Source organism: Dryobates pubescens, chromosome 7, assembly GCF_014839835.1.
Source record: "Dryobates pubescens isolate bDryPub1 chromosome 7, bDryPub1.pri, whole genome shotgun sequence".
NCBI lineage: Eukaryota > Metazoa > Chordata > Aves > Piciformes > Picidae > Dryobates > Dryobates pubescens.
The window spans coordinates 29,721,352-29,865,530 of NC_071618.1; positions in this window are offsets into that span (position 1 = coordinate 29,721,352).

Below are 144,179 nucleotides of genomic sequence, written 5' to 3' on the forward strand. Positions count from 1 at the left end.
GTCATCATTAAATCAGAAAGGTGAGGCATTTTGCATACACAGTGTTTCAGAATATTCTCTGTGATTTGAGAAATATTTCTGTATTGACAGCTGGCTGAACATGAGCCAGCAGGGTGCCCAGGTGGCCAAGAACCCCAATGGCATCCTGGCATGCATCAAGAGTAGTGTGGTCAGCAGAAGCAGGGGAGTCATTGTGCCCCTGTACTCAGCACTGGTTAGGCCACACCTTGAGGACTGTGTCCAGTTCTGGGCCCCTCAGTATAAGAAGGATGTTGAGACTCTTGAACATGTCCAGAGAAGGGCAACAAGGCTGGTGAGAGGCCTCAAGCACAGCCCTATGAGAAGAGGCTGAGGGAGCTGGGGTTATTTAGCCTGGAGAAGAGGAGGCTCAGGGGAGACCTTATTGCTGTCTACAACTACCCAAAGGGTGGTTGTAGCCAGGAGGGCGTCGGTCTCTTCTCCCAGGCAACCAGCAGCAGAACAAGAGGACACAGTCTCAAGCTGTGCCAGGGGAAGTTTAGGCTCGAGGTGAGGAGAAAGTTCTTCACTGAGAGGCTCATTAGCCATTGGAATGGGCTGCCCAGGGAGGTGGTGGAGTAACCATCCCTGGAGGTGTTCAAGAGGCGATTGGACATGGCACTTGGTGCCATGGTTTAGTCATGAGGTGTTGGGTGACAGGTCGGACTTGATGATCTTTGAGGTCTCATCCAACCTTGGTGATTCTGTGATTCTGTGAAGTGCATTCAGCATAGACAAAGACATCTTGTTCCATGCATAAAACAATATTTTATGTAACATGTAAAGTCATAGGAATGGCTTTATTTATTTTTTTTTCCCCAGAATCAATTTTAACTGCTGTGTTTGGGATGCAGTCAGTCACCTGGATTCGCACTTTCATGGTGTCATTAAAAAGAAGTGAAAATAGCTCATGAAAAAGTAATAACATGAATTACTGTCATGAGCATTCTTAATTATGATGTTTAACACAAAAGTTAGAAACAATTGAACTTTAAATTGTGTATGTAGTCTACTCTAAAGGAAAACAAAACACCACAATTTCTTCATATTAAGTCTTCCAGAGTAGTTTCTTGCTGTTGTATTACAGGTAATATCCTGGCATCTGCCTGTCTCAGAGTCCGAGCACTCTTACTAGAACTATTTGACAAAATTAACATTTGCCTCTCTTTCTCCAGTGCTCCAATAAGAACTTGCAATAACACAGGCTCAGAGAGTTAAAACAATCAAATTGTTACATTTATTAAAGCAAGAGATACAAAGATTTGGGCATGACAGTGATAAATGCACTAACTGGAAGATTAATTCATTCAGGATAACATTCAACAAAGTTGGAGGGGCGAACCTTTGCAATAGTTTCAATATATAATAGGAATGCAGCAGCTTGAGGGAGGTTATCCTCTTCTCCCACTACTCTGCCCTGGTGGGCATTCATCTGGAGTAGTGTCCAGTTCTGGGCTTCCCAGTTCGAGAAGGACAGGGAATTGCTTCAGACCATACAGTAAAGGGTCTCAAGCTGTGCCAGGGGAAGTTTAGGCTCGAGGTGAGGAGAAAGTTCTTCACAGAGACAGTTGTTAGCCATTGGAATAGGCTGCCCAGGGAGGTGGTGGAGTCACCATCCCTTGAGGTGTTCAAGAGGGGACTGGACATGGCAGTTGGTGCCATGGTTTAGTAGTCATGAGGTCTTGGGTGACAGGTTGGACTTGATGATGTTTGAGGTCTCTTCCAACCTTATTGATTCTATGATTCAATGATTGGGGGACTAGAAAATTTCTCTTATGAAGAAAGGCTCAAGGAACCTGGGTTTTTTTTAGCTTAGACAAGAGAAGACTGAGAGGAGACCTTATCAATATAAATATTTCAAGGGTGGGTTTACTTGCTCTAACTTAAGGTATATGAATTTAACTATAGAAAGATGAAAGAGTGAAAATTGGATGCACTGACTAAAAATTTCAGATTTCAAGGTTAAGCTATACACACTGCCATCAATCCACAGTAATGGTCATTTTTGAGAGAAATCCCTTGCACTTCAGTAATCTGTTATGTAAATGTGTATGCTTTAGGTGATATCCTCAGGCTTCTGTTAGAGCTACTGAAGAGAAAAAGGCATTTTTAATGTTAAATGACTGTGTAAGAATAAAATAAATGATACCTTACAAGTAATTCTTTCTCCTCATTAACTATGAAATGATCCTATTTGAGGTACATACATCTGTGATATTTTCTAAGTTAAAAAACATGGATTGTATTCTAAATGTCAGTAAGACATTTAAAGAAATTAGCATAGCATCAAAAGAATATCACTGGTAATATTCTATCTTTGTGCCTATTAATTCACTAATAAATAATTTTAGTGTATGTTAGTGGCTTTTTCAGTTCACCTTTTGATAGTGCCAAGATTAAAATTAGATTTAGAGATTTATCCTTCCCACTCTAATTCCAGGAGAGTTTTGGAAGAAAAGGGATTTGCTGTGACTCCTTTGTTGGTCAGAACTACAATAGTAAACATGTTAATGTAGATATCTACTTGTGAGTTTCACTTGCCTAAAGATAAACATGGATAACCATTTGCCTGAATATATCCTTGATTTCTGTGTGCTGGTCCAGGAGGAAATTAGCCTCCTATAGTTCATATGCCCTATCTTCAGCCCTGTACAGATGTCCCAATGATCCTATTGAGACTCACATTAGATTAAGTACCTAGATGCAGGCAACTGATTGGAGTCCTAAATATTATGTTTAATAATATTTGCTTAGTGCAGTCAAGACCATGACGTTATCTAGTTACTTAGTTCACTAGCTGTAGTGGTTTGAGCCTTAACTGGAGTTTAAGAGCTCAGATGGTATCAAACCAAAAATTCCTGCCTCCTTTTCTCTGATAAGGAAAAAGGAGAGAAAGAAAAAAAAAGGGGTAGAGGAAAAGAGAAGGAGGTAAATTTACCCAAAAAATAATCTGGAGTCAGTTTGGAAGTAGGAGAAGTAAATTTTTTAAATATATTTGTATATATATATATATATCAGTAACAGGGAGGGTTTACAAGGGTAAGGAGTAAGGATAAATAGGAAAATACACAAACCCAAGCTTGGATGGTCTTGTACTTCCCTTGATGTATGTGGATTTCAGTTCTTGAGAGAAATGTGGATGTAGTAGGGAAAGACCAGGCCTGACCACATGGAAGAATCAGGAGACTGTCTGTAGCTGTTGATTCTCTCCACAGTAGGTCCTCCATAGGCTGCAGTGTGGCTATTTGCTCTGGTGTGGCCCTATGAACAGTCTACTGAGGAATCTCTACTCAGGCACCTGGAACACCTCCTCCTCCTCCCTCTTCTCTCACCTTGTTGTCTGCAGCACTGCTTCACATCTTCCTCATTCCTGTCTCACAGCTGCCATACAGCACCTAAAAAAAGGTTTTAAATATGGTTTTAAAACATGATTTCTGAAATGCATTTTCCCAGAGATGTCATAATCTTGGCTGATTGTCATGGGTCTGGCTAGAACTGACTGTTTGATACAAGGTACCCTGGCCTCTCCTCACAGAAGTCATGTCTGCAGCCCCAAGTGTCAGTATCTAGCCACCTCTGCCCAATACATTAAAACTGAAAGGCCTGTACTATTTCAGTCTATAACTATAATTTTTAAAGACTGCTTCACTGTAAAGGGAGTTTTTTCAACATTATAGTAGATGATGCCTGATAAGGCTAAAAGCCTATCGTTCTTGAGATGCAAGTGAAAATATTTTGTATATTAATGAGATGAATTTTAGGTTGCCTGAAAGGTAGTGAGTGCAGGTGGGATATATTGTGAAATACATCTGAGGAAGCACAGATTTGAAAAGTAGAAAAGAATAAAAATACCAGGCAGAAGATTCTTACCTTCAAATATTCACATACCAGACTCCAAGTTGTTCTTTGCCTTAAAGGCTTTCTATTTGAATGAAGGGTCTTAGCCTTCTACAATTCACTGTTTTCATATTTTGAAGGGTTGTTTTGGGTTTTTTTTATTATAATTACTATTTTTACATAGAGGCAGAGACTTCTGTATGATCATCTTATGCTGGAGCTGAAGCTTCAGATAAAACAGTAAACATATTCATCTGCAATTTAAAAGTGTGACATTTGCATATAGCTACATAAAAATCTAAGAGAGGGCTTTTATTCAGCAGAAAAATTTTGGTCTTCTGCACATATAAATTTCACAGCTTACTGTAAGTGATGGACAACTAACACATTTCCAGAAAGTAATGGTACATGATGTGTAAGAGCAGCAATATATTGACCTTCTTAATGTCTGAGAAAGTAAGAGCAATGTATTGAAAATTCAGTATGTGAGAAATGACAATGACAAAAAGTTTGCAAATTAAGATGTGCAAATGCTAAAAGTGTATGCAGAAGTCAGAGGAGAATTTGCATTGAGTGGAAGTGATGTTGCTGTTTGGATGGCGCTTACTGCATAGTGGGTGATTACTTCATGACAGAGAAGAATGATCCTTCTATCTCTCATCTCTCTAGGTAGTTACATAGCTGTCATCACTCCAGTACATGAATGTAGTTTCCTTTTTCATCCTTTATACAACTCATCATCTATCTACTTTATGTACATCATTTAGAACTCCTTGTGGGAAGTCTCTGTGTCAACTTTGGGTTGCAATTAGTTTCTGTCAAGTTAATTTCAAAAGTTATAAGCCATCCTAGTTTCTCTTGCATTTTGTCACCACCAGTTCCCTTTGCTCTTATAGAAAAATCGTGCAATGTTCCCTAGGCTAAGGCTGCTCATAACTTTCGGCAGCAGAAGAAGCCTGAGAAGCGAATAGTTAGAAGATGTAGAATTTTTGTCACTGACAGATGTTTACTGTTTCATTTTGCATATGAGTTGGAGGCAGCTAAAAGACAACAGTAAAGATTGTAACAACTTTTTAAAAAATTTTCAAGAGTCAGTCTCAGAATCATAATATACTGATAGAATACCGAAGAAAAAAGAAAAGTTAATAGTTATCATAACCATTTTCCACTACTGAACCAAATTAGGTTATTGGTAGATATATTAGTCATTCTTGAGAAGGAAGTAATAAAAACAAGTATGATGTAGTGGAATTTAATATGCATTATAGAATTCTCTGAATTTAACATTACATGTTACTCCATGGCTGTGGTCATGTGAAAGTTTAATCCTCCCACCACATAAACCACAGCTAGACTCAGTCGGAGAACTGAATGAAAAAGCTGTATTTTACAAGCAGAATGAAATGCAATTAATATATACAAAATATACAGTATTTACAGTATATACAAAAATATACAGGAAAGAATGTAACACAGAAACTCCCTCCGGAGGAGAATCCCCCCTGGGTTCCCCCAAACCCCCTTTTCCCCCTTCCTCCCCTTTTCCCAAAAAGGATTAAAGAGAGAAATGGATATTAAGGGAAATTTCATTGGCTCAAAGCAGTTCTTAAGAAAAGAAGTTAGTTTTCTTATCTCATGAGCTCAAGGTCAGTTGCATGCAGGCTGCCAGGAACAGAAGAGAAGTAGCCAAACCGACTGAACTCAGACTGACTTCTTAAAGCCACATTTCTACTGATGAAATTTGTTCAGAATTATCTTTGTTTTCCTTTCTACACCTGAACATTTCAGCTAGAGAATTCTGCAGCTGTCCTTTTCTTAAAGACACAGCCTAAAACTGTCACAATGGCCTTTTTTTCAGATCCCAAGTCAACTTCACATACCTCATCCAGTGATTCAAATAAAGCTTTACAGTTGAAGTGAAAATTTTTGACAGTAACAAAGGCACCACTCCTTACCCTTTTAATATATTTCTTAAACTCAACACCTCCAATTTTTGGATTATTTATTAGTTACAAAAATACACTTTAATTTGCATGAAGCCCCCGAACTTTCCTATGATGGTATGTGATTGTACGTGACTGTAAACAATGTATTTTCTGAGCTACTATTAAAATGTACCACCTACTGGTATCAGGGAAAATTATGGTATTGAACAATTAAGTTTAACTTCACATTCAAGCTTTGTTTTGCTGTTCATCAACTCCAGCAACAAAATAAAGTTGATTCAAGTGTGAACACATAATTTATCAACAAAAACTAGAAGCAGCATGCTTCATATAAATGAAAATGTTTCTTCAGTGATTTTGTGCTTAAGCATTTGCTATGCTAGTAATTAATCCTCTCCCCAGCTTTGTCAAAATCACAGCAGATACCATGGTTTCATCAAGGTTTCCTTCAAGATTTCTCTTGTTACAGTTATTAAACATTAGTTTGTGCATCTTCTTCAGGTCCTGTTTGTTTAAACAAGAATTGTATTTCCAATGAAGTCAAAACTAAAAGTATAGATGTATACATATATTTACATACTGTTTATATCTCTCATATCCAGTAAAAAAAATGTATAATGCTGAAATCTAGAATTTTTGACTGAACTAAGGAAAACAGACAACTTTAAAAATGTATTGTTATGAAAATGAAGAACTGCTTTTTGATTAAGCATCAATAATTTATAAAACCTAGGTGTGCTGGACCTGGCAGGTGAGCAACCTGCAGTTTTCTTGTATACTGCCTTTCAGCTATTAAACTGTATACAAACATGCAGCTGCCAAGTGTCAAATCATTGATTTTCCTCCCTACTAGGCAACACCTGCTCTGCTCCTTCTTCAGAAATCTTCCTTTGCAGATGATATTTCGAGTCAAAAGACTTTATTACTGATGAAATAAAGCCTTGGACTCCTACAAGAAAAATAAGAAAATAATAATACAAAAAAGTTGAAATGTACAAATGAAATGCAGAAAAGAATGCTGGGTGTAAATGTGGTTCTTAATCTGGGGTCCTATCATATGAACATTAGTTTTCTAATATCCCCTCTATTACACAAAATCTTTCATTGTCTGCTACCAAAAGACAGCTTTTCCACATAGCATTCACTCTTCTTTTGGATCTTAAACAGCATTCCTAATACTGTCTGCTACTTTCTGCATGATAAGAAGGGATGATTTTATTCTTGATCCATTAAGTGAAGAATTAAAAGAAAAGTAAAATAAATATTGACAACACGCACAGCTCCAATGACTAGATTTAATCTGGTAAAGATGATGTTGAAAAGGTAGATTTTTTTTTTGGTGTGTCTCATGTTTTTGTAACCTTTTTGTTGAAATTCAAGATTAATCCTACCTAAATAAGTAGGATCATCCTAGATTGGCTGGTGCTTCTAAGGACAGTTTGATTTATCCCTTATCTTGCAACTTCCCTAATCAATGTGAAGAGCATTTTCTTCAGACATTAAAAAAAAATAAGATTTGTTTAATTGACAGCCAGTTTTTCTGCAATTCAATTTATCAGAACAGTTAAAAAAAATAAATAACAAAAAATAATAACAACAACTGTACCTCTATATTATTAAATACATTGACAGAACTCCATTCTTTTACCAAAACTTTCCAGGACGTAAATGCTTAAAGCAGTACTCAGAACCAGGCAAATGGAACAGGGAATATAAAACTCTAGATTGTTGTGTAAAATTGTTTATTAGTCTTTAAATAAGAATTGACCGCAAAAGTGTGTTCACACTTAAAAACAAAGTCGATACACTGCTTATTCTGAAAAAAAAAAGGCAAGAGAAAAAAATGAAGAAGTCATATATCCACAGCAAACTTCTGTGTTCAGTAAGGGTAAAGAAAATGAGGATGTTAAGTAGAAATCTCTGTATCTTCCTTATATACTACGAGATGTGTTTATTGCTTTCAGGGTTTGCTAACTCTTAATTTTTGACCTAAGGTTATTTCCTGAAAACATGTTGAGTGAAAACTACTAAACCCATTCAAATTCAAAAATTAGTTATATTTTTATGAAGGTGAATTGTATGTAGAGTACCAGATGCAAATGAGGCTTCTAACCTTTGTCCAGTCAGTTTTTGTTCTGCATTTCACACAACAATCAAAGGTTCTTGTTTATGCAAAAATGACTGAGAAACTTAGAGCCTCTCAGTGTCACAGAACTGTCTGAAGACATAAACCACATTATAAGAAAGAATTCAGGCAGGACTTGGTAAGGTAACTAAACCTGAGCTCCCGAAATTCAACAGACCTTCCATCAATAGAAAAGCCTTCTAGAAAACTCATTAAGATATTGAGTTTTACGTTAATCTGGTATCAGCCTGAGCACAACCATAGGATTCAGTTCAGTCCCAAGTGTGGATGCCTTTGTTTTGTCCTTCAGATTTCTTACGATATTCATCAATAATTAGTTAGTAATTACTTCTGCGTTTCAACTGCCTATGGCCATGCACCAGGGTATATGAAACCATTATTTTAAAAAATGGAAAAAAAACCCCAATCCTCCAAAACCAGATTCTACTTATGATCAAAAAAGTATCTCTGTTAGCTGGTTCTGACAACAAGGTGAGTCATGCAAACAGCTTTGGAAAAAAATCTGTAGGTGAGAAACTTATTAAATACAGTTAGACTGCTAACTTAAAACAGGCAATCCATGGAAGGTAAGAGCTTTCCACTCTCACTAATCAGTCAGTGTTGAATATATAGTTTTAAAAGAAAGGCTAGGAATGAGAGACATCTATTGTTATTCTTATAAAATAGGACAAGGCTATTATTCAAGTTCTTCTACAGAATTTTAATGCATAATCCCAGTTACATCTCCGGAAGTGTTAGTTTTCATTCTTTATTTCCCCCTTACAAATTGGCACATACAGTCAGTTTAAATCCTGTGAGCAGCTACAAATGTTAGTAAATGTTTGAAATCTTCCCTTACTTTTCATCATTGGTGAAAGTATGAAAAGTTTAGATGGAAAAATGTTGCCTTCTTGGCTCAGTGTTTCTTGAAAAGAAAAAAAAAGGTATTTGAAGGTCTGGTGTAAGTTAAATGAAAGGTTGTAGTCCTCTATATAACCTCTCCAAATGTAAAGCTATAATTACTTTACTTTCATTATATAATGAAATAAATACACTCAAAGAGATCTCATTAGATACAGACTTTCTTTGCCTTTAGTCTAGTCAAGTGCCTATAATTTTTCTTCAAGGTCAAACTATAGGATGTTCGATCTGAAGCAAACACACAACATTTCTTTTGGCTAATTCTTTATTTTCTGAAGCTATGCTGTGCTATGTGAACAGCAGGAGCTAAATCACAGGTTCTCTGTCCATTTATGAGGCTAGTTTAACATCAGATGCTATCCTCCTGATGTCTAACCTCAGGAAGTTAACTAGAATTAGGCAGTTACTTAGATTAGATGGTATCTCATAGTATTAAAAAACCTCAAAAACAGTTTTAGATTGAGCAACTATAAGTCTAGTTAATACTCAGAATTACCAGAGGCTAACAGTAAGATAAGATAAATTAGGGCTATTTTGTAAATATAATGTAAGAACAAAATGTACAGCATCAACTAAAGTTATTACAGTTTCTATACATCTTCAGTGTTAATATTCTGTTAATTAAATGACCTGATGCTCTATAACCTTGCAGGTCTACTAAAATATTTTTTTTTCCAATAGAATTTATTAAGCAGGACTGCTTAGAAGAACTACCTGAAAATAATGCAGACCCCTGTGAAAGCCTACTGAGATCTTGTTTCTCACACTGACATTAGACTTTGATAAAACCCAAACCTGCAAATATGTAAATTCCAAGTGTTGTTAATAGAACCTTATAGAATCATATACAGACTGCAGAAGAAAAAGGTAATATGAAGAAGCTCATCTGTCTGCTCAGTGTTCAGACATGACCTAGATCCACATTTTTGTTATGTTCCCTTAATTATTATGGGCATAGAGAAAACTAAAAAGGATTTTTTAGTATTTTACTTCTTTTAATAAAGAGACCTTCTGAAACATTAGTGAATAATATGTCCCCATAATAAAACATTATCTAGCTGTATTTCAGGCTAAAAGTACTCAACTGAACTTAGTCACAGCTGCTTTTTAAATTGTATCATTTAATTACAGTAAGATATGAGTGAAATGCTACAGACTGCATAAATCTTTCTCTTCCATAAACCAAGTTTCCTTACATCATTGTAAAAACCTGTTTTATCCAATGAACATTATCAAAGAAAACCTTTTGCAGCTGTGTCTGCTTGTGATACAAAGCAATCACAGCTTATTTCCTAGTATTAAGAGCCAAAATGTATACTTTACAAATGTAGTGCCAACAGTGAGGTTATTGAGGTAAGTGTAATGATCAGCAATTGACTCAATTAAAAATGTAAGCTTGTGAAATGTGTGTTAATTTTGTAATTAAATTTGAAATAATAGCATAATCCCAAGGGTATAACATTGCATAATGTTATCACTATTACAGTGAAATTATGCTGTTGTCATATTCTCATCTAGGGTACATTTCAGTACACTATTGAAATTTACATTTATTGAAGCACTTACTAAAGGACAAACCAAAACAAACCAAAACCACTTCTAATGCTGTTTTACAGAAATAAAGAGCCCAGTCAAAATCTGTTAGCATTAACAGGATGATTGTCTATGACTTTAGAGATCTCTCCTCAGTCAGGACTGCAATTGATTGATTATGGGAAAACAAAGAAGACAGGTAATGTTTTATGGATTGCCAGAACAAGCTGTTTCCCAACACATTGTTTTTAACTTTTTACTTTACTCAAAGGCAGATGAAAATATTACACACACAAAACCCCCCAAAAAAAACCACATGAAAAGTCAGCCCATGGAAGATAAAACATACAGATTAAGTGCCTATTATTTGTTCTCATTATTTGAAACTATTTCAGGTCTTCAGTAATATTAATTCCACATATATAGTGAGCAGAACAGGTTACAACAGTTAGTAATCAAAGTTTAATAGAAAAAAACTTTGTCACTTAATAACATGTTGAACCATTTCAGAAGAACTTGATTATATCAGATATAGGTAGGTATATTTCCTTTCTGAGGTACTGTGATAGAAATTACTAATGTACATATTTTTCACTGAAAAGTTATAAGTTAAAGCAATGGTGTTATAATGATGTATTTGCTTTTAGTCCTGGTTATCCTGAATCTTTCTCTGCTGAGACAGATATGGGAGGAAATGGAAAAATAATCATTGGTTCATATATTAAACACTTGACATATACTATACTGAAGTCATTCAAACTGCATCCATTACTTTCCAAGCTGCTATCGACATATTCTATTAATCATATATATATACACACATCATGTATATATACATATATATATATATATATATATATGATGTAGGGGGCAAAAAAAAGTATGATGTTCTCAGTTAGGAATTCCTTGTTTTCAAATTGTGTTTGTATTACACAAATACAGTATCTTTTAACATCTTAGATGTTTACTATCAAATCATGTGATTTTTAGAAGCAAAAAGTACTTTCATTTCATCTCCAAACCATGCAGGAATTACAAAGATCCTTGATAGACAGGGGTGCATATCCTTACCCAGAAGAGACTCTTATTCCAAGCTGCATTTAATTAATCATATGTGTTACTTTTTTTATAATATGATTGAAGTGAATAGTTTCATCTTAACATGAGTTGAAAGTAGAGTTGATGGCTTTCAGAGCAACAGATGCAGAACATTGAATGTAGAAACATTTTTACATTTATTTATTTTTTTCATTCTTTGAATGATACTACCAGGGGTCAACAAGTCTATGGGGGTTAAAATCTTATTTAAATTCTTTAAATTCTATTTAATTTCTGAAAGGGTTTGCTTCTCTGCAGATTTAAAATCAATCACAGTAAAGGATAAAAAAGAATGCATAACCTTTAGTATCTGAAACAGATTAAACAATGTTTTTAATTATAAGCATTGCTTCATTGTTAAATGGTATCGAGGATGGCTGTTTTATAGCCATATTAATATTGATGGAAAATGTCAAAGTACCTAAATGTCAAGACATTTCCTTTACCATGTTTCCATTCTAATAATTGACAAACTGGTCAAACAGCAGATTTTAAATAGCAGAAAGGCTACTGAGACTTCAGTATGGTCCTGTTTAGAGAATCACAGAATGTTAGGTCTTGGAAGGGACCTCGAAAGATCATCTAGTCCAAACCCCCACCAGGAGAGGATCTGCTAGAGTAGGTCACACAGGAACATGTCCAGGTGGATTTTGAATGTCAAGCATGTTCCTCACAGTGAAAAAGTTTTTCCTCATGTTCACATGCAACCTTCTACACTCCAGCTTGCTCCCATTGCCCCTTGTCCTATCACTGGGCATCTCTGAGAAGAGCCTGGCTCTGTCCTCCTGACACTCCTGTTATTCACCTGGGTTGAATATTTCTGGTGTATAGGGGTGTTAAAAAAAGCTGAAAAGCTGTGTCTACTTATAATATATCTGAGTGACTATTGATACTATTGTTGAGCATAGATTGTACACATACTTCAAGCCATTCTGCATAAAGGATATGAATCTTTACTCAAAATATATTAAATTAAATACAATATTAGACTGTAAATGAAATTTAAAATGAAATAAACCACTCATACTAATCTCATTTCCTCCAACATAACATTAAACTGCAGAGATATAAATAATTTTTTTCTTGTGAACCATGAATAATTCTTGTAAAAAAATTCTAAGACCTATCTGCCCACATTTTGTAATTAGGCATATAATGCTCAATTTATTATTCATTTGATGGGTAAAGTTGCTCAAATGTTCAGAGAAGTACAATATATTATCTGGATGGATTCCTCCATTCATCATCCTCTATCACAGAACCTAATCTCCTCATCATTTTAAAGATCCTTAATATGAACATTTATGTAGACTTATCTCCTCCAGCCTGTCCATTCTTTTTAAGTCATCATCACTAGGGCAGAAGCATAGTAGTCATCACTCACACTACATGTTTCCACATGGTTTTAGCCCTATAATATTGTCAAAAGTGCAAAAATTGGCATGCCAATTAAGAAGAATGCAAAATTCTTCACTGTATGCTAAAGGACTGAACATTCCAAGGTGCATACTGAAAATGACTGCTGTGTGTCACTGTTTCCTTATACATGAGCTTTTAATTTACTGAAGTTAGAAATTCTTACTTGTTAGCTCAAGGATGATTTTATGGATATTACTATGTAATTCTAATAATCATCTTTATTTCTCTTTTCGCTTTCTTTTCTTTTTCAGTTGCTGAAATACTCATGAAACACATGGGTGCAGCTGCCTCCTGTTGTCAGATCTTTGAAGTACTGTTACTTTCAAGATGAAGCAAGAGTCTCCCTTTTACAGTGTGAAGTATGGAAGCTAGAGTATAAACGCACTAAATGAGATAATGAACATTGTCTTCTGAGGCAGCCATTTCCAGGGAAAAATCTGGCTCATTGTTTTTCAGTGGATTAAGATATTGTACTATTTCCTACATTATCTCAAGAGAAACTGCAAAATTGACATAATCATGTAAGATTAGTCTGTGGAAATTTGTCACAGAAACAGCCACAAACCAGACAGCATTAGCTACCCAAAATGTGTATATATTCCAATCATAAATTACCCAACACTGTGATGGACAAAAATTAAAGTGTTTTTATGTCAGACAGGAGTATAATCATACACAACTAATTCCTAATTTTTGCAAACATTTTTAGAAAGATGACCCAAAATGTATGCATACTGATAAAAGGGTGAATCTCTCAAGGGTACCCAAAAAGATCACTTACCCACAAAGGGATGACAGGTTACTCAAGAAAATGTATCTATATCTAATCTATACCTTATCTATATCTTATTTATATTTATATCACATCTATATGTATATCTATATCTATATGATCTATTCAGAAGCAGCATTTACTCACCAAAAAGGAGGTGAGGCATCATGGGGATGGTCAGGCCCTTCTCAGTTATTCAGATGGAGTAATCAGAAAAGCAGTAACACATACCTCTGTATATGTGGTAAGTCAGAGAACAAAAGGAAATTGCCTTGGACTTTTCTAAAGAAACTTAGGGGGAATGTAGAGCTCTCCAACATTTGCAAATAAGAGGTCTGGTACCAAGGAACATGTAAAAGCTTAAATCTATACACAATTTTATTTGTTTCTATCTTCAGGAGTTATTTTAACTTGTGTGGTAAACAAAAGAGACGAGCATTCATTAAAAATCAGTGAATCAGTCTCCTGTTCTGATAATATGATCCTGTTCTATATTCATTTTGACATGAATACATTTTGACATGAATATATTTTGGGTAAGCTGAGCAAATAGATGTGCTTAAATGGCACATGAACATATAAGAACATATAAGCACTTATAATGAAATAGAGTGTGTATTTGCTATGTAACATCACTACTTTCTTAAAGATGTATTTCACCTTTATATTTTATGGACATGTAATAATAAAAGCAGGACTGGTTACCTAGAAAGAATAAATGAAATGGTGCTGAGTACCTGTATTCCTCTAAAGTGTTACTGGTATGGAACTGTACTGTTTTTTCCTTTATTATAAAACAAAAATATAAATTTGTAACCTCATTAGGTTTTAGCATGTGGAAGCTGATTTTTCTGTAGTACATCAGTGTTCTTATAAGACAATAAGAAGCAAAATTGATGTAATAATTTACAAATGTTAAAGAATAGTTTATAAATCTTTCTTGGCAATGTACTGAAATACAACAAAATCTTTAGGGATAATAAGTTCATGCTTTGCTAGTTATAGCATCTCTTAATTTTTCATAGCAGTACAAACAAAATTTTTAGTGGATAACAGTCCTAGTCAATATAACAAATAGGGATATGTTAAACTGAATCTATTGCATCTGTCTGTGTTGCTATTCAAAGCACTTGTTCATTCATATTTGTAAATGGATCCTGTAGAATTCTGAGGATCACATTGCAATGTTACTGTAAGCTAAATGAAATATCACTAACTGAGCTGCTAAGAGATTTCTCTATCTGGTTCTATATGTATATGAAAATCACAAATCAATTATACAACATTTTGAATATTCAGTGAATGGAGACATTAGACATTATACTTGGCATGAGCACTAGTTTAATCTTCCACTATTCCATATTGTTGAGCCTTCCCTAGGGCACTTTAAAGAATTATGTGATTAATTAAATTGGTACTTCAAATACTAACCTTTTGAATTTCAGGGACTCAGATATGAGTTTCAATTCTACATCGTCTTTTTACCATTTCAATTTGATTATGATTGCAGTTCTTTCATAGTAGATTATTTGTAGTTCATCTTTCAATAAGACTTGCCCAAGATCATTCTGTTGCTACACTCATGACTACATTGTTAACTTTATAATATATTCAATCGTTTATAGATTTCATTTTAGCTTAGTTGTTGGAGTGGTTTTAGTGAAATGGAATATTTCTTTCACACACTTTTTATTCAGTAGCCTACCTACATTTGCAATGGGAAACTTTATAATCTCTATGTTATGATTACTACATGGAAGAGAAATATAAACTGAAGGGATTTCACAGACAGAATCCAAGCACAAACTTGGAAAGATACTTATTTTTTCCGTCTCAAAGACTGAGATTGGAATTTTAGAATTATATATTACTATATATTACTTTAAGATGTCTGTTCAAAATGCTTGTAAACTTGAAAACTACCGGTTATTATACTACTTGTCCAGTTGAGGCCAGAACACTACTTATTTATCCAAGTATTAGGGTTTTGATAAACAGAGTCCAGCCTACTGCCAACCTTTTCAAGTTTCTTTGTTCTTCTCTTGGATCATGACAAGAGGCAAAGAATGTGAATTAAAGCATTACAGAAATGAAGATCATATGAGATTTTCAAGGGAAGAACCACAAAGGAAGTGAAGGAATATTTAGATTTTGGCATGGAAGTTAAGAAAAGGTATGGACTATGCCAAAGAAACATAGAGTCATCTGAATGGAAGTGAAGGTGTTAAAGAAGAATGCCAAAGCTACTGAAAGAAGAGTCTGGAAAGAATGTATTTGCTTATGCTGTACCTAGACTGCTTCTTATATTTGTTCTTTTTCTTCAGCTACTTTGAGATTTGTTTAACTAAGAGTGAACTGACCTAAATGAATCTGCGTGGGAGCCAGCTCACACATGACATTTGACAAGTACAGTGTTAAATAAATGTCAGTAATCCACATAGCGTCAAGCAGTTCCTCAAAGACAAATTTAGAGTAATCCTTACGACTCCAAACTCTTTTGAAGGGTTCCAGGACAATTAAAGAGATAGGAGTTCACAATCTGCCACATATTATAAATTGCCTAAAAAACCAGTCTGAAATGACTAAGAAAAAAAAAAAATCTAATTCACAGTATTCAGCAGAGGCATTGGAATTAATATTTTCCTCTAGCTGTGTGTTCCTTGACCTTATACAAAGACAAAAAAAAAATCCTGGGTCACACTTTCATCTAGCACTATCTACTATCACCATCCACCAACCTGTTAACATTACCTGAATTAAAGTTATAGCAAGACTTCCAAATTTCAAATCTAGAAGAAACATGGCTCTGCAACAGCAGATAAGTCAGAACATACATTTCTGCATTTCACTGGTTAATTTGATGTTTTATTTAAAAACAATAAATAATACTTTACTGTTTAGTAGAAGCAACTATAACTGCTTCATCTACATCTTTTCCCCCAGACTTTTAGTAAGGGAAGAAAATTTTACCCAATTCTAGGCTACTATACTATAAAACATTCTAAAATATATTTTTCTAATTTAGTTATGATAAATTTCAGAAGAAAAACAAACACAAACACACCTTCAGAGCCCACTTTGTTCTCCAGTGCTGAGCTAACGTCTTCAAATTATAGAGGTTGTTACAGGGGGGCTGTTTAAATTAGAATCCTTTTTCTTCACCATTTTTAAACATATAAATTATTTATCTTGATAAGAAATCAATAAATGTTTCATTTCCACTTCTAATTATCTCTGGTCCTGGTTATAATAAATTCCCTTTAAGAGAGAGAACCTGGCAAATTCTTCACATGAAAACCTTCAATGTGCTGGCAAGGAAGGGATAAAAAACATGTTCTGTGAAAAAGCCAGTCATGCAGTCAGTATTGTGCCTGGGTCTATGATCCTAGGTGACTGAAACTGGTTATTAAACTATCCAGAGTGAGTCTAATCATGTGTTAAGTGGCAGCTGAACTGAATAAATGAACTTTCAATATGACCTTATATGTAACTTTCATATTCATTTGACACAATCTAAACAATGAGAAAAAATACTAATTAAAAGAGTTTATTTTCTTTATCTCTCCAATAATATTAAATTATGGCATATTTGTAAGTCATTGTAATTTGTTTGTTTGAAAAAGAAGAAAAAAAAGAGTGAAGCAAACAATTATATCATTTTATGTGCTTTCACTGAGGTTATGAATTCTGTATAACATTATAAAACTTCTAGGTCTGAGTACAGATATTAGAAGAAATAATCATATTAAGGCCAAGAGCATGTATGGGGAAAAAAAGCAAAACAACAAAACAACAATTTGTGCTTTGTTAACTTCATACTTTGTCCTTCCAGATACCATAATAAAGGGTTGCTGCATCCGCCTGTGCCTAATAGTTTATTGATTGCTTTTGCTTCTGCCCCACTTTGAAGGACAGATGAGAGGTGTGCTAACAAAGACATTGTTTGAAACAGATAAAACAGCTGGATAAGCTTATTGTAAAGTTGCACCAAGAATTCTAATAATTTTATAGTGGTAGCAAAGTGAGAAAGATCATGTCATATAAATGTTAGATATGCCAACTAGAAATGGGAACTGCTAGACTTGCTGCTCACTAACCAAGAAAACATGTTTTGTAATAATTTGGTTGGTGACAGAATTGGCTTCAGTGATCACAATATTGTGTAATTTGGGATACAGATGAGCATACTGAAGGTTAGATCCAAGACAAAGGTTTTAGACTTTAGAAGAGCAAACTTCAGCTCACTCAGGGCTCAACTTGAAGGGATCCCATGGGAACATTCCCTGAAGAATAAAGGAGCCAGTTAGTGCTGGGAATTCTTAAAGATCATTCTCCTACACATATAAAACCCCTCCAAAAGCTAGAGAGAGATGCAGAGTAAGAGACCCTCTTGGCTTAACTGCAAGATTCAGGGTCTGCTCAGAACCAAAAAGGAAAAGTACAAAAGATGGAGAAGTAGATCATTGCTTGCTGAAAATTACAGGGGCATTTCCAGCGTATGCAGAGATGCAGTTAGGAAAGCAACAGCTCAATTTGAATGAAAATTGGACAGGGACATCTGAAGCTTCAAGAAAGGCTTCTTTGGTAATATTAAAAATGAGCAGAAAGAGAAGAACAGTGTTGGCCCAGTATTAAACAGGAGAGTTGAACAAGTCACCAACAACCCTGAAAAGGCAGAGGTCCTCAACACCTTCTTCACCTCCGTCTTTACCAGCACTGTTGGTAAAGAATGATCAGAGGACTGGAAGACCTGTCATATGAAGGAAGGCTGAGAGAACCGAGTCTGTTCAGCCTTGAGAAGAGAAGGGTTAGCAGAGACCTCATAACCATGTGCAAGTACATGAGAAGAGACACTCCCTTTTTACAAAGAGTCACGCAGTAAAGACGAGGGTTATTAACCCTTGCATAAATTGCTACTGGGAAGATTGGGAATGGATGTCAGAAAATTTTTTTTCACCATTTGAACTACTAGACATCAGAATAAACTCCCACAGAGGGTGTTGGGTTCTGCTACATCAGAGAGATTCAAGGCCCAGCTTGACGGAGTGCTAGGCCATCTCATTTAAACTATATTCTTACCCTGAAAGGTTGGACTAGCTGATCCTTGAAGTCTCTTCCAACCTGGTATTCTATGAATCTATTAATCTCACCAATTGTCATCACAGGAAAAGCAGACTTGACTTGGGGGAAATAAATTTAATTTATTACCAGTTAATAACAGACTAGGATAGTGAGAAATAAAAACAATGACACCCACCTTCCACCCACCCTCTTCTTCAGCTTCACTCCTGCCTTCTCCCCATGAATGTCAAAAGGCAATAGAGAATGATGTTTGTGAACATTTTATAAAAACTTAACAGAGAAAAAAGATTGAACATTTGATATGTTAATCTCACAATATTACAAATTTGTGCCTGAAGAGCATCTGCTTGTATTTACTGATGTTATCTCTTTTACTAACAATTGAAAGCTAAGTACTATAATAAAAGATAGAGGAGGGTGAGTGCCGTGTTAATGCATTTGGTCCATCATTCTGTAGTTTTTGATATTATCAGAAAACTGGGTAGGTGTCTCAGTCCAGAGAAGGAAAGAGACTCAGTTCTTTTGAATATTTCTGTGTTATGAAATTAGCTGCACAAATGAGGCCAAAATATCAACAGCTAGATTATTTATTACACAAATAAAGTGGATGGATCAGAAGGAGAGAGAGAGAGAATAGAGGAGAGAGAATAGAGAGTGAGAGAGAGAAGAGGGAGAGAGTGAGAGAGAGAAGAGGGAGAGTGAGGGAGAGAGAAGAGGAAAGGAATTATATCACCACACCCCTCACCCCCCAAGACAGTTTGAGTCTGTGGAGGAAAGGTGCTGCAGCTTTGGATGTAGAGGAGATGTTGGGTCTGTAGAGGAAGGGTGCTATAGCTTTGGCTGTAGAAAAGATGTTGTCCTCTGAGCAGCCTCTTCAGCTCCATGAGTTGCAGCAGGTGGAACTCAGGACACAGAGAGAGGGTTCCTCTTGGTCTTCTTCCAGGCTACATGGTGATGTCTGTGTCATTTTTTTCTCTCCTGGTATTCTCTCCATTTTTCTTCAGAGCAGCATTGTCCAGGCCTTTTCCTTTTCCTGTGTTTTCCTTCTTTTGAGACAGATCTTTTATGCAGTTTTTAGGTATATATACTCCAGACAGTATTGATTGGCCTCTGCCCATTTCCAGGACAGCTGCAGTCTTGTGAGCAATCCTTATCTATGCACCTTCTGAGAGTCATTCCAGTGGCTCTGCCCAGTGCACGTCAGCTATTGTCTGGGCAAGCAGCAAAGATGATTTTATCTTTGTTGAGTCACATCAAGAGAAACAAGATTTAGTCTCTCACAGTAGGAAAGGTTCATTTGAGCTGGTTCAGAGCTATTGAATCATTCTATTTAGTATTTTAGTTTCAGATCAGGAGAATAAGTCAGATCAGGAGGCAACCTCCTGATTGTCTCCTATCATTCATGTAGTGGAGTGGTTTCAGAAAAAGATATTTTTTAATTCCTTTTGGCAAAAATCTAAACCACTGGATGCATTGCAGAGGCTCGTGTAATGTACTCCAAGTTCTGATGAGTTCATATCATCCAGATTCATATAGATCCATGTGATCCATAATCAAATCAGATTAGAGCTGTCCCAAAGTAAATTCCTCTGAAACAAACAAGATAGTTGCCATTTTCTCATCTTCATCTGTCTGAAACAGAATCATTTGGGTTGGAAAGCAGCTTTGAGATCATCATCTCCAAACCTTAACTCCAATCTACCAAGTTCACTGCTAAACTGTATCACTAAGTGCCACATCTAAACAACCTTTAAACACATCCAGGGATGGTGACTCCACCACCTCCCTGGCCAGCCTGTTACAATGCTTGGCTACTATTCCAGTGAAAATTTTTTTCCTAATTTCTAGCCTAAACCTAGCCTGGTGCAACTTGAGGCCATTCTCTCTCATTTTATCACTACTTGTGAGAAGAGATCACCACTTACTTCAGTATGTTGTCCTTTTAGGTAGTTATTTGCTCTGTAAGTTTGATAAAATTGTATTTCACCGCTTGCTTATGGTCATGAGTCTGAAGATCAGGGCCAACTACCAGCAGTGCATCAGTATTTTGGAATCGTATCTTTTTAACCTACTGAAATCAGTTTTTGAAATACCTTTGTTTAGTTTCTTGTAGGGAGTGACAAGGATATGAAATATATACCTAAGGAAAACAAAGGAATTCTGGGTAGCGATTCTCTTATTAAAATGCCTCCATGTTTCAGGAATCTGAGAGAATTACTATAATGAAAGATCACATACAAATCTGCCATGAGAAATTCAGTTCCTATAGCAGGTTGCCACAGTCATTAATTTCTTACTCTTTGAACTATTAATATCACTAACATGATGCTGCCTTAATCAATCAAAACAAGATTTGAGGTTTTACTCAAACAGCTGTTCAACACTGCCTCCTTCCACAGAATCATGCAAAAATGAATTCTCACTTACAGAAATATAACACAAATATTGTCTCTTGGAACAAATGAAAAACGATCATTTGAAATAGCAGATTGAGAAGATCACTTAAATCAATCACTATTTGTATTCATTTGTTTCATAATTAGGAAGATGTTCTCTTCTGCATGAAAAATATGAAGAGACATTTATAGAACCATCAAATCACAGAATAATTTTGGTTGGAAAACACCTTTACAATCATTAAGTCAGCTGGTAACCTACCACTGCCAAGTCACTACTAAATCATATACCTCAGCACCACATCTATGTCTTTTAAATAACTTCAAGGATGGTAACTCCGCCATTTCCCTGGGCATCCTGTTCCAATGTTTTACAACCCTTTTGATGATGAAATTTTTCCTAATATCCAACACAAATCTCCCCTGGCACAGCTTAACTCCACTTCCTCTTGTCCATTTCTACTTGTTACTTGGTAGAACAGACCAACTCCTATCAGGTAGTTGTAGACAGTAATAAGGTCTCACCTGAGCCTCCTTTTCTCCAGGCTAAAGAACCTCAGTACTCTCAGTCACTCCTTGGAAGACTTTTGTTCTAGACCTTTCTATAGCTTCAGTGCCCTTCTCTGGACCTGCTCCATCACATCAATGTCCTTCTTGCACAGTATTGAAGAAGCAGCCTCACTTCTCTAATCCTACTGGCAACACTACTGCTGATACAAGCCAGGTTCCCATTTGCCTTTTTGGCCACTGCTGGGAACACTATGGTTCCTATTCCTTTGGCTATCTATCAGTATTTTAGGTCCTTTTCTGCCAGGCATCTTTCTAATCATTCTTCCCCAAACCTGAAGAACCTCATAAGACTGTTGTGACCCAAACATAGGACCTGGCTCTTGGCCTTGTGGAACTTCATTCCTTGGCTTCAGCCCATCGATTTAGCCTGTCCAGAGCCCTTTGTAAAGCCTCCCTACTTTCAAGCAGGTCAACAATCCCTCTCATTTTAGTGTCATCTTCAGACTTACTGAGGGTGCACTCAATGCCCTCATCCAGAGGCGCCCAGTACTGAGCCTTAGGAAATACCATTTGTGACTGGCTGCCAACTGGATTTAGTTCCATTGAGCACAATTCTTTGAGCCTGGTCTTTTTTTTTTCTTTTGTGGTGAAAGCCTTTTGCAGTTGCCTCAATATCATAGATGTGTGTGTGTGTGTCTAAATGGTGTAGCAGGTCACTAACCAGTTGACCTTGTATTATAGTGGCTTCATTCTGCTCTCTGTCCTTGTCTTGCAACTCAGGGTGTTGAGTACCTAGGGAAAAATTAGTTTTATTATTAAAGACTGAAGCAAAGATATTAAATGCCCCAGCATTTTCCTTTCCTTTGTTACTATCGGACTACTATCTCTTGCATCCAATAAAGAATGGAAATTCACCTTAGCTCTCCTTTTGTTGCCAATGCATTTACAGAAACAGTTTTTACTGTCTTTTATGGCAGTAGCCAGAACAAGAAGGGACAGCCTCAAGCTGCAACTGGGTAGGTTTAGACTGGACATTAGGAAAGAATTTTTCACAGAAAGAGTGGTCAGGCATTGGAATGTGCTGCCCAGGGAGGTGGTTGAGTCACCAAACCGGGATGCGTTTTAAGGTGGTTTGGATGTGGTGCTGGGGGATATGATTTAGGGGTGAATGTTTTAGAGTAGGGTTATTGGTTGGACTTGATGATCCCAAAGGTCTTTTCCAACCTGAATGATTCTGTGATCTTTCAGCACATAAGGACAGTCTGCTTCTGTGTCTCTAGGATTCCCTTCTAGAAGAATATCCAGCCTTCCTGGACTGCTTTATCTTTCAGGACTGTCTCCCAAGGAATTCTATCAGCCAGGCTCCTCAACAGGCTGAAATATGCCCTCTGCAATTCCAAGGTAGTAGTTTTGCTGACCCCCACTCCTTACTTTGCCAAGAATCCAAAACTCCATTATTTCAAGGTCCACAGGTCCAGTGGAACACCTTTCCTAGTTTGCTCACTCACCAGCTGTGAGCAAGCCTTCAGGAAACTTCTAGACTGTTTCTTCTCTGCTGCATTTATTATATTTCCAGCAGACAATGTACATCACACAATCAGGTCACAGAAGGCATGTCAGGTGAGGCAGTCAGGATTATGAATACCTCTGGGAAAGAAGAGACTATGAGTAGTCTAAATATGCCAATTCTAAATAAAACATCATTCTATAAATTAAAGGAATGTAATAACAACTTGCAATTAGTATAAAAGTGCTCAAAGTGTTAAAACTGCCAACTGATTCGTATTTGATTGTTATCATTTTTTGTTGCAACAAATAAATGGAGCAATCAATAAGAAATGTCCAAAAATTTATGAAACTAGTGTATATAATACACAACCTAATATTTAATAAAGGATTTTTAACAACAATAACTACCTCATAATCCCACTTGGTAGCTTGCACAGGTTTTGTGTTTTGTTTTGTTTTATTTTCTTAAGCTGGAGCATTGAACACAGTGTCAATTTAAAGGTGGGAGATAGGTTTCTGTTATTCTGAGCTGCAAGTGGAGTTTTAGAGCAACTCAGTGTGTCTTCACTTAAAAGTAACAACAAATCTGTATGTGGAAATAAGCTGAAGAGATAAGATGGTGAGATTCTTATGGAGAAAATAGAAATTGTGTAAGTTTTTTTTTCCCCCCAAATATCCCATCTAAATCTTCCCTGGCACAGCTTGACAGCAGTAAGGTCTCTCTTCAGTCTCCTCTTCTCCAGATAAAACAATCCCAGTTCCCTCAGCTTCTCCTCCTAAGATTTGTTCTCCAGAGCCCTCACCGTCTTCACTGCTCTTCTCCAATATTAAACCATTGTCCCTCATCCTATCACTACAGGCCTTTGTAAATATGATAGTTTTGATGCTAGATGCCTTTAAGAAACTACAAAGTTGCAGACCTCCAGGAAGTCCAGAGTGTCCAGAAGGTGGACTAGGAAGTGTATTTCATTCCCATAAGTCCTGCATCCCTGTAAAACTGGCTGCAGTCAGGTTTTTTCCCTTGTTTCCTTCCTCTCTGCTCCCAGTAGGACACACAGGCTGTTATCCCTTGCAGGGGAGGCCTGGTTTTGGCCTTGGCAATTCTGCTAATTGGGCCTAATTGGCCAGTTGGGCCTAATTGGCAGCCTAATTGGGGTCTGGAGCTGCCAAGCTGAATTTTAGCTGAGTGACAATGGTGTGGTATGGGGGATAGAGAGGCATGGGGTGGGGGGAGGCAGGAAGGCATGGGTTTGTTGGCCTGGTGTAAAGGGAGGTTTGTGTGAAGTTTTTGTTTAATGGGGTTCTGTGTTAAACCCAGACTATGAATTTTGTGTATTTTATATGCTTTGTACTGTTTTATGTAGTTATGAATAACATTTCCCTTGAAACTTCCCAATTCTATCCAATCCTTCATGTGACTGTTTTTTTCTTTTACCCTGTTTGGCATCTGTCTTGCTCTAAGACAGTAAACAGTTCCTCTCCAGACTTGTTGAAGGCCCCCTTCAGGTACTGGAAGCAGCCTTCTCTACGTCAAGCTGAACAAGCCCAGTTCCTTCAGCCTGTCCTCACAGGCGAAATGTTTCAGCCCCCTGACCATTTTTGTCCCCTCCTCTGGACCTGCTCTGTCAGGTCCACGTCCTTCCTGTGTTGAGGGTTCCAGAGCTGGACACAGTACTCTAGTCTTAGCAGAGGAGAGCAGAATGGCAGAATCTCCTCTCCTGATCTGCTGTCCATATTTCTTTTAATGCAGCTCAGGATGCAATTGGCTCTCTGGCAGGACCCTGCAATTGGTCTTGCTGAACTTCACAAGGTTCATCTGAACTCAGCTATCCAGCTTGTCTAGGTCCTTCTGAATGACATCTCATTCCTCTAGCATATCAACAGCACAACTCAGCTTGGTGTCAGCTGCAACCTTGCTGATAAATACCTACTTTTTGTCTCCATCTTATGTGAAGTGCAAACTTTCTTAATGAAAATAGCTTAGAATGGGTTGCAGAGTTTGGATCTTTAACTGTAGTATATCAAACTACTTCATGATAATTGGGAGTCAGAGAAATGTGGAATGTCACAGAAATGCTTTCTCATTTTCTTTGCTTCATCTCCTGCAAATACTGTGTATCTGACCTGCAAGCAGGCACCAAATGCAAAAATACATTACTTGTGTTATGTTACACCATGTTTTGTGTTTTATTTTTTTTGTTATTACTCCAAATTGAATTATGCCAGATTCCTCTGTGAAAAAGTGCAAAGAAATAGTTTCTAAAAGCTAAAGAAATGTGAGAGTCCTTCAGTTTCAATTTCAGACAAGGATACTAGAAAATTTATAAGACAATCTTACATTCTGTCATATTTCATTTGCTTAATTTGTGATACTTCTTTCTGATATGGATGCTGAAAGACAGTATTTTCCAATATGTATAAATCTATCCCACCATGCTGTTGTGTTCTTGTCATACTAATACCTTGCTGTGGGTTGAAGTTTCCCCCCCCAGCATTAACTTTGCCAGACCAACTCAGTTAGAAGCAAATGAAGCTGGATTTACAAGCATGAACTACACTCTACAATGGAATTCAATGAATACACGCAAAATATACAACCTTTACAATATTTTACAGATACTTACAATTAGCATACAACACAAAAATCCCCCGGTCAGAGACCAGGGAAGCCATTCCACTGCCCCCACCCCCCCAACCCAAGAGAGAAAAGGAGTGGAGAGAAAGCAGTGGGGTAGACTTAACTAAACAATTTCAGCCAAGGCCAGCTGACAAGCAAGTTAATCTTTCCCAAGTGAAGCAAAACAGCAGAGATCAGGAAAGGAGAGAATTGTTATGGTACAGCCCATCTTAGTCTAGATATTTAACTGATGAATTTGTTTAGAATAATATTTTGTTTTCCTTTATACACCCAGTAGTGATTTATTTATATTTTTCTACTTTTCTGCTCAAAATCTGTAACTACATTTTAAAGGCATAGCTTAAAACCACCACATACCTCCACTAGCACCAAATAGGAAAACAAACCAGCAGATATTCAATTACCATAAATCTTTCAATTTCTAAAAATTCTATTAAAATAATCAATAAAATTAATTTCATTTTTTAAACCCGTACCAGACAGGCAATCTAAAGGAAAAATTAATTAATTTATACTTCATTTATCCATTTCATATTCAATTCAGCTGCCTATTTTCACACACTTGTCCCACTTATTTTATAAAGACAACTGAGGAACGCTAAAAACTTCCATCAACATAGATTTCTCTTTCAGACTGATACTTGGATAATGTGGCAGTTTTAGGCTATGCTTTTAAAATTTAGCTGCAGATTTTGAGCATAAAAGTAAAAAAAATAAATAATTCACTATTGGGTGTAAAAAGGAAAACAAAAGATTATTCTAAACAAATTCATTGGATGGAAGCCTGGGGTATAGAAGCAGTTGTACCACAACATCTTTCACTTTTCACTTCCATTCCCATTCCTTTTTTTTTTTCCTGTGGCTTAGCTTTTCTGCTGGGGAGATAATAGCCACTTGTGGCTGGCCTTGAGAAAAGATAAGAACACTAACACTGTTTCTCTAAGCTAACACTCCTTCCTCTCAAGTCCCCTTTTCTTGTTATTGGCAGGGGGTGGGATGCAGAGCAGCTTCCCTGCTTTCTGGGAACCCAGAGGGGATACAGGGAGTTTTCTGTGTTATTTTCTAATAGTAAATATCTGCAATATATTGTAAATACTGTATATTTTGTACATATTCTTTGCATTCTGTTGTAGAGTGTAGTTTTTACTTGTAAATTCAGCTTCCATTTGCTTCCAAATTAGTCATGCTTAGTTAATGTGAATGGGAAACTTCAATCCACTACAGATAGGAAATAATCTTCTCATTAATTATTTCAGGTTTTATGACTTCATCTCAGTGAAACAAGTAATTTAAAGTATTTTAGAAGAGATTGCAATAGTCTCAGTTATCAGCTTGCACTCATTTGTTTTGAATTGGATGTGGGTCTGAAAAGTACAGTTAGTGTATTTTCTTGATAAACCTCCAGAAAATGGAAGCAGAAAAGATTATAAGTGAATACATATGTATGCCCCAACACCAAATGAGTACAATGGTGTCTAATGACAAATCCTCTGTTGTTTTCCACTGCACGTGATATACTTGTATAATAACAAAGGTTTAGGTGTGCTAAGCAAAAATCCATTAGCTTGTATTTAACAGTCAAATGACCCAATTCTTTGCCATTTTTCTTTTCCATTGGTTGTGCTGTTAGTTTCCTTTGGAGTGACACGATATACAGGATTTCTATTAAGGGCTGCTGAATCATCAAGAGTGTTCACATTTGTGCATCAGGTGTAAGTAATAGCAAGACAAATTACCTGGTGCATACTTAGCTGGACCTCTGTGACACTGCGTAGGCTAATTTTACTCATTTCTTAATAGCTTTAAATTTGTTTAATGTTATGCAGTAGCTTAGCCTGATACATTCTCAGAAACTTTTCTGTATGTGTACTGTTTGCACACCATACATAAAATGGGCCCTGCTCTAATTCAGTAGTTGTCATTAAAAAGATTAAAGGAAAAGAAAAATCAAAAGCATATAAAAAACCCCAATGCCCCCAAAACAGAACACCTAGATATACATTTCTTTCTCTGTCTGCATAAAATGCCAAAAAATTTGAGTGATGGGAGAACAGTACATTACATTTCTGTGCTTTCTACAGAAGCCTGATATCAATATATCCTTGTTGATTGTGTGGTATAGCTTTTTGGTAATAAGGGAAGAATTCCTTGTATTGGTTCAGCACAAGGGCTAACCCACCCGCTCCCCCAGCACAAAACTGAGAGAAAGAGTAACATACACAACTCAGGGTTGAGATAAAAACATAAGAGTTTAATATAACATAAGATATCATAAGAACAACTAACAATCTAGTTAATAATACAATTCATTACCTCATCTTAGCCTATTTGCAGAAGATGCACAGTGAAATATACAGGGGGGAAAAATCCCTGCATAAAACAGGAAACCAAAACCAGCGTTACCCAACTGCCATGCATTCTGCCACTATACCTGCAGAAAAGAGCCAACACTCAAGACCCTGGAACCCAGAAGCAACAACTGGAACAGGAAGCCTCCCATGTTGCAATCTGAACTTCAAGCCCCATAATACTTTGCTCCAGTTAGCACTTTCACTTTTCAAAGCTGGCATGACTGCAGCATGGTATGAATAACAGCAGTAGGTTTAACTCAATCCATGACATTCCTATGACAAGTTTCAATTCAGACCTGTAACTGTTAAATCCAAAGTACTTTGAAACATTCAGTTGTATAGTAGCTTTAAACACAAGAGAAAAAAAGGGGAAGCATAAACTACTCAAAAGATGTGGGTCAGATATAGATGGAAATTAATTAGATAGTAGACAAGAGCCTTTAAAAAAGAAAAGTATTGCTAAATGAATAAATAAAAAGTATTGCTAAACGAATAAATAAAGTTTTGGATTATTTTAACTACATTAATAAGAGAGTTCCTTTTCCTGTGTTTATTTCTGGCATGACAGAATCTCAGTGAAAGGAAAATCCAGCAATCTCAAATAGCTTCTGTCTTTGTCTTCCCCAGTACAGCTGGTTATGATTTCAATATCATTTCTTGTCTCTCTATTACTAGCAATGTTGCCCTCATGCAATCCTAATACAGGTGAGTACTTCAGAATTATTTTAGGTTACCCATCTACTATGCAGTTGGTCAGTGTGAAATTATGCCCAATGTGTGTGACCTGCTTTCTTTTAACACCTTAGATTTGCACTGTCCTCTTTTTTTCAATGTTTAAACTTACCATTTATAAATTTACTATTTATACTGTGACTAGGTCTTTTCAGTTGCTTGGTTAGTTTATTTTGTGCACGTGAGTATGAAAGTAAACATCCATCTTACACAGTTTAAACTGCACAAAGAAATTATAAAACTTTCAATCTACCTGACTGATAACATTATAAACTAGAATACACAACTCAAAACAAGTTCATATGATGCAGACATTAAGAAGCAATTTAGCTTCTGAAAAATATAAATGTATACCATGTTGTATTAGGCACAAGTATTCAAGGAAAAAGACCAGAATCATTCAACAAACAGTGATTATATAGTACAATAAAGAAAATGAAATACATAGAGGGGAATGTGTTCTGACAGTCTAAATGCCCTTTACCATTTCTTAAAAAACCTATTTTGTTCTTATTTATGACTTTCCTTAGGGAAAATGTGTCCTTGTTGCATATTCCTTTTTAAATGCCCTGTAAAATCATTATGACACCTGCAGCAGAACAACATGACTGGTTTATGCCCACGCAGATAGAACAGTGGTGCTGTAAATCTAAGGGCTGCCAAACTGGGCCCACATACTATTCTGGAATTGCCTGTGATCCTGTATTATTTGTCTTTAAACATTTTATGCTTCTGACATAAATCCAATATTGCTTGCTTGGCTGGATCATGTTTTCAGATTCCAAGGTCATTTGCTGAAACTAGTAGTTCATGAACCCTGTACATTTTCTAGCTCTGTTTCTGGTTACATGCTATTGTATTGAGAAGAGCCGAAAAAAAATAAAACCAAACCCCAAAAACCAAAATCAAGGCCTTTCTCAAACATAATCTGGAGATTCTGATATGACCATGGAAAATGTCAACAAATGAATGAAATTAAAAGAGTCAGGTAATCCTGAGTTCTTGTTCCCATTGTAGAAGTTGTTACGTTTTTCAACTTTCATATAATTGTGAAAAAAAACCTAAAGGTCAACAAGTGACTGTTTAGCCTTCCATATAGGACCCAAAAAGTCAACCTCCTTCAAATGTCAGTTTTTATGCATGTTACACTAGGTTATGCTTTAATTAAACACTAACAACCAATACCCTCCTATTCCAAATATTAAATAAATAAAGTGTTTGATTTTACAAGACTGGAAAATAATTCTACCCCAGTGAATGGGCCTGAATATGAATCTTGGCCTACTTTTCCATCTTTAAAACACTATTGTTAACAGAATTGCAGAATGGTTGATTTTGGAAGGGATCTCTAAAGGTCATCTTGTCTAACCACCTGCTCAGGCAGTGACACCCTAAAGCCTTGTACCCAGAACCACATATAAAGGGCCTTTGAATATCTTCAAGAATGAAGACTCTACAGTCTCTCTGGGCAACCTGTGACAGGGCTCAGTCACCCTCACAGTAAAAACTATTTCCTGATGTTCAAAGAGAAATGTCTGTCTTTCAGTTTGTGCCCCTTACCTATTGCCCTCTTGTTGGGAACCACTCAAAAGAACCTGGCTCCATTTTCTGTACACCCTTACTTCAGGTATTTATACAGATTTATAAGATCGTCCCTGAAGTCTTTTTTCTAGGCTGAACTGTTCCAGTATTCCCAGCTTTTCCTCATAGGAGAAATACTCCAGTTCCTTCATCATTTTAGGGTTACATTGCTAGAACCTCTCTCCTGTATGTCCATGTCTCTTTTGTACTGAGGAGCCCTGAACTGGAGAAAGCATTCCAGGTGTGACCACACCAGAGCAGAGTAGATGTCCACCTTCAAATCTCTGTGAGTACTTTTCCTAATACAGCCCAGGATAATGCCTTCTTTGTGTATAGTGCTAGCTCATGATCAGCTTGCTACCCACCAGGTCTCCAAATGCCTTTATACAGATCTACTTTCTAGTTGGTTGACTCCTAAAATATAACCATGCATGGGGTGGTTCCTTCCTGGATGCAAGATCTTGCTGATCTTCCCATGTTGAACTTCATAACCTTCCCTTCTCTTCAGGCTGCTAAGGTTCCTCTGGATGGTAACACATTCTTACTGTGTATCAAGATTCCATTCCCCATTTTGTGTCATCAGCAAACTTGTTGAGGGTGCATGTTCCCTTGTGATCTTGCTCATTATTAGAACTGAATTGGACCCTGTTTTGACTCTTGGAATACATCACTTTTTACTGGCCTGCTACTAGATTTTTTGCTGCTGATCACCCCCCTCTAGGCCCTGCTGAGCAGCCAGTTTTCAACCCACCTCACTCTCTGCTCATCCAGCTGTTATTTCATCAGCTTCTCCATGAAGACCTTATGGAAGGCTGTTAAAAGCCTTACTGAAGTCAAAGTGTGAAGTATTCACTGCTCTCCCCTCAACTATCAAGGTAGTCATGTCATGACAGAAGGTTATCAGATTGTATTAAGTGTATAAAGCAAAGCTTTGGTAGCCAGGGTAGTCTCTTTGGGAAAGGTCAGAGGCTGTCCTTTGCCTGAAACTGTCAGTTCATTTATAATGGACTGAATACATAGAATACATAGAATAAACCAGGTTGGAAGAGACCTTCAAGATCATCGCGTCCAACCCATCAACCAATCCAACACCGCCCAAACAACTAACCCACGGCACCAAGCACCCTGTCAAGTCTTCTCCTAAAAACCTCCAGTGATGGCGACTCCACCACCTCCCCAGGCAGCCCATTCCAATGTGCAATCACTCTTTCTGTATAGAACTTTTTTCTAACATCCAGCCTGAACCTCCCCTGGCGCAGCCTGAGACTGTGCCCTCTTGTTCTGGTACTGCTTGCCTGGGAGAAGAGACCAACATCCGTCTGTCTACAACCTCCCTTCAGGTAGTTGTAGAGAGTAATAAGGTCACCCCTGAGTCTCCTCTTCTCCAGGCTAAGCAACCCCAGCTCCCTCAGCCTCTCCTCGTAGGGCTTATGTTCCAAACCCCTCACCAACTTTGTTGCTCTTCTCTGGACTCGTTCCAGCAAGTCAACATCCTTCCTAAACTGAGGGGCCCAGAACTGGACACAGTACTCAAGGTGCGGCCTAACCAGTGCAGTGTACAGGGGCAGAATGACCTCCCTGCTCCTGCTGGCCACACTGTTCCTGATGCAGGCCAGGATGCCATTGGCCCTCTTAGCTGCCTGGGCACACTGCAGGCTCATGTTCAGTCTACCGTCGACTAGCACCCCCAGGTCCCTCTCAGCCTGACTGCTCTCCAGCCACTCTGACCCCAGCCTGTAGCTCTGCATGGGGTTGCTGTGGCCAATGTGCAGAACCCGGCACTTGGATGTGTTAAATCTCATGCCGTTGGACTCTGCCCATCTGCCCAGCCTGTCGAGGTCCCTCTGCAGAGCCTCTCTACCCTCCAGCAGATCAACTCCTGCCCCCAGCTTGGTGTCGTCAGCAAATTTACTGATGATGGACTCGATGCCCTCGTCCAGATCATCAATAAAGATGTTAAAGAGCATGGGGCCCAGCACTGATCCCTGGGGCACACCACTGGTGACTGGCTGCCAGCTGGATGTGGCACCATTCACCACCACTCTCTGGGCTCGGCCCTCCAGCCAGTTCCTAACCCATCTCAGTGTGCTCCCATCCAAGCCATGGGCTGACAGCTTGGCCAGGAGTTTGCTATGGGGAACGTTGTCAAAGGCCTTGCTGAGGTCCAGGTAGACTACATCCACAGGCCTCCCCACATCCACCAGGTGGGTCACCTGATCATAGAAGGTGATCAGGTTGGTCAGGCAGGACCTGCCCTTCCTAAACCCATGCTGGCTGGGCCTGATCCCTTGGCCATCCTCTAAGTGTTGTGTGATTGCACTCAGGATGACCTGCTCCATAATCTTTCCTGGCACTGAGGTCAGGCTGACAGGCCTGTAATTCCCTGGCTCATCCAACCGGCCCTTCTTGTGGATGGGTACCACGTTGGCCAGCTTCCAGTCATCTGGGATCTCTCCAGTGAGCCAGGACTGATGAAAAATAATGGAGAGCTGCTTGGCCAGCTCATCTGCCAGCTCTCTCAGCACCCTAGGATGGATCCATCTGGTCCCATGGACTTGTGGGGGTCTAAGCTGCTGAGGAGAGCTCCTATCACTTGCTCATGGAACACAGGGAAAGTTGCATTGTACTGCTCTTTCCACTTACTTGCCTTTCCTGCCTGATTTCTTCTAGTGCATATGGTCATACTGACAGACCTGACCCTAACCATTCTTTTCTCTTCTCACACATAAGTCTTAAATAACCATTTTTCAGTTGTACACCATGGTTAAATTATATACCAAATAAGTCTCATCAGAATATCTGGTACTGGATTTAAAAATCTCAGAATTATCAGACAGAGATTGGCTGAAACCTGAATATGACTGCAGTAAGCAGGACAATATATGTTTCTATTTAGTAATTTTAATAGCAAATATTTGCATATTTATTGTCATTGATCTGATTCCAAAGTGAAAAAGAATTTATTTTGTTTTGGGACCACATCCAGATTAACAAAAATGTATTCCTCCTACACTACATAGAAAACTCCTCCCTTTTGTTTGCTTCCTTTATTCAGAAATTAAATTTGCTCCCTGCTTTTTTGAGTTATATTCTACAGCTAATTAAGAGAACAAAAATGTTTTAAAAGTTAAAAAATAATATTTCATGCTTGTCTTTTCCTTATTTCAGATGAGTTTATCTTTTTATGTCAAATATCTTAATTTCAGTTCTCTTGATACTACTCTGTGTGTCTGTTTAGACATGGGTGCTTTTCTGTCAAGCACTGAGTCTGTATTACAGTGGTGACACAGTATATTGGTCTCCTCTTTGTGTGGACTGGACACCTGTTCAGGATATACCACAGGATCTTTGCAACTTAGGTATCCAAGTCACTTTATTTCCCCTATTAGTTTTTAAAAGAATATTAGCTATCTTGGAGATTTACTGTTCTTCATTTAGTATCATCATGCATTTCTTATCTCTTCTTTTGATATCACTGTTTTGCTTTTCAGTGAAAATACATTAGATTGTAACATAAAATCAGGTATTTGACTTTTTGGGGAGTGTGCCTTCCTTAGTTGTCCCTTGTATTCACTTGGCAGAGGTTCTGTTGAGAGATTCCCATTCCTCACATGTTCACTTCAATTTGACTGAGTGATTGATCTGTCCATCTGTCCCACTCACATGCAGCTCTTTTGTTCTCCATATGTTCATCTAATATTTTACAGCAATTATTCTGTTATGTATATTATCTGTCACCTCATGACAGGAAGTTTTTCAGAGTTTTGGTACTTTCAGCTGTCTGCTGAATGTTGCATTCATCATTTGCTGTCAGTATGGGAGTATCAGGGGGCAGGAAAGGCAAGGAACCTGAGGTTGTTAACATGACCAGCAGGAGAAGCGCACCATCTCCATCTACACTTTAAATACTGCTGAGCAGTGCTTACACAGTGTTAAGCCCTTTCCTGCTCCTGAGACTGTTCCACCAGGGAGCAGGCTAGATGTATGCAAGAAGCTGGTAGGAGACACATCTGAGACAGTTGATCCCAACTGAACCAAAGGGTTATCTCATGCCATATGAAGTCATACTGAGCAATAAAACATGGGGGAAGAGGGATGAAAAGAGGATGCTCAGAATTACAAAGTTTGTCTTCCTGAATAACTGTTCTGAATGATGGAGCCCTGATTTCCTGGAAATGGCAAACACCTGCCTGCTGGTGCAAAACACTGAATTCATTCCTTATTTTGCTTTACTTGTCCATGTGGCTTTTGATTTGCTTAGCAAACTGTCCTTGTCTTAACCCATGAGGTTTTTTCCTCTTACCCTTCCATTTCTCCCTAACAGGGAGCAGGGGGCAGAGAGTACCATTGAGACAGAGCCCACAGCAAAAGGCCCTGACAGAGATTTCTTTATTATATGTTTTACAATGTAAGGACGTGAATGTAAGAAGTTAGAATAAAAGTTTAAGAACATAAACCCACAACCAATAAATTATTCAAAGTATGCCACCTGTTTTATAGGAACACAGAGAATCAACTGGAAGAAGCAGAAGTTTAGTCTTATATATACTTACTCCCTTTCCACACTCCAAGAAGTACTTCAGCCAACACCAAGAAATGTACTTATGAAAACACTGCTAAGATGTTTTTCTCTCATCTCAAATCCTAGAATAGAATAGAATAGAATAGAATAGAATAGAATAGAATAGAATAGAATAGAATAGACCAGATTGGAAGAGACCTTTGAGCTTTGTTCCAGCAAGTCAACATCTTTCCTAAACTGAGGGGCCCAGAACTGGACACAGTACTCAAGGTGTGGCCTAACCAGTGCGGTGTACAGGGGGAGAATGATTTCCCTGCTCCTGCTAGCCACACTGTTCCTGATACAGACCAGGTGGCCATTGGCCTTCTTGGCTGCCTGGGCACACTGCTGGCTCACGTTCAGCCTACTGTCAACCAGTACCCCCAGGTCCCTTTCTACCTGGCCGCTACATTATGTAACACATTTATACTTCAAATTCATATAACAGATTCTAAACTCAGCTATGTCAAATTAATTTAAAAGAGTCTCAATCTTAAGAACATTAAGACAATTATTAACTTTAAGATAAAGCTATCTTTATTAATTATCAGTGGTTTTTTAAATCTTATTAATTTCAGGAAGAATTTGTAGCTCAGGGTTGGTTCAATTATTGCAATGTATTCTTTAATAGAAAAGAAATGCAAACTGAAATAATTCACAGAATAATGTGAAGGCATGGTATGGCATGTATTAACTCATAAATTGCAACATAAGTCTCTATCATGCAGCAGTAGTTGAAATGGACCTGATTTATTTTCAGAGGTATCACCTGAAAAAAACCACCAATGGTTAGCAATGCTAAGTAATCAATCAGTTCTGCTGAGGAATTCTAATGACACCATAAACCATAACAGAACATTGTAAGTTGTAATTTAACCACTATCATCTACAACTGAAATTTCATCATGAAGGAAATGAGACTGAAGACAGCTGCTGAGACAGAAGAGAGGAGTTGTAAGTAGTAAGAAGAGTAGGGTACAATACTTCTGCATAGCCACTCTGGATGCAGCAGGGGGGAAAAGGGTCATTCGAGTAGAGTCACAGATTATGTTACAGTATTTTTTGTTTCATTTTCACCCCTGATTTTAGAGGAAGCCCAGGGATATGTTTGAAAATTCAGTTTCAGTTTTGTAGTAAATCCACTGATTGTCCCACTTACATGTTTGATTTATGGAAAAGTTTTGGTAAATATGAGCTAGATTCCTTTTGGAGGAAATGCAACTGCAAGATCTTTTTCAAATACATGTGAAATGTGCTCCTCACCCTAATGGAGTAAAAGGACCTTTGAATTAGTGACTAGACTTTTGAATATGTTTGGTGAAGTGTTTGAGGCATATTCAGTCCTACCAGTCAGACTATACCTTGGTTGATACAAAAACACTAAACTAGAAAATGTGAGGACGACAGAAGCAATAATTTCAATCTTCTAGTCTCTTCCTATTGAGCCAAATTATTTGTCATTATAAGCAAGGTGATTCTCTGATACGATGTAAGTATCATACAGTTGAAGTTACAAACCACAGAGGTTCTGCACTCAGTTTTGTACTTCTATCCTTTTCTGTCTGTAGCTATCACAGCCCATAAAATACACCCTCTTTTCCCTCCCTAAATATTTGGAGTAATATGGTTCCATTTTTCTGACTTCTTTAATTAGTAATCAGTTACCCTGTTAATATTTCTGCCAAGAATTTCCTTTAAAAAACAGACCTTTATGAAACATTAGTTTCCTCTACTAGAGCAATTCTCACCTGCCATTTTAGAGACTCCATGATGGCTGCCTGCCATCTGTTTGCAGCGAGAGAGATAGCATTTAATAATTCATAGGATGGATGACAAACACTCTTTGATATTTTTCCCCTGGTTGCAGTATGCTTCAGAAAATATTTTATGTCCATAGAAATGATTTTTTCATTTAATGAGTAAAAAGTTTCACTTGTCACTTAAATAATCTAGAAGCAATAAAATCAGCTGAGTACCAGCTTTTCTAGACTTTTTAATTGTTGTTGATAATATCAAAAGCCCTATTAATTCTATCAGGATATCAATAATCAAACATAATCACAAGAGGCCTAATGATATGTTGTGGTAAAGGTCAAAGACACTGAGATTCAACACGGTGAATAATTAAATCTGACTCTTATTGTAGCATTGGACTTGAATGGAAAGCAGAGAAAAGGAAAAAAATTCTAGTGAAAATACCATTTTTCAAATTCAATCCTGTGACAATAAAGCAGGAGATATAGACTTCAACAATTTTTCAAACCTACAAATAGATTTTATCTTCTGGTAGCTGTTAAATAATTGTGACAACTTAAAAGACCTGCTGTTACAAAGAGATTTTTGCTGGGACACTCAGTGAAATCTAAACACAGCACATAATGGACCATAGCCAATTATTGCCTGGCTTACTAATAAGACATCAATCTTACTATAGTTAACATCTACATTTATAAATGTCTGTCCATTTACAAAAATATTTATCTGGATCTTCTCAGGGTCTGTGTTGAGTCTCCAGTTAGCAATTCGTAAAACTGGCTTGAAATAGGCACAGTGAATAGTTCCAAGCTTCCTCTTTTGATTCTGAGGTCAGTTCAGAAGTCACTTGTCCTTACAGGAAGAGGAAATCTTTTTTGTACTCACCACTGAAAATAATAAATGATTCAGACAGACTAATCCTTAAATAAATAATTTGTCTTTCTTTTCTTGAAATGTATATTTAGATTATTTGCAAAAAGTTAGGCAAAGAGACAGACAAAATGTATGCAAGTCAAAGCACATATTATATTGTTAGATATTGTGTAGCAAGCAAAAAAAAAGTGGGTTATTTTTTATGTTTAATTTATGACTAGACTGGAGATAGAATGGAAGATAGTAATCAACAAATAAATAATAAAAAAACTATCTTAGTGGAAAAATGGATGGTAGATGCACCAATTTTCAAAATAATCCCAACAAAGAATTAATAATTCACTGCTAGCACAAGATTTTAACCTGTGAAAGTCAACCATGCAAGTGCCTAACAATCTTTTGTTTAAAGACTAGGTGAAATTTTGTAATGCTTACAGAAAGCTGGGCTGCTAAATGCTACCATAATCTTCCACTGTGCATTCAATTAGTAGCATCTTAGTGATTTGTCTTGAAAGATCAGGATAATTTAAAATTGCTTATATATTCTCATAGAATCATAGAATCAATAAAACTGGAAAAGACCTCAAAGATCATCAAGTCCAACCTGTCACCCAACACCTCATGACTATTAGACATTGGCACCAACTGCCACGTCCAATCCCCTCTTGAACGCCTCCAGGGATTGTGATTCCATCACCTCCCTGGGCAGCCCATTCCAACACCTGACAACTCTCTCTGTGTAGATCTTTTTCCTCACCTCGAACCTCAACTTCCCCTGGTGCAGCTTGAGACTGTGTCCTCTTGTTCTGGTGCTGGTTGCCTGGGAGAAGAGACCAACCCCCTCCTGGCTACAACCACCCTTCAGGTAGTTGTAGACAGCAATAAGGTCTCCCCTGAGCCTCCTCTTCTCCAGGCTAAACAATCCCAGCTCCCTCAGCGTCTTCTCATAGGGCTTGTGCTTGAGGCCTCTCACCAGCCTTGTTGCCCTTCTCTGGACACGTTCAAATCTCAATGTCCTTAAATTCTTCTTACAAAATCTCATCAACTAAATAAAGTCAATTTTCATAGGCCACTCTAAAATTATTTTTTAATTTCTTTGTCATAATAATACTTAGTTGAACTACATTGTCAAAAACCATTAGTATACCGGGGATAACATCCAAAGGAGTTCTGAAACAGCTTAGAATTTTAGATATGGAAATAATTTGTATAATTCTAGGCATGACCAAAGTCATAAGGAAACTGTTACTTTGTTTTGAAATGTCTGGGGATGGGGAGGGGGGAATAAAGCCCCTTTATTTTAAGGAAATGAGGCTTACTTTACTTGCAAATTTTTACAGACTATATCAGCCTACAATATCAGTCTACTGAAACAGTTCCTTATCACTTTTCAATTTCAATCATAATCTATTTTTGAGACACTGTTGTCTGTATTACCTGAATTATTTCAGCAAAGTGACAGTTTTTCTATGACCATATAATAGAAGGTCACAATTGTTCAGAATACGAGAGCAGATATGAGCCTTCATAAAGACAGAGCATGTCAGAATTGTAAAAATCACTTTTTTTCTGTAGAAGACCATGAAGAAAAAATTCTAGTCAATCATCAAAGGATAGATTTCTTTCTGTGGTTTAAAAATGTATTATCTTCCTACTGGGAAAAAAAAAAGGCATTTACAGGAAAAGGACAGATGAACAAATGAATATATTTGTTTCAGGGTTTTCTGTGCTTATTGCCCAATAAATATGCATTTGGGTTTCTTAGTATCAAACATATTTTGTATTTTTGAGCATACAAGACAGTTTGAACTGACCTTGTTTTCTTGTTCTTCCCAACTTTATAATCTATATCAATCACACACTGACACTTCTTTTCCCTTCCAGCTGTTGTATCCCAGTTCATAAAATTTTACCCTGGCACTTATCAGTGCTAATCTGTAGTTTGCTGGGATTGTAAATATTTTTTATTTACTCTATAAATATACCTTTCCACCTTTCTTTTATATAGACTGTATAATCTCTATTGACATCCCAGTTACATAAATCTTCTCACCAGGCTTCAGTTAGGTGCACAGCCACAATTATTTAGCACCATTTTCTTTTTTTTTTCTTTACAATTTTCTTTGCTTGTTTCTTATCCTCCTACGATTGTGTTCAGGCACTCTAATATAGAAGATTTTTGATTCCTCATGTTTCATTCTTATGACAAATGCACCTTCTGATTCATTACTCTGCTACTAAAGGTATGAAAATCCAAACAGAACTTAAAGACTAGATTTTTGTGGGGTTTGTTTTATAGTCAGCATGAAGCAACCACTAAAACAAGTAGAAGCTTTTTCTCCATGTGATTTATTTCATTTATATTATTTATCAGAGCCCCTTCATTTACAAGCAAGATGTAGCAAGAAAACATTTTGGGGGACTTACTTTCTTTTTTTACTACTTCCTCCTTACAATATACTGTATAATATTTGCTATTTGTTGGAAATTTATCAAAGGCAGCCTTTGGACATTTATACATTGATCCTAACTGTTTCACATTATTCTGAATCAGAATTTTCAACTTTATATGTATTTCAACCAGCAAATTATGATTTTATTTTTTTAATGCTGTGTACAGGTGAAAGGACCCATTTTGTCCTTCCATTATAAGGTAGCTACTAAACTATCTTGCACTTATTTCTACTGAATAGAGAGTGGTGTGAGCTCATTCATCATCCTATATTAGATCACAGTCAATGTTACCCTTTTTCATTCTCCAAATATTGAATCGATCACTCATCTCTAAACATAGACAAAATAATGACTCTTAAGGACAGCCTATGCATACATAGAACACTAGTGAACAGATACAGAAAAAAGTCTGACTGAATATTAGAAGTCATACATGAATCCAAGCTGTGGAAAACCAGGATACCTCAGGCAAAATCTGCATATATGTATGCATGTGTATATATTTACACATATATTTTTATATATATATGTAATCCCCTGGAAATACTTATCTATCTTTACTTACCACAGGGAGAGTTTGAGAGCTAAACTGCTAATTTTGGTAGTTTAAGATCATTATCAAAGGCTGTCAAAGCCAAAAGGTGATAGAATAGGTGAAATGCATATTTAGATGAGCATAAATGAAATAAATTCGTAGGTCACAAAGTGAAGATGACACCTCTACAGTGCTCAAGTTAAACATAAGCTCCAAAAATTGTCCATTGCTCTGAAACTATAGTTATATATATAGGCATATTTATCTACACTGCCACTGTGGTTAATCCATCTGATTAATTGCCAACTGAAAACTGACTCCTATAGAAGAAACTTACTACTGTTAATGAATCCTTCGGGCCCAGGTTAATGACAAGACTGGGAAATTTCCTGGCTTGATACAGCCCTGGGACTGTTACACAGTATTAGTTTTTCATGTGAGTGGCAATGAAGTCACAAGGTGTAGTCCAAGGACTTTGGAATGATTGGTAAGGGAATCTGGAACATAAATAAACTTTTCCTCTATCCTTCCAATTGTAGGCAGCAACATTGGAGGAAACCTCTGTACCTGGGCTAAACAGCACCATTTTGAGTTTGTCAATAATAAGATGGTGTACATGGCACCAAGCCTGATGCCGTTGGATAAGATTCACATTTCTCAAAGGGGGAAGAGATTCTTCACTCATGAGGTGATGAGGTTCATTGACAGATGCTTAAACTTGACTTGAAGGGGGATATCAGCCTTGCATCTGACAAGCTGTGGTATGAAACACCAAGGTTAGAGGGATGGAGTGCTGGCAAGGGCCTTCAGCCTTTTACTCTGAGATCTGCTGGGTAAGCTGAAGCACACAAAGATAAGCCAGGAACTCCTGAGGTAGTAGGAGTCAACAGAAAAATACAGAGGAAGTACCTCAAAGGAATGAGGGGTTTACTCTAAGAAGGTGACATGGCCAACATCCCAGCTGAATTGCCTCCACACCAATGTGCATAGCACAGGCCACAAACAGGAATAGGAAGCCACCACACAGGAAGGTTTTTATTTCTTTTTTAAAGAATCTGACAAGCACTGTATGAAGTAACTAGTGCTGTTTGCCCCATCATACACAGTGAAATGCATATTCTATGTGTTTTCAGTGTTGGAAATTAGGGAAAGAAGGCAATATTTGATTTTGTGGTGCACGTCCCAAGTCCTTTAGGTGTTAAAATGCTCACACTCCTTGCTCCAGTTAGCTGTACTATAATTTTAGTGGGGTTTGTCATTGTTTTTCCACAGGTGACAGTAACAGAGATGATGACCCCAGTTTCATTATATCACAGCTAATATCAAATAAAAACTGCAGTTATTTATTAATAAAAATAAATAATACTTTCAAAAAGTCAAAAAAGAAAAAAAAACAAAACACTAACACAGGATTATTCACCCTTTCAACTATCAGTTTTTTGTGTTGTTGTACGAATCTCTGATTCATCAGAAATTAAATAATAATAACTTCAAGAAAAAAACAAATTCTTTTCTGTTACTTCCATATGGGATAGTCTCCTCTTCTTGGTTAATTTTTGATTGTCCTTAGGAACATATCCTTTAATATACTCATCATTTTTGTGCTATTGAGCTCCAATAATTTAGGGAAAACTCAAGAATTGTGAGTAACATTTTCATAACACTTTTATCTTTCCAGCATCAAGATCTCTGCATCACTTCTGACAAATAATTTTAAGTGTTTTAAGTAGTATAATAAAAAAGCTATTCTACCAGTACATTAAATAAGAAAACTCCTTTGTTCTGTAAAAAATTTTGTGCATACCCATCAGAGATAATCATCATTAACTGATTTCAGGTGAGTTGTAATGTAGTTGATTTCAATGGTTTAGTATATTATCTATATTTCAGACATTAATAAAGATGTAGTATAGAATTGAAGCAGCACAGAATAATTCAGCTGGGATGACCTCAGAAGATCTCTAATCCAACCTCCTGCTCCCAGCTGACTAACTCTGAGGTTAGACAGACATGTCTGTGCTTCATTCAATTAGATTTTGAAAATCCCTGAAAGACTTTGGATCCTCTCCCAGGAGCCTGTTTTGCTGCTTGACTGTCTTCATTGTGAAACACACGTTCTCTCATATGTAACCTGCATATGGACTTGGTTCTCCTGCCATGCACCACTGTGAGAAGCCTGGCTCCATCTTTTTCATTACCTAATGTTAGGTACATATTCCAATATCTCTGGAGCAGTCTTTTCTCCAGGCTGAACAAGTCCAGTCTCAGCCTCTTATCACATGACAAATACTCCACCCTCAATCATGTGGTGTTTTTTGTGTGTTTGTTTTTTCAGTTGGTCACTTGCTTGAATCTGCTTCAGGTTATTGATAAATTCCCTACATAGAGGTTCTAAAATTGAGCTTTTAAGTGTAGTCTCATGAATGCTGAGTAATTACTTCCCTTGACCTGTTGCCTCTGATGTTATTGATACAGCCATGGACACTTGGGTGCTACTGTTGGCTCAGGTTCAGCTTGATGCTGCAGCCTGCACAGCTGCTCACATCTGTTCCCACCCTGTACTTCTACAGGGGATTAGTCTATCCTTAACAAAGGACTTATGTGTTTGTCTTTGCCAAATTCATGAGTTTCTCATCACCCTTTCCTCCAGTAGCTCTAGGTACCTCTGAATGTCAAACCTGAACTTCAGCTTATCAGCTGAGTTCCTAGCACAGTCTTATCTTCAGCCTTGACTAGGCTTCACTCCACAGTTTCTATCAAGTTGTTGTTAGAGATATTTAATCTGACAGGCTCCAGTATAAATCCTGTCAACAGCCTCCAAATGGAATATGACTCCATTGTTAATTCCATTAAACTGATTGCATTAAATTAAATAATTTTCATCCGAAGTGTAATAGCCTTTCTTGGAAGACACTTGTCGCTTTTCATTAGACTTTGTATGTGAATCTACTATACACTGTTGGTTTTAGTATTAACAATAATTTCAAAGGAGCTTAGATTCATTCTGATCAGGTTCAGCAAGATCAGTGAATCAAGATCAGTACTGGTATGTGCTGCATCTGTGAAGATCACTTGGGTTCAGAGACCATATAAATTTTTAGTAGGTACCTGTATATAGCCAAGTCTTTTGAGAAATTACAATTTTGTGGATTGGAATATTTTAATCTCCATTGTTATTTGATAGTATCACAAAGATGTCTTGAAGAAATACTTTAAATGAACATTATATTACTCCTTGGCAGCTGCCAGGCACTCCTTTGATAAAAATGAATTCTTCCCTAAATTCTCTTTTTAGTGTCATTATTTTTTTTCTGTTGAGAATTATCTGATTTCATGCAATTTCATTAGAGTTACATGTATCTTAACTACAAACCACTTCACTTATCTTTCATAAAAGGATTAACTTCAATTCATCTTCCTCATTTTTATCTTTCAGCATTCCCATGAATTTTTAAATCATCATTTATCAATTAGCAGATGTAAGTAGTCCCCAAAAATATTTTATTTTCCTTTTATTTCTATTCCAAGACAAGAAAAAGTTTGAAATACCATAGGGTAATATAGTATTCCAGGAAGAGGCATGACATGCATGACAAGTTTCCAGACATCTGGTTGTTGCTTCCTCCACTTTAAGGGTTTGAGGGATTGTGATGTAATCATAGAATCATAGAATTGTTAGGGTTGGAAGGGACCTCAAGGATCATCTAGTTCCAACACTCCTGCCATGGGCAGGGACCCCTCACACTAGATAATGTTGTTCAGAGCCACATCCAGCCTGGCCTTAAAAACCTCCAGGGATGGAGCTTCTAGCACCCCTCTGGGCAACCTGTTCCAGTGTCTCACCAGACCTCCTTGTACCTGTATTTTGACCATTTTTTCCCATACTGCAAAGGTTTTGATCATTTAGTTTGCATGACTGTGGTGCACATTTCACAATCATGGATAATATATCTAATATAATAGTCTAATATAATAGTTGCATGGGCTCAGTCATGAGCCCATTTGTATGTGGCATCTCTTGCCCGGTGCCTTAAAGTACAATGGGCCCACCAAGCTAAAAAAAGTTCACCTTTGTGTTCCCAGTCTAAGTCAGTTTGGAATACTGTTATACCTGCTGGTTGTTTCAATGTTCCTCATTAACTGGACTTTCAGATGTGGGTGCATCTACATGAGGTGCATCTACATCCACAAACAGTTTCTCCAGCTGAGCAGCAGTACCTTACCACAATGTAGCATAGCAGCCCAGATAGGTTTACCTTTGCATTGTCTATTATTCCATTTTCACTGTTTTAACCATCTTCACGAGGCATTTGCTACCATCTATGAATCAGTGTAATGATAGAGTACTGGCCACTTTTCTCATTTATCAATGTCTAAGGCCACCTGGATGTCTTTTACCTCTGCAGACTGACTTGATTCACCTTCTCCCTCAGCTCATTATTTCCTATGAGACAAAGACACATCAGTGAACAGAGCATATTCCTTTTGATTATCTGTTAATGGTGGGGCTTCTTCAGCATCTGTCACTATCTCTCCTGGTGGCATTCCAAAGTCTTTACCTTCTGGCCAATTCATGATCACTTCTATAGTTGTTGGATGATTAAGATTTCCTGTTGGAACTCTTAGTGAGTTTAACACAACTCATCTATCCTATATAACATCAGTGGCATGATAACATCAGTGGCATGATGAGTGGAAGGAATCTTATCCTTGAACATCCAACCTAGTACAGGCAATTGTGGTGCCAGAAGTATCTGTGCCTCAGTGCCAACCGCTTCTGAACTGTCTCTACTCCTTCATAGGCTGTTTCCATGGAACTTCCTATGCCTCAACTCCCTGAAAGGAGATTGTAGACAGGTGGGGATTGGTCTCTTCTCCCAGGCAACCAGTGACAGAACAAGAGGACACAGTCTCAAGCTGCACCAGGGGAAGTTTAGGCTCAAGGTCAGAAGAAAGTTTTTCACAGAAAGAGTGGAATGTGCTGCCCAGGGAGGTGGTGGAGGTGTTCAAAAAAAGATTGGGTGTGGCACTTGGAGACATGGTTTAGTTGTCAGGTCGTGTTAGGTATTAGGCAATAGGTTGGATTTGATGACCTCTGAGGTCTTTTCCAACCTGGCTGATTCTGTGATTCTGTAACTTCTGCCCATTGCCTCTTGTCCTGTCATTAGGCATCACCAAGAAGAGCCTGACTCCATCCTCTTGGCACTCACTCTTTACATATTTATAAATCTTAATGAGGTCACCCCTCAGTCTCCTCTTCCACAAGCTAAAGGACCCCAGCTCCCTCAGTCTCTCCTCATAAGGAAGATGTTCTACTCCCTTAATCATTTTTGGGCTCTGGACTGGACTCTTTCAAGCAGGTCTAAAACTGAGAGGCCCAGAACTGGATGCAATGTTTGAGATGCAGCCTCACCAGGGCAGAGTAGAGGGGAAGAAGAACCTCTCTCAACCTATTATCAACACCCCTTCTAATATATTCCAGGATAGCATTGGCTTTCTTGGTCATAAGAGCACATCGCTGGATTATGGTCAACCTTCCATCCACTATGATCCCCAGGCCCCTTTGCCCTTCACTGCTCTCCAGTAGGTCAGTCCCCAACCTATACTGCCACATGGGATTGTTCTTTCCCAGATGCAAGACTCTACACCTGCTCTTGTTGAATTTAATTGAATTTCTCTCTGCCCAGCTCTCCAGCTTGTGCAAGTCCCACTGAATGGCAGCACAACCTTCTGGTGTGTCAACCACTCCATCCAGTTTTGTGTTGTCAGCTAGCTTGCTCACAGCACACTCTATTCCTTCATCCAGGTTTTTGATTAATATATTGAATAGTACTGGTCCCAGTACTGAGAGACTCCACTAAATACAGGCCTCCAACTAGATTCTGCCCCACTGATCACAGCTCTGACTTCTTCCCTTCAACTAGTTCACGATCCACCTCAGAGAAGCACCAGATTTCACATCCTCAGATTTCTGACTCCTCCAGTGGTTCAGGTTGAGTAGGACCTTCTCCTTCATCTCTCTCCAGGAAAAATGGGCCATATACCTGTTTTATTTCTTTCTTTCTCCTCACTGGAGCAACTCATTGAAGACTAAGTGAGAGAGGCTGCAGTGGTTGTTGGTGTGGCTGTGATATTTGTTGCTGGGGTTGAAATAGTGTCCTGGGTTAACACAGCCTGCTACAACAAGCCCCTCTCCCCCCACACAAATGGGAGGCAAAGTAACACCAAAAAACCCTCTGGGTTGATACAGTTTATTGGACATGACCCAATGCACAATTACCTGAGCCTAGTTGCAGAAAACTGGAGCAAAATGCAGAAATGGCAGCAGAAGCCAGTGACCTTCCCTTAACCCTCAGACCCACAACCTGCCCAGCAAAAAAGATCAACACTCCAAACCTGGAAACCTAAGGCAGCAACCAGAATGGGAAGCCTCTCATGTTATAATCTGAACTTCAGTAGCCTTGATACTTTGCTCCAGCCAACACTCATTTTGAAGCTGCCATGACAGCAGCACGGTATTGAATATCAGCAGCAGATTCAAATCAACCCATGACAGATCACTGTGGTGCTCGTTATCAGAGTTTGAACAGCTGTGATGCTGGCTGTGCAAGCTGGAACAATAGCAGTGCTTCAGCAGCGGCAGTGCTTGTTGTGGAAGCTGGAGCAGTGGTGGTTCTTGTTATCGAAATTGAAGCAGCAGCAATGCTCACTGTGGGGTCTTATGGAGTCTAAATAGATTCAGTACTTGTTGCAAGGGCTTGTAGAATTTTACTATTAGTAGTGCATATATTACATGTCATAAAACCTTGCAGGGTCTGACTAGCTACAGAGCCTGTCACCAAAACTTATGGAGTCTTAATAGGGGTACCTACTCTATGAGTTGACATCACTGTCTGACACATACTAATGTTTAATCTGGCACTATACAGTAAAAATCATAGAGTCATAGAATCATACAATCAAGAAGAGATTTGTTGTTGATGATAACAATAATAATAATAATAACAACAATGATGTTCAATTATAATAACCATATTCTAAGTCCTCAAAATTTAATGGGGTTCCACATTCATTGATGCTGTATTAAATCAGTGGGGCACAAACTTTGTCTATAAGTCACATGTACTACAAGGAAAGAATTAATTTGACTTGATCTTTTGTTCTATAATGTTACAGAATGTATGTATATCGTATGCCTCTACATGTGCTCAAACTTAGATGGCATGTAACGTGTCTCTTCGGGAGACAGAACATGCACATGTAAAGTGACTGGACATATAGAATCTGAAGGGGGAAACAGGTCATATGACCAAAAACATCTGAAAGTTTGATCCATATGGCCTGTTTAAGGCTACTTGTAATGGAACTTTAAAAGAAAAGACAACAGAAAAGGTAGGAGATCTCACAATTTATCTGGTTTGCAGTTAGCTGCCCTCTCCTCTTTGGGATGCATCTGAAATAAAAAAAGGGGGGGAGTGTAATGGGAGTTAAGTAAATAGTTCTGCCAATGAATATCTGAGCAATGCACTAACAGCTGACTGCTGCTGAATTTAAAGATAAAATTTGCAATCAAGTAAAAATAATTTATATTACTCATTTACCAAAGAGTTTGAAAGCATGGGGTAATCTGAGAGAGTTATTGTGTTGTTCCCTCAGAGCATGGGAAAGGCAATTAAAGTATTCTCAAATAACATTCAGCAGAATAATGTCATTAGAATATTTTCGCAGCATACTCTGTCATTTTAAGCCATCCACAATCCTTATAAGCTTTTTTAATTGCTTATATGCACTCCAGACAGACATTGGTTAAGGAAGCAAATAGGCTGTTTAGGCATCTTAAAAAAACAATTGATGGTAAAATAGAAAATATTATTTTAATATTGCTTTACATTTTTTCAAAGCATTTGAACATCACATTTACTATTGTAAATGTATGTATATTCTGCAGAGTCAGTAGTTAAAATAATAAATACCTTTTTGTTTGTTTGGTTGGCTTATTTTGCTTAAGAAATTCATATCACAAGTACATCCCATTTTGCATTCTGTCATGCTACCTAATCCATGAGAACAAGTAAATGCTATTTACTCATTGAAATGACTTGGAATCTCATTCAGCTTTATTTATCTTTGAAGCACAATAAAGATTTGAAGTGTTTTGCAGCATGAGAAGTGATGTCAGAATTCAATAATACAGCCTTTTAATAGTTTTATAAACAGCAGATTTTAGTAAAGAAGGAACGGAAGGCTTACTGATTCACTTATTCTGATTTAGACTTTTGCACATTTTGAACCTTGAAGGGAATGTGTGGGATCATATCTTGGGGCAACCTTCACTGCAATCACCGTGAGATGCTGTAATTCAGCATCCTAGGAGAAGGGAGCAGGAAAAAAAGTAAATCCATCACCTTGCACTTCAAAAAGAGTAGATTCTCACCAGGTCAGAGATTTCTTTGCAAGTGTTAGGAAACAGCAAAGGTTGGCTGTCCCTCAAGGGCTGGCTGTCCCAGGAGGGAAAGTGAGTTAGGAGTATCAGCTGTTGTAGGAGAAGGGCTGCTTTCGGATAGTTTTGGAATGTTATGTTTAGTCTTTGACTTGGAAAAGAACGTAAACATCTTGTGACTGAGGAGAAGAAATTGGGCAGAATTTGGTTGGATGTATTAAAATATTGTTTTGTTATTTTAGCCTATTGTATGCTTTAATTACACGCATACCAGTAGAAAATAGCCAATTGAGATGTGAAATATGTGCCTTCTGATAGACTATATAACTTTGCTGTGTGACATAATAGATGTCTTCACCTGCTTACATCTTGCCCTGGAAGCTGTGTTCAGGGTGGTCGAACATCTAGACAACAACAAAAGCTGATCCATGAAAACAACGCTGTATCACAACAAACAGTGACCTCGCCAATGAGAACCCAGGCTGTGGAATGTCAAGTTTGAGCCAGAATCCAAACCAGAGACAGTGGTCAGTGTCAGACATAGTCTGGTGATGGGTTGGTAGCAGGATTCATGACTCAGAAGAGCCATGAAAGACCATGAATAGCCTCTGATAATTATATTTTAATTTAAGATTGGCAATTTCTCAAGCACATAGAAATTCCTTGCTATGAAGAAATTACTTCACGAATCATACACTCTCCCTTCTTTTTCTTTCAAATCAATTGTTTTGCATGATCAGCAAAAGACTGACTGGTACCATTCTGAATGGATACAAATACTTGTTTCAAGTTTGCACAGAAGAAAACGCCTCTTCTAGAACTGGAGTTCATAATATCTGAACATATCCTTTTTTTGATTTACGATTAGAAACTACAAAGCACATAAAGCTATCAAGTACATGAAGTTGAGATTATGTCTCAAAATGAGCAGGGCAAGAGAGGGTAATTTGTGGTTATTATTTTCTGATTATTTTGTGATAACAGGTGTTGTGAGCAAGAAATTCAGTGTGATGCAGTGAACAAGTACTTATACATCAGTCCCAATAGCTGTGCCACTTTAGATAAAGGCTATAGTGTTTTCTCTTCCTCAGTCACTGGAAACTATTCATTCATCCTCAAGCTTGGATCTTGCTCATAACACTGAATGCTTCAAACTGCTTGCTTACTGACAAGGAGCTGAAGTTTGCAGAAATAGCTGAAATGAACTTTGCTTTTTGGATAAACTTCTTAGGAGGCCAGATGACATAAAAGTGACACAGGGAAGGCATCTCTGAATATATATTAGAAGCAAGTATTATTTATATGCACTTGCAAAAGCGTGGCTAGAGTGTAGATATCATACTTTTTTATATGACAGTAATAAAAAAACAAAAACAATTATCTGACAAGATTAGGGGGATGGGTTTTTTGTTTTAACAGATTTACTAACTTTATTTCACAAAATATTATGGCAACACTCTATAGAATTTGTCATGTACTAAATATTCTCCTAGAAAAAAGAACAACAAATGAAACAACAACAGCAACAACAAATGTGTATTTCATTTTAAAATGGGCCTACTAACTTCTATTTCTAAATTACAGGTGTATCAAAATTTTATATTAAGCTCTTTATTATTTAAGAAAACATAAATGAAACTGTGTCGTTGTGTTTTTTCTTCAAGGAAAAGAAAGAGCTGACATGTAGAAAAGAGGAGACTGTGGTAGTAATATCAAACAACATGCACTTCTGCTGTACTGTATTCCATTAGAAAGGCAGGCATTTAATTTATAAACATCCTTCATGTAAAGTACATACTCAATATTAGAGTAAAAATCGAGAGAATTAGGAAAAATAGATTCTGTCCTCAGTAAACAGTTTCAAGAGTACCCATTCATTTAAGGTTTGTAACTGTTTGTCCACTGCTTATAGATTTTTCAGTTAGTTTCTTTCAACTAGTATCTACAAAATAAATAAAACAAATTAAACAAGAAAAGCAAACATAAAAAAACCACTTCCAGATTATTTTTTTGTTTATTTGTTTGGGTTTTTTTAACTGAGTTACAGTTATAATCTATTAGTGTTTGGTGTAACTGACATGTTTTGTTTGATATTGCTTCTTTCTATTTTTTACAGGAGAACACAACTGTTTTTGTGCTATTGACCATTCCTAGTATAGTCCGAAGTGTTATCAAAACTTCTGTCATCTCCAGGTAGAATCCTCCAATTCGGCCCATTTCAGAATTGTTGTTCTTCTTACAATTTTATATTCTACTACAAAAGTATATATATTAATTATATATATATACACACACACTAATATATTCTGCTAATAAAACTATATGTCAAGTAGCTATTTGGGAAACAGGCAGAGTTTACTCATTTACAAATACATGCAATCCAGTGTAAATTTAGAATAGAATAAACCAGGTTGGAAGAGACCTTCAAGATCATTGCGTCCAACCCATCAACCAATCCAACCTACCTAATCAACTAAACCAGGGCACCAAGCACCCCATCAAGTCTCCTCCTGAACACCTCCAATGATGGTGACTCCACCACCTCCCCGGGCAGCCCATTCCAATGGGCAATCACTCTCTCTGTATAGAACTTCTTCCTAACATCCAGCCTAAACCTCCCCCGGCACAGCCTGTGACTGTGTCCTCTTGTTCTGGTAGTGTGCATTCAATCCTGTATCCAGTTGTTGATAAGGCTTAGTGTGAAATTTAATTCAGATAACATCCTTCCTACTTGGCAGAGAAATTGTGAAGAAAGTTATTTGATTGCAGGACAATCCCTTAGGAGCCCTTTCTTTCTTTGGGGTTTTGCATGTGTTCTTCCTGTCAATTTGAGATCAGTTCAGTGTTGCACAGTCTGAGATTCCCAGCATCTGAAGAGTCATAGTATTTGTGCCATCTTCTCTTTCTTTAAAATTTTCAGTCTAATAAATATAAATTTAAGTGACACCTCACATAGACTGAGTACCTTTCTTACTTGAATCATAACAGACCAGCACCCCCTGGTGTAGTAACACCTAACTTTGATGATACTTAACGGATGGATTTAGGCATTCCAGAGGGCTGTTCACCAGACCTACCAGAAATGGTTGTCATAGAAAGATAATTCTTCCTGACTGAGTAGAAATGCAATCTACTGTGCCTACATCAAACATAAAGATCAAACTCTTGCAGTCTAAATGTACATGAGATGACACTTGTCCAAGGTTAGTGCCACATACTCAAAGGTGTAGGGCCATGTGATCAACCACATCTGAAGGTTATTACACAACATGACAGTACATAACCTTCTCATGTTATACACCAGTGACTAGATTGAAAACTCCAAAGTTGAAGAAAAACAAACACAAACACAAACACACCACCATCACCCCTGTAAAAAAAAAAAAAAGAAAAGAAAGAAAGAAAAAGAAAAAATAAAAGAAGCAATGAACAGCTAATAGAGGGAAAGTGCTACTCACCACATCATTCAGAGTGACACTCCTGTTCCTTTGTTGGGGTTTTTTTGTTATTGTTGTTTTGTTTTGTTTTTTCCCTTGTGTTTTGGGTTTGGTTTTTTTTTTGTTGTTGTTGTTGTTGTTGTTTTTTGTTTGATTTGGTTATGGTTTGTTTTTTTCTCTATTCAGAAAATTATAAATTAATATGAAATGTCTTATGAAAAATGAAAGGTCACAAATTGCTGTAGTCATGGTCACAGCATTACAACTGAGCTTCAGATTAGTGAATTATGAAGAAATAATAACACATATTCTGCAGCTTTTAGTTTATGTTTTCACATCAAATCAATGCAACGTTTTAGGTTTAGATATTTAATTAATGAGGATCTCTGAATCTGAAGAAAAAACAACCCAAAACTCTTATTACCCTTAATAATTTTTTGTAGCTGATAAACTATTCTATCAGCTTTGCTAAGTTTTATAGGAATAATGATCACCTGACAAAGACTAATGCTGACATATAGTTTTTTTACACATTTTCTCTTTATCATAGATTCAGACCATATTTGCACATTTCCATAACATATATGACAGTGAAATAGATCATAACGTAATACTTCTCAGGTACGTTCCATTCATATTTAGCTTATGTCTGTAGTGGCTCAAAAATTGCATTTCTGAGAACAAAATAAAGGACATTTCTTTCAAAAATCTACATATCATTATGTTAAAAAAACACCACTGGACATGACTGGATGGATACATTTCCTTCTAGATCACATAAGATATATAGGTTTCTATTTCTCACTGAGACAAGGTGAGACATTTTCAGCTGCATCCAAAAGCTAAAGTTCATCTGTTGATAGCCTAAGTCCTCAAAATGTATAAAAGTGTGAAAGAGAAAATGAAAGAACATTTATAGCAGATTAGCTGAATTTAGGCTAAGTTACAGAGCTTTCCTAGGTACTTTGTACTGTTGCAATAATAGCTTGAATTAATAGGTTGTTTACTAAACCAGCTTCTTGTTTCTTTCTTTTTTTTCTTTTTTTTTTTTGGTATCAGTATTAGATTGCACCATCTTTTACTTCTTGGCACATAATTTTGTGATTCCATTAGAAGTAAAAGCAGAAATTGTCCAGAATGTTATTAAAACTTGAATCACCATTTCTGTGATATTCTCCTCCTGATAAAACAATAGTGGCATTAGATAGTGCATTATTGATATTGGGGATTTTTGGTGCTACACTCCATTTTCCTTCTATCTAAGTTCTGTCTCACTGACTTTTCCTATTAGTCTGGTGCTTGATACAGACTGCTGGCACTGACATTTCAAGCAAAAGAACCTGAATTTCATATTCTTGGAGTTCAGAATTTTATTTTCTCCTAGACCTTGACTGCTTTTTGAAGTGACAGCATAAAACAGATTTTCCTCCACGTGCTACTGAATGCTAAAGTGCTGGAACTAATTTTGAGAAATATAGATCTCATTGTACTGTGGCTATCTTGCCTATCTTGCCAAGAGACAGAAAATAATATGAGTCTAGAAATGAGAAAAAAAAAAAAAAAGGAAAATAACCCCAGTATTAAATAGTAAGTCCATTAATCCTCTACATCTGTGTGGGCATTTGGTGCTGTCTTCAAAGATCTTCAAAGCCTTTACAAAAATTAATAATTCAGTAGCACAGATGAAACTCTGCTAAAACCCAGCAAAACAATTGTAGAGGAATCCTGTTCATTTCTGTTAGTTCAATATGGGTCACACAGTGTACACCACTGCTCAGAGACACTGCTTTCCACTCTATCCCTCTGTGGCAGTTTAGGCTGGGTGCCTCCTGTTACTGTGACATAAGTTACATCTCTGGTGTCCCAAGTGTCCAACCCAGTAGGTAGACACAGGAAATAGCATATTTCATACCCATAAATCCTGCACTCTATAAATCCATCTGCAAAGTCATTCTCTTCCTCTTTCTTCCCTCTCTGATCTCATGGGAGATATTCCCTATCAGGTAATGCTGGGGGAGTATCTCAAGGCCTCTTAGGCTTGGCTAGGATTAATGCCAGGAGGAGAAGGGGAAGGGGCAGTCTAAGACCTGGTCAGCCTGAGACTAGCCTATCAATGAGGGAGAGAATGAGCCTTGGGGGTTTTGGGTATACCCTCAGGTGGGGAGAAGGGAAGTGTTGGGGACCTTTGGGTGTGCTATAAGGGACTCTGTATGCTTTGGGATTCTTTTATCACTATGTTCTGTAGTTTCTGTAAAACACTAATTGCTTTTCCATTTAAACTTTTCATCACTTTCACAATCCCCATGTGGGCAATAGAGGATCTGTCCAGCCTCAAACCAGGACACCCTCCTTCTAGGTCATTCACGAAGACGTTGAGCAAGACTGGACACAGTACTGACCACTGGGGAACATCACTAGCCACAAACCTCAAAGTAGAGTCTGTGCCACTGGTCACAACCCTCTGAGCTCTGTAGTTCAGCCACATCTCAATCCACCTCACTAGCCACTCACCTAACTCACATTTCCAAAGCTTACCTATGAGGATGTTATGGGATACAGTGTCAAAAGCCTTGCTGAAGTTGAGGTAGACAACAGCTGCTGCTTTCCCTTCTTTACTCAGCTGGTCACACCACCACAGAAGGTTATCAGACTGGTCAAGCATGATTTTGTCTTTGTGAATCCATGTTGACTCCTCCTCCTAATCTTCTTTTCCTCTACAGACTTAGACATGACCTCCAGAATGAGCTTCAACCCAGTGGAAAACATATGAAAGTGGCAAAAAATTGAAAAGAAAATCTTTTATATTCAGTAGATATAATTCAAAGAGCATTATTTGATGTGACTTCTGAGCCAAGAAAGAGTAGCATGGGGCTTAGAAGTCTAAGTATTCTCTACTATGTGTCATAGCTGCTTTTTTTAATTATATGTATGGGAATATCTTCAATGTAAAATTAATTGAAATGGTGATAAAAATGACTAGTGACTAGTGTTCAAATCTAATGCTAGACAAAAGAAGATATCTGAGGGGATATCTGGATGTTTGTCCCGCTAGAGTAATGTGAATGTTATAGGTGTTTTCCAAGTATCACAGAATATGAGCAATATAACCTGTCTTGTTTGCTTTCATGGGGTATCTAAGCTATTGCAGTCCTCAGATTACAGACAAAACACAGCAAATGACTTAGACATTTTGAAGTACGCTTGATAGTGAGTCCACATCCCCTTTTGTGTTTGTAACCCTCCTTAGAGAGGGAGTGTTTTCATCTCAGTTGTTATTATTGGAATCTGACAACATGTTGTAAAACAAGCCTTACTGACACAGTAAGAAAGATGAGTGAAAACACTCCCATACAGATCAGTACATACTGATCACAGACAGCAAATACAGCATCATAACTGGTGCTGTAGCTCCAGCAGACTATCAGAAATATTTAGGTCATCTGGCAGTAAAAGCCAATTGCAGAGATGTGTTTTGTATGCGGGCAAGAGTTGTGCCATCCTTTGGTTCCAGAAGTGGTAGTACAATTTGAGTGAATCAGACCTTACATAGCAGTAATATGCCCTACATGTTACCATGGATGATGTGGAAAGTACCCTGCTTACATGATGTTGTTGATCAAGGGGCTGCATATAGGGGACAGAATGTCAGTTACTTTGGCCCTCCTGGAGATTCCTGTGCCTCTGTCTGTTCATTTACTCCTACAAAAGTTTCTTAGACAAAATGAGTTTATTTGGTGAGATTCTCCTATTTAAACCACTGAGGCTAACTTGGCCTGTTTTGACTGCACCAGGTTCAGTTAGTTACATACCTGCCTGCCGAATCTGCAACAATGAAAGTAGAGAGAAAGTGCAGTGGTCGGTACCATTGTTGGTAACCTCTTAAGCTCTATACAGCTGCAGCTGGAGATAATGTGTAAACACCATTTATGGTGTTTACATTTATGGTGTTTGCTGTCTGTGATCAGGTGAGTCTTAGAATGAAGAAACAGAAAAGTAGCATAATAATTATGTATTTCAGGGAAAAATAAAGAACTAAAATAGTAACTAATATTTCCTCTGGATTAATGTATTCCACAAAATCATGAGAAATCAGGGATAAAGTTTTGCTGATATTTTCTATTTTAAAGTAAAAGTTATCAAAATATTGATATGGAATACCACTAGTGAAATGGATGTTCCTTGGGGGGGGGGGGGGGGGGGGGGGGAAGAAAAAAAAGAAAAAAAAAGGAGAAAAAAAAAAGCAGCTGTCTAGGGAAACATTTGTATTGTATCTAGCATAAACTTAGGCACTGTTTTCCTCAGTCAGCTTTTGGTACTTTTCTGTGTTTGAGAACATGCTCCTGACCTTGCTGAAACAGTGCCATATCATCAGAAAGGAAGAAGGTGCTTTACTTCTTAGCAATCTTCCCTTGAGCTATTCAGGCAGTTCACTAATTGCATAATCATTTCCATGGACACAAGCAAGTGTTTAGATTAGGAATACTGTCTTTGAGAGAACAATTTGACAGAATTATTTGCCTCATGTCTAGCATGTGGATGATGTAATTTGTGGATTGTACTGATGAGAACCTTGAACGAATCTTAGACAAAGTCCAAGCTCTCTATAACACACAACAGTCAAAATTAGGGAAAAAAAAAAGAAGAAAGAGAGAGAGGTTCAAAATTGATATTATGAAGTTATGAAATCAGGTGGTACTTTACTGGCTTGCAAATTTTTACTGACTCAGGTGAAAACTGACACATTTTAGTTCACTTTTGAATACACCTCCAAGCTCCTACTGCATCTTAAGGCACTGTGTACAGATTTGGGAACACTTTATTATTTCCTTAGCCTAAATCCTGTAAGTGCCATATAGAATACAAGGTTCTGTGTCTGAATTCAGACTTAATCAAATGCAAAATATTGTCCCTGTTTCAGGTAACAGCAGAACAAACTGATTAGAATAGTGATTTTAATTAGCATATTAGACATACTCGGCAGGCACACAGCAAAAGTTTATTGGGACTTCTAATAAGCTGAAGTGTTAGGACTATTACAACTACATGTTGGATAGTTCAAGAAACTGTACCATTTGGCAGATGCTTTTAGAAAACATTCATTTTTTTCCAGGTCCTCTTGACAGCAATAATGCAAATGGATCCTCTTCCAAGATGAAAGATTAGCTCAGACCTCTTCCTTTAGGTTAACTTCTTATTTCTAGTTTTGAAATGTGCTATAGAAAGTCTTTTTTCTAGGACAGACTGTAGTCACTGCCTTACTTAGAGAAAAAGCACTTATAGGACTAGGCATGAGATTTTGTATACAAGAAACTGAGCAATTGAAATTGGAACCTTAAGGTTATGCCTGTGATAACAACAAAGACTGAACACAGACTCAGGGAAGTACAAAGTGTTTTAAATTCTTATAAATGTTAAGATGGTCTCTGACATAGTGTGATGCCAATCAGCTTGCACTCTTTGAATGATGAAAAAGCATAGCTTGAAAGGGAGCCAGAACTAGTGAGTGCATCCAGTGGACAGCAGGAGCAAGGTCTTTCTGTTACTTGAGGACAAGATACCTTAGTTATAAGGATGCAAATTGTGCTGTGACGCTTGCAGAGCACAGAGTGTTCCTTAGATTATTTGTGTTGATATCACATAAGAGTTCACCAGTTCTAAACAACAATTATACAAGTATTCGAAGTGCAGTGTTGCTGGTTTTTAAGTCTTCTAACATCAGACTTTAGTCTGTTCTAGTCCTGAACAAGTCCTACTTTATGATGACTCTTTTTGAAGGGTATTTACCTTTTCTGTCTGCTTAGCTGCTGGTGGTTTGTAGAAGAGAAGTAGAAAAGGGCCTCTGGCATAATTTTCTGCTCCACATACACAAGGTTCAAATTTTTCAGGTAAGAACTCAGCGAAGACAAGAATTCTCAGTGAGTTAAAGCTGCCTGCCTCTAAACCAAGACTTTTGTCTTTTATTTTACAATCATTATGAAATAAGCTGTTTGAAGCAAACTCTATGTCACTTCACACTCTGCATCTACATATAAGGTCATCCAAGCTCCTCTATATGCAGCTGAGAAAGAGACATATCTTTGTAACAAATGAATCAAAATCTTTGCTATAGTTAAAGTTGTACCTCTATAGTCAAGGTTTTCCAATGCTTAAGTAGTTGCTCTGCTGTTTAGCTATTCTGACACTACAACAGTTTTGTAATAGATATGAAAAAATAAACAAACAAAAATGACAAGCAAATTAAATAAACCCAACAAAACCCAACCCCCCCTGCTCCTTTAATGAGAAATGAGTAACTTCTGCTAGTTCATAACATTACTATAAATCATAGAATCAATAAGGTTGGAAAAGACCTCAGAGATCATCGAGTCCAACCTATCACCCCACACCTCATGACTAACTAAACCATGACACCAAGCGCCATGTCCAATCCTTTTTTGAACACCTCCAGGGACGGTGACTCCACCACCGCCCTGGGCAGCCCATTCCAATGGCTAACAATGCTCTCTGTGAAGAACTTTCTCCTCACCTCGAGCCTAAACATCCCCTGGCACAGCTTGAGACTGTGTCCCCTTGTTCTGGTGCTGGTTGCCTGGGAGAAGAGACCAACCTCCTCCTGGCTACAACCACCTTTCAGGTAGTTGTAGACAGCAATGAGGTCACCCCTGAGCCTTCTCTTCTCCAGGCTAAATAATCCCAGCCTCGTTCAAGTGCCTCAATGCCCTTAAATTGGGGGTCCCAGAACTGGACAGAGTAATCAAGGTGTGGCCTAACCAGTGCTGAGTACAGGCACAGAATGACTTTGCTTCTATGCATCTTTCTTTTAAGTAAATATTACTGTCTATCTGTCTACAAATTACCATTACAGAAAGCCTTGGGCTCAGAGCTCAAATAATTTGCCTAGGGCTTACTATGAATAATAATATATATTTATTAGAAAGACAGGATATTTTTAATTTTTCATGATTTAGATCATGAGATGTCAATAGAACAGATGTACATACTGTAGAATGCATAAATTCCAGATATTTTTGCTAGGTTTATTGTTTATTCTTGTATAACTCTTTACCAAATCATTACTGAAATTTTTAAAACTAATTGATAAAACGCTTGCACTTTAACAATAATTCCAGGTCTATGTTTTCTATACACAGTACAGATGTAATACTTGACTGTACAGAACAACAGAACTTATGTTTTTCCTTCTGCTAAATCTATTTTAGATTTCTCTTTTACTTTGGAAATAATCTTATTGACTGTACACAGTTGGAGAAGTGTAAGTAAAGCTGAATCAGAATTATACTTTGTCCTCCAAATTGGAAACCTATATTGCTACCACATATGGGGACAAGATTCATTTAGATTCTCTTTAGGTGTCTATAACATGGACGTCAAAACCTAAGCCAATTGATTAGACTCTGTAAGAGATAGATTAAACACAGTATTTTTTGGGAAACTCTTATCTGATCAATTTTAGACATACACCAAAGGATTACATAAATCTTTATTTACAATTGCCTGTTTCTCTCTATTGAGAGGTTAAATGACTGGTTTTGATAGATAGCTATATAGGTATGTTCCTTAAAGACATTTAAAATCAATCTCTCTTTTCTGGTGACATCTGCTCAGTTTGCCATTAAGAAGAGAAATAACATCTTGTTCCAGAATGTTCTATATTTTACACAGCCCTTTCACATTCACCATTAGTATGAAAATAATTACTATCATTTGCTGAAAGATATTACTGTTTCCAAGTTTTATAAGCTCTTTCTGGCAAGTTCTATATCCCTGCTTTTCACCAGTCTCCAGAACTCCAGAGATCATCTAGTCCAACTCTCCTGTGGGAACAATGACATACTCCACTAGATCAGGTTGCTCTGAGACTAAAATTTGTTTTGTGCAGTGAGTTGACCTTAGCTGGTCACCAGGAGTCTACCAAGCTACTCTAATGCTCCACTCTTCACAAATACAGGGAAGGAGAAAGTAAGATGAAAAGAACATGTGTGCTGAGATAAAATTAAAAGTAAAGACTGTGTGTGTAAGTAAAGGAAAAGAAGATATTTATTCTCTGCTTCCCATCAGCAGGCAATGTCCAGCCACTTCCCAGGAAGCAGAACTTCAGTACCTATAACAGCATGTGTGAAAAAGCAGGATGTCCAGATGGACTTCACCTAGTTTAACAGCTGAAAATGAACTGCTTTCAGCAGAGAGCTAGTGCTTATCATTCTTTTCTGTGTCCATGTACTCCCTGAACATATAACTCTTTAAATGATATTCCCACCTTCTGTCTTCATTTCCTATATAATTATCACTCATGACAGCACTCATGCAAACAAGTGTAGGACAAATTGAGATGGGCTAAAATACACCATAGCAACACAGAAGCATGCTGTTATTAAAACATGCAGTAAAATTAGACTAATGATCAGCAGTAACACAAATCACTAATCAGTTAGCAAGCTGGTATATTCCGGTGCAAAGTCCCACTTTCCATTGAAACATTGTCACAGGCCCCTGTCTCTTTTCATGACTCTGTTGCTTTCTGCTGAAGTGAGCCAGGAAGCAGTAACAGCGCATGCTTTCTTTCAACACAAGATTAAGGTCCAGAGCAGTTTATAATCCCTATCTTTAGGCTTATTTTATAATAGTAAATTTGTCTGTTTTGTGATGTATCAGAAGGATTAATGAAAATTATTTTTTTCCCTCCTGTATCTGCATTAATTGATAAAATAACGTGTGATACACATAATTTTCCAGTTTTCTTAACCTAGAGTCACTAACATCTCACTCACATTTCTGGTCTTATCCTTTGTTGTTCCTCATTTTTTGGTATCATTCATATTTTAGTGTGTTGCATCAGTATGGTACTGTAAATGTTGTTCTCTGATATGCAGCTGAAGAAGCAGAGAGACAGACTTTTTTCTAAAATTCAAAAGAGAATTCTGGCAGTGACCTCTTCAAATTCGGGATATCAACATAGAACTACATTACATCCCTGTCTTAAATTCTGTTTATTTGAGGGAGGGCTAATAGAGATGAGTCACCAGCTAAAAATACCTTGGTTTTGATAATTATTTTCTGGGCCCCTCAGGTTAAGAAGGACATCGCGACACTTAACGTGTCCAGAGAAGGGCAACGAGGCTGGTGAGAGGCCTTGAGCACAGCCCTGTGAAGAGAGGCTGAGGTAGCTGGGATTGTTTAGCCTGGAGAAGAGGAGGCTCAGGGGTGACCTCATTGCCCTTTACAACTACCTGAAAGGTGGTTGTAGCCAGGAAGGGGTTGGTCTCTTCTCCCAGGCAACCAGCACCAGAACAAGGAGATACAGTCTCAAGATGTGCCAGGGAATGTTTAGGCTCGAGGTGAGGAGGAAAAAGTTCTTCACTGAGAGAGTCATTAGTCATTGGAATGGGCTGCCCAGGGAGGTGGTGGAGTCACCATCCCTGGAATAGTTCAAGAGGAGACTGGATGTGACACTTGGTGCCATGGTCTAGTCATGAGGTCTGTGGTGACAGGTTGGACTCAATGATCCTCAACGTCTCTTCCAACCTTAGTGATACTGTGATATTGTGATATACTATATGCATATATATGCATATTGAGGTAGATTACTGTTGCAGTTATAAGCTAATGCCTAGGAAAATTCCAGAGAAAATAGTAGAAAGGTAAATAATTTACCTTTGGATGTAAGAGAAAAGTAACTATAAGGTCTAAATAATTCCATTGGCTTGTTAACTGGGATAAAAGTTAGTTGCATAAACTATTTGGTCTCTTTTTCACCTCTAGCTCTAGGTGATAGTAGCTGGTGCTTGTGCTTGGCTTTGCTGACCTTGGCTACATTCCTTGTTGTGGCCAAGTACTAAGAGTGGGTCATTATAACTTTATTTCTCTCTCTCTCCCTTGTACAGGGGGAGGAAGAGGGAGCTATATTTTCCCTGCTGGCTTTTGTCCAGAGGGGTCTCTGTGTTGTTTATAAATTGTAAATATATTTAAGTATATGTATTTTCTACATATTCATTGCATTTCATATTTTTAGATTTTAGTTTGCTTGTAAAATTTAGCTTCATTTGCTTCCAAAACCTTCTAGGCTAGTCCGGTAACCTATTTTGGGGTAATTCTCCAAATTTGTGCTGGGGGTCTAATTCCTAAACCTACCACAATTACAAAGGTAAACATTTTAAAAAAAAATAATCATCCCAGAGAAAAATTTAGATTTTTGTAGTTGAATTAATACTCCACAAATATGCATAGTTTTCATCAAGTTTGATAGAATTCTTTTGCATTACTTTTTTCACATTTGTGTATAAACTTGAAAGCATATAGAGAACATGAAATAGCATGAGAGAATATAGAATCATATTTTTTCCAGCATAAAATAGTCTATCTAATGACTTCTCTGTGCAACAATAGCACTTTTACAAAGGTATGCAAACTTCTAGGCATCTTCATTGAAATCAAACTGGTTCGTGTCAATGTTACTTTTCTGAAAATCTCCTTATCTCAATCCACTGGGCTTTTGGTTTCTTGTCTCTCTTGCTCATGGGAGTGTGTCTTGTTAGAGCAGACTGTCTTAAAACAGAACAATTGCTGAGAAAAGCAGTTACTGTATGAGACCTGTTATGCTAACACAACCTGAAAACTCAGGTATGTATGCATCCTTGTGATGGGTTGAGGCAGACCCTCTCCCCACCACGGGCAAAAATAACAACTCAGACAAACAGATTGCAAAAGTGATGGAAAGTTTAAATGGAAAGCAGTGAATGTTTACAGGAAGCCAGAAACACAGTGACAAAAGAAATCCCAAAGCAGACCCAGGAACATCCCATCCCCACCTGAGGGTACACCCAGGACCCCCAGGGCTCCTTCTTCCCCCCCACTGCTAGGCTAGTCTCAGCTGGCCAGATCTGAGACTGCCCATCCCCCCGTGGCCTTGGGCCTAGCCAGGCCCATGGCCAGAAGACATCTCCCCCAATTACCGGGTGACGGCGAGGAAGAAAGAGGAAGTGCTAGATCCGGCGCTGCATTTTATAGTGGTGCAGAGAATTATGGTAGGAAATACCTAGTTTCCTGTGTCCGCCCACTGGGCTGGACCTCTGGACACAGGAAGCACCTCACGTAGCAGAGGGCACCCAGCCCAAACTGCAACAATCCTGTAAAGAACATTGTATAGTACATTTCATGAAACTGTGAAGCTGGAAAAAATTCTTCTGTTTTGTAGTTATAAGAGTTCTACTTCACTGCTATCTGTGAGCTTATTTTTCAGTGTGTAATTTTTTCAAAGTTCAAACAGAGCTGTCGGTTCTTGTGTGTCTCAGCTGATCATAAAGCATGTGATTGAATTATAATAGCCAACGAATTGTAATGATGCTTGACCAGATGTTGTTTATGGACTGTAAATGGAAGCCCAAGAAAAAGCTAAGGAAACTTAAACTACCATGGGGATGAATTTTGTAATATCTGTGTTCAGCAAGGCAAGTTTACTGCAGTCAGGAGAGATGCAGGGACATAGTATGCCAGTTTTCATAAGTTTCAGTGCTGTTGGAGCAAAACAGTGATTGCTTTTAGGGTGATACTAAGCCAGACTTTGATACATATGTTGTTTAATAATACTAAATTGCAATTCAAAATGTTTTCCCTGAACTGCTACAATTTGTTAAATTACTTTAATAAAAATCTAAGTTAAAACTTTGTTTTGATAGATTTCCAAAAGCAATGCAATGTTAAACCTGCTGCATGTTTAGCACGAGGTTGTTAAAGAGTGTGCCAAAATACAAGAAGTAATATAATTGAACCTACAGCTACATCAGTTTTAAATTAAAAGTGGACTGAGTTATTTGTAGGGATTTGTCTCAGTTTATTGCTAGTATACATTAAAGTTTTGAGTTATCAGAGTAGAGCAGAACCAGACTCTTAACACTTTTATGTCTGGTTGTTTTCTAACATTGCAATATAGTTATGGCAAAGAGATTGCTACAAATGAAAAAAAAAAAAATCTAACCACAAAACAACCTCCTGCTTTAATTAAGAATGGTAAAAATTATAAGATTCTAGTACATCAGTAATTCAAATCAAAATCTGGAATGCCTTTGGGTATTTAAGATAAGCATATGCACATTTGAAGATATGGGAACCTCAGTTCTCTGTATTTAGTCATTTTTTCAGGAGTTAGAGTAAATGCTTGTAGCAATTAATTTAAAAAATAACCTATGAAAAATTTTATTTTAGGTAATTCACATATCTCCATGTGTGCATGTGTGTGTGTTTACATGTCTACATGGTTATGAATCTGTGTGTGTGTATGTGTGTATATATATATATATATAAAAAAAACTTTTTAAAGTAGCTCTTCCGAGGGAGTAACTTTATGTCAGGATGAACTGAATATATTGACTGCTATTCAGCAAATGTATCCATGTCAATGAGTTCTGAAATGTATTGTGTCTGTGAAAGTGTGATTAATAACGCAAAAGATACTATTAAGTTACAGCAGGATCGCTGTCTGCTTCCTCTTTTCTTGCTCATTGGTGCTTTAAGCTTCAGGGTCTGGGAGGTGCAAGGAGCTGTGTGGTATCTCTAGCTTCTTAAGTTTGGTCTCAGGCTCCCTGGGAAGTCCTCCACATTCAGGTATCCCCAAAGTTAAATTCATACTGCTCCATGTTGGGCTGATAGAGGATGGATAAGCTTTAAAAGGCAGAACATCTTTCAAGCTGTTTGTTCTTTATCTGTTGGGGGGCTGCTTCAAGGTGTTCCTTGTTGGTGGGTATAGCAAATCAATATGCAAATATTCTTGTAAAAATCTAGTTCTGCTGTTTACTATTCACATGTGCATTGGTTTGTTGGTTTTTGTTGGTTTTTTTTTCATAACACCTTAACTGTGCTTTACCTAAGAGAAGCTGTGTGCTATTAACTACTTAGCGACACACCACAAGCTTTCAGTATTGGCCTCATTACTCAAGTGGCATCAGCTCCATATGACAAGACAGGGAGAAGGTCAGATGAGATGAATCCCATCCTGGAATTCTTGTCCTGCTTTCCTTAGAAGCTCTACATTTTCTGACATGCCAACTCACTTTTAAAAATGGTTTCTTTGAGAAAGCGTTGTGTGTCCTCTTCCACTCTTTCAGCCAGTCAGACCATCACTTTGCATAATGAAACCAGTTACCATATACCTGTACATTAATCACTCACTACATCTAATAGCCACTCTATCAGCTTTCATTAACATGTGCGCAGGTATATCTTGATGAAAGAAGAATAATTTTTGTATATTCAGCAGAAATTATTTTTGTCTATCTCTCAGAACAAATTTCACATATTTGTAGGCATAACACTTCTCAATAAAGAAGACACGTGAGGGACACTTGGTCTTGTATATGATTTATTCACACATATTGCACACAGATAACAGAATACACTAGTTCTTGTTGTGTTAAAATTATTCCAGTTGTCTTCTGAAAAAGCAGTAAATATATGAGAAGTAAAGAATTGTGTCATCATTGATCAAGTCTCTAACAAATCTTCACCTTAAAAGTTTGAATGACAGAATTAGAATGAAAGCCTCATTGTTCAGTTTGAAGAGAAGGCTCCAAGGAGACCTCATTGTGGCCTTCTGGTACCGGAGGGGGGCCTACAAGAAAGCTAGTGAGGGACTTTTTGGGGTGTCAGGTAGTGATAGGACTAGCGGGGATGGATCCAATCTAGAGGAGGATAGATTTAGATTAGACATTAGGAATACAGTCTTCACCATAAGGGTGGCGAGACACTGCAACAAGTTACCCACGGAGGTGGTGGAAACCCCATCCCTGGATGTTTTTAAAGCCAGGCTGGATGTGGCTCTGGGCAATGTGATTAGTGGAAAGTGTCCCTGCCCATAGCAATGTGGTTGGAACTAGATGACCTTGAGGTCCTTCCAGCTCTGATGATTCTATGATATTTTTGCTCTTCCTAATGATTGGGAAAAACAAAAACAAACAAACAAAACAATGAAAGAATTAGCTATGGATTATTAAGAATATATTTGATGTTACATGAAGTATATCAAATTAAAGATCTTTGCACAGTAGCTATTTGATATCAGTATTGTATGTCAATATTATTGGAGTTTTCTTCCTGTAATATGCTGCTGGAAACTTGAAAAGGAAGAAGAATCTTGAAACCGACCATTAAGAAAATAATTTGCAGTTTTAAGAGGAAATATCTCTCTGACAATAATATTGTTAAAAATTAATAAGATGGAAAAAAAATATTGTTTGCAAGAATATAATGCTACCCTCTACAAATCACACTGTTTAGCATGCAGTGAATTAATGCTGGGCCTGCCTGCATTCACAGGAGAAGAGTTATCTGAAGAGGACTCCTGGAGGTCATCCAATTCAAATTCCACCTGGCATCATGACAGCTATGGTTTATGTAATCTGGTCTTCAAAAGAGAATAATCAGACATAATAAAACATTGAAAATGTGGTCATTAATGATCTGGGAAAGGGAGTGAACAAACATAATCAGCTGTGCAGATGATACTAAGCTCTGCTGTACAGTCAAATGTCACACTGATGGTAAACTCCTCAGGGACATAAGAAAACTGAGTGAAATAAAATTAATGAAAATATAAATAAAATTATACCATGCCTATGTGATGCTGAACGTAGAAGCTGGGTGCTGCACTTTGGTCACAAGAACCCCATGCAGCCCCAAAGGCTGGGGGCAGAGTGGCTGGAAAGCAACCAGGCAGAAAGGGACCTGGGGGTACTGGTTGACAGCTGGCTGAACATGAGCCAGCAGGGTGCCCAGGTGGCCAAGAAGGCAAATGGCATCCTGGCATGCATCAGAAATAGTGTGGCCAGCAGGAGCAGGGAAGTCATTGTGCCCCTGTACTCAGCATTGGTTAGGCCACACCTACCACACCAGTTCTGGGATCCTCACTTTAAGAAGGATATTGAGACACTTGAACATGTCCAGAGAAGGGCAATGAGGCTGGTGAGAGGCCTCGAGCACAAGCCCTATGAGAGGCTGAGGACGCTGGAGTTGTTTAGCCTGAAGAAGAGGAGGCTCAGGGGAGACCTTCTTGCTGTCTACAACTACTTGAAGGGAGGTTGTAGCCAGGAGGAGGTTGGTCTCTTCTCCTAGGCAACCAGCACCAGAACAAGAGGACACAGTCTCAAGCTGTGCCAGGGGATGTTTAGGCTCAAGGTGAGGAGAAAGTTCTTCACAGAAAGAGTAATTGGCCAGTGGAACATACTGCCCAGGGCAGTGGTGGAGTCATTGTCCCTGGAGGTGTTCAAAAAAGGATTGGACGTGGCACCTGAAGTCATGGTTTAGTTAGTCATGAGGTGTTGGGTGATAGGTTGCAGTCTATGATCTCTGAGGTCTTTTCCAACCTTACTGATTCTATGAACACAGCCCTGAAGCCACAGGCACTTGAAGAATCCCTGCATTTTGAGGGTTTCCTCAAAAAGGCAATGTATTACTCAGCATGTGAGCATGTGAAAGTTTCATTGAGTTAAAATAATTTCCCTGTATTTTCTAGTTCTTATCTTCACATTCCAAGAAGGACATAGGATAGTTATGGAAAGGACTGAGAATAGCAACATAAGAAATTAAGATGTTGCCTTATGAGGACGTGCTGTAGAAGATGTCACTCTTCAATTCAGAGAGGGGGAAAAGAAGAGAAATATGATTCATTAAGGGCCAATATGTGTCATTAAGATCCCTATTTAGCTGTTTAAAAATGTAACTGTAAGCATTCTGTTAAAGTACCAAGAATCTGATTTGAATAAATATGACAGGCTATTTGACACATTAGGAAAAGAATTTCTGTATCTTGCTGTCACAGGATACTATGGAAGGAGGTAGTATCAGAAATTAAAAATTCATGGACAAGTCCATAAAAAGATCATCAAAAGATTAGTCAGAGCTGCAACACAAAAGCTGCACTGGGAGCATGATGAAAATTGTGCACTGAAAGTGGTCAATTTAAGCAGTGTGTATTACTGTCACTGTCAGGGGCTCAAGGCTGGTCTAAAGCAGCATTGGTTTGACCCAGTAGGGTATTCCTTGTGTTCTTCCAACCTCTACTGGACATCTAGAAGATTCCAGAACATACCTACAATTCTTTGCAACGTTTAAAAAATAGCACAATAAAGAAAACTGACAAAGTTATGGAGAATCCTAAACACATCTAATGGTGATTATTTATCTTCCAGATCCATTTATTACTATTAGTAACTAAAGGGCATTGTAGGTTTGTTTCTTTTTTTTAATAAGTATACTAACATCTTCTCAATATGGATCATGGCAACACCACAAGCAGTAAGAAAGTTGGTGAAGGGTTTGGAGCACAAACTTTATGAGGAGAGGCTGAGGGAGCTGGGGTTGCTTAGCCTGGAGAAGTGGAGGCTCAGGGGAGACCTTATTGCTCTCTACAACTACCTGAAGGGAGGTTGTAGACAGGTAGGGGCTGGTCTCTTCTCCCAGACAACCAGCACCAGAACAAGAGGACATAGTCTCAAGCTGCACCAGGGGAGGATTAGACTGGATGTTAGGAAGAAATTCTTCATAGAGAGAGTGATTGCCCATTGGAATGGGCTGCCCAGGGAGGTGGTGGAGTCGCCGTCATTGGGGTTGTTTAGGAGGAGACTTGATGGGGTGCTTGGTTGCATGGTTTAGTTGATTAGATGGTGTTGGATGCTGAGTACTGAAATGTAGATAAACATATTTGGACATTTCCAGAGCTTCCAAAATTTTTGAAAGAAAGCTCATTGTGTTGTATTTTTTATCTTATAAAATAAATTGTCTTTCAAAACTTTCATTTTTTTGGTTTTGTATATGACATGGTGATGATAAGTATTTTGTATGAATGGAGAATTTACAAGAAATATGTGCAGCAATGTGGTGTTTAATGTTTGAAAGCAGCCTGCTTTGTCAGCCTTTTAATTGCTCCTATCAAAGTAATTCCATGCTCTCCCCCTGTCATATAATAAAGTAAAAATATATGAAAATTACATGCTCACATGTGTTTATGTAAATCACTTATTAATGGCTGTGTCTACACCAGAATTTTGTTTCAGTCTGATTTTTAAATTGAGCTCAGATATAATTTCCATGTACTTAATTTTATTTGGGTTATGGAAGCTTTTAATCTCCGTAGACTAGATTCTTTTGAGATCAAACTTAAGTATAAACTCTTATTATGGTGCATACCATATGTCCTAACATCTAGTGGGCCCATAAAGGTGAATATGGATAGCTTTGAACTACAAATGAACTGAGGGCATTCAGTCGAGGGAATCAGATAACAGGAAATACAAACCTATAACATGAATTCAACATGAAGCACATCAATTCATCGACCCTCTGTTGTCCTACTTTAGCAATATATATTTAATTGCAAGCTAATATTACAGAAATTTCTACGCTAAATGTAGATGATTTACCAGTAGTCTTAACCTTCTTTTTCTGAATGACATCATGCCAGCTTCAAAAGGAAAGTGCTGGCTGAAGCAAAGTGCCATGGGGCTTGCAGTTCAGATTGTAACATGAAAGCCATCCTGCTTCCAGTTGCTGCCTCCAATTTCTGTTTTTGGGGTGTTGGCCTTTTCAGCTGGGCTGGCTCTGGGCTTGGGTGTTGGGGGATCATTTTATGGCTGGCTTCTGCTGCTGTTCTGCTTCTTCTGTGCTTTTCTGTAAAATAGCTATGGTAATTGTACATTGTGTTTTTTCTATTAAACTCTGTATCTCAGCCCAGGGCTTTTTGTGTTACTTTCCTCCCCAGTCTTTCTTTGTGCGGGTCGGGGAGCTTGCTTGTTAGAGCAAATACTATGCTGCTGTTCTTTCAAACTAAAATATTATAGCAGAAAACATGTAACAAATCCTAGAAATAGATTAATATATACAAGTCAGCACAGAATTTGGTCTTCTATTTTTGCATGTGAGGGAGCAGGTTTTATAGTCTCATGTACAAACAACAAAATTAGTTGCTTCAGTTTAGAACAATTAATTTTAAATTAATGAGTAGAATAGGGCAGAATAAACATACTAGATATCCACTGAACATCTGTTATTTTTCTGTCATTCAGTTGACTCAAATACCTTCATTTTCCCAGGAATGACAAGTTGTTAAAACCACCTTCTTCTACAAGACTGGTGCCAATAGAAGTAGTACATAAATTTGACTTTAGCAAGAAGTGTCATTTCAGTGTATTTCTTTTCTGAAGCCACAACACCAGGTTGCATCCTATTTCCATTGCACTTTTTAAAAAGTATTATTTTTTTTAATTAAACCACTGACAGTACTATTCCAGGCAAAATAAAATTAACTACTGGCTGTGTTTAGGACCCCATTCTTGGACAAATGAGGTAAAGATATAATGTGGATTTTTCAAGTTATGCATAACTGGTTCAGTACCATGCTGAGCTACATGTAGCATATTTGAATACATATCACTTTAAGCATCTACACTGCAATCTGGTACATTCAGCCTTTTCTGAAATTTCCCTTCTGCATGGTGTTTAAAACTGACATAAAATTATATGCAACAACCTCTGGCTGACTCAAAAGTAATAAAGAACACCAGTGATTAAATTCTTGCTTTATTGCTTTTGTTGCCTCAGTTTGTGAAAGTGACTTCTCTGTCAGCAACTAAATCAGAGCTTTTCCCATATTCTTAGCTAATGGAATAGCAGCAATAGCTTTCCATTACAAAATGTTAATTCTCCATGCTTTCAATGATCATTTAATCTTTTCCATTGCAAGATGGAAAATAGACTAGACTAGAATAGAATAGAATTAACCAGGTTGGAAAAGACCTTCGAGATCATCAAGTCCAACCCATCATCCAACACTAGCTGATCAACTGAACCATGGCACCAAGCACCCTATCTCTTCCTAAACACCTCCAGTGATGATGACTCCACCACCTCCCTGGGCAGCCCATTCCACCTGGGCAGCTCCTCACCTCGAGCCTAAACATCCCCTGGTGCAGCTTGAGACTGTGTCCTCTTGTTCTGGTGCTGGTTGCCTGGGAGAAGAGACCAACCCCCTACTGGCTACAACCTCCCTTCAGGTAGTTGTAGACAGCAATAAGGTCTCAGGCTAAACAACCCAGTTCCCTCAGCCACTCCTCGTAGGGCTTGTGCTTGAGGCCTCTCACCAGCCTCATTGCCCTTCTCTGGACATGTTCAAGTGTCTCAATATCCTTTGTAAACTGAGGGGCCCTGTCTGACTCAATCCTCTCTAATGGCAAACTCTCTCAGATGCTTAATTCCCTCATCTATGGTAGTCCAGGGCTTAGGATTCCATGGAAGGTCATCTCGGGAAGGGTACCTCACGGAAACCGCCATTAAAAGGCGTATCCACAGATTAACCTTACCGAGAATCCTGGCTAGATGTCTATCTATTCCATTATCCTTTGAGAGAGTTCCTAGCTGAGCTGCTGACTTGTCTCCAACTATTAGAGCTGGAGCACCTGTATCATAACACCTAGCAAGCCAAGATAGGATGGGTTCCTTATCTGCTCTGAGGTAATCTTTGCGGACATTGCGAATCTCCTCCCTCGGTGACGAGCATTCGGTGATGTCATCTTGCTCTCCATCTATCACATCTTCCTCAACCTTTTGTCCCCATAATCCTGCTGTCACTCTCCTAAGGACCTCTTTAAGCTGAAAAGCGCCACTGCCAGCTGCTGTCTTAGCTGCATCTCCATCCTGTGATGATCTTAATAACTCAGCTATATCTCTAAGACAAATCTTCTCCTCATTTCCAGCAGGCCCTTTCCTAGCAGAGGTTCCCTCACCAGGATCAGTCTGTCTAGCAGAGGTTCCCTCACCGGGATCGGTCTCCTGCTCGTCTCCTCCATTAGCTCCACTAGCTCCTGGATCAGCTTTGGCCTTTCCACCTCTGGTCTTTAAGACTGCTACTTGTTTAACTGGAGCTGTGTTTGAATTTACAGCCATCCTGATAGAAGCTGACAGGTCCTGATCTAAACCAGCCGCCGTGGGGGCCCCTTCCGGTCCTGTCATGGCGGACGGAAATGACCTTGCCCCACATTGGGCGCCAATAAAAAAAGGAGTGTGGTGGTTTGAAAGGAAAGGCTCTGCTTTCCCTCCCCCACTGAGAAAGAGACCACGGCTAAACCCAGTCGGAGAAATGAGAGTATATTTTACAAGGAAACAGATTATATGTAACACAACAAATACAGGTATTTTGCAATATATACAGGAATATACAGCAAATGAACTCAACCAGAAACCAGACCCCCCACAGAGCGGGCTTCCCCCTGTGCCCCCCTTCACCCTCTACCTCCCTTCTCCCCCCAAAGAGGTAGAAGAAGAGATGAGGATGGTTAGCAGGACAGGGGAAGAAGCGGACAGACCTGTTACAGGGAGTGAGTTAGTGCTTATCTCTTGGCAAGAAGCCCAGAAGCAGATCCAGCCGAAAGGGACAGCGAAGGAAGGAAGACTGAGAGAAAGTCCCAGCTACCCTGGGTCTAACAATCTCACCTCCCACAATCCTACCAATGAAATTCGTTTAGAATACCAAAATATTTTTATAAACATTTAGCCAGTGTGCCCCTTTCTTAAAGGCACAGCGTCAAACGGTCACAGGCCCAGAACTGGACACAGGACTTAAGTTGTGGCCTAACCAGTGCTGAGTACAGGGGCACAATGACTTCCCTGCTCCTGCTGGCCACACTATTTCTGATGCATGCCAGGATGCCATTGGCCTTCTTGGCCACCTGGGCACCCTGCTGGCTCATGTTCAGCCAGCTGTCAATCAGTACCCCCACGTCCCTTTCTGCCTGGTTGCTTTCCAGCCACTCTGACCCCAGCCTGTTACCATCGCACGGAGGAGTTGTGACCAAAGTACAGCACCTGGTACTTGGACTTGTTGAATGTCATCATGTTGGACTCTGCCCATCAGTCCAGCCTGACAAGGTCCTTCTGCAGAGCCCTCCTACCCTCCACCAGATCAACTCCTGCCCCCAGCTTGGTGTCACCTGCAAATTTACTGATGATGGACTCAATCCCTTCATGCAGATCATCAATAAAGATATTAAAGAGCATGGGGCCCAGCACTGATCCCTGGGGGACACCACTAGTGACTGGCTGCCAGCTGGATGTGGCACCATTCAGCACCACTCTCTGGGCTCGGCCCTCCAGCCAGTTCCTAACTCAGCACAGAGTACACCTGTCCAAGCCACGGGCTGACAGCTTGGCCAGGAGTTTGCTGCGGGGGACAGTGTCAAAGCCTTGCTGAAGTCCAGGTAGACTACATCCACAGCCTTCCCCACATCGACCAGGTGGGTGACCTGATCATAGAAGGAGATCAGGTTGGTCAGGCAGGACCTGCCTCTCCTGAATCCATGCTGGCTGGGCCTGATCCCTTGGCCATCCTCTAAGTGCTGTGTGATTGCACTCAGGATGACCTGTTCCATAATCTTGCCTGGCACTGAGGTCAGACTGACATGCCTGTAATTCACTGGCTCATCCAACCAGCCCTTCTTATGGATGGGCATCAGATTGGCCAGCTTCCAGTCATCTGGGACCTCTCCAGTGAGCCAGAACTGTTGAAAAATGATGGAGAGCTGCTTTGCCAGTTCATCTGCCAGCTCTCTGAGCACCCTAGGATGGACCCCATCTGGTCCCATGGACTTGTGGGGATCCAAGCATCTAAGGAGGACTCTAACTGCTTCCTCCTGGATCACAGGGAAACTATACTGTGCCCTGTCTCCATCTGCCAGCTCAGGAGGCCAGCTGTCCGGAAGACATCCTATCCTGCTATTAAAACTTGAAGCAAAGAAGGTGCCTTTTCCTCATCTTTTGTTACTATGTTCCCCTCCGTGTCCACTAAGGAGTGGAGGTTGTCCTTGCCACTCCTCCTGCTATTACTATATTTGTAGAAGTGGCCAGTCTAAGCTCTAAATGGGCCTTTGCCTCTTTAATTTTCTTCCTGCATGACCTAGCAACGTCCTTAACCATTCCATGGGTTACTTCACCTTTCTTCCAAAGATGATACACCCTCTTTTTTTTCCCCTTAATTTACCCAGAAGTTCATTGCCCATCCAGGCTGGTCATCTACCGTGGTGGTTCATCTTCCGGCACAATGGCACAGCTTGTTCCTGTGCCTTCAAGAATTCTTTCTTGAAGTAGGTCCAGCCCTTCTGGACCCCTTTGTTTTTAAGGGCTGTTTCCCAAGGTACCTTCTGAGTTAGTTCCTTGAGTAACCTGAAGTCCCCCCTCTAGAAGTCCAGAGTGGAGGTTTTGTTGCTGCCCCTCTTAGCTTGACTGCATAATGAAAACTCAATTATTTCCTGGTCGCTGGACCCCAGACAGCCTCCAACCACCACATCTCCCAAAACTGTCTCCATTCCTTATGTTTTCCATAGTTTCACTATGGCCGAAGATGAACGTAGCAATCATTTACATGGGGCTGATGATATAATTTCATTGTCTGACTGTTTGCTTTCTGATTGTATGAATATTCATATGATGATATAATTACAAACTTTTACCAGTTGATATAAATAAGGATATCTTTTTAACAACCGGCATAATAGTTAATCCACTGAAGGAAATCATACACACTCTGAATGTAGATTTGTATAACAAGACAGCATTGGTGATGGGTCGGAAAACTGTTTTTGTAGAGGCTTTTACCTCAATTAATCCTTAGTCATTAAAGCTCTTGGTGAAAACCAAATTTTGTTGTTATATTTCAAATAAGTTAATGTCTGAATAAACTAAGTAGAATTCCTGAGCTGCAGAAATACATTTTAGATAAAACTCCTGTGCTGGGTTGAGGCAGCCCCTCTCCCCAGCACGGGCAGAAATAAACAACTCAGGCAAACGGATTGCGAAAGTGATGAAAGTTTAAATAGAAAGCAGTGAATGTTTACAGAGAACCAGAAGCGCAGTGGCAAAGAAAAGATCCCAAAACAGACCCAGAGACATTTCCCCCACACACACTACTAGGCTAGTCTCAGCTGGCCAGATCTGAGACTGCCCATCCCCCGTAGCCTTGGGCCTAGCCAGGCCCAAAGCCAGCAGACATGTCCCCCAGTTACTGGCTGATGGAGGAGGAAGAAAAGAGGAAGTGCTAGACCCCACACTGGATCTTATAGTGGTGCACAGAATTGTGGTAAGAAATACCTAATTTCCTGCATCCACCCCTCTGGGCTGGACTTCTGGACACAGGAAGTAAACACAGCAGGGGGCACCCAGCTCAACCTGCAACAACTCCTTACAACAGAATGATAGTTCTTCATCAAGAAAATGAGTTCCCACTATTTTATCAAATCTCTGTCATGAAAGTGAAAAGCTTTACCACAGAGAGACAGGATATATCTTTCCAGTTGCAATGAAATCTTGGCTTCACCAAAATGAATGACAAAACTCACATTAACTTCAAAAGGCTCAAGAAGAGCCTTCACTCAGATTAGTAGGCATTGGACTACTCCTAATAGATGAAGTAACATACAATTTTACCTATACACCTAGTCCAGATAATGAATCTTCTCAAAGCAGTTAAAATTCTAAAGAGAAGATTTTCACAGACCAGAAAATCAATTGTGATGGGTTGAGGCACCCCCTCCCCCCCGTGGGCAAAAGTAATGACTCAGACAAACAGATTGCAAAAGTGGTGGAGAGTTTAAATGGAAAGCGATGAATGTTTACAGAGAGCCAGAAGCACAGTGACAAAAGAGATGCGAAAGCACACCCGGAACTATCCCATCCCCACCTGGGGGTATACCCAAACCCCCCAGGGCCATTTCTTCCTCCCCATCCCCCTTCCACTGCTAGGCTAATCTCAGCTGGTCAGATCTGAGACTGCCCCTCCCCACAGCCTTGGGCCTGGCTAGGCCCAAAAGGCTGGGAGAAACCTCCCAAGGTGGCAGCGAGGGAAGAAAAGAGGAAGTGCCAGGACCGCCGCTGAGATCTGACAGGGGAGCAGGGTATTATGGGATGAAATACCTGGCTTCCTGTGTCCACCCATCTGAGCTGGACTTTTCTGGACACAGGAAGCATCCCTCATATGAACACGGCAGAGGGCACCCAGCCCAAACTGCTACACCAATAAACAGGAAGTGTGCCACGTCCTGATGTAGAAAGACATGTCTTAGTGGTAGAGAAAGTTTTCAGACTAAAATCTCACCTAACAATCTGAGTTTCAAGACTGCAATCTTTGAAACACAGGTACTGGAGATTCGAAAAAAGTCTTAAACAACATCCACATATTATCCAAGCAACTTGATTTTTGTTTGCCAGATGTTTTCCTGACTATATTGTGCGCATTGCTGTGCACGTGTAAAAGTGATGAGGAAATATTTAAATTTCCCTGTGCTAGGGAAAATAATATTAAATGTGGGTGTTATTTGGGTTACTTAGAAGAGTAATGCAGCTAACAACAACAACAAATCAAAACAAATATAAAAAAACAAACCAAAACAAACAAAAAACCCACACAAAACAAAACCAACCAAACAAACAAACCCCACAGAAAATAAAAAGATCAGAGCAGTAAAAACATGGAGAAGAATTCAAGACAGTGAGAAAAGCATTTCTAGTTTGACTCTAAGGAAAAGTCTGAGAAAAACTAATGCCATAAAAATATGTCAGAAAGAAAATCTTAGTTATGGAGAAATTATCTTGTCTAGTTCAGTGTGAATATTCTTGGTATATACAACAAACACCAAAGAAACCCTTCAGTTTTCTAATAATTAAAGCTATTGGCAAGGTTTTAACACCAGGCAAAGTAACTTTACAAATAAAGTGATTTTTTTTCCCATGATATGATCATTTCCCATCATATGATCATTTCACATAAGCAAGTCAAATGAAAGCTCTCAAGAGAGTACTCCTATACAAACTGGGTGATGCAAAGAAAAAAACAGAGTTTCCTGAGTAAACAGACTGCAGTTGTTTTATTGAATGTCACTCATTAGATAAAACTTGAAAAACAAAGCATCCTTCAAAATAATTAAGATTTTTCTTTTAAACCCACAAAATTTATGACAAGTAATCATAGACTCATAAATGGTTTGAGTTGGAATGGACCTTAAAGATCATCTAGTTCCAGTGCCCCTGATATGGGCAGGGACACCTACTACTAAACCTGGTTGCTCAAGCCACCCTCCAGCCTGGCTTTGAGCACTATCAGGGTTGAAGCCTCTGCAGCTTCTCTGGACAGCCTGTTTCAGTGCCTCACCACCCTTATGGTAAAGAATTTCTTCCTAATTTATAATCTGAATCTAATTTCTTCCATGTTCAAACCATTACTCCTTGTCCTATCACTGTTCCTTTGTGAAAAGTCCCTCTTTGGCTATCTTGTAGGCCCCTTACAAATTCTGGAAGGCTATTCTATATTGTCCCCAGAATCTTCTCTTCTCCAACTGAACAACCCAAAATCTCTCAGCCTGTCTTCTTAGGAGAGGTGTTCCAGCCCTCTGATCACCTTTGTGGCCCTCCTCTGGAGCCACTCTAAGAGTTCCAGGCTCTAGGCATCTCTAGGGTCTAGGCATTTGTTGCCGGCTCTGGCATCAAAACAGCAGTGGTGAGACGGACTGAGGATCCCCTCCTCTGGCAACTTTAATTTGAAGCCTTCTTCACTAATTTGGCAAGCCTACAGCAAACTCTGTCGAACTATCATGAGTATAACCATAACAGTAAGGTTATTTTCAAATCTTTAAGCATTATTAATAATAAGGAAAGGACACTGCTCCCCAGATCTGTATTGAAGGGATTAGGAAATTTCCTCTTCTTTTTGCAGGCTGTCCTCTCATTAAATCATATAGCTGTGGATTTTAAAATTAATATTATGCTCAGTTCCCCACTGAAAGAGACTTTCTGCAGAAAGAAAAAGGCCTTGGCAAGGTCATGAACTGAAATGGCTGTAACTGGCCTGTTACAGAAAACCGTAAAAGGTCAGAAGAGAGCATAATCTAACAAAAAAAAAAAGTTATATTCTAATATTCTGAGGCTATATTTCATATTTGCAGCATTTTTTAATTGATGTGATATGGAGAGGAATACTACAAATTATTACCCTATGGCAGCAGTCGGGGGAAATGAGATTTCACTAAGATATTAAGCACTCATTAAGAACTCTTCATATGAATGTTCCCCCACCTACCATCCCTCGGTAGTTGTGTTTTTGAAGGCTAAGAGTTTTGACACTGCTTGCTAAATGCAATTAAATTAATACCTGAATGTACCTGAAAAGAAGAATGAATCATCTCTTCCATTCCTTTATTCTTTGTTTATAGCAATAAATGCACAGATCTGACAGGGTTGTGACACTGCCTTTCAAGTCCACTGAAGTGCTGAATAGTATACAGAAATTGAATTACTGCTTGATGATAAAAGCAAACTATTTTTTCCCAAAGCACTCTACCTTTCCCGACACATTACAGAATTTTCTGATATAAAGCCACCTTGAAAAACACATCTGCTATTTCTGAGTAACTTCCCAATGCCTTCAACATTCTAGAATCACTTCATAAAGATAAAAACTATGCATAAAATGGAAGTTCTTGCCATCTACATTACAAAGCACAAGGAATAAAAAGAAACTTTGAAGTTACTGTGGTTTGATGCTACTTGCCTATCGATTATCTAATAAGACTGTAGATGTCCTCAGAGAAGACTGTATTTTAAGCAGATTCTTTCTTATTGTGTACTTCTTCTAAAGGCAGGTGTGGAAGAAGAGTTTGACAATATATATCCTGATCAGGTTTTTCAGACTAAATAGCACTTTAATATCAAGCATTAAGTTTGTTCCTTGAGGTGTTTTCACAGTAAAATTTTCTCTGGCTACTATTAACAAATGTGGGATGTCCCCTGCCTTTTAAGAAGACTTATTTTTCTCATTTAATTTTATTTCTTTTGACTGTTTTTTGGGACCTTCAAATATCCACATTATGAACAATAATCTAAGTGGGTTTTTTCCCCTGCTCTTGTCCCTACACAAATGGAACTCCAAAATGGAAGAACTCCAAAACAGAACTCCTCCAATGGGAGGTTTGCGTGTCCACAATTCACATACCAACTGATCTGCATTTGAAATTAATGACTTTTCAAAGGCACTTTCTGAATTTTTACATCAGAATTATAGTAAGTAAAATTGTAACCAAGAAATTTAGACCATCCTTTTTCTGGTATGCTCAAATTGGTGAAGAAGAGCTTGTAATTGTAAAACTGATGTCATTTTATGTTATGTTTTGCCATAGTTCTTTGGACTAAGGGCTTGAAACAGTTGTATTTGAAATGCTGAAGCCCAAAGGAACACCTACTTAAAATCCTAAAGTGTAATAAATTCTGCTCTTTTACATTTCTTCAGAATTAACCCTGCATGAAAAATTAGAAGCTAAAATTAGAAACTAAGAAGAAGGGAACATAAATCATTTAATGAGTCTGATACAAATTCTCTCAATATTTATACAATTTTTAATGTTACAGGCATTTATCCAGTCAGTAAACTACCTTAATTCCTCCCTCAACTATTAGAAAAACATAATATCAAGGCTTTCAGTTGTTCTCAGTTAGGACATCAATCTTAATTACTTGGGTATGAACATCACATTACAAGAGTTTTGAAGTCATCAGCAGGTGGCTAACAATGTGCAATTACCTTAGCTAAAGCAGAAGCAGCTGCAGAAGACAAGCAGCCAGCCATAAAATGATCCCCCAACACCCCAAGCCTACATCTAGCCCAGTGGAAAAAGCCAACATCCCAAACCAGAAACAGGAAACCTCTGGTTACAATTGGAACTACAAGCTCTATGATACTTTGCTCTGGTCAGCACTTTAATTTTAAAGCCTGCATAACATCAACATGGTATCAAAAATGCATCAGCAAATTCACCCGGCTAAACCCATGAAAACCAGAAAGGGGTAAAATCTGATGACTGACGTGTCTTCTTGATCAGCTATATGTAACTTTGAACTTAATAAATTAAAATTATTGGCCATCCATCTATTGATGGATGATGAGCAACTGTTCCTCAAAAATGCCAAAATATTCTAGGCATCTGCTCTAAGTTTCAGAAAACTTACATTGCAGAAATGCAACTTTTTAATTGGATCTTGCATCAATGACTTCATATATCCAAATGTAGGCAATTCATCTGGCTTTCAGACCAGTGTTTATAATTTTCAAATCTTAGTATATATAAGATGTGAATCCTTTTTCATTAACTTCAAAGAAAAAATTCTTTCTCTTTTTAGGTCATGGCATGCACTAATTGTGTTAGCCATTTTACTGTAAAGACTCTGCTTTATCATGAAACAATCACTTGCTAGACAATTTAGTGCTACCAAACCAAGCATTTCATGAAGACTGCTATCTTCTCACTCTCCTACATGTTCAGCTTCATCATGGTGAAAGAAAACAGAGAAAATTATTTCTCCAATGTATTACTGCATTTGTCTGGAGGCAGTTTTCTGACTGAAATGACATGAAATCCACTGGGAAACAAGAACTATGGACCTTATAAATATGCAGCCATCTCTTCTCTGATCAAGCTTTTGACCATGTTGCTATGACTGTCATAATAAGCAGAAATGCTATGGGAGAAAAATAAAAAGGTTCTGCTTAAAATTCCTTTGTGCATTCCCTAGCACCCACAAAATTGTTGTCTGTTGTAGGCACCACAGAACCTGAAAAAGTATTACACATACAGTTGGCAGCTGCTGTCAGCTGCAGTGGTAGCTGCTACTCATTTCAGAATGTCAGAGTCAACATTAAAAAAAAATCATTACAAACATCTATTCTTCAGTGTACAGTGTTCATATTTGGGTAATTTTCTATCTTTTGTTGTCTATCAGAATTTCCTTGTATATCCCAGTCTCCTCCTTTTTCTATTTCTTATTTTTTGAATAAAACACAGAAGAAATCTATTGGAGAAATTACATAGAAATTATTTGCCTGGACAGAATACAACCACTATTATCTTCTGCTGACTGTAGGCTCATCGTTACTACATGTTCATGTATCCAACTAGGATTTCTGTAAGCCAGGAGTTTCAGATTCTGCCAGCAATATACTGCAGCTGGCACATTGCTCCCTCGTCACCTACAGAGTTTTGCAGATAGACTTTGTTACCATTCTTATTTGAGTTTACAGGGCTATGATATGGTAAAGAAAATCCATCAGAGAGCCCAAAATGTCTGAGAGCATTTATTTGGACTTTTGGCTTTTACTTTCTGACCTTAGCTGGATAGGACCACAGCTGACTACAGCTATCTCTCTTATCTGCTCTGTTGGGCAGCAGTAGATTAAATAGTGACCCCAAATCAGTCTGGTAACAGATGCATACTTAATATGAAGAGACAGCTGTGTGAAGTTTGGTAGCTAAGGCTGTTACCTATTGCATGAAGCTCAGGAAGAACTAAATAGGAATTGGTTCAGTTCTAGAGAAGCAGTATTTTGTTGTTATTGTTATTGTCTGCATGACCCAAGAAATGTGTAAGGATGGAGGCCTAAGTCAGAGCGGAGCTTAAGAAAATGTTATATGTTTGATTTTCAGCAGACTAGTAAGAAAGAAAAAAAAATCACAAAGAGGTCCTGAAGTCATCAAGCAATGTAACAATTACAGGACTCAGAATGCCTGAGTCTATGAGTGAAAATTCAAATGTGCAGGTACGAGAGCTCTCTAAGGCCTCAGAAGCTCTGCTCCCTTATACATTAATAATAATGATGTTTCTAGTTCCTGCAGGTGCTGAACTTCACAGACTCAAAAAGGGTACCTGGGGACTGATTTGCCAGCTCCTAAAGGAGCACTAGTTTGCTATTTGTTTTCACTTGAGCTGCTCTCCACAAAAAAACTCGAGATTTTTTTTCCCTCTTATACATGTATCCTTTTATGAAACAGGAGTTTACTTTTATTCCCAGAAGTGAAATTCATCATTCTAAAAAGGGCATTATAATTCTAGATTTGAGCAACATAGTCTCTATATTTGTGTATTCAAAACATCTATCCAAACAAGAAGCGTGATGCATTTATTTCAGTTTTACCTGGTACCAAAGGTCGAACATTCATTCTTGATTAGCTTTGTTTAGCCTCTCAGCTCAACAGAAAAAGGTGGAAGGTGGGGAAAAAGGTCTATGATTTTTATTCTTCACAAGACATCTTTGCACATACTGAATATTGGCTCTGCAAAGACACGAGCTCTACTGAGAATATTAATATAGTCTGCAAAAGCCACCCACCAAAGAAGGAGCTGATATAGCAGAGAAGTGACAAGCCAAAGGCACCAAAGCATTATCTGACTTGCATATTCAAACTTAAATAATTAAATTTAAAAATTCCAACTCTACTACAGACTACCTTTTAGTCTCTGATCCTGGAATAGTGGCAAACTCTAACAATCTCTTTTTTTCTGTTTCTAATTACACCTTCCTTTCCCTAAGATTTCCATATTATATCTCTTTTTATACACATGTTGAATTGAATGGAATTCTCCTTATGCACAGAATATTTTTCCTCTTTTATTTTCTTATCTTACTTGCTTTGTCTATATTCTCAAATTCCCCATTCTCCCTACACAAATATATTTTCTCTCCATTTCCCCCGCCCCCCCCCTGCCTTTTTTCCTGTTCTCAGGAGCTAAGAACAGTCAGGAAACTGCAGTTTCAGTAGTGTTGCCTAACAGAGAGCTAGCAATGCCTTCAGAGTTTTTGGAGAGTTTTCCCTGCCTTCTATGAACACAGTGTAGCACAAATACTTCGAACAATACAGGTGGCTGAGGGGCATATTGTCAGTTAATTAGAGGAGCAAAAAGTTGAAGGAGAGATGTTATCACAGAATTGGAGGGAATCCAACTGTACTCTTCCTTCCTCATCTACTTTATTAAAAAAAATATAAGCAATAAAAGAGAGGGCGAAAAAAGATGTTCAGAAAAGCCACTTCTGCAGATTGAAAGAGTTATTGAGATCTTGGTTAGTTAGTAGAGGTTTTTATTAATTTTTCTGACTCTTCCTGGCTGTATGTTCTGTCCTGATACAGTCAGCCTCTCCCAGTCCTACACAGATCTGTCTAACACGGCCTATGTCTGCAGCATATCATCAGAGGCATAACATGAAAGATAGGTCAGATGGGAAACAGAAAATGCTAATTGCCAGTGCCATGCAAGTCATATTTTTTCAATTTAAAAAGTATTTTGACATATAAAAGTCAAATTATTTTAATTAAAACTGTAATTCAGATTCAAAACCAAAATGTATCACTTTTGATAGGAACTTTCAAAAGAAACCTCAAGGCACACTTTTAAAGTCACCTCTTTAAAACAGACATCACATTCTTTCCTATGACTTCTTTGACCAATTTTTAAGTTTCTTACATTCTTGGCTTCTGCTTTTTCTTTTTTACTTTGTTTTTTATTTCTTTTAACAATAGAGTTACCTAAACACTAGAGAGAATTATGAAACATTAGTACTCCTTCTCCAGATTCTCTATGCATTTTCTGTTCTTCTTAAAGTACACTGTGCTCACTGAGCTGAAATAAATGATGTTATTACAACATAAAAGCTATCACCATTAAAGCTCAAGCTCTGTATTTTTCTTCTGTTTACATTTTCTGCCCTAACTAGCCACTGTTGGTTCAAAAAGGGTTCCTTTAATTTCATTCATCTTTCCCCAGACTACCATTTGGCTCTTCAAAACCCTAAAACATTCTGGCTTGGTCATCAAGCAAATGCTGTTAAATGACCAAATAGCCTTGAGATTTTACTTTTTTTTCCTAGCCATTCAGTCAACTTCCTTCTCTTGGGAGGCTCTACAGCTGTTTCTCATTTTATGTTATCTATTATTGTGATACTTCAGAAGTTTACCTAGCTGAACTGTATTTTCAATATGATATTTTAATGTATTTTTTTTCTCCAGAGTCCTTGATTCAGGTAATGCTAACAGCAACAATAAAAAACAATGGTTTGAGTGTAATGGGAATGTTATATAAAAGAATTTTTTATTATTTCATTCACTCTCCTTTTTATTATTTTGTTCATTCTCAGTTTTTATCCAATCAGATTTCTACCTGTTTTAACTATAATTGTGTCAAAAAAAGGATATATAATTTTTTCCTTTTTTTATAAACTATATTGTAATATTAATAAAAATATTAATAACTTTTATTAACATGAAAATTGCCAAAATGTATCAAAAGGTTCAATGTACAGTTAGAATATATTTACAGTGGGAATGTAAAGTATTTGGGCAGCTACAACAATTTAAACAATTTTATGCAAACTGGGAGGAGCTAACAGAAAGAGGATACCCCAGGAGTGAAATGGTGCTCGACCACACTGGGGGGGAGACTCAACAAGAACAGTTATGCCAAAGAGGCAGTTAGTTAATTACCCACAGCTGGTTGTAGCCAGGTAGGGAGTGCTGCTGCTGTGTATTAGAGGCTTTGGGGCCAGGCATGGCAGGTTGCCGGCAGGGATGCCACATGGTCGTCAAAGGCTGGTCTGGCTTCAGCAGATGGCAGGCTGTTAATGACACTTCTCGCAATGGGCACTTGTTTTGTCCTGGGGAAACTGAAGCATGGCAAAATCCTGGTCGCCAGGGGAAGCATGCTTGGTTCTGAATCCTAAACTTGTGGCTCCTCTGGTAGCTTGTGGTGTGTATGCTTGTGGCTATATCCCAGACACTGGACCGGGCAACTCAGGGCTATGCAACTCAAGGCAGTTTCAAGTCAGAAAAGGTCCAAGCAGGTTCAAGCATGCAAGGCTTGAGAAAGGCTTGAGCAAGGCAAAGGGAAGGCACAGGCAACTAGAAATCAGCCTGTGTATAAATCTTGCCCAAGATTGATTGGACCAATAGGACAGCAGAAAACAGCACATAGTTACCCAGTGGGAAAGGGTTCTGCCAGGCAGTGGCCAGAACACATGCCCTTACCCCAGATACAGGGTTTTTTGCCAGACACACGTGGTCCTGTCCCCTTTGTTCCTCTTCCCATGTTACCCTGGCTTTCCGCAGGAAGGAGAGGGGAGAAGAGGACCATGTCTAGACACCTTAGTTTCTGTCTGGGTCTATGCTGGTGTCGTTTGGCCCTACCATGACAAATTTGACTAAAATCATAGAATGTTAGAGGTTGGAAGGGACCTCCAGAGATCATCAAGTCTAACCCCCCCACACCAAAGCAGGATCACCTCGGGTAGTCCACACAAGAATGCATCCAGAGAAGGAGACTCCACAACCTCTCTGGGCAGCCCACTCCACAGCTCTATCACGCTCATTATAAAGAAGTTTCTCCTCATGTTGAGGTGAAACCTTCTATGTTCAAGTTTGTATCCATTGTTCCTTGTCTTATTACTGCACACCACCAAAAAGAGATTGGCTCCCTCCACTTGACACCCACTCCTCAGATATTTATAGACATCAGTCAGATCTCCTCTCAGTCTTCTCTTCTCAAGACTGAACAGCCCCAGGGATCTCAATCTCTCATCATAGGGGAGATGCTCAAGTCACCTAATCATCCTTGAGGTTCTCTTTTGGGTTGCTTCCACCAGGTCCTTGTCTCTCTTGAATTGGGGAGCCCAAAAAATGGATTTGCAGATGTGGTCTCATCAGGGCAGAGCAGAGTGGGAGAAGAACCTCTCTGGACTGATGTCATTAATTTGTATTATTAGGATTCAGGATTACAGAAGCATCAGTCCAAGGAGTGAGCTCCTCATTAAAAAAAAAACAAACAAAAAAAAAACAAACAACCAAAACAAACCACATTTAACTATGTAACTTCTGTTGAATTTGTTTGCTAGTCACCTATCTTACAGAACCAAGTAGACTTCAAACTGTCACACTGTTTTCAGCCACTATCTTGAATATGGCTTCCCAAGAGACTGAAGCTTATTCCAGTCGGTGAATCAGGAGTGCCTGTGAAGATGAGCACTAAGAGCATAAGATTGCAGTTGCAGCTTCTCAGTTTCTTTGCTGTCAGATTTTCCCTAACTACAATTTTGCAGAGATTTGAATCTGTTTCTCTAGCAGCTGAGCCATTCTGAATATAAGAATCTGATTTTGACAGGCATGAAATAAGTAAGTCTAAGATTAATTTAAGTCCTGACATATTATCTTTATAAGATGACATCCTGACATGTTGCTCAGAAGTACTGAAATTATTTGAATTAATTTACAAACACAACAATATTTCTATACTGGTAAATAATGTGTCACAGAGCAATCTCTGATGATGAGATGGCATAACGTAGTCTGTGTCTTCACAGATTGGGAGTTTATTCCTCCAGAGCAAGCTACCCACAGACTCAGTTTTGTTTTGTCATATGCCTCCTTTGAGCTATATCTGTCACCCTAGGATAGATGGTTATCATTTAGCCCTCTGAAACATTGTACATACATACATACATACATATATATTTCAACTTGTAGTGTACAAAACACTGGGAGTGCTGTACTATATATCCCATGAGTAGGTCAGGTTACTTTTTTATAAACCTGGTGAATTTGTTCCATGTCTTTGGGTAAGAACTGAGGTGAGAAGTCTGGAGGACTTTGTAGGTAAAAGGAACAGTAACTTGGAGCAGTTTTTATTCATACTGCCTTTGGGGGAAGAATTTACAATTAAATAACTCCTCAAGATATGATCAGTAATTGTCTTGGGAACAGCTGGATGCAGTGGTCTAAAATAGAGACAAGGAGAAAATTAACTGGTAAGTACATAGTCAAAAAATGATAGTGTGTCATACCCTGTAGCACTCACTTATACCAGAGATATTCCTGAAAGAAGATAGCCAGTTATTTACTACTGAAAACTACATTTTCAATCTTTAGTCCCTTTTTGTCTCATGATTTTGAATTTCAATAAGAAGTAAACTTGTAAGTCTCCACTCATTCATTTGTATATTAATGAAAATGTGTTAAGACCTTTCATCTTCATTCTAACTTGAGACAGAACAGACATGTTCTGCATTTTATCATACAGTAGGGGAAGAAAAATAAAAAGATCATTACCTGTAGGTATGGCAAAAGTTCAATGCATTCAGTGTATAATTTAATGCTCATAGGAAAAGAGTTTATTCTTTATAATAGGAAGGTCAACTCATTCCAGTTTTGTTAATTCAAAGAAGATGCAAAGGAGCTAGAATCTTAAATGACAGTGAACTATAAAAAGGGACAAAAATCCAAAATACACTTAATTGGGGTGTCAGACAATACAGTCATTCATTCCCTATAGAGAAAAATATGTTCACATGTATTGCAGCAAAGCTTATATGAAAAGAGCGCCACGCATCTCTCTATGCTATTGTGAGTAACTACACAAATTTTCTTCTTCACACATTTTTGCTGCTGGGTATAGTAGCAATATAACAATACAAAGTTTCTTACAATTTCTCTTTTTCCCATTTCAGCACAAACAGAGTATGAAGAATCTGTTCCTCTTCATAGTTTTTGGCATAACAGGTGCCATTGATACAATTTGAGACTAAACAAACCAAGATACCCAACTTGAAACTAAATAAACTAATAGCTGAACTAGCTGTCTTAGCCTCTCTTCCTAAGAACTGAGAAATGAGACCTTACTAGTACATAATTCATGTAATCCTGAAATAATGTCAAAATTATGTAGAAAATTGACTAGTCTGTAGATATCTCCATTGTCTGCATGCTAGATTATTGAAACCTTTGAGATGAATCATACATTCCTAATCCTTCCACTTGAGAAAAACAGAAAGAAAAAATGAGAAGGATGCTATATAACTCATCAGACTAGATGTCAACATTCATTTTACAATTAAAGAAACCAAACACTTTTCCATTTCTTTACTCAATAACACATCTTAGGTTTGCTAGTTCAGATACAGGGCATCCACATTTTGTCAGTGTCAAAATCATATGAGTATTACTATTTGCAAAAATAAAGATGTTCATAAAATATTATCTCATTTGAAGAAAATTAAGGTGTATTGGGTTTGTGGTTTTTTACATGGAGTCTTTTAATTCACTTCATTCTATTGTGATCCTGCTGAAGGCAATGCAGTATGTCATAAATTCCTGTAGCTACCATCAGGATGGCAATCTCTGTTAGAAGCAGCACTGATCCGCTGATAATAAAGAGTAATCAAAATTCAAAACTAAAGATTTTTTTTCCCATATTTTGTTTTTTCCCCTTAGCTTTCTAGGTTCGTGTTTATTTTCAGTTGTTCCCTCAGCATCTCTCTCAGCCAAATAGGCTTTATTCTCTCCAAAGTCCTTCTCAGGTAAAATGTTTCAAGTTACCTCATCAAGCATATGGAAGAAGCGGGCAATATATAACTCATCCAGATCCTCAACTGGAATTCAACAGAACCAGTTTTCACAGAAACAAAGTACAAAGAATGTTCCCTGGCTAACTATTTAGCCTCACACCAGTACTTCATTGGATAATTATTATATTCACTAACTTTGCTGGGGGTTATGTGGGAGTATTGTTTACCTTTGCCCTCTTTTGTGTGTGTGTGAGGAAGGTAATTTAAAGCATAGGTAATCCATTTATCTAAGACCCTCTGAGACAGAAAATAAATAATGTAGTAACCTCATCCCAATAAATCTTTATCATCCCAGTTACTGCATTCTTGCTTCCCTTGGGTATCAATGGCTTTGTTGCAGTACTTCTTTTTTTTTGGTTTGGTTTGTTTTTTTCTCTCTAACATTTCATCACATTACTTGTTTGTACACACTTATTAAAAAACCTTTTCTCTAAAATGAAAGTTAGAAACCTAATTGCAATCAAATTAGTAAATCCTTGACTGTCTGCCTAATCACCTTCTACCCTATACAATATTCTCTATTTTCTTTCCACATATACTTTTTATCTTTTTACTTATGATGTCTCTATCTATTCCTTGTATTTTTTTCTGCTATCACAGAATCTCACATTTCTCTCTCTCTTCTTTTTTTTGGTAATTTACAGAGGTATTAGGTGAGCTATTTGCTTTCTGAAATCTTTACCTCCTAACATATTTTTTTGTTTACCATATCTCCATTTGTGGGGATGGATATTGTCAGCAGTTTGGGGATAAAATTTCAATCTTTTATCAGTGGAGAATAGTTGCTTTATTTTTCACAGCATGCAGCTTCTTTGGGCTTAGAATCTCAGATGTCTTGCTAGTGGAAGATAATTTGTAAGGGTACTGAAGTCTTCTACTAGACTGGAATTCTGACAGGCAGTGTGATCTAATTAAAAAGTAAAATAAACCAAACACAGCCACTTCTTATGTAATTTTTCATTTTCAGACTAAATATTTCAATATTGTGTAATTTGTATTACTACATAACATAAAATAAGTGTATTTTAGTAAAAACAAAAAAATTACCTGTGTAGATTTGCCATACTGCAGGTATTACAAGATATTATTAAGCATGGGCCTGCAGCATTAGAGTCATTGCAAATTTTGACACTATCTCTCATGAGGGTGGATATGAGGCCATCTGTTTGTAAATAGGAAATGTCTTCCTTCTAAATGCAAGGTGACAGCTGGAGGTGAAGGTGTCTGTTGAGAACAAGCAGTTGTGCCTGTAGATACACATTGTGTAAATAGATTTAGCTCAGTATGGTCTACATATTGATGTATAAATTCTATGTTTTTATAAAATATTATCTTAAGACCTCACCTGCTGTCATCTTGCTTCATTTATCAGTCTATCAATTAACTTCAAAAAGGATAATAAGTCCTCTAAATGAATATATTTCTTGGGCTAGTATAAGCCACTTGAATCCTTAGTCACTGTCTTTTTTTTTTTTCCTCCCAAATTGAAGGATTCTGTTGTGGGGTTTTTTCATTTTATTTTTTCCTCAGCAAAAGCAATTCTGTATTTTCTTTCTTGTACTGCTAGAGTTCAGATACAACTTTTATTGAGTTGAATGGATCACACAGAATTCAGAAAGATCACATATGATAGAATATCTTGTTTGGTTTGGTTGGGGGTATTTTGTTTGTTTTTCTCCAATTATTTCCTAATAATTTCCAGTGACCTTTTTACTTTTATGCTTATTTTAATTTTGAAATAGCTACTGATTGTAGAGATGAAGTCTCCACAGAGTCATCTGTAATTCCAAGATTTTTTTTTAATTTTTTTTCTGACAGCTCAGGGACCAACATTTAATCATAGAATTATTTTTTCACATGTGTTACTCTACATTTATCAGTGATTAATTTAATCTGTTATTTATGTCTTAGTCACATGGACCTATAAGATCTTTCCATAGTTCCCTGCAGTCCTTGCTACCTACCTGAATAACTTAATGTCGTCTACAAACTTCATTATTTCATAGTCCTCCTTTCCAGATTTTATGAATACATTGAAGAGGTGAACGACCAACACAGACAACTATGGGATTTATGGATGTTAAAAAGTAAGAAAAACCTTAGTTGATAACATTAAATCAAAGATATTCCTAGTCTATATCCTGTACTTGGCAATGGATAACAGCAGATGCTGAAAAAACATGTATGACATAATGATATTGCCCATTCATTTAACACCTTTCAGTAGAAAGCTCCTGATCCTGAAATGATATTTTTAAAACAGCAGTAAAACTGCCCTGTTAGCCTCCCTTCACAGTGAAACCTTATTATTTATATCCTCTGGTTTTGGTCATTTATCCAGTCTTTTACGTGTGTAAATGGTTTTATTTCTCGTAGAACAGACCAGGCTAGATGGAACTCCAAAAGATCATCTGGTCTAATTTTTCACAGAAAAGGAAATCTACATGAGATTATCAGACAGGGATTATTCCAGTCTTCCTTATTTTATGGATCATACTTTGGTGACTGGTCAAAAGCCTTTAGGAAATCTCCATAGACTATGTTGGGTAGATCACATTTTTATCAGCTGGATTTCTTTGTGGCTACCAATAAATTGCTATAGTAATAAGGACTTTATTCTTAATTTCTAGTATAATGCTGAGCATAACTTTCACTGATATATTTTCACTCAAGCCCACTTAGCATGTGAATGTATTTTTTAAATAACAATGGTAACAGAAATAGTAATAAGATATCTGTGAGAAGAACTATGTTTAGAGATTTCCTGTTGGCCTGTCAGATCACCATTCTCGAATTTTGCTTGGTACTTTTAAAAAACAAAATGTATCTGTCTGAGTTAAGTACATCATCTACTTTTTGTTAAGTTCTGTTGAGAAGAAAGCTGGAACCAAGGGCCCATAGCCCTACCTATATTCTTACCCCCGATGTCAGTCTCATATTTATTGCAGCATGATATTTTTGCTCCCTAAAATGTCCCAGGTGGAATTTTGCTGTGGCTATACAGGACAAGATAGGATATATGGTGGAACAAACATTACACTGGTCCAACCTCTTACTGAAATCAGGTGAAATTTTGAAGTCAGATCAGATCACTGAGGTCATGTTCAACAGAGCTTTGAAAATTTCCTGGACTGGATATTTTGTAGCCTCCATGGGCAATATCTTCCACTGCAGGATTGCTTACACTGAATCTTTAAGTTTTACTTTTAATTTTTTTTTAAATACTCTGTCTTTTCCTTATTCTTTTTGTTTTTCCCTTTTTAAAATATTTTTTCCTACTTTTTTTTCCCCCTGTTAAATAAATCCCTCTTTCTGAGTTTTAAGTACCAGACAGGTGTCTGACACGTAAATGGTTACAATTCAGATGTCTGTGTACATATTATTGGAATAGATCACATTCGATAAACAGACAAGCAGGAGCCTATGAGGTGCTTTTTCAGCAGATTATCCATCAGCAAGGACTAGGGAGGAGCAGAGGTGCAGTCAAAGCCAAAGCACCCACAGCTCCCATAGAAAAGGTGTACATGAAGGGGAACCCCTAATCCCTGGACCGTGGGGTGCTGATGACTTGGATGACCTGAGTATGTTTGTGTGTGAATGTTTGCCTATATGTCTCAGAGTGTTTGTGACACAGAGAGAGAGAAGATCATTGGTTACAGAAGGGTGTTAAGATTTGTAGGTGTTTATTGACTTTTTAAAATGTCTAGTATTGTGATTTATGTTCTGTATTGATATTATTGACTTTGAATGTATAATTCACCAATTACTCATTAATTATTAATAGATCAATAAATCACTCTGGTCATTTTTTTGCTTAAATCACATAAACTGATAATTTTTTACCTATGATAGATATCCAGAGGTTCTCATGTCTTTGTTACAGATAAGTGGAATACTTATATTTTTGCCTATAAAAATACTTCTTGATTTCATAGGAAGCAAATATAAATATTACAGCATAAATATTGCTTGCCCTTGCAGACCTTTAAAGTGTAGCTCTTGAACACATTAGTTCCACAGAACTATATTTGAATGCTGTTAAGGAAGAATGTTAGTCATTATAGGCCTAATTCCTATGGCATGCCTTATGGCATCCTGCCTGTAGCCTCCAACTAATCCAGGATTGTCATAAATTGCATCCCCATATGCATCTTTTGCAAAGACTGTGGTGTATCAAATAATGTTGAACATCTCTATTTGTACAACTACATCAACCTCGCTATTAGCACTTAAAATAGGACCATTTGCACACAATGAGAATGTTTCCTGAAGAATGAGAACTCTCAGCTGGATAAAAATTCATGTAAAGAAATTACAGAGAAATTGAGTTGCAAATGTATCATTGAAACACCAGGAAGGAAATGAGCATGACCAAACCATTCTGCAGATCAGACTACAAAGACCAATAAAATGGGTTGTTTTGTGATGAACACTGAATGATTTATGGGTGAATGTAATATTTTTCTCCCTGTAGTAATATATTTCATAAGCTAAATTTCAAAAGGAGAACAAATTCATATTTTTAAATTGTGATAAAATTGCAATAGATTGAAAAAAAATCAGAAAGATGTAGCAACCCCTTCCAAAGTAAAGTACTGTCAACTCAATATCACTAACCATACCCAGGTATATGAATATTCATAGAATCATGGAATCATAGAATGATAGAATGATTTGAATTGGAAGGGATCTTAAAAATCATCTAGTCCTTAATACCCTGCCATGGGCAAGGATAACTTTTACTAGACTGGAAGTTGCTCAAGAAGAGGCAAAGGTAACTTTTTTGCCTGAATTCTGTCTGCTCTGCAGACTAATATAAATTCTAGTCCTCACAACATTTACATTGTTGTTGAACTGCCTTTCATTTCAGACTTGCTTTAAAATAAATTACTTCAGTTACACTTTTCCCACAGTTGCTTCCAGCACACTTCTGGTCAAGACAAACTACAGAGAAAAACATGCAAGTTTCTTCCCTGTAGCTCTAGGAGAACTATAAATTGCTAATCTCATTCCTGGGAATAGAATAATGAGAATCAAAGATACACATTTTATAAACTTGCTGTTTCATCAATAAAATGTCCATTCACGTTCAGTAACCTATCTGGAACACCAAATAATAGAATTGTTTTGGTATTTTATTTTATTTTTAATTCTCTTTCCTTTTAGTGTTAGTGACTCATAAGAACAAAAGTTACAGTGAAGCTTGATTTAATAACAATTGCAGAACTCAAAAATTTATCCAGGTGTTTAGATGATCATTTGTGAAATACTTATTTATATAGAATATCATACTCCTGTAGGGTTGAAAAGGCTGTTTTTAAAGTGTTATGTCCAGGAAGTGATTTGAAAACACTGAACTCATGAAAATGCTGCAGAACAAAAATTCTTCATGGGCCTATAAGCAGATCTTCCTTGTGTGTTGAATTCACTTTTGATGCAGTTCTTTTTGAATTTTTTGACTGTCCCAACTTTGTGATAGATTCACTTTGCTCTAAATTGTCTAGTACCAAAACAAACAAACAAACAAACACCCCTCCCCCCCAAAACCCAACAAAACAAAACAAAAACCACAAAAAACAACAACCAAAAAAACAAAACCAGCAAAACCAACCAACCAAACACATGGTTTGCCCAATTTAAGTCAATCAATATGTTGGATACTCACAAGTCCATAGGGCCAGATGGGATCCATCCTAAGGTGCTGAGAGAGCTGGCAGATGAGCTGGCCAAGCCTCTCTCCATCATTTTTCAACAGTCCTGGCTCACTGGACAGATCCCAGATGACTGGAAGCTGGCCAACGCGATGCCTATCCACAAGAAGGGCTAGATGGAGCAACCTGGAAACTACAGGCCTGTCAGCCTGACCTCAGTGCTGGGGAAAATGGTGGAGCAGATCATCTTGGGGGCAATCGCTGTGCACCTGAAGGACGGCCAGGGGATCAGCTCCAGCTAGCATGGATTTAGGAAGGGCAGATACTGCCTCTCCAACTTGATCTCCTTCTATTATCAGGTGACCCACCAGGTGGATGTAGGGAAGGCTGTGGATGTAGTCTACCTGGACTTCAGTAAGGCTTTTCACACCATCACCCACAGCAAATTCCTGGCCAAGCTGTCAGCCTGTGGCTTGGACAGGAGCATTTTGTGCTGGGTTAGGAACTGGCTGGAGGGCTGAGCCCAGAGAGTGGTGATGAATGGTGCCACATCCAGATGGCAGCCAGTCACTAGTGGTGTCCCCCAGGGAAGGACATTGAGATTCTTGAATGTGTCCAGAGAAAGGCAACATGGCTGCTGAGAGGGCTCAAGCACCAGCCCTACGAGGAGAGGCTGAAGGAGCTGGGATTGTTTAGCCTGGAGAAGAGGAGGCTCAGGGGAGACCTTATTGCTGTCTACAACTACCTGAAGGGTGGTTGTAGCCAGGTGGGGGATGGCCTATTCTCCCAGGCAATCAGCACCAGAACAAGGGGACACAGTCTCAAACTGCACCAGGGGAGATTTGGACTCGAGGCGAGGAGGAAGTTTGTCACAGAGAGAGTTGTTAGCTGTTGGAATGGAGGTGGTGGAGTCACTGTCCCTGGAGGTGTTCAAGAGGGGATTTGACATGGCACTTGGTGCCATGGTTTAGTAGTCATGAGGTCTTGGGTGACAGGTTGGACTTGATGATCTTTGAGGTCTTTTCCAATCCTATTGCATCTATGATTCTATAATTCTATGTTATCTAAGCTGATAGAAGTTCTCCATTCCCTTCCACTGGTATATGACAGGAAAAGAATTATAGTCCCTCTTTTTATTTATTTTGTTGGCTAGAATGAAAGCACATTTCTGCAACATTTTAAATATTAAATACAACATATTAATGCAATAAAATTGTCCTGATTTCTATTGTTGAAGTGGCATTTAACAAGAGTAAACAAAAATGAAAGAAGCATTGATTTTGTTAATTTTGGGTTTAGATCCTCAATAGCAAAAATTGGAGAAGTTACTAAGTAAAATAAATGTGAAGAGGTAAATTGGTTTCAAATTTATTCTAATAGCTATATCATTGGAAGTGTGAGATGGGAAGAAGAGGCAATATTTTTATGAGGTAATATTTTTATTAGGCCAGATGGCAGAATTGGAGACGGAAGAAAGCTTCTGGACTTCATATATCACTACATCACTATGGTTACAGCACATTGTCATTATTATGTTATTTCAAGAAGTAGGCACAAAATTCTAGAATTATGAAGAAGAAAGACTTGAAATCCCCAGAGATATTCACAAAGTTGGAAAAATTAAAAATAATTAGTTATTTATTGTATTTAAACAAAATAATATATATCCACACATGTAATATTCAGCAACTTCCGACCCTGGAACTGAGGATCAACTTACTCCTGATCCATAACAAGCACAGCAACCTTCATAAAGCATTTTCAGTAGAATTAGAAAATCTACACTTCTAATCAAGTACTTTAAATCCAGGTACTACAAAGAACATAAATGTAAACAAATGACCTCTGATCGATTCCTTGAGACTATTTGATAATCTAGGTTTCTTCTTTCTTTATCTGTTTCTGTATCCCATCCACTGATTCAGGAATTCTGAAGCCTTCTAATTTTATGTCTGTTCACTCTAGACATTCTGCCTCATTAGTCCTTCCTTTCTTTCTACCTTCCACTAAATTGCTCATTTTATTTTCTCTGTCTCATTTCTCCCTTTATATCTTTATTCCTTCAGAAGTATATAATGCATATACCCAATAGGCAGATGAGTGTAATAATTTCTACTAGTAGAAGCTTAGATGTCAAACTTGGAAAAAGAATTAGTATTAAAAGGGGGGGTGGGAGCGCCGGGGGGGGCGGAATTCAAGCAACCATGACACAGTACGTTGCTTATAATTAAGCTATAGACATTTTACCTCACCATCCTTTGCTTACTTAACAGCTAATAATAACAATATCAGATAATAATTGCTACAAGTAGTATTTTCATTTGAAAATAAATAAAATCTTATTTGAATAAACAAATATCCTATATTTGAACATCTGAATTTTCAAGGACTTGGTTTTTACAAACTGATGTATCCTCTTCAGTGAGACTGCACTGGGAGTTTTTTCACTAAATTTGGCTTCTGACTGTACATTTGGTATCACTATTATTTTAATTGCCTCCATGTTTTCACTGCACAAGAGTGAGGCAAAGCAAGGAATCAAGATGAGGAATATGAACCATGACTGCTCGCCTGCAAGCCACATTTTCAAAGATTCCAGTCAGACTTTCCTGTTACACAAAGACGTGAACATTTATAATATTGTAAAGAACTTAACATTGTCCTTTCTAAAATGCATATTCATAACATAATATTTTCTTAAAACAGAAAAACTATTTTAGTCACTGATCATGACACTTAATAGAAAAGCTTCCTACGACCGATCACCTGAGAGGTGAAAAGTCAGGCAAGGAGCTGGAGAAAGATACATTTCCGAAAGAAAGGGATGGCATAGAAAATGTACAGGAGTTCTTATTCTGCTGCTGTCATCTTCTGATTTTGACCAAGAAAATAAAAAAAAGGAATAAAAAATAAAATTAAAAAAGGAAGCATTTTAACAAAATTTCTGAATAGCAAAAAAAAATATTAAATACTGACTGGCTATCCTGATGTTGCAAAACACTGTGCACAGAGGTGACAGGAGGTGGTATACTGAGCAAATTGTGTGGACAGTTTGCACTCGTTGACCTTTAAATGACTTAAAATATTTTAAGTAAAATAGAAACATTTGAAGTACATAGTGCTCCAGAATTAAGGACTAGGGATGGATCCCTGAGCACTTTCTTTATGCCTTTATCAGCTTCCTATCTGAGCCTTTATTTTTGCATACTAACAAATAAAACAAATTACAAGACATTCTTTGTTGGAGTATTTAATTTCATGCTCCAACATCAGTTGGAGTATTTAATTTCATGCATTCAAATTCTCCACCAGAGAGTAGGTTTTACTCTTCTGTACTACCATTTGGTAACAATCCCTGTAACTTTGTATCCCCTAAACTATGATGTGGCTGCTTAGGAAAATGCTGTTTGGACTGTAGGAAAACCATATCATAGGCCAACTTGATAAAAAATGTGAATATGGCCCCCAGACTACCAACTGCTATTGTTTATTCCATTGCATTAATGCAATCTTAACAGCCTTTTCCCATGTTTTTCACCCTGTATATAAATTTGCCCCTGTGTAATTTAAAAAGTGGAAGAGGTGAGGGCATAGAATTCATAATCCTGCTTTAGGGGTTGATTAATCTGAATTAGGTGCAGAGTAAAAGGATGAAGTACAGCTACTTCATGTGCCTATTCTGACTTTTCCCAGCCTGTACTGGCAAAATGACATATGTATCCTGACACATATTTATTTAGATTCTTTCCTGATAAAGGAAAATATACTGCAACCTGCTCCCCTGTCTAGATTAACTGTAGTGTTCCTTTAAAAATGCAAATATCTCAGCAGCTCATCCATTAACAAACCAGAGCCTTGACATTACAGGGAGAACAAGGGACTTCAGTGTAGTCTAAATGAGCCTGTCATTTCAGTTACTCGATCTACTTTTATCAGCAGACAAATAAATACAAACTGATTTCTTTTGCCATGTGAGACTATATATAGAGCTGGATTAAGCATTATTTTGCACATTGCTCTCTATCTTCCTATTAAAAGCATAAAGTATTCTGGAACATATTGTGTGGTATGGTTCTTACAGTAACAGAGCAGCTGGGCTAAATTATCAAAGGAGGATGCACAATTAAGCAGGATCTTACTAGTACAGTCAAGGTCTGTAATTAAGTCTCTGTCTCCATAGACACATCTGGTCTCTGCCTCTTCACTGTGCTCTGGAATCTGATATTTACTGTTGTTTGGCAATAACAGTTTTGTTGGGGCAGGTGGCGGTTTGTTTGTGTGCACACTGGGCACTCACAAAGATGTGCAGGATGAAGGTATTAATGTCAACTGAATTTTAGAGAAGGACTTAATTTACCTTCTTAGGATGTTTTAAAATTCCCATTAGTCACATATTTACCTGTATGTATTTACATGTCTTTGAACAAAATCCTGTTTATCTGAAAACAATGGAATGATAGATTACAACATCTTTAAAGCATAATTGACTGTAGCTTCTTCACATTTGAAATTATGTCTCTTTGCCTTGTCACTACAACCTTTAGTAAAAAGTCATTGTACAGCTTCCTTTTAAGGCCCCTTTAAGTACTGAAAGGCTGCTATTAGCTCTCCCTGGAGGCTTCTATACTCCAGGCTACACAATCCCAACTCTATCAGACTTTCTTTACAGGAGAGGTGTTCCAGCCCACTGAACATTTTTGCTGCCCTCCTTTGGATCTGTTCTAACAGATCCATCTTTCCTGTACGGAGGACTCCACCACTGTATGCGGTAGTCCAGATGAGATCACTCCAGTGCAGAATAGGTGGGGAGAATCACCTCTCTTGACCTGCTGATCACATTCCTTATTATGGGCAGTTAACGACTTGTTGAGTCATTAACTGTAATTTTGTGGGTGTGGCCATCCAAACAATTCATTTCTGGGGAAGTGAATCAAAGGCTTTATAGAAGTCCAGTTAGATGACATCTGTAGATATTCCTCTGTCCACTGATGAAGCCACTTCATCTTAGAAGGCTACTGGATTAGTCAGGCATATATATTCAACTAAGTTAACAGCTGAGCAGGACCAAAATGAGAAATGAGGGTACACACAAAATGAAGCAGCACATACATTGTCATTGTAAACATGTAAACATGTAAACACACACACAGCATTAAGAAGCATACTTTCAGTCTTTGAAGGATATGTACATTGTACTGAGTTAGTTCCTGTTGGACCACAGTGACATGATTATAAACAAGCCTCTATACATGTTACATATGTGAGAAAATACAGTTATTCCTGAACTGCAAATATTTGCTGCTCACAATCAGCTTTATATAAAGCCTGTCAGAAAAAAATGGAACAGTTCTCAGCAGATTCAGTGTTTCTTAGGTTACGCATCATGTGAAGACATTGTTTATAGTGTAAATGGATGAATCTTCCCTTCTGCATTCAAATAAAAGATGTTTTGCTATTTATAGTGGCTTAATAAATCAAATAATTGTGCAAATAAACATTAAAAAGTTTGGTCTTGATCTTGTCTGTCTATATCTCACACTCTGTTGTAGTTATACAATGAATATATGCATACAAACATATGCACTCACTCTCGTTAAAATGGAGCCAGAATAAAATTAGCATTTCATAATCTAATGAGAAAACCTGAATATTTAAATTTTTTTCTATTTTATAAAAGAGGAGAAAAAAACTGATCAGGGTTTCAACATGTAGCATAGTACAGCCTAATAGGCAGAAGCTTGCATGTTCAGGCCAGAAACATACTGCTGGCGCTACACTGTTGTTATGATAATAGTTGCCCTATGCATGCAAAGAAGACTTTGTTAACTGCTAAATGCATTAACCTGTACGATGTGATTTTTTCCCCCCCCCACTACTCTGTTCTGCTGGTTTTATGAAGAAATCTTTCAGGACTGGGAATATAATATAGTAAAGATTGGAGCTGCCCCCTTTTTTTTTTTTTTTTGCCTTTTTTTTTCCTTTAAGAATAATTTGAGTCAGAGATTGTTAGAGCTGAGAGATAGTCATAACTTGAAGGTCTATTTATTTATTAATTTTCCTTACCCATGAGAGATTGTTAGGATGTACTAACAAGCTATTTCATTTCAAGAAAGAGGAAAGAGACTTCAAAATGATTATGCCTGCTCAACACCAGGAATTGGGAATTTTGAAAACTGGATCTTTGAACTGGATCAATTTTACTGGTGAAAGTCTTGAACAGTGAAAGTCTTGAACTTGATGCTGTCTCAATAAATATGAACTGGGTAGTGTGCTGATTACTGAAGAAGCATGCTGCAAGTGTCCTACAAGTGTTGCATTATAAATGATGGCACAGCCTTGTGATGTTCTGAATGAACAGAATGAAAAGGAATGGAAAGACACCAATCAAAGCCAAAGAACTGCAACAGGTGGATAGCCAGCATTACACTGCAGAGAAATGCTGCACCTACTTCAGCAACCATTTCTAAGATTTTCTCTCCACATCCAGAAAATACCTTTCTCTTTGACAATATTTGTAAGAATGTAATGGTTGATTTCACACCATATTATATGTAGAATGTTACAGAATAATCTAAACATCAAGAGAAAGGATGCATATGATTTTAATGTAAATTTCAAAACAGACAAGGTTTGGGTCCAGGGTAGATGCTGGTCTACCTGGTAGTATAGTTTGCCCTACATATGTGTGAAATGTTTGACCCTCAGAAATATAAAGGAATTTATTGCAGTGCAGTCTGAGAACTGTGGGAAGTAAGACAACTGTGTAGACTTACACAGTAGGTCATGGTTAAAGATGCAGAAGTTTTTGATGCAGTAATTATGTTACTTTCTGCAAGTAACTACAGCAGGTCAGGGACACTTCTCTAATCCTCAGGCTTAGACAGTAAAGCCCTATTGTATCCACTTGCTTAAATTCTTTCTCATCCTCAGACAGGATTTGTTCTTCCATACTGCTTAGTGTGATGTGCCCAGATGCTTTTTAGGGAACAGCTGGCATAGGACAAACTAGTATTGGAGATGGTACTGGCAATTAAGCATGAATAATGACAAACCTTCTTTCCTGGCCCTGTGTATTTATTCCTGGCTATTTATTAAAACCACTGGCCGTTATTAATGTTATCATTTGTTTAAATATAAGGCACATCTTTAAGACTTTTCTTGCTTTGTAAATTGAGGTGCATGGTAAATATGTTGACTATAAATGAAAATATATCACATTCATTTATATTCTATAGCTAGAAGAAAATACACTGTACACAATTAAAGGATATGCTTGGGAACAAAGATTCCTGTAGTCTAGTGCTGCAGGCAGGTGTTCTCTCTTCAGCAAATCACTGAGGGGCCTGTGGCTCATCTGGAAAAAAAAAATCAAACCCAGAACCAACAGCAACAAAAAAATCCACCAACCATATTCTACTCATTAACGAAAATACTGATAGCCTACAGATAAGAAAGAAAAAAAATCGGTCTGGAGGAGGAAAGGTAAAAATGTGGTGTGTGTATATACACACACACACACACACACACACACACAAATAAATACAGTTAAATATAACAGTGAATTTTATCCTTGAATAAAGCAGAGATTTTGGTGATTAAAAAAAATACATATATATATACATGTGGGCAAATAGCCAAAATAATCTATGATAGAAGGAAGAGGCTACTTTGATAGCTAATCTGACAGGACAGGTGATAGTATTATTCCATCTAACTGAAAATCATAATTTCATTTTGAGATTAATGGGAAGTATTAATATTGAGGAGTAAATATTGCTATCTTATCCTCAACAGAGGTTAATGAGCATTCAAAGAATAAACAAAATGTGCTGCTGGAAACAATTTGTTATTTAGAAAGTATCATTGATCAACACAGCTATTCAATAATATACTATTTGATTTCTATTTACAGGTATTTAATTTTTATGCTTAGTAAGTGTCCACAAAACATCCTTCAGGGTCTGTTCATATGCAGGGTATGTGTCATCCACTTCTGGGATCCTTTAACAAGAAAACTCACACAAAAATGTTTAGAAGGGCAATGAGGCCCATGAAGGGCATGGAATATACAGCCTAAGGAAGTTGTGGTTGTTCAGTCTGGAGAAAAGGAGGCTGAGGGGAGACCTCGTTGCTCTCTACAACTACCTGAAGGGAGGTTGGAATGATATGGGAGCTAGCCTCTTCTCCTTGGTGTCAGGTGACAGGACTATAGGAAATGCTTACAAGCTGCATCAGGGGAGGTTCAGGCTGGACAATAGGAAATATTTATTTACTGAAAGGGATATCAAACATAGCAATAGTCTGCCCAGGGAATTACCATTCCTGGAGGTGTTTAAACAGTCTGTGTATGTGTCTCTTAGGGACATGGTTTAGTGTTGACCCTTCAGTGCAGCATTGAAGGTTGGACTGGATGATCTTTGAGGTCTCTTCCAACTGGATGCCTTCAGTGATTCTGTAATAATGGTAAGAAAACACTGTAGGCTTGCTCTCCTAGTAAAACGTATTAAATTCTGTTACAAGTAGACTTACAGAACTGTTATCTAGCTATTTTGCTGAGTATGTTTTCCATTTGCAGGAGACACACCTGAAGTCCAGACATTAAGGCAGACTTTAGACACTTTAGAGAACGTGTAGAAGTGCAGCTCCCCAATTTTGTAGTCAGTAGAAATATTATACATCATAAATCTGAGATGCTAGTTTATCTCCTTTGAATTTTTAATGGAACTTGGGTTGGTCATGGTTTCAGATATACAAGATAGGCCTAAAGTGAGGTGGAGAGTTTTCCTTGTTAGGAAACACTATGGCTACAACAAATGGAAAGATGTTAAAGTCACTGATGTCTTTCCATTATTTCAGGGAGATAAGCAATAGTGTTACTCAAACACACATTGCTAGAGTGCATCTTCAGAAATTACGGTTATCGTGACGCAGTTTGGATGAAAAAATTTACACTTATTTCTTTGTTATTGAGATTTTTAAAACCCGACAAAACAACAACAACAAATCAATCCATATTCAGCAAGCCTCTTTATTTATACAAAAGGAGGAGATAAAATAAACATGTGTGAAAGAAACAAAGGAAGTAGTGTGATTAGATACATTATTTAAGGAAATGGTATATTCACTGAAGCAATGAATTTTTGTTGCTTGAAGAGAATGTGAACATTTTCACATTAACATGCAATTACCTTTGCTATTATTAACATTCAAAAGGACTTGGTCAAATCAGCACAACAAACCCTTTGGAGATCCTAGATATCCTGGAGAGTCTTTGCAGCTCTACACCAGTAGGGGATGCCAAAAGAAAACGTTAAAAAAGTCATCTTCTTTCATGAGTATATAGCTGAGTTGTCAGTAGATTCCTTTGTATTTCATATTTTGGTCTATTGGTTCTGCAGTCAGAAGGCTGGAAAAAAAGAGAATACCAGTACAAGAAAAAATACAGAATAATCATTACATTGATCAATATACAATAAAACTTTGTAAAAGAGCAAGCAGACTATTTGCTTGATATGTAAGTAGTGGCATGGAAAATTTGAAGACTGTGAGACTATTGCACATAATAAATAATAGTTGGGGTAATAAAGGATCAGTCCATACATATGACTACGTGCAAAATGACCTTTTTTGCTTTAAGGAACTATCTACTTTTGTGGTTATGAGTTTAAAATATCACAAGTATATATTAATTCATTGACATTTCTGCCTGGATTTGACAATTGATTTATAGATTTCCCTATAATTTATGGCATATTGCTTTTAATATATTTGTCTAATTTAAGTTATATTTCTATACTGTGTGGTAATTACAATGATAGATTACTTCTTAAAAATAATGTATTGCATTGAAATATGACTTTGCTTTATGAATTCACATTGGTTGGTTTGTTGTTTTTAACATTTTTTTTTCATTGTAGCATTAGCATTTTTTTTCATTCTAGCATTAGCATTCTGTGATGCAGTTGCATTAAACTAACTCAGCTAGGAAGGCATTCAACCAAAGAACTTCAGTTACGTAGCGCTCAAAATCGTGAAGTGCAGTTGCTCAGCTCCAGCAGTAGAATTTACAATGCAAGGTTATTAAATTCCCATAAATTGGGATTTCCATAAACCTGCTAGAACACTGTGTTACTCAAGATGATCATACAAATGGATGTAATCCAGGTGGACTGCCTAGACAGAACTGTCATTTGATACTCTGTAGGGTTTACAGATTTACCTACAAGTGCTCCCTAAGAAGGCTGAGAATCTCCCGTAGGTCTCATACTCTATCTGCCCATCTGGCTATATGTGCCAGACATCTCACATGGCAGCAGATGTGAGAATGAAATTTATTGGGCCACATGTACCTGAAATGCACTTTTATTTCAGTTTAGACACCATCACAGCCAGGATTAAGAGCTCAAATGAAAACAAACAAACAAACAAACAAATAAACAAACAAAAACCCACACACAAAACCAAAACCAAAACCAATCAACAACCAAAACTTACTTTAGGTGTCTAGAGCAAAATAAGTCATAAATTGGGAGGAATAAATCCTGGGGATGTAATTTTTGCTGCCTGCATCAATTGCTGCCAAATGTGAAGGACTCCAGAGGGAGTTCTGAAGAGTAATCTGCAACTTAGCTAGTGGAATGTAAAAAGAAGTTTCTCTGACCCAATATTTTTGTTTGATCGGGTTTCTTCTCCCTTCTGGGTCCCAATGTCAAGAGAATAGTTAGAGAGCAATCACAAGCAAAATACCTCAGAGCATTTGTTTGCAATGTTGAATCAACTCATGTTAAAAAAAGGTAGAGTTCAGATCACTATTTTGGGGGTGAAGTTCAGTTATTGTTCCATTATTTTACAGGAAGACTTTTCCTTCAGTGGGTTTGACAGAAATAAATCAGCTGGAATAAAGGAAAGCTCTAAAAAAAACCTATATCAAATCAAGTTCCTCCAGCAACTTTTATGCTATTTGAAAACTTTAATGCAGGAGATGGATGCATCTACAGCAGAGCATGATCTGAAGAAATATTTGTTTTCCTCTGAGAAGAGGATTTGGTGAGGTCTTGTCCCTGAACGTGAGGAGAGTCATTGTGCTGCTCTCTCTAGAACTGAGAAGTAAAAGGTTCCATCTCTCTCCATGCACTTACACTGGCATCAATACCTCCATTCACGATGTAATAGTCAAGTTTTACAAAGACTTCATTCATCTCCTCTCCCCAAATCTCTCCATCAATTACACCTTGAAGAGCTTGAATGCCTAAATAATGTGTTTCTTCTCTTTTTTTTGTTTTCTTTGTTTCATAGCGGTTACTGTACCAATCTCAGCAAAATTAAGTTTTGCTTGTAAACCAAAGTATGATTAAGTTAGAAGTTTATGTATAGATAACTTGCCTAATTTCATGTATAATAATCAATTCATGTAGATCATCACAGGAAATACTTAAGAAATATCTTATCATGAAGCATTAGTACATTCTTCATCTGTATTAGATCCTTGTGAATAGAATAGAATAGAATAGAATAGAATAGAATAGAATAGAATAGAATAGAATAGAATAGAATAGAATAGAATAGAATAGAATAGAACAGAAGTCAACAACCTTCCTAAACTGAGGGGCCCAGAACTGGACACAGTACTCAAAGTGTGGCCTAACCAGTGCAGTGTACAGGGGCAGAATGAATATGAATACAGGGGCAATAATAAATAGCAAATTACAGATCAATCTACTTTTCATTGAGCTTACAAGGCTAACAGTCTCAGCAAATATCTATACTTTTGAAAGTTATGAGATATCAAGAGAAGATGCAACCACAATGAAGATCCAGATTTAAGAAAGAGTTTACAAATAAAGAAAATTAACTGGATTCCATATAAATTGCATAGTGATAGTCAATGTGATTCAATTTGTTCATCAGACAGCTTACTTAGTGTCAACTGACTATATATAGCTTGTAAATTAGTTTTCAGTGCTGTTCTAATCAAACTTTGGTGTCATAAATACCTGGCAAAATGTGACAAATCTGACTTTGATAGAAGAGAGTACTTTTTACCTTGACATTTCATGCACCATATGTATGTGTGTATATATATATGTGTGTGTGTATATATATATATATATATATATATATATATATATATATATATATGCCCTGACACAGCCTGCAATTTAGCAGAGGGATGTATGAGAATTTCAGAAAAATGCCATGCAGATGAAACTAATGTCATACAAAGGCTACATTAAATGATCATTTCTCTTAAGTTCAAATTATTTTTCTTGAAGAAATGTGTTTGCATCTACAGAAGCTAAGCCATTTAAAATTATCCATTGTACAAATTGTTTTCAGCTATGCTATACTGCAGTATCACTTTATAAAAGATATCTGTCAGTATGGGAGAGAGGAGTCCTCCAAATCTCAAGGATTTGTGCTGGCTTTCACCGTATTAAGTTTAGTTCATTATTCTTATCCTTTTCTTTCTGACATCTTAGAAACTGATGAGGTAGGATACACAGAGTACTTAATTAATAAGAGTGAAGAGCCTTTCTTATACACAAATTAGCCACTGAAAAAGTTAAATAAATTGCAAGCTCAGTGCACAATTCCCTTCTTACTAAGGGAGATTAGATCCCAGTTTCCAAACATACCCATCCTGACAGTTCTCCTTCATTTCACCTCTATTTGCTGCCCAACTAGGAGCTTTTTCCTGGACAGGAACATACTGAAAATATTACTGGTACAGTAGGAAACAAACAAAAAACAAAAGTAAATACACATTTTACCTCATTTGCATGGCAGCAAAGTCCTCTACCTGGGAAAAAAAAAATACTGTATTGAATGTATTCAAGCAATTAGGTCACTTAGGGGGAAAAAAAACATATCCTGCGAATGTCTTTTGATGAAGAACTTATATTCACCTTAACTGATTCCCTTTTGCAATACATTTAGACCCATTCTCCCTTTAAATGTCTATTTATCTACTCCAATGCAGGCACAATTATACTCATAGTTCTCCTGAATTACCTGTTCCACAACACCTCCAGTGTTAAGGGACTCCATGGACTTACCGTGGATTTTAGCAATGCTCCCCTAGTTATTTGAAATTTCATTAATAACTACCTAACTTGCTCTATTATTTCTTATGTAGTTCACCATGTATACAAGGTGCATGTTATTGCATTTGCAGGAAGCTTTTATGGATTTGAAGAGTATTCTCGTGCTGGAGCCATATGCACATACCCACCCTTGTTAATCATCTTCAGATTAAATAATTCTCACAATACATTGTCTCATAAACATTCTTCAAGTTATCTAGAGAAACACAACAAAGATAAGCAGTGTAAAGCTACAGAGGATTTTCTAGGGGCAGCATACTTTAATTCTTTTTAATTAGTACATATGGATAGAGATTTTCCATTGGTGGACTAGGGAAAGTTCTTCACAAAAAGAGTAATTGACCATAGGAAGGGGCTGCCCAGGGAGGTAGTGGAGTCACCATCTCTGGTGGTGTTCAAAAAAGGACTGGATGTGGCACGTGAAGCCATGGTTTAGTTGTCCTGAGGTGCTAGGTAATAGGTTGGACTTGGTGATCTCTGAGGTCTTTTCCAACTTGTTTGATTCTATGATTCTACACAATCATCAGCATTTTTCAGGAGGGAGTTTCAATACGTGATGACACTGGAAACTAAAAGCATGACTACATAGGAGGTGCTGCTTTCAGACAGCTAGAAAAATAGCTGGTTAGTGATCACTCTGACAATAAGTGTGTAGAGATTGACCTGTGGGACTAATATTAGCATATTGCAAAGGAAGAAAACGTTATTTTCAGAGGAAAATCAGTAAAAATAAAAACAGATAAGATTGTGCTCTTCTTATCAGAAAAAATGTGGTCCTCCAGATTACAGTATTTGGTCATGGACAGGGTATTCATAAGGAGAGGTGTGTTGGTTAGAAAACCAGTAAGATTTCACATATAATGATGCAACACAAGGCTATGCAATACACAACATTATACAATAAGAGAAGAATAAATATTCATTGCAATCTACCATGGAATTCATTAGCTCTATATTGGTGATTTAGCTTCAGCTGCTGAAGAATTCATTTTTTTAACCAAAATTTATTAATTCAGCAAAACTTTTTTTTTTTTATGTCTGCATACCTCTACATATCACTGAAGCAGCAATAAGAAAGGTAGTGAAAGGGAGTCTGGTCCATCTCTCCTTCCTTGTGGCTTCAGAGAAATGGGTGATTAAAAGTTAAGACACTTTTCATTGGAGATCACGAAAGGATGTCCTCCAGCCTTTACCTTTCCTTTTGTAGCTATTCCAGTTTGAATTAATAAATTATTAATTTAACTGCTGAGAAAAAAATAGCAATACAGCCTTAGTGGGTAAAGGACACAACCAAGAAATGAATGTTTCCAGTTCAGGTCCCTGCTTCAGTGAATATTCAAAATTCAGCACAGAAGTTCAAAACTCAGCAATCCCAACTAAAAAAATCTTGGATACTCTTGTCATCCCATGTAAACATTATTAGAGTCTAGTCACTCAACTCATAACTATTCTGTTAAGTCAATGGGCCCTAATGGGGTGCACACACAAATCCTAAGGGAGCTAGCAGATATTCTTCTTCTCCCAGGCAACCAGCACCAGAACAAGGGGACACAGTCTCAAGCTGTGCCAGGGGAGGTTTAAACTCGCGGTGAGGAGAAAGTTCTTCACTGAGAGAGTCGTTCGTCATTGGAATGTGCTGCCCAGGGAGGTGGTGGAGTCACCGTCCCTGGAGGTGTTCAAGAAGAGATTGGACGTGGCACTTGGTGCCATGGTCTAGTCGTGAGGTCTGTCAAGACAGGCTGGACTTGATGATCCTTGGGGTCTCTTCCAACCTTCGTTATGCTGTGATACTCTGATACTGTGATATTAATGCAAGATGCCACGATTGATCATGGCAACTGAGAGAAGTGCCCCAAAGCAAACATCATCCTTATTTTCAAGAGGGGCAACAAGGAGTACTCAGGGAACTACAAGCCATTCAGCCACACCTCAATCCTGTAAACCATTTCAAGATACATTATGGATGAGAAAAATCATCAGGAATACTCAGAATGAAATCATGCTTGACCATCTCAGTTACCTTCTATAAGGAGGTGATTAGTATGGTAGATGAGAGGAGAGCAGTGAATATTATCTACCTAGACTTCAAAAAGGCTTTTAACATTTATGGCTCAGAGGAAATCTTACCAACGTACATAAATATCTGAAGGAATGGTGCAAAGAGGATGGAGAGAGGCTCTTTTTGGTAGTGCTAAGTGCAAGGATATGAGGCAATGGACACAAACTGACTATCAGGAAATATTTTTTTACTGTGAATGTGAACAGTTCTGGCACAGGCTGCCCAGGAGAGTTCCAGAGTCTTTATCCTTGGAGATATTAAAAACCAGCAAGAAATGACCCTGGGCTCTAGGTGTCCTCGTTTGAACATGGTGGCTGGACAGATAATCTCCAAGATCCCTTCTACTCTCAATAATTCTGTGATTATGAGATAGTCAATTCTTTTAGAAGTGCATTTCTTTCTAAAATAAAAATCATTGTAGAAGTTTATTCTAATTATCAGACTAAGGAATCACAGAATTATAGAATTGATAAGGTTGGAAAGGACTTCAGAGATCATCAAGTCCAACCTATTCCCTAACACCTCATGACTAACAAAACCATGGCTTCAAGTGCCATGTCCAATCCCCTTTTGAACACCTCCAGGGATGGTGACTCCACCACCTCCCTGGGCAGCACATTCCAACGGCAAATCATTCTTTCTGTGAAGAACTTTCACCTCACCAAACGAGCCTAAACTTCCCCTGCTGCAGCCTGAGACTGTGTCCTCTTGTTCTGGTGCTGGTTGCCTGGGAGAAGAGACCAATGCCCACCTGTCCACAACCTCCTTTCAGGTAGTTGTAGAGATCAATAAGGTCTCCCCTGAGCCTCCTCTTCTCCAGGCTAAACAATCCCAGCTCCCTCAGCCTCTCCTCATGGGGCTTTTGCTCAAGACCTCTCACCAGCCTCGTTGCCCTTCCCTGGACATGTTCAGGTGTCTCAATGTCCTTCTTAAATTGAGGATCCCAGAACTGGACACAGTACTCAAGGTGTGGCTTAACCAATGCTGAGTACAGGGGCAGAATGACTTCCCTGCTCCTGCTGGCCACACTATTTCTGATGCAGGCCAGGATGCCATTGGCCTTCTTGGCCACCTGGGCACCCTGCTGGCTCATGTTCAGCCTACTGTCAACCACTACTCCCAGATCCTTTTCTGCCTGGCTTCTCTCCATCCAGCATCAAAGGCCTTGCTAAAGTCTGGTTAGACTATATCCACAGTCTTCCCCACATCCACCAAGCAGGTCACCTGATCAGAGAAGAAGATCAGGTTGGTATGGAAGTGGGGGAAAAAGTTGTAGGGTTGTGTAGAGTGTCAAAGAAACCAAGAAAATACAAAAGAAACAGAAACAGAGGACCAGAGTGATTTTGAGCCTACAAAATAGTACTGGGAGTAGTCTCCTAGACCCAGGTTGAATTTCAAACATGTTCATGCACTTTATTTACTAAAAGATAAATGCAAAATACAATTCTTCAGCACAACTTCTTCTAGCAACAAAAACTCCAACAGGTTGTCACCTCCACCAATCCTGCTTCAGGCCACATTTCAAACACAAATTAATAAACCAGGTTAAATAAAGGTTTTCTTGAAAATCTATTTGCTTAATGTAGCATGGCATTTCAGGGATTCTCCACATTCTCATTTCTCCATGTGGGTTGAAAATATGAGTATGTTTGATATAATATGCAACAGAGCATATGATTGATTTATAGGATACAGCAAAATGGTTGATTTGGGAATTAATCTCTTGCTCTTGTTAATGTTAAGCTTGTTCACTCCCTGTGAAGTTTCTCATTAAAAAAATAAAAATAAAAATTATGGGACTAAAGCATATTTCTTCCTCTGCAATTTTCCTATACTACATTCTCTATTCTTTTTGGAAGTAACACACCTCCTGAAACATTCAAACCCATGTTTGCATTAGCTCTTTATTTCATGTGTGTTGATACTGTGAGAAACGAGCTCACTGCTAAATTTTAAATACAAACAGTTTATTATAAAATAAAGGCAAATAGTTCTGGGTCCATAGCAGATTAGCTAGAGGTGTGCCATAACAACATGAGTTGAGCTTATATAGATGTCAAATATACATTCTTATCCCAGGTGCTGCGTGAGCCTACCAGGGGCAAGGCTTTGCTTGACCTCCTCTTCACCAACAGGGAAGGGCTGGTGGGTGATGTGGTGGTCGGAGGCTGTTTAGGGGCCAGTGACCATGAAATAATAGAATTTTTGGTATTTGGTCAAACTAAGAGGGGCAGCAAGAAGACCTCCACTCTGGACTTCCGGAGGGCAGACTTCAGGTTGCTCAAGGAAATAATTCAGAGGGTTCCTTGGGAGAAAGCCCTTAAAAATAAAGGGGTCCAGGAGGGCTGGACCTGCTTCAAGAAAGAGCTGATGAAGGCTCAGGAGCAGGCTGTGCCAGTGTGCCGGAAGAGGAGCCGCCGGGGCAGAGGGCCAGCCTGGCTGTGTAATGAACTTTTAATAGAACTAAGGGAAAAAAAGAGGGTGTATAATCTTTGGAAGAAAGGTGAGGCAACCCATGGGATGTTTAAAGAGGTTGCTAGGGCATGTAGGAGGAAAATTAGGGAGGCAAAAGCACATTTGGAACTTAAACTGGCCTCTGATGTGAAGGACAACAAAAAGTCCTTCTATAAATATATTAATAGCAAGAGGAAGGGCAGGGACAACCTCCACTCCTTGGTTGACATGGAAGGAAATGTAACACAGGATGAGGAAAAGGCAGAGGTACTTAACACCTTCTTTACCTCAGTTTTTACTAGCTGGAAAGAACGTCTACCAGACAGCTGGCCTGCAGAGCTGGCAGAGGGAGCCAGGGAGCTGCATGGTTTCCCTGTGTTCCATGAGCAAGTGATAGGAGCTCTCCTCAGCAGCTTAGACCCCCACAAGTCCATGGGACCAGATGGGATCCATCCTAGGGTGCTGAGAGAGCTGGCAGATGAGCTGGCCAAACCACTCTCCATTATTTTTCATCAGTCCTGGCTCACTGGAGAGATCCCAGATGACTGGAAGCTGGCCAACGTGGTACCCATCCACAAGAAGGGCCGGTTGGATGAGCCAGGGAATTACAGGCCTGTCAGCCTGACCTCAGTGCCAGGAAAGATTATGGAGCAGGTCATCCTGAGTGCAATCACACAACACTTAGAGGATGGCCAAGGGATCAGGCCCAGCCAGCATGGGTTTAGGAAGGGCAGGTCCTGCCTGACCAACCTGATCTCCTTTTATGATCAGGTGACCCGCCTGGTGGATGTGGGGAGGCCTGTGGATGTAGTCTACCTGGACCTCAGCAAGGCCTTTGACACCGTTCCCCATAGCAAACTCCTGGCCAAGCTGTCAGCCCATGGCTTGGATGGGAGCACACTGAGATGGGTTAGGAACTGGCTGGAGGGCCGAGCCCAGAGAGTGGTGGTGAATGGTGCCACATCCAGCTGGCAGCCAGTCACCAGTGGTGTGCCCCAGGGATCAGTGCTGGGCCCCATGCTCTTTAACATCTTTATTGATGATCTGGACGAGGGCATCGAGTCCATCATCAGTAAATTTGCTGACGACACCAAGCTGGGGGCAGGAGTTGATCTGCTGGAGGGTAGAGAGGCTCTGCAGAGGGACCTCGACAGGCTGGGCAGATGGGCAGAGTCCAACGGCATGAGATTTAACACATCCAAGTGCCGGGTTCTGCACATTGGCCACAGCAACCCCATGCAGAGCTACAGGCTGGGGTCAGAGTGGCTGGAGAGCAGTCAGGCTGAGAGGGACCTGGGGGTGCTGGTCGACGGTAGACTGAACATGAGCCTGCAGTGTGCCCAGGCAGCTAAGAGGGCCAATGGCATCCTGGCCTGCATCAGGAACAGTGTGGCCAGCAGGAGCAGGGAGGTCATTCTGCCCCTGTACACTGCACTGGTTAGGCTGCACCTCGAGTACTGTGTCCAGTTCTGGGCCCCTCAGTTTAGGAAGGATGTTGACTTGCTGGAACGAGTCCAGAGAAGAGCAACAAAGTTGGTGAGGGGTTTGGAACATAAGCCCTACGAGGAGAGGCTGAGGGAGCTGGGGTTGCTTAGCCTGGAGAAGAGGAGATTCAGGGGTGACCTTATTACTCTCTACAACTACCTGAAGGGAGGTTGTAGACAGACGGATGTTGGTCTCTTCTCCCAGGCAAGCAGTACCAGAACAAGAGGACACAGTCTCAGGCTGCGCCAGGGGAGATTCAGGCTGGATGTTAGAAAAAAGTTCTATACAGAAAGAGTGATTGCACATTGGAATGGGCTGCCTGGGGAGGTGGTGGAGTCGCCATCACTGGAGGTTTTTAGGAGAAGACTTGACGGGGTGCTTGGTGCCTTGGGTTAGTTGCTTGGGCGGTGTTGGATTGGTTGATGGGTTGGACGTGATGATCTTGAAGGTCTCTTCCAACCTGGTTTATTCTATGTAGTCTATGTATTCTATGTATTCTATGTATATCTACAAATCCCTTTACATTTCCCAAGCAGGCTCCACACCCCCCACCCCCACCCCACCCCCATTCTTAGTCCCACCTGTTGTTGGCTGCGGTCAGGGAGGGGATAATGGTTCGCACTCTTGACCCGGCCACTCTCTGACATCTCGACACCTCACCCTCTCTCAATTTCTCTCCCAATACACATCTTACACAACACAGACTACAACCATCCAATCAGCTTAAGGGTTGAACTCTGCAGTTCCCAGCAACACCAGCACACACCGGCACACACCTTCCCCTTGCGAAAGCCAAATATAACAATTTCTCACAATACGATCCCAGAAGTAAATGTGCAAGAAAATTTAATGTATCTACTCGGAGAAATGTTATGAAGTGCATTACTAGTACCATAAAAGGCTGTTAATCATACAGAGTCATACTGAAGCACAAATAACCTTCCAATTAAAGTAAAAGAATCTAAAACTATAGACAATGTAGTTTATAAAACAAAACAGTGTTTTGACGAATAGATGTCCACATTTTAGGTTTATTACATTGCAGAATGCAGATGCCTTTTCAATAAACATGTCGCATTAAGAAGACATGCAATATTGCAGTAGAAAACAGGATAAGCAAAATTAATTAGCTGGAATATGTAGAACAAAGAATTACCCTTAAAATATTTACAGCATGGATTTTGATATTAGTTTTGAATGGTTTATTGGCTTAAATTAATGAAAGTTTTAGAGGGGCTTTCAAAAGCATAGTTGCAATCTGGAATTGTAAATATAAAATTTGTGATGCAATAAATTTGACTGCCTATCATTTAAATTAGTTAAAGAACAAATGAAATAATTAATATGCTTGTTTAATAGAAGACCTTTTTTGCTTATAATTGCTTCATAAATAGATCACTTTTAAAACTAACTAGAGACAACAATACTCAAGGAAACAAAATGAGCGGGGTTTAGGGAGTTGTACAAAAAGTACAATGAATAAATAATACAGCAGACATTAAATCATCAGGCTCCAAGGTTTAGGTCAATAACTATGACATATTGAGGTTGAAAAACAAATTTCAACTTCCAAAACTGACATTCAAGTAAAATTTCAGCTCAGAAGATTGACATTCTATTACATCTACTTCAAGGAAACAGAAGGCAGATGACAATTCATACTGAGTCAGTGAGTAAATGATAATAAATGGAAGACAAAGAAGAGAATGCAAAGACGGTTAAGTAAAATTCAATATGTAAAGAGTTATAAATGATTTTTAATAATTAATTCATTTGATGTAAACTTACAAGATATGTGTCTTAAAATAAGTATGGCTTTTTTTCAGTAGGGTGCTTTACTCAGAGCACCATTTTGGACAGCAAACAAAAACTGGTATAATTACAATTTTTAAAATATTTCCACCCCTCCTGCCCTATTCTTTATCTGAGTTCAAAAGGTGGTGTAATCATCCTGTCTGTGGAAGATGAAATATTTCTACATAAATGTATATTGTTAAGTCGCACATCTAATAGACTCAGCTATGTATTTGTTATTCCATTAACTAGATTAACAACGTATAGTATGAACATACCTCATCTACCAGTTATATTGCTTCGTACATCTTATGCCTAGCTGCTGATAAATGGGGCAATAACATGTTAGCAGTGCTGAAGTTGTCTATATAACGTCACTGGAATGGCTTTTTTTCATCATTAATATTTAATAAATTAATTACTGTGATGAAGCAATAAACTCAAAGCTTACTTTATGTTATAGCAGTGGAGCAATACGTTTATGCTACTAACAATAAAGTCACAGATAAATGTTTTTAGTGGGTAGCCTTGAAGAAAATTATTTACACAATGCTTTCACAGCACTTCCTAGAAAAAATGCAAATATTCCACATTTAAATAATAAAAACTACTAGGGAAGACATTGGTGGAAAAAAGTCATGAAATTCAACTTCAGTTTACAGTTTTTTCATTTTTATTTCTACTCTACTAACTTACAAAGGTTAAACTTTGTGTCAGAGGATAACACAAAATAATAGAGGAAGATACTTGAGAGAAGATTACACTGGTAGCATTTCTTGTAGGCAAAACAATCTATCTGGTTATTACTGATTTGGCACGGCTAGAGGCTCTGTGTTTAGTATCCATATAATAGGATGTGATGACTTATGGAATATAAAGCCATGCAAGAAAATGCTGAGTGTCCTAAGAACATGAAAATTGCATTAAAACATAAAAAAGTCTGTACTGGGACAGAGCAATGATTTACTTAACACGAAGACCAGTCTATGAGAATAGCCAATAACTGATATAGAGGAAATAGTATAACAAAAACAATGAAGATGCAGCAAATCTAATTAGGAAATTCATATTACACTGTTTTGTTGGGGTTTTTTTTAGGGTATTAGTATTGTAGAATTTTAGTGTTCCAGAGTATAAATAAAATACACAGAAGTAATAAGACAGATACTTAAATTGTTAAGATTGTGGAGTGTTATGAACAGGAATTGCTCATGTGCCTCAGCGGGCATTTGCTTTCTGCAAGGTCAGCATATTACCTAACAATAGCAGAATGACTTGCAGTGTAAAAAGCAAAATAAGTATACAGTTCTTCATGTTCAACCTTGAAATGTTCTTGCACTGAGGCAGAACATTTAAAAAATGGTGGACCAAACAGAATCAGAAGAATCAATTAAGACACTGACTGTGATTTCTTTATACTAAACATCTGACTAAGAACCTATCTAGAACCATTGTCATTTGCATTCTGAAGTGTGTTAAATTCTCTGAGAAAATTATAATATTGATGTATTAACAGTGGGTTGATACTAAAACAAAACAAGACAAACATCCAGATGTTTTCATAGAAACCGGGATAAGGTATCTGTGATTAGGTCTTCTGTAATAACTGCAATTCAGGACTAAACTGAGCCTGTGATGAAAGATCGAACTTTGAGATTATACACTGACCAGAAAGATTAAGCTTTTCTTTAATGTCCTGAGTATTGCAAAAGGTGGCCCTGTCAAACCTCGTGACACCTGTGAGAAGCCTCCAATCAAAATGTTGATGATAAGCAACAGTAGTATATATATATTTTGTAACACTGCCAAACAAGACTATGGTGTGCTCCAAACCCCCCTTCCCCCATCTCCATCAGCAGAGGTTTGAATGGGGAAAGACAAAGGCATGAAATTGTCTTCCAAGGTGCAAAATTTCCACCTTCTTCGCCTGGGGACATATAAACAGTGCCCAGTCTTCCCACTGGGGCAGAGGTCCCTCACTGGTATTGTGATTACTCCCAATTATTTTCTTGTTTGGAAATGGTTTTGAGAATTAGTTGCTCAATCACCCTCTTAGGTGATAAGACTGTAGTACTCCACGTCCTTTTTTTTAGAAGATGGGAGTGGCATTTTATTTCTTCTAGTCTTCAGGATTCTCAGTCATAATGATTTTTCAAAGATAAGAGTGGTCTTGCAATTACATCAGCCAGATCCCTTAGCACCCATCAGGCTGCATGGACTTCTGTACCTCCAGGTTGTTTGTTACTATTACGTCATGGCTACGATCCAGATACGTGCCTCAGAGTCCAGGATTCTTAATGGAACTATTTGGCAAAATTAACATTTTCCCCTGTTTTTCATGACCCAATAAGGACTTGCACTAACAAAACTTCAAGAAATTGAAACAATCAGGTTGTTGAATTTATTACAGTGACAGATACAACAGATTTGGGATTGCAGATGATAAATGAACTGCTTGGAAGATTCACAGAATGGTTTGCCTTGCAAGGGACCTTGAAGATCATCCACTTCCAACCCTCCTGGTATTGGTAGGGAGAGTCTCCACTAGAGAAAATTGGTGAAGGCCTCAGATTGTCTCAGGTTAATATATCCCAGATAACATCTGGCAAAGTCAGAGACAGAAGCCTTTTACAAAAGCTTCAATATATAATAGAAATGCAGCAAAAATTAAACTGTATATTGAAGATGCAATTCTTACCAACAAGGATGTTCCCGGTTTGGATGGAGGAAAAGGAGCAAAGCCTGGCAGCCATAATCATCTCTGTCTTTCCCTCCCATCGGCTGCACCTCTTGCTGCTAGTGTTGTGGACCCTGCACAGTGAGAGACATACCTCTCTTGGGTTTTAGACACTAGCCCTCACTGTCCCTACTTTCTAGGTGATATTTAGCATGATTTGAGAGGAGAATTGAGTAACGTAGTCATATGTGTTTAGCATGCATATTATCATACTGAGGGTGCCAAATTTAATATTAAAATTGCAGCTAATTAGGCAAAGGTCTTCATTTGGGCATTCTGGCCCTCAAAATTTTTTTTTTAAATTGGGTGTTTATGTTATTTTAGTTTTGCTTCATCAGTTTTAGCCAAAACAGGGCTGTCTTTTCTTCATAAGAAACTCTCCTTCACTCTTTGGCAGGCCACCTTCACAGATCTTCATTTGAACCAAACAACTGTTGATTGTAAAATGACCTTGGTCAGCTTGCCTTGCTGTCCCACAATGTGGTAGTTCCAGGCTGTGCCTGGAACAGATCTTGAACAGAAAGTGGTAGGACAGAAATAAACAACTACTGGATGTGAAAAGGAAAATAATGATAAGTTGTAAACAATCCTGTGGTATAGACTGCTAACAAAGTTGGTTTAGACTAACTTACTTTCTCTCTTTTTGCTTCCTCTGCTCTGGCAGGTGCTTCTCCTGGCTTTCCTGACCTTGGCTGCAATGCTTTGCTGTGGCTGGGTACTAACAACCCTCTGCTCTTCTCTCTCCTCTAGCATGTACAGCAGGGGTGAGCAGGAAAAGGCAAGCTAGTACTAGCTCCCCTGGTTTTGTCCAGAGGGGAGTTGTGCTGTTTATAAATAGTAAATCTTGCAAAACATTGTATATTTTGTATGTATTAATTGCATTTTTGTTCAAGATAGTAGCTTTGCTTGTAAATACAGCTTCATTTGCTTCCAGCTGAGCTGGTCTGGCAATTTAATGTTGGGGGCAAATTTCAACCCACTGCACACAATAAGCTGGGTAGTTATCTCACAGCTACCTAATGTGACCCCATCTTCATGGACTCCAGACATGTCTTCTGCTTTCAGGAATTTAGAATTCCTGAAGGTCAATTTATTGGCAAATAATGAGGACAAGAAGGCACTGAGTACCTTTGCCTTTTCATGTCCTTTGTCATCAGGTCCCCTGCTCTATTCAGTCTTCCCTTTTCTTCTTGTCGTTGTTGATGTACCTGTAGAATCTCTTCTCATTGTCTTTCACATCCCTCATCAAATTCAATTTCATGTCGTCCTTGGCTTTCCTGATCTCTTAACTGCATGTATGAACTTCATGGAAATTAATGTGCTGATAAGCACCTCCATATTCTTCCTGGTTGTCCTTCTTGTACACTTCCTTTCTAGGTTTTATTTCAGTCAGGAGCTCCTTCTTGCTTCATGTAGGCTTTCTACTGTTTTTGCCTGACTTTCTGTTTGACAAATGAACCTTTTTTGACCATACAGAAAGTAATTTTGGAATATCAGTCAGCTCTCATAGACACTTCTCTCTAGGGACATATCCTATGTGATTCTTCCAATCAGACCTCTGAAGAGGTCTCCTAAAATCCAGGGTTGTGCTCCTGTGTTTTTCCCTATTTTGTCCCATTACGATTCTGATCTCTACAATTTCATGATCACTGCAGCTAAGGGAGCCTTCAATTTTCACATCCATGATGACTTCTTAGTTCTTGTAAGCATCAGGTCCAGCAAAGCACATTTTCTTGTTCACTCCACAACCACTTGTGCCAATGCGTTCTAAAAATCTAAATAGCTTGAGCCCTGCTGTATTGTCCATTCAGCGGATATCAGGTGGTAAAGGCCACCAAGAGCCATGACCTGTGAACATAAGGCTTCTTCTAGTTGTTTCTCTTATCAATGCATCCCTTTTCTATCCTAAATGATTGTAGATCACAGAACTTAAAGTCGGGGGGGAAATAAATCTGAAATACTTTTAAGATCTGTATGCTACAATATTTCATTAATTAATGAATTTTTATATCACAGTATCACCAAGGTTGGAAGAGACCTCAAAGATCATCAAGGCCAACCTGTCACCACAGACCTCATGACTAGACCATGGCATCAAGTGCCACGTCCAATCCCCTCTTGAACACCTCCAGGGACAGTGAATTCACCACCCCCCTGGGCAGCCCGTTCCAATGGCTAACAACTCTCTCTGTGAAGAACTTTCTCCTCACCTCGAGCCTAAACTTCCCCTGGCACAGCTTGAGACTGTGTCCTCTTGTTCTGGTGCTGGTTGCCTGGGAGAAGAGACCAACCCCCTCCTGGCTACAACCACCCTTCAGGCAGTTGTAGAGAGCAATGAGGTCTCCACTGAGCCTCCTCTTCTCCAGGCTAAACAATCCCAGCTCCCTCACTATACTTTTCACAAACTTAAGGCAGCCTTAAATAATCCAGGTTCCAGAAAATGTGGCTGGAAATAACAATTAAAATAAGCTTTTTAGCAACAAAAACCGGTTTCATTTAAGTCAGTAGCAGAAGTGCTACCACAAGAAGAGGATGTCAGAGAACAGCACTCCTCACCCAAGGAGGGGCAGGGCAGTGCTGCTGGCATGAGGCAGAAAGAAGCACAACAGCTAAGCACATAGGGGTGAAAACTGATGGATGAGAGCATGCAGCACCAACTGCAGTCAGAATTCATCAGCAGAGGCTTTATGCTTTCACTTTAAGTCCTCTTGGGGTTTGTTTGTTTGTTTCAGGGGGTTGTTTGTTTTGTTGCATTTGGGTTTGTTGTGACTTTTCTTATGTCAAGAAAAAAAGACATTTTGATGAAAACCACAGAAGAGAGGAACTTCAACATTCGTGAGGGATGTTAAGTTAAAAGTAATTTTGTGTTGGTGGTCTTCAGGCTATGCCCACAGAAAGACCTGAGGACCAAACCACTAAGCTTGCAGAGCTGTTCCTACTGTAGGAAACCACAGCCTGGGCAGGGATACCCACTCTGACAACACAAGGGGTAAATTTAGATGCCGAGCAAGGAAAGTCATGAAAAATGCTCACAGAAACTGCTATTCCTTTCTTACCATCACCATATCCTGCAGGGCCAGGATGCCTTCTCCCAGAAATTCAATAAAGCAGGTCTCCTCTCATCTACCTTTCAAAAAAGTGCATGCATCTATGTGTGAGCTAAACACCTGCTAATTCCTCTACTGCCAGCCAGCAGAGAGGTTCTCCGATGGTCTTTTGACTGTTGGAATGATTCTGGTGTCATGATTTTAGACCACACCTCTGAGAAGAGGATGAGCTAGGCTCCTCTTTTTGGGAAAGGAACATATTTTATTCAAGCTATCTGTCAGAAATTACTTAGGTAAGTGTCTGTGATTGCTATGCATAGACTCAAACCTCACATCCCTGCCTAGCCCACATGCTTCTTTAGCATTGCAATGGAAAAGAAACACTGTCTCCCCAAAACCAGCAACATGTGAAACTTAAAGGAAAGCACATCTCCAGCAAGCACAAAATAAATCTATCTTGGATACTGGTTGGGATGCAAGGAAGAAAAAGAGTACTAAATCTAGTTACACTTTCATCATAAACTAAATCTTAAATTGGTTAAAGGTAGATGTTAATGCAAAAGATTAAATTTTTCTCCTGTATGAAGTTTAACCAATTTAAATCTTATCCCCAAAGTGCTTCAAACTCTAGTCAAATTCACCTTTGATTAGAATATGATTGGCAATTTGGAGCTGCTATTTGTGCACGTCAACACAAAATTAAAGTTTCTGAGTTAATATTTGAAGGAACAAATGTGCTATATAATCCAAAACTTATTTAGATTAACATATTGATGTAATGTTTAATAAAGACTAATACAATAAAAATAAAATATATTAATGAAATTAACATATTAAACAGTGAGGTTGTAAAGGATTTGGTTGAAAGTGATGAACAGTCACAATTCTTTCTGAAATCAGTAGAAGTTCAAATTACTTTATGCATTTCAAATCATGCCTCATTAATATAAATACCTAGGAAAGGTAATACTGTGTGTATACTTCCCAATTTTCATCTTTATCCAAGAACCATTCACAGAGTAAAGGAAACTTTTCACAGGTGATTCTGCTGATTTCATGTCACTCCTTTTCCACCCATTCCAAAACTCTTTTCCCTACTGTCCCATCTCTGACAGAGCTGGTGAGCAGGATAGCAGAAGTCATAGTCACATCATTTTGCACCTTAGCACATAACTGCTACTTTAATCACTGAGGCCCATGAAACACTTGCTAGAGATCAAGAAAACTGTGTTGTTTTTAAGATGTTATGGATATCTTTTGCGACAAAAAAAAAAATCCACCAAAGAAACATACAAAATAAATCCCTATACAGTCATTTCTACTTAGAGAAAGATTTGATGAAAACAGAAATTAATCTGGACAGATACAAACCTGTATAATATTTCCATTTTTGGTGAGAACACGTACATTATTTAATAAATACTTTTAAAAAATCCCTGCACAAAAATGCTACTTTTTTTCCTTAAAACATTATTTATGTTTTAATGATAAATTAATATCTTTCCAATAATAGAAAAACAATATTTCAATATTCCTTGCATGAGTTAGACTGGCAGGCAAATGGTAGAAAGAAGGATTGTAGTTTAAGATGCATATACATTTATCAGATTGACAGGAGCGAAAAGGTTAGAAAGTCACACTTTTTGCTAAACACATGTGTGATGGGCTAACGCCCATCCTGAAAACAGGGTGGAGGGCTTGCGAGTGCTTTGCCCTCCCTGCAGGCTGTTTTCCCCCTGGGAAACTGAGTCTGTTCCACTTCCCCTTCCCTGCCCAGATAGGGTATAAAAGGGAGGACATAGCAGCCATTAGCCCTCCTTTTTGGCTCCGGCCTTTCCTGGACAAGCAGCTGCCTTCCTGCTCCTCTGCCATGTGGTCGGGCCTGATCCTCCTCCCTGCTGCCTCCACCTCTCTTCAGAGAGAGCTTTTGTATTCTTGTTCTTTCTTTTTCTTCCTTGTTCCTTGCCTTTGTGAACCTTACTTGTTATTGTTATATATGTATGTATATTGTTTAAAGAAAACTCTTTACCTCTCTACTTCCAAACTGACTCCAAATTATTGCTTGGTGGAGTTGCTCTTTCCCTTTTTTTAACCCTCTCTGTTGGGAGGGAGGAGGGGGAAGTGGGGGAGAGAGGCTCAGCCTTGCCCCCATCTGAGATCTGAACTCCCAGTTAAGGCTCAAACTACTACAACATGCTTGGTCTTCCAGTGATTGCTGTGTACTGTGGAAGAATACACAGAAATTCTTATAAAGGGCAATATCTCTATTCAGAGATCAATAAGGTAACTTTTGAGTTAAGACACATGCAAAATATATTTGATATACTGAGATTCAAGATTAAAATAATTGCTTTATTTTTGTTCTGTAGTGTTGCAAAAGCCAAAGTTCAGGTCAAAAAATGCCATCCAATAGCCCTGCTGTATGTGAAACAATCCCAGCAGCAATAGAAATAACCAAAATTAAAGAAAAAAAATAAACAAACAAGTGCACAAACTTACAAAAAGAAGACTAAACATTACTTTGGCTAAAGAAAGAGAGCCAGAAAATTAAGTCTAGAGTTGAAGAAAAGATTAATATGAACATGGAAATGTTATAAGTGAATTAGAAAGAAAGGGATAAAAGAAGTAACTACCATTCTGAAAATCTGAGTAATATCTGGGTGTCCAGTGGAATAATAATAGCTGCCCCTAGAATCCCACTGTTCAGACATTGCTAACCAGAGTGTTTGCTGGCAGATGACCATATTCAAGCCAACAGTTCAGCATGTATTATAAAAAATCACAGAACATCCAAAGCCATTTCAGGTTCTGTTTCCACTGAAATGTCTAAATCCATATTACTGGAACACAAAGCATTTTCAACTCTGAATACACACTTTCATTGTGCCCTAAATGCTATTAAAAATCCATTTAACTAGTTTCTTTTGACTGCCGTATCCAACTGCAGAGAAAGTTCCTGATGAAAGATCAAATGCTGTGAATTTAGGAGAATTTCAATTTCTTTGTGTTGTAAGAGACATCAGTAAGCCACATCAGGATTTTTTTTTTCCTGTAATTTAAAAGCTGCTTGTCTAAAAGCAGAAAAGGATTCACTGTATTGCTCTCAATACCAGTAGTTTGTACTAGTTGACATTTCACAAACAATAGTTTAATGCAGAAAATTAACTCAGTGTGGATCCCTTGGGAGGGGAAAAAATAAATTCTTCTTACTGCTTTGTACAATCAGAATTGAGCATGAGCTGATAATTTATTCCAAAATATGATGATGAATTTAGAGTACTCTTGCACTTAGCTGGAGTAATGGAAGTTCATTTCATATCCTCCTTTGTCATGGTGTTTGTACATCAATCAGGTGCAGAAACCTGAATAGTCCATGGCAGGTTAAAAAAGATATATTGGATGACCTGGTAGAAATTAAAAATTCCAAAAGCTGTGGAGAAGCAGAAGTCAGAACATCATCAAAATTGCCAACGGACTTCATGTAACAAAGAGGGCTCTGCAGGATTAGGAGTATTAACTTCAAGTGTAGTAGAACAGAATTTAATGAGATGGAAGGAGTTCCTGCAACAGATTGTCTTGAAGTAGATTTTTTTTTTCCCAGCAGCAGTCAGTAGATTTTTACACAAACCTACGCATTCTTTGATGCATGTGCTAAGACTAATTAGAGGGCAGTTATAAAACCTTATTTAGATTTGTCTGACTTGCCAGCAGTGGATACACTGCTGCTTTAATATATGTTCCTTGCATTCTGCCTTAGCAAAACCAAGTAGCTTTTTGTAGTCTTTATTCTCCCAATAAGTTCTGAAAGGCAAATCCTGTGGCCATTTTCTTCAAGGAAGGAAGCAATAATAGGGGATACAGAGATGCAAACATATTTTTTGGCCTTATCACATTTCTCTGAAAGGCTAGAAAAGCCAAGGGGGAACCAGTGAAACAAGAGTGTATGTCTGAGATTGAAGCAATAGAAGAAAACTCTGTGCTGCGTCTGACCTTGTTAAGCATGGCCTCAGAACATGGCCCTAAATTTTGCCCTGTAGTTCATTTTACATATTTCCCTTCTGTAGGTATTTTTGGGCTGTACTTGGTTTGTAATTAGCTTTCTGAATTCAATGTTTATTATTTTTAATGTTCTCTTTTTTGTGAATGTGCCCATGTGTTGTTATTGTCTTAGCCCTTTATACTTTCCCTTTTGAGGTTATTTATGTATTTTTAAATTCCTGTCATTTACACTTAAGAATTTGTATTTCCTGTTATGTCTGGTAACCTGTTGACTCCTTGGTTATTGCCCATTTCTCACTACAAGGGTCTTGTACAAGCTTTTACTGAAGTGCTGTGAAACAGAAAATAACACAGTTTATTAGCACACACTCTGCAGCAGAAAAATACAAGCAAGATATTACCACATCTGTTATGATTTATGGTACTTTAAAAATGTTTTGGTTCAGCCAATTGATGTGTATCTTCAAATATTTTTATTTGCTTGCTCTTCTGTTAATGTGTGACTGAATAAAATCTCTTCACGCTCTACAGAGATGAATGTGGCCCACTGCTTTTGCCTACTTGCAGCTTCCCACCCATAATAACAGTTTATTTCAATATTTTCCTTTTTCCACCTCTAACTACAAACTAGAGGTTTCTTCCTGAAGAAAATAAATTTCTCAGTCTGCGAACCAAAATGGTGCAGCTACAACATAAAGAAATCACAGAATCTGAAGTTTTCTAATGAGTTTGTCTAAGAACATTGGTGATGTTCTGGTATTTCTGCATTATTTAGGAGCAAAATCTCTTAGCAACCATTCTCAACACTTTTAATTTTTATAATAGCATCCTTATGTCCACATTTTTGTGTACTGCAAACTACTAGGAGGAAAAATAAGTTCACATGCACTTTTTGACTGCTGTAATTCTTGAGGAAAATAAAAACAATGAATCACAAATGTGTAGTAGTTAATCTGAAAGTTAAAAGGGTAAGAGATTGGATATAATGATATAAAATATTATCATGCCCTGGATATCTTGTAGCAACATAAAAACAGTGCACACCTAATTGTCATCTTCACCTATATAGTTAAAAGAGGTCTGCTTAAAAATTACATGTAATCAGTATGAATGCAGCTATAAAAGGAACCACACATGGCACCCTGCAATTTAATTCTGTCCTTATTACTGCTGGGTTCCACTTTTATATTTATAGTATGCATAATGAATGAATACATTTTAGAACTGATCCAAGGGGGAAAAAGATCTCTTTGCTTTTTGACATATCTGAATCAACAACTTCTTTTCCTTAAATCCAAATTAAAGTGCATTTATTTTGTGGATAAGCTGAAGAAGAATTGAGTTTAGTTTATGCAGTGAAGAACAACATCTATTTAATGAAATAAAATTTGCCATAATCAAAGTTAAATAGATCAGCTTATGCACCTCAACCTTAACTAATTTTGCTTGAATGCTTGGATCCCAAATGAATCTATTGGGGATTCATTTTCTGTTTTGTATCAGTGCCTTGGGTGACAATTGTCCTCTGCATTTAGACTTTTTGCACTGCATTTTCTTAAAGAAAAAGAAATTTAATAACTAACAATGTCTGTGTAGCTCAGTGAAGATTTATCACACAGAGTCACTGACTTGCTATTAACATGAACCAGTACATAGTACTTCCTTTTTCATAGCAAAGGCATAACAATGTTATTTGTTAGGTCTTCTGTGCACATTACAGGATCCATTCAGAGATCTCAGATCTGATCACAGGCACTGACTACAAAGTAAGATCATCTGTCAGTTTTCCATACACTTCTGTCCTCTTAGGCATGCAGAAAGACTCTTACATATTTGCAAAATGCTTGTTTCTTCATGATTTTCCTGCTACCAAAGATGTGGGTAACTGATTTCAGTGAATAAATCCCTTCTTACCCCATTTTCAGTAAGTAGTAACAATAGAATTGTAGAACCATTGAGTGGTTTGAGTCATAAAGAACCTTAACTATCATCTAGTTTCAAGTCCGTTGCTATGCTCAGGGTCATCTTCCACCAGAGCAGGTTACTTAAAGCTCCAGTTCTAATTTTCCTCTAACATGGGTTTGTTCCATAACCTCAGAAAACTTTTCTGTGGTTTAATCTGCTCAGTTTTACTTCAGGTTGATATCTAATTCAGTGAGATCTTCTGAAGACTTATTAGAGCATTGTTAGTTATATGAAAAGAAAAATGTAACTTGAATGTAAAGTATTATTAATGTGCTTAGATGATTTGCACCAGCCTGCAGCTCACTGTTGCCTATAAGCAAGAAAGAATGACATAAACTATATTTGACAAAAGTGTCTTCAGCAATCACCAGAAGTAGTGCTATGAATATACTAAAAGCTAATGACACTGTCATTGTTTTCAGGAGGACAGGATTTGCTAAGAGGCAAGGAATGTTAATTTAGGCTCAGATCTGCAAAAATATTGTATTCTGGGCATGGCTGTCCTGTGTTTAGATGCTTGGGTGTGCTGGTGGGATGAATGCCTGACAGTCTACAGCAACTGAAGCCTGTGACCTCAAATATATTGAGCTGCTAATGTTGATATTTATTTAGCTACTGGAATGAAGCTGACATGCGGCCATTTGGCAAGAGAGCTGCTTGGGACCAGCACCGGGACTGGCGTGCTTGAGCTGAGAGGTGCTTCATTTTGGTTTCTTTTTTGGGGCTTTTCAGGGTGGGAGGACCTCAGCAGACAAGGACTGGTAGGGTCTTCTCACATGCCTGCTCGAGAGGGTGACATCAGCCATGGGAAATTTAAACAAGGCAGAGCTAAGCCACATGACTGCCATTTGGCAAGAGAGCCTTCTCCCTTGATTGCAGGTAGCAGCACAGGTCAGCTGACAGAGTACAGAAGCTTTTCTGGTAGTTTGGACAAAATATAGTAGTAAGGTGGAATATATATATATATATATATATATATATATATATATATATATAAAAGCAAACAATAAAAACTCCTAAACTTAATTTCACCTGCCTGAAAAGATCCAGCCATGGTAACAACTCAGGCAAAGGCTACTAGAAAAACGGTAGGTACCCAGACAGAACTGGTACACAAGCATGCAGGTGTCCAGGCTGCTAGCTGCAGAGACTGCTGGAGCCTGGAACTTGGAATAGAGGGTGAGGAGACAACACCTGTGTGAGGTGTGACCAAGTGAATTATCTTCTCAGTCTGGTGGCCAAGCTAAAGGATGAAGTATCAAGACTCAGGACTATAAGGGAATGTGAAAGGGAATTAGGTGTGTGGGAGCAGGCTTTACAGACCCCCCAGTTGTGCCAGGAGATGTTTAGGCTCAAGGTGAGGAGAAAGTTCTTCACAGAAAGAGTTTTTGGCCATTGGAATGTGCTGCCCAGGGGGTGGTGGAGTCACCATCCCTGGAAGTGTTCAAAAGAGGATTGGACATAGCACTTGAAGCCATGGTTCAGTTAGTCATGAGGTGTTGGGTGATATGTTGGACTTCATGATCTGGAGGTATTTTCCAACCTTATTGATTCTATGATTCTATGATTCTGTGTTAGGTACTGGAATGAAGCTGGCATGTCAGGTTAGCTTAGAGGACTTAGAAAGCACTGTATAACAGTCTGGATCTGTTCAGAACTGTTCATACTCAATGCTTCATATGGTTGTGAGGAGTGCCACATGATCAAATTTTTAAAGATTTTTTTTTGTTCTAAGGTTTACAGTTTTATAGTTTCACTGAAATGCATTTCATATTAAACAGTTTAATAATTAGACAACAAACTCAGGAATATCTTACCCGATCAAAATCCTTTATCTGGTTTGGTATTTTAAACTTTTTAAGGTACAGCAAGATAAAAGGCAGATGAAAGGCCACAGTTTATTCTCCTCAAACTACATTGAATACATCATGTTCTTGTCTGTGAGTTAAATACACACTTTTGAGAAACATGCATTTATGTTAAATACTTATAGAAAACTAGATATTTTGAGCACTTCACCAGGACCAGTTGTGGTATAAGCTCTAAAATTCCTAATTACTTTTTATTTTTTCCACTAGCATTGATATCATAGAAGCAACCAGGTTGGAAAAGACCTCAAAGGTAATCAAGTCCAACCTATCACCCCATACCTGATATCTCATGACTAACTAAACCATGGCTCCAGGTGCCACATCCAGTCCTTTTTTGACCATCTTCATGGGTGGTGACTACACCATCTCCCTGGGCAGCACATTCCAATGGCCCATTACTCTTTCTGGGAAGAACTTTCTCCTCACCTTGAGCCTAAACCTCCCCTGGGGCAGCTTGAGACTGTGTGCTCTTGTTCTGGTGCTGGTTGCCTGGGAGAAGAGACCAACCCCCACCTGGCTACAACCTCCCTTCGGGTAGTTGTAGAGAGCAAATGAATTTCATGAATAATAAGTTTTCTACTTATATCTAAGACAATCTTACCATTAGATGAAGCTACTGCTTCAGTAGTTTTCCATGAAGATCTTTTTCATTATATACAGTAAATTTATACTTTTTAAATTTTGATGCTTCCATTCCTTGTGAGCTCTTGAAAAATGACTGGGGCTTTTTTCCTTATTATTATTATTTTTGTTTGGTTGAGGGTTTTTATTTGTTTGTTTATTTTCTTATTAATATGTTAATTCTGTTTATGCTTGGTTTAGCTTCTGGATCTGTTTTGTTGTTTGGTTTTTTGTCTTCTTTTAAATAAATTTTTCTTCTTTGAAATGAATTTTTCTTATTTTAAATGAATTTTTGACATTCTGTACCTTAAAAATATACAAAATTCTTTATTTCAATGCTCTTCACTGCCTGGCCCTGGGCCTAGCCAGGCCCAAGAGGCAGTGAGATGGCTCACCCCATTACCAGATAGCAGTGAAGGAAGAAAGAGGAAGTGCAGGACCCCTGCTGATGGTTTTATAGGGGAGCAGGGCATTATGGGATGAAATGCATAGCTTCCTGTGTCCACCCACTGGGCTGGACACTTTGGGACACCACAGGTGTGGCTTGTGCGGTGGCATCAGGGGGGCACCCAACATGAACCACCACAGTCTAGAATGTATAGGTTATCTCAATAGTTTTCTACACTATAATTAAATATTTAATCAGAATAGATAGCATAGTCTATGCTTTCTTACAGCAATATCTATTTAGCTCTATAACAATAGAAAAATGACAAGCAAGTGCATTAATAAATAATATGTATAACTACAAATATATATAAGCATGCAACCATCCTTTATACAGGACTCCTACTGGTATTAATAAATGTTCTTTTCATAGCGCTACTGTAGATTATGACTAGAAATAAAGAGAGAAAACTTGTTAAGCTCAGAACCCAACACATGATTCTCTGACTAGTGCCGACTTGCTGACTTTCATCACTTGATCGCCTTAATCTGTCTGCACCTGACCTTTGTCGTGTTACTATATTTAGATGGCATGTTATTTGAAGCTTCACTACTGTTTCTTATTACTTTTCATTATCTGTGCACTCACATTTCTTTCCACCATGATCTCTGAAATATAACAGCTAAAAAAACCCTAAACAGAATCACAGAAACATTCCAGCTTGAAAAGACCCTCAGGATCACCAAGTCCAACTGATAACCCTACTCTACAAAGTTCACCCCTAAACCATATCTCCAAGCACTACACGCAAAAGACCTTTAAACACATCTGGAGTTGGTGACTCAACCAATTCCCTGGGCAGCCCATTCCAATACCTGAAACAACTGAACAAAATACAAAAACTTAAATCATTACAATCTGAGCAATATGCACAATAGATTTCATAATTTTCAACGAGATCACAAAATATCTTCAGTAACAGAAACTTTTGTCTTTGCTGTTTTATCTGCCTTTGAGTCTATCATAGATGTGTATATCATAGAATTACAGAGTGACTGAGGTTGGAAGTGAGAGAATCCTCTCTTAAACATGTAAATCACCTAGTGATGTGATGATTACATTAAGAACTGAGAAATGTCTCAAAAAAAGGTAAGATCATCCTGAATGACCCACCTGGTGTGTCACCACCACCAAGACAGCAACTGCTCATTGGACTGCAAAGATGGGTGGAGGCCACGTGGCACCAACCCCTGCAAGCACACAGGAAAGACCCCTTGGAATGTGACAAGTTTGTGGGCCAGGAGGAACTACAATGAATGAACCAGGAACATCATAAAAGCCCTGGGCTATGCCAGCCTATGGTGAGTAGGGGGAACATCAGGAACAGTGTGGCCAGCAGGTGCAGGGAGGTCATTGTGCCCCTGTACACTGCACTGTTTAGGCCACATCTTGAGTTCTGTGTCCAGTTCAGGGCCCCTCAGTTTAGGAAAGATGTTGACTTGCTGGAATGTGTCCAGAGAAGGGCAACAAAGTTGGTGAGGGGTTTGGAGCACAAGCCCTATGAGGAGAGGCTGAGGGAGCTGGGGTTGCTTAGCCTGGAGAAGAGGAGGCTCAGGGGAGACCTTATTGCTCTCTACAACTCCTTGAAGGGAGGTCATAGGCAGGCGGGGGCTGGTCTCTTCTCCCAGGCAACCAGCACCAGAACAAGAGGACACAGTCTCAAGCTGTGCCAGGGGACGTTTAGACTGGATGTTAGGAAGAAATTCTTCATAGAGAGAGTGATTGCCCATTGGAATGGGCTGCCCAGGGAGGTGGTGGAGTCACCATCATTGGAGGTGTTTAGGAGGAGACTTGATGGGGTACTTAGTGCCATGGTTTAGTTGATTAGATGGTGTTGGATGATGGGTTGGAGGCGATGATCTTGAAGGTCTCTTCCAACCTGGTCTATTCTATTCTATTCTATTCTATTCTATTCTATTCTATTCTATTCTATTCTATTCTATTCTATTCTGTCACTGGGGACATCTCAGGCTGGAGGCAGCAGCCCAGGATGTCTTTCCACCCCCCCCCACCCCCCCACCCCCCCCAAGAAAGACCATGTGGTGGTAATTATCTCTCCTTCTCTCTTTCTCCCTTTCTCTCCCTTTCTCTGCCTTTTCTTTCTCTCTCTCTCTCTCTTTCTTTCTTTCTTTCTTTCTTTCTTTCTTTCTCTCTTTCTCTCTTTCTCTCATTCTCTCTTTCTCTCTCTCTTTCTCTCTTTCTTTCTCTTTCTTTCTTTCTTTTTCTCCATTCTCTCTCTCTTTAATAAATAGTTCTGGCTTGATCTATGACCTTGTTGGTGTCTTAATTTCACTCACGGGAACGCTCAAGAGAACAGAGTCTCCTTCCCAGCTTCTGGACCGAGACATTTTAATGGCATAGTTGGGCAGGATTCCTGGGTAGTGCAAGTATCACAGTGAGACTATTACATTGCTGAGAACCCCAAGATATCTGGGGGTTCTCAAAAACTTTAAATGTGTGTTTTCAAGGAGAAGAATATTCTGGGTTACAAACATTGATTTTTATGGTGTGACCTCCCCATGAAATCTCAGTACCCTGTTGTAACGGAGAATATTGAAGCTTTTTATAAGGTCTGTCCCTCTGGGGAAGATTTTTTTTGGTACAGTGATTTTTAGTGTGCGACCTCCCTGAGAAGCTCAGTACCCTACTGTAACAGGAAAAATCGAGATTTTGTAAGGTGTGTCCTCCTGGGGAAACAGTGTGACCTTCCCAAGATGCCCAGTACCCTATTGAAACAGAAAAATTGAGAAGCTTTTGTAAATGTATGCTTTCTCGGGCACAAACAATATTTTTTGTGGTGTGACCTCTCAGAGAAACCCAGTACCCTATTGAAAAAGGAATAAATGTCACTAACTGAGATGCTTTTTGAAACAAAGAACTTTGCAAAACTCTGGTCACTCTCTGTACCGTATGTTTACCAGTGCTGTGTGTTTTGGGGCTGTGATTCTTATTTAAACTCTAATGCTGAAGATTCCAGTCACCAAGATCAAGGTGTCTTGATGGACCATCAGAAGGCAACTTGTCTTATAACAATATAAAAGACCTCTCAAATTTTACAGACTGCCACTGCATGGAGTTTCCTTACAGTGTCATCAAATCCATGAAATCACAGATGATACCTTTCAAGTACTGTCCTCCCCTCATATCCTCAACCTCAGCTGAAATCAGATCCATCAGATCCACAAGGAAGCTTTACCTACATTTCAATGAACTCATTCAGTTCCAAATGAAGGAATGAAGGGACAGACCTGGAAGGGGTAGGATATGGACTAGTTTTCCTGGATTACAGGTGGACCATGATGAAATGAATTTTGTTCTGTTTGTTACATGGTTTGTCATTGTTACACTTTTTGCCTTGTGTAATTCCCTGTTTTATACAATTGATTCAAGGTGTAGTGTCCAATATGCAATCTGCATCTACTGACAGTGTAAAACAGATTTATGACATTAGCCGATCAAAACCTGTGTCTATTGTAAACATTTTATAAAACTTCTTTGCCTTTCTTGAAACCTTTTTCTTTCTTTACTCTCTTTGTGTTACCTTTGTTGAAGCCATGGGGTTGTGAAAGAATCCTCTCACAAACATGTAAATCACCTGGTGATGTGATGAATACATTAAGAACTGAGATGTGTCTCAACAAAGATAAGATCATCCTGAACAACACACCTGATATGTCATCTCTTCCCACCGAGACAGTACCTGCCCAGGGGGTGTTGTGGACAGTGGCTGGCAAAGAGGGGCAGAGGCCATTCGGTGCTGACCCCTGCAAGCACACAGGAAAGACCCCCTGTAATTATCTCTCCTTCTCTTTCCCTTTTCTTTGTTTTGTTTGCTCCATTCTCTCTCTCTTGAATAAATAGTCTCGTCATGATATATTACCTCATTTGTGTCTTACTTTTACTCACAGGAGTGTTCTAAACAACCTCATCTTCTTTCCATCTTCTGGACCAAGATAGGAAGGAAGATGTGGAAGTCATCTGGTCCACTGCTCCCTGATCAATCAAGGACATATAGGGACAATTTTCCAGGATCTCACGTGGACATTTTTTAGTATCACCAAATATGCAGACTCCACAACTTCCCTGTGTAACCTGTGCTACCTTCACAGTAGAAAAATGTTTCCTGATATTCAGAAAGCAAATTATGTTCTCCTTTAAAAGAAGGCATGTTATGCTAATTGACAAATCAGTTGCATTTGTGTGGTAGACTCATCTACTCAGATCTGAATTAATTTGTAGAATATCTAAAATATAGATCTACATTTTAAAAGGAAAAACAAATGCAGTGTTTGATTACTTTTAAGACATTTCAGTAAGAAATGCCATTACATACATGACAAAGTACTCAGTAATAATAGTACAATGCATTTCAAAACATGTACATGTAATTTCTTTCAAAGAGCAGAGGATTTAAAAAGTTATAGTTGAAGTAAACTTGCACATCTTGTAGACAAAGGGAAATGGAAAGAATTTTTAAATTTCAATCTATGAAAATCTACACTGGCTTTAAGTCCAGGTGAGCAAAATGTTAGATCTTGGTTTTATTATTTTATAGTTCAAATTACGATCAAAACAAATTATAAGGAATCCAAAGAAAATTATGCTTGGAGGCACAAAGCTTTTTTCAAAGCCAGAGCAATTAGTGAAAAGACTTCAATTTCTCATTTAACTTCAGACATAGTCTGGATGTCAGTCTGGGATTTATTCATAATCAATATACAGGAGGTATTTTTAGGATGTCATTTATCTCATCTTAAGCAGATATATTAGTTCAGATGAATTGCATATTACAATTGTCTGTTTTCTTTCATTAACTGTAAACAAAAGCTAAATGGATATCTAAGATGATGATTTATCCATTTAAGTGGATAAATCCCACACTCAGTGACTTCAGTAGGCCATGGATTTCTGGAAAATTTGCCAAGTTACTCCAAGAAAACATGTGAGGAACAAGAGGATGCCTGTTAATCTGAACGGGGGTTATTCCATTCATTTTTGGACCAGTTCTGCTCATTTTCTCCTGAGACAAATTGATTTGGCAGAATTGAGCTGATTAGCTCATATGTTAGCTTTAATATTAACTGCAGTCATTGAAGTGGAAAGGTGCAATCTTTCTGTGGGGAAAAAAAAAAAAAGATATAATAAAAATTAATTTGTTATCCTCAAGTTTTTGAATAACATAGTAACCTTTGAAGGTGTTCAATAGTTACATACACTTACTCCTACACCCACACACAACAGAGTAGCATAGATGAGCATTGGCACCTTGAAAAAGATTGAAATGTTAAATACTTATTTTCCTGTGAAAACATCCAATGCAATCATGAGAAAATGCTGCTTAATGTCTACACTATATTTAATTATTTTTTTCTTTAATTTTACTTACATATTAGTTTAGTTAAAATGCCTCAGTTTTATCTCCCACCTCCTGAATACCTGCTGTATTTCTGTGAATATCTTCTTACTAAAAATTGAAAAGATTATACAATATATTTTCAAGATAAAAGGTTGTTTGGTTTATATAATATTGAGAAAAGATTTCATATCAGGATGTATTTGTTCCTCACTAAGTTGACATAAGTATTGTAATCACAGATCATTTATGAAGGAATACTGACCATTTATAATAAGGTTTCAAATTTTGCACCTCATTGCTTATTAATTGTAAGCAAAAAGTTTTCAGTGAATGGAAACCATGTGTGACACACTTACATTAGTTAGAATAGAATAGAATAGACCAGGTTGGAAGAGACCTTCGAGATCACCGTGTCCAAACTATCATCCAACACCACCTAATCAACTAAACCATGCAACCAAGCACCCTATCGAGTCTCCTCCTGAACACCTCCAGTGATGGTGACTCCACCACCTCCTCAGGCAGCCCATTCCAATGGGCAATCACTCTCTCTGTGTAAAACTTCCTCCTAACCTCCAGCCTAAACCTCCCCTGGTGCAGCCTGAGACTGTGTCCTCTTGTTCTGGTGCCAGTTGCCTGGGAGAAGAGACCAAAATACCAATTATTATCACAGTATCACAGTAACTAAGGTTGGAAGAGACCCCAAGGATCATCAAGTCCAACCTGTGACTAGTTAGTGACTAATTAGTGACGAGCACACTGAACTACAGTAAATAAGGCCCTGAATGATGTTTTCCTTTCTTTGTAACTTCATGAAATTCTCACATTATAAAGTGATAACACAATTTAGACTTCTTTTCTGCTAATCATCCAGGTTCAAATCAATCCCATATATTTTGTTGCTGCTTTTTTATACTACTCTGAATTTACATCATTACAATTGAGTGAACTTGCTCCTATCTTTAAATATGAGCTGTGTTTGTATTGAAACTCAAGCATCACATGTTTCACAAACACCAAGGGGCTCACCTGATACTGTGCATGTCAACATTTTCAGTGTTTGGTCATTATTAGCTAAGCAGTAATTACTAATCTTTCTTCAGATATCTTCTGTTGTCTGTTTGGTCTCCCAGTCCTACTGTTAACTTCAATGTTTCTCTTCCCTCAAGGCACTAATTCTCAGGACTTATTGCCAAAGATGTTTTTTCAGTATTGAAAATTGTTCATTTAAAATCCCTTTGAAGGTTGTATGATTTGGGAAACCTTGGTGGAAATAGAGTTAAACTTACTCAGATATTTTCATTCTAAAGTAATTAAAGGTATTATTGCGGTGTTATTGCTAAAATGTCACTTTTTTAAAAACGCAAATTCATAATACTACTATTCAAGTATCTTCTAATTTCTAAAACTCTGTCTCAGGTGTTTAAATTAGATTTTCATATTTGCTTCAGATTTTACTCTTTTGGTATTTCACCCATGTCCTGGTTTGAGGCCAGGCAGATCCTCTCTTTGCCCCTCTCTTGCCAAAGCGGGCAAAAGAATGACACTCACACAAATGGATTGCAGAAGTGATGGAATGTTTAAATGGAAAAGCAATTAGTGTTTTACAGAAATTACAAGTGGAGTCGCCATCACTGGAGGTTTTCAGGAGGAGACTTGATGGGGTGCTTGGTGCCGTGGGTTAGTTGTTTGGGTGGTGTTTGATTGGTTGATGGGTTGGACGCGGTGATCTTGAAGGTCTCTTCCAACCTGGTTTATTCTATGTATTCTATGTAAAATAAACCCAAAGCACACAGAGTCCCTTACAGCACACCCAAAATGCCTCCCAACTCTTGCCATCTCCCCACCTGGGGGTATACCCAAAACCCCCCAGGGCTCTTTCTTCTCCCCCACTGCTAGGCTGGTCTCAAGACTGGCCAGGTCTGAGACTGTTCCTCCCCCTTCTCCTCCTGTTATTAGGCCTAGACAGGTCTAAGAAGCTATAAGATAACTCCCTCACCATTACCTGATAGGGAGAATCTCCCACGAGAAAAAGGAAGTGAGCAACAGGAGGCACCCAGCCTAAATTGCCACAACCCAGCAGCACTGAAATGTGGAATAAATAAGCTTTGCTTGAAATACGACCACTACTAAAAGTTCCTAGGAACTCCTATTCCATGGTGTTAAAGTTTGATCAATGACATTGGCAGGCTACCTGGTCCCAGCAGAACACCAGGCAATGAATGGATGATGAGGTTCTTGCAGAAAAGAGTGAACATCTGTTTAGCCCTCTTGACGCTAGAAGGACTTGTAGAATAGCCCATTTTGGAGTCTAGCCAAGAGACAGTTCTACCAGGGAGTACAGCAGCCTCATGCAAACCTCATAAAAGGACATAGAATTCTGATTCTTTGAAAAGCTACATTTACTTTGAAGTACTAGAAAAAATATCTAGATAACTACCTGTTTATTGTATCCTGTTTACTGACTGTGAACTTGCAATGCCAAATTGCTGCCTGGCTCTACCAATACTTTTATTTTTTTAAAAGCAAATATACATTGATCCAGTTGTGTGTAAAACTTGTAGAGATCTGATTGCACTGAAGTCTTAATAACCAATACCTGAGTATTTGTCTGAAGGAAATTGATAGTTGAAGCTTGACCTCTGCTGTTAGGTTTTGCAGCATTGAAATTTGCACCTAAATTAGATGTTTTTCAGTATTTCAGGAGTATGCAAAAACATCTATTTTTATTCACATTTGACAGCAGTGCTGAACAGAGTGTCAGTAAAGACACTCACTCAATACAATATGAATATCTAGATATTTGTATTATATTGAGTACCTTGCTTGTAACTTTTCTGAAGGAAACAAAAAATTAAAAAATAAGAAATAATGCAGATGACTTAAAATCCTAATCTCATCTATGAATCTCTCAACAGGGTATCACATAATTATCCCCTGTATACTTTCTGTGTGTTCTATATGCTTATTAGCAAACTGATAAGGACTTTTCTATGGGCCTAATAGCATCAAAGATCAAGCACAGAATTATTTTTGGGTTTTTATTAGGGCAACATATGTAAGGTAACTCTGATCAGATGATATCTTTTCCATATACTTCTGTACTTCAGCAGGTATTTGTCCTATAATCAACATTCTGTTTATTGTCTGCAAAAGCTTATTTTCAGCATTTTCAGTAACAAGTGCAGTAATAATAAGTTCCTATCATAGTAAAAAATATTTTTGTGTTTATGTCAAAGAATAATTTTAGCTATATAAAATTTGAGAAGTTTCAAAATAATTTTGGTTTGGAACCTATTTTATATTAATAGTTTACAAATGACTTTAACGTGTTGATGTATATTTGAGCCTGATACTTTTTGAAAAGTGCTTTCAATTTAAACTTAAACCCAGTACTATTCCTAACATCTTACAAATTCAGTTTTCCTCTGAGATTTAAAGTTGTTGGTATCAAATGTCTATGCTTCATTATAAAATCTTTCTCACACTCTCAGACATTTTAATTTCTACTAAAATATAGCCTCTGTAGCATACTAGTACCAGATTTTAGAGAGAAGGCATTCACAAAGTAACAGCTTATTGGATTTGTGTACACAGTACTTTTTGTTAAAACTAGAAAATCCATACCAGTTATTTTATATTCATCATTCCTCCTATATAAAGCCTCAAGATTCTGTGGACTTTAAAACATGTGAAACAAGTGAGATGGTGATGAAGTTGAGGGAGAAAATAAGGTACATGTGGTTCCTTAGGAACATGTGGATTTCATGGAATCTATATCCTGCCAACTTGTCCAGTGCTCTTTAACTGTGTTTAACAGTTGAAGCTGAAAATTCCTTTAACCAAACTTTACTGACCTGTCATCTTGCTGCTGATTCACCCTTCACCCTAGCTGATCAGGCAGAACCACATTGTTGTAAAAGGATGGTACATAAGGTTGACACACTTTCACAGATACAGGGGGAGAAAAAGCCTGATGATTCCTCAGGAAACTGTAGCAAGTCATGTACCCTTATCTACAATGTTAGTGGGTTCACCCTCTGTTCGCTCCACAACAGAAACTGAATGTTTGATTTACACTGAGTATTTTATATGTTCCATTAGCAAAGTGTTTATGGTTATGATTCTTTAAATTTTGGTAATTCACATTTAATTTTCTTAATCCAACCACTGTCCAGCCATGATTGCTGGATCTCTGTGGTAATGGCTGTGGTGGTTTGAGCCTTAACTGGGGCTTAAAAGCTCAGATGGGGCCAAGGCTGAGAGTCCTTCCCCTGTTAACCACCTCCTCTTCCCCAATAGAGAGTGAAAAAAAAAAAAAAAGGAGGGGAGCAAATCCACCAAGAAATAATTTGGGTTCAGCTTGGAAGTAGAGAAGCAAAGAATTTTCCTTTAAACAGTATATATATATATATGTATATATTTATGTAACAATGACAGGCAGGGTTCACAAGGGTAAGGAACAAGGATGGATGGGAGAAGGAAAAGAAAAGGAAAAAAAAAATATGAGATACAGAACCAGTCCTTGGCAAAGTGTGGAAGCAGCAGGAAGAACACAACGGCTGCAATTCTCCTCCCTCTTATACCCCTGCAGGGCAAGGAGGAAGGGAAGTGGAACAGACCAAGTCAGTTTCCTAGTGGAGAAAACACTCCCCCAGGGAGGGCAAAAAACTCTGATGAGCCCTCCCCCCCTGTTTTTTTCCCAGGATGGGCATAGCCCACCACAATGGCATAGTTAATTGTTTTGTTCACTGGCTCAATTTCTCCTGGAGTCATTCTGGTTCGTCGTATCATTATTATTTTATTATATTACTGCCATATAACATCAATCTAAGATTCAAAAAAACAAATTTACTTTGTTGTCTGTCAAGTGTCATCCTCTGTGGTACAAATTCTGCTTGATAAATCATACCCACTCGTTGCTGTATAATACTAATAGTGAAGTTTCTGCATCCTTTTTTTCATCATTGGTTACTTTGAAGTGAATGATTAGAACATAAGCAATAATGTTTGCTCAAGATGCACCAGAAGGAACTGCAGTCTGATCACATCTTCACTGCCCATGTTAGTACAGCACTCGAAATGAAAAGATTACTAGGAAAAGTGTTGCTTAAAATTTCTAAACAACACTCTGAATGCCCTATTCAATGACAAGATGCTATTTTAAAATACTGCATCTTAAGGGAAAAAGTCAGCTTAAAGAGATTGCAAAACAGTTGTTTCTAAGAGAAAAAAAAAATTATTTAAGGCATCTTAAAGGCTTTAGCCATGACATTTTGAAGATTAGCCCAAGTCCTTAATGAAGTTCATGTGCATCTGCTCCTATATCCAGGTTCTCCATTAACTAGTGATAATATAGTCTGTATATGCATTAGAAGAATGCAACTAGAGCGTGTCCAATATTTACTAGTTAAAAGTAGCTGAATCTATTATGCAGTATTTACAGTAGCTTACTTTATAGTCTGTTGACAGATTTTCTTTAGACAGTTTCAGCAACAAGTACTGCAACATACTGCAGTTAAAAAATGTGTAACGGTTATAGTTTTCTGATTTCTTGAGTTTCCTGTAGTTAAATGCCTGCCAGAAAGCTGTTGGTAGTGGTTGTAGTGTCTTGTAGGAATACTTGACATTTGAAATTACTAATTAGCTACTTTTAAACAAGGCAACAAATTCTGGGTTTAATAGTATGATTTTAATGAGTTGGAAACCTGAAATTCTTATGCACTAATTACATAGAAAGCAATACTGTTTCAAACTCACTTTCACAAACTAACTTCAAAACTGTCCACTGTTTAAGCTAAAAGTAAATATCTTAGAGATCTTGGTTATGCTGAGGCAAAGATTTGGTGTAGTGTTTTGGTTTTTTCCCATTATTGTTTCCTACTGTCAGGTCATTTTATTTATATCAACTCCTGTTTGTGTATATAAAGATTTTTTTTTTTCCCATGGCAACTGTGTAAATATTTGTTCACTCAGTATTGCAATATCAGTATGTTGTCTATAAATATTTTAAGTTTTAACATATCCCCAAACGTTTATGACACCTAGACAGATGTCAGTAGCAGTGAATGGGAATAACTTTTCAGAAGGTTTTCCAGAAAGTGTTTGCTTTCTGCTACAGCAAATTTTCCCTGAGGTGTTGTCTGGTTAACAGTGGCATTAAAAGGGTATTATTTTGCAAAAAACTTGATACAAGTTCCATATGAAATTTACCAGAGAGTGCAAAGATGGAAAAGGTTGTGCTTCTCACCCTTCTGAGCACCTTTTGCATGAGGTTGGGGAATGACCCCAGAAATAAGCATTTCAGCTCTCTTCACAGTATACAAGGCACTTGTGATAGCGCTTGAAGGCTAAGTGGCTCTCTTGGTTGCTAAAGTGTGGCAGGTAAAAGGAATCATGACTAAAATACAGCAAGTTCAAACATGCCACCATTAGAAAACTGTAACATTTGTATATGTGCCTGAGGTTTGGATTGTTTAAAGCCTTCACTCTAATATGCCTTACATTGTGCACATATGAAGAAATTGTACTTATCACACTGGAAATAAATATCTTTGGCTTACTCAGGGCAATAAAGCCACATCTCTATATCAAATTCCCTGAATCCAGTGGAATTCAGGGAAATTGACTGTATCTGCTTTCCTGTAGGCTTTCTTTGAGGCTTAGGAGTGGAAGAAAACTTTAAAAACTGAAGAGGTGACTTAGCACTTCACAAGCTGATGGGAATTTTGTCATTGATCGCAATGTCAATGTGTGAATCAGTTCTTCGCTTCACCCTAGTAGCTTTTTCCTCCATTGTAATTCAGATCCTGGTTTTTGCAGAGAGAAAAATGCTATTTTTACTATGTTTGCCTTCTTTTTTTTTTTTTTTTTTTTTTTTTGAGGTTAAGCATATAGGCTTTCTAACTGCCTTACAGTTGGAAACCAATCATATCTGACATATCATGACGATCACCTTTTATGGCAAATTTTCCATCGCACATTTTTGCAGACTGCCTAGGAAACAGCTTCAAAGACTTAACATAGGTTTGACTGTTCTGCCAAATCAGCCCTCAGAGAAGAAATCGCTCCATCGATTCTTCTTCAGCCATACTTCTGTTTCAAAGCACGTGAGATACATTATTGCCTTGTCAGTCACTTGCACTGCTTTGTATCATAGTAGCAGGGAGACCTTTATTTCAGTGCGAACAGTTATTGTGCTCCAGGAGAAGGGCCACGAGGATGATCAGAGGGCTGGAGCACCTCTCCTAGGAGGACAGACTGAGACAGTTGGGGCTATCCAGTCTGGAGAAGAGAAGGCTCTGAGGAGACCCTTATTGTGGCCTTTCAGTATCTTAAGGGGGCCTTTTTAGGGTGTCAGGTAATGACAGGACTAGGGGCAATGGGGAAAAAAATTAGAAATGGGTAGATACAGTTTGGATGTTAGGAAGAAGTTCTTCACCATGAGGGCGGTGAGACACTGGAACAGGTTGCCCAGGGAGGTGGTAGAAGCCCCATCCCTGGAGGATTTTAAGGCCAGGCTAGATGTGGCTCTGAGCAATCTGATCTAATGTGAGGTGTCCCTGCCCATGGCAGGGGGATTGGAACTGGATGATCCAATCCTGACAATTCCATGATTCCATGTGGAAGCTCAGAACAGGACTGTGCATTCTGTGTTGTAACAGTCCGGAAGTCAAACATAACTGTAATAAAAGCTAGTTCTAAAGCAGATCAAGGGGGGGGGGGGGGGGGGGGGGGGGGGGGGGGGGGGGGGGGGGGGGGGGGGGGGGGGGGGGGGGGAGGGGGGGGGGGGAGGAAGATGTAATTAAAAAAACCCAAACCAACCAAACAAAAAAAGCTTATTTATCCCTTTAAGGTGGGGGGTAGGTAGTGTTGTGCATATTTCATACCCATCAATGTTGGACCCACACAGATACTTCAATACTTAATGTTCAGATACTGGAATTCTTTGCTAAATGACACTGGCTACAGCACAGATTTTTTCCCCCCCAGAAAACCTGCTTTTGTATCTTCCAACTTGCAGCTCTATTCCTGTAAACAAGCAGGACTCTTGGGATGTCTCTATGATAGGAGAGACACATCATAGAGGCATGAACAGATCACAGACTATCCATTTGTAACACCCTGCAAAGCACCTTCAAATTACCCATTACTTGAACAAAAATCTTATTGAGAGGAGTCAGTGATTTTTTCCCCCCTATATTTTCCATTTTTGTCTTGCCTGCATTGTTTTACCTGAAACATTCCCTTGAAATACAGTGTTAGCCAAGAAATTAGAGCAAACAAACAAAACAACTAAAAACCACAAACAAGAAAAAAAAAAAACACACAAAGAAAACAGAACCAACCAACAAAAAAACCACACAAAGCCACAACAACAAAAAAATGGGGAAAAAAACCCACACAAGAAATTGCTTTAGTATTGATAGAAGAAGAAACTGTAGTTTAAAATCCCCCATTTTCTTTCCTAGTGTTACTGTATGTCTGACAAGAAAAAGCAAAGAATATGAGAAATGCCTGAGAATAAAATTGTCTCTGAGACAATTGTCTTGAATCACCACTGTTACAGGAAATAATGGAAGAAATAGATTTGGGGAGAACTGCATCTTGTGTTGGGAAAAAAACAACCACAACCACCAAACAACTCAGCACAGTAGCAATGCTCTTACAGACATCAGTTGCTGGTCTCTTTTAGCTCAATTTTTTATAAGATAAAAGATACAATTGCAACTTTTTAGTTTGTTAAAAGAATATATTGATATTTTATGTGGTGGGGTTTTTTTGGTTGTTTTATTGGTTTTCACATTTGTGCTACA